General features: G+C 42.7%; 1 protein-coding gene across 2 annotated transcripts; it reads left to right on the top strand.

Annotated features, from left to right (window-relative positions):
* Positions 1 to 40,428: 40,428 nt before the first annotated feature.
* On the top strand, positions 40,429 to 113,599 carry LOC147447281 (uncharacterized). Of its 2 annotated transcripts, none has more exons than XM_086523131.1 (8): positions 40,429 to 41,490; positions 42,104 to 42,531; positions 110,687 to 111,739; positions 111,843 to 112,004; positions 112,118 to 112,421; positions 112,518 to 112,582; positions 112,659 to 112,781; positions 112,854 to 113,599. In XM_086523131.1, the coding sequence occupies exons 1-8, from the start codon at positions 40,542 to 40,544 to the stop codon at positions 113,328 to 113,330; spliced, it is 3,561 nt and encodes a 1,186-aa protein (XP_086379257.1). In that variant the 5' UTR covers positions 40,429 to 40,541; the 3' UTR covers positions 113,331 to 113,599. The 2 variants fall into 2 exon arrangements, with proteins under 2 accessions (XP_086379257.1, XP_086379256.1); XM_086523130.1 differs by having other exon boundaries at positions 40,430 to 41,490; positions 112,509 to 112,582.
* Positions 113,600 to 144,179: the final 30,580 nt, after the last annotated feature.

Here is a 144,179-nt window from a genome sequence, read left to right as displayed (position 1 = left end):
TATGCAAGACGCTTAAACGGTGAAATTTTTTACCAATCGCCGGTTTTTCAAAACTTCAAAATCTGATTTGCAAAATTGCGGACTTCGGAGGTATCACCAAGCCACAGTAATTTTGACTCGATTCTGTCGCCGAATTGAAGATGGGAGCAGGAGCAGGAGCAATAGGGGAAGCTGGCCGACACTTGCTGTGTGTGCACAATCCCTTGAAAGGGGCCCCAAGGTTGGCCAAGTGTGGGTGGCCAACCTTGAAACACCCTTAAAAATAATAATAATAATAACGAAGCCTTGATGCAACAGAGGGCGCCGATCTGCGCTGGAGAAGAAGATGGAGTAGCTCACGATGGCGAGTTCGTTCGAGGCCAGTCTCGAGGCCGGTCCAAGCACTGGATTTTGCCACCTTCCCAAGGCGCTCACAATGAGCTTAAGCTCATGAAATTCCGAGCAAGTCGAAAATCATAGCTTCCCCGACTTGGGGTTCTTGCACACACGAGGTTCCGGCCTTCTTCTTCCCTCTCCTAATTTAGATTGCATGCCCATGCAAAGCCAAACACGGCTGGTTCTCCACGCCAGTGTCCTAAAAAAGGAGTGGCTCTGATACCAGTGTAAGAAACTAGGCAACTAGGCTCTGTTAGATCCTCCTCCCAACCTCCCTTTATAGGGTGGGGTCCTAGCCCCTTGCCCTAGACGGATCCCCTGTCCACACTGCCTAGCCCGGCCCGTGGCCGTAGTCCTTGTGCCTAGCCTAGTTCTTAGGGTACAGGACCCGTGTCCTGACAGCTTGGACATCAGAAACCCTTGAGTTAATTACTCAAGACCCAACTCTTGCACAGTATAATGGTTTGAACTGCATTGATCTTCAAAGCATGGTAGAACCAACCACGGCTATGCATAGACACAATTTTTCAACCCATGCACAGTCGTCCTGGAGTACGCCATCTAGGAGGGGTGGAAGAGAATTAAGGGCAATGTTTGAAGAGGGAGAAAAAAGTTTGATGTTGTGTGATTTTTTGCAAAATTACCTAATAATGCTCTTATATCTTCCCGATGAGTGTAAATAGTGTCTATACTATCAAAAAACCATTAAAAATAGTCCTTTTTTGTTATTTTTTATCATTTTTCTTGATATTGAGACTTAAAAATGGAGAAACCCAACAAAAAACAATAAAGCTGTGTTTTTCAAGGGATTTTTTTAATTATTGGATTTTCACTTGGCTTTTTTAGCGCATTTTGTTATTTTCTTTGATTTTTCTAATAAACATGTCAAAAATTAATAATAAATAGCAAAGGAGCTCATATGGAAAAATTGAAGACACGGTGATGATCAGAAATATAAGGCGGAAAAGAATTAAAAATTTCAATCAAATCGGCAGATGGAAGCGGGAAGCCTAAGTTAAGCGGCTAGACCTACTTTTGCAAAATTCTTGCAGAATGAGCTACAGGGATCCGATTGGGGATATTTTTGAGTCTAACATGGATTTTACGGCCTAGTAGGACTAATTGGAGAATTTGGGGAAAAATGGTTCGGGAAGTCCGAGTATAGATACCCAAGGTAGGCTAAAATCACCTCATTTCCACTTGTTGCCTTTGGAGAGAGAGCTTTTCGACCCTCTTCGCGCGTATTTTCCGGAGTCCACAGTCACCTGTTTTCAGCGTTGTCTCACACAAGACATGAGGGGCAAGTTCTATACTTATCAATGATCCATTTTGTACGGGCGGTAGCTAGTCTAAACCCCTGGAAAAAACCCTAGAATCCGAGCAACGCACGAAGACCTACAACCAAAAATCGACCATAGCGGCCTGTCAGCTCAACCAAATCCGATGAGATTTGAATTGTAGCATATCCCAACATAATAGAACACTTCTATATCAACAGTTGACCATTTGGCAAGGGTCGAGGGGGTCCCAAGTAGAAAAGTTAAGTTTCTGGCAGATGCTAGAATTGGATTCTGACTCCACAGACAGCTTACCTACGAGGTCTATACACAATGTATATGATTGGTTTCATAAAATCAACCAAGCCAAGCCCTCAAAAAGCAAAAAACGGCTTGAAGTCTACAAAGCATTAAATTCGATATACGAGGTCAAACTGACTCCAAATGGGCCAAAATTGGATGAGGTGCTCCATGACTATGTTGTAGACAAGTCCATAACCTCAAAAGGGACTAACCAACTCTACAGGCCATGTAGTCACAAAAATCAGTGATTTTAGAGTCGACAAAGCACGAAGTGATGCCGGCAAGACCAAAGTTTGCCAAATTCAATTTAGGACTTCTTTTAGGTATATAGAATGTGTTTAGGTCAAAATTTTCAAGTTTTGCAAGAAATAGTTGACTGCTATAAATAATCGCGATTATTTACTTTTGCAATACCTCACCAATCACTTGTACACACCTATTACATGCCAAATTTCAAGTATGAGCCAAATGATCAATTATAACTTCGAAAATTGCCAAAAAAAATGCAAAGAAGTCCTTGCAAGCCAAATTCTAAGTTATGAGCCACATTTTTTATCCTAATCACCTCATATCACATACACAGGGTCTAATATCATGCTTAGAATCAAGTTGCACCAAAAAATGTTCATTTTGATGAAAAAGTTAATAATCGCGATTATGTACTTTTTTGCCAAGATGGGGAAAATTTGCAACTTTGCCATCACAGATCCTAAGTACATGATGTCCTAATCCCACTAGCCAAGCTTAAACAAATTTGGAGCTCAAAATCTCAAAATCTCAAAATTTCTTTACATCTACTGTTTCAGAGACCTAAAGCCTAAATCTGGCACCGTTTTCATTTTGTGCACCCAAATGAGCCCATATTTCACTCAGAGTATCTAATTGATGTATACTTCAAGGCTATAATGCTAAATTCGCAAAAAGTTGAAAAATTTACTCAACTGTAAATAATCGCGATTATTTACTTTTGTTGCAATTTTTTGTTTGGATTTCATAATTTTGCTCTTTACATGTTTTTATGCATCTATGCATGTTCAAAAATTGATTTGAAGCAAATTGGACTCAATTTGTCAAGATTCAGACTGAAGGACATTTCAAAGAAAAATCTGCCAAATTTGCTAACTTTGATACTCTATTCACTTATCAGGAACCATGCAAGCTGCAGAGAAGGCCAAGAAGAAGCTCTCGCAAAAGGAGAAGAGCTACCACCGTACCAACTGGACCCCAGTTCAATCAAGCCTGCCAAAGCAACCTACCTGTCAAAAGAACAGCTTGAAGAGCATAACACAACGGTTTTCATTGGTAGATTCAAAAGCAAAGAAGGACATCATGTAGAACTGCAAATTCTACCAAAAGAAGTCTATGATGTCGCCGCAAAGCCCGAGACAAAAAAAGCCAACAGAAGGTGGCCTCAGAGAGTTTTACGAACAAGAGCCATGTGGAGTAAATTTCCAAAAAGCTTATGAGCTCTTGTCCACAATCAAAGAAGATGGAACGGCCCAAATGTCTGACCAGCAAGGGAACAAAGTAGAAGTGGTGATTACAAAAGAGATAGTGGCAAAAGCGCCAACAGCAGGAATGACCATGAGAGCAAGAGATAGAAAGACGGCGAAGATCCCACAAAGTTATTGGAAAGAATGTATCATGAGGGAGAAGCATTGAAGCTGAAAGAAGCCCAAGAAGCAGAACGAAAAGCTAGAGAGGCGATGGAGCAGCAAAAACAAGCCCAAGAAGCAACTGCACAAGGAGAAGCCCAGCATGAACATGACATGTCTCCTCGACCTTCTTCACCTGCTCCAGTACAGCATGATCACTCCATGTCAAGCCCACCACCATCACCAGCAGATAGAACCACAGAAACTGATCCCACAAAAGAAACAGAGCCTAAACAGAAAGAAGCCACTACACAAGAGCAACACAAAGAACAAGAACCAGAGCCGGAAAGGGCAGCGAGTCCTGCACCAGAGCAGTCCACAAGGTTTGAGCAAACACAGGAACATGGAACAAAGGAAACACCTTCTACCTCCACACAGCACAAAACAGCCGAGGCATCCACGAAGCCTCAAGATGACAAAGCAGAAGAAGGCCAACCACATCCTCAAGGGCAAGAACAACCTACCGCCACGACGCCGCCAAGAGAGACACAAGAAACTGCCGAGACATGTAGGCAGCTCACAAGAAATGAAGATTGCAATCAAATGATGAGGTAATCCTGCAAGTCAATGAATATGCAAGGCAAATGCAGGATATGACCAAAAGACTCCGATTAGTAGCACTTAGCCGCAGCACAAAGGCTAAAGAACTAGAGATGGTGATTGACACTCTCTAAGGAGAGTTAGACGATAGATTAAATGTCATCACGATCTACAAAAACAAGTGTAGGAAATGAAAGCTGAAGCTGAACAACACCAGCTAGCACGAAACAAACAACAAAAGGAGATGGAGGAGTTAGGTGAACTTCTTACAAAGTTGTCAGATGCTTGCAAAGCCAAAGATGAACAGCAAATAGAGATTACCAATAAACTTCTAACTACAACTTTGTCAGTTCAGAAGATTCAAGTGTAATTAGATGTAGCAAACGCCTCCCTGGAATATTCAGAGCAGAGAATAAATGATACTTTGCGGCAAATACGAGAAAATCTTGCAATAGCCTCAATCAAAGGAACAGACGAAGAACTGGAGCAGTCTCAACGCAGAGACCTAGCTTTAATGCGGGTGCAACAAAAAAGAGCTGCTAAAAGAAATACCCGAGCTTAAAAGAGTCAACCATCTGTTGAGAGATGGACGACCAGAAACACAAGAAGAAGCAGGAACTTCAGAACAGCCACAGATAGATATTCCCTTAGTTTCTTTTGTTGAGATGGAGACACAGCCAGCAGAAGGGCTAGGTGGCGAAGAGGATTTTAGAGTACCATTAACCGAAGTAGATTAAGTGCCAATGATCCAGCTGTCAAAAGCTGAGGAAGAAAGAGAAGATTACCTAGGAGGTGGATGAGCAGTGGAAAGCAGCGATGGATTGGGAGTTGAGAGTTCTTCACTCTGTCAATGTTACTCAACTCACTCCCAATCAAATCAATGTGCAATGGCATCAGAAATCCCTGCCATATCCTTCGATAAAGGTGGAGATGCTCCAAGTCAAAGAGAGGCTTTACAAAGACATGCAAGTAGAAGGAGCAGATGAAGACCACCCAAAGTGGAGGCTGAGCTAATTGAACAAGAATCCAAGGTATCTCATTATGTTCACAAGAGCACCTCCGGCACTTCAAAAGGATCCCACTTTTTGTCCTGTACCAAGAGTAAGGACTTGGCAAGCACATGAGACAATAACAAAGAAGTGGCCAAACTTGCTAAACTACCTTAGATTGCCAGCTCGAGAAAAGGGACCACCGACATAAGAATACATTGTGAAAACCCTAACTGGTGCCATGTCATTCTTAAAAAGTCTACCTGATCTATCATGTGTGATGCTTTATAAAATCTGTCAAATGTTGCTCACCTGCATTGAAGTTTTTCATGAGCCAGAGCAAGCAGGAGCCCCGTGGATGTCATTCGTCGAGGGTAAAAGGTTTATGCTACGATCTTAGTGGCTAACCTTCCAAAGAAGTCCTCTATGGCTCCTACGTTCAATGTATGTTCTTACCTTCTCACAATATGTTGGCATTTGAGAAAGCATTCTATACATGGTTCTTCACTTGGCAAATGAAGATTTTTGGGCCAGTGATCAACAACCTGACTTCGAGATTTGTAGGCTACTCCGCAATTGAGCTTAAAAACAGAGTCACTATGCAGTTTTTGCAAGTGCCAAATAAAGAAAGAAAGATCAGATACGAAAAGGCTCTAAATGCACTTAAAGACCCCCTCGCCAACCGCCGTCAACCTGAAGACTATTTCAGCCCATAAAGCTGTGTCAAGGGACGACATAGGCGAGGAGGGGGGGAAAGTTAGCAGCAAGCTAACTTAGATACCATTTTTTGGAGATCTCATTGTAAAAAAACTTATTATTTTGATAAATCGAAAATATTGTAACTCCTATTTTTTGGATAAACTTTGTAATAGATGAGCCGGGGCTACAAGCTTCCAAATTGTATCAACCTGTCATTACCATGTTTAGTTAGAGCTCCCAAATTATTAGTTTTGACCACCAAAAACCTTGGCTAAGGTATAAAAGCTAATTTTTGTAAGTTAATTTTAAGTTTTGGATAATTAAATACACAGCGTGAGCTAATGGCACTCACTTCTCTCCTTCTTGTGCTTCTTATTCCCTCCGCGGTTGTCACATTGCAGTCGCGTTTGTTGCATTGCAACCGCAGGTAAGAGCTTTGCGCATTGATGTAAACACTTCATAGTATTTCGTAGCTTTTGGCATCGCCGACCCGCGGCCTAATTTTATCATGAATAGGAATTTACACTTCAAAATCAAAAACTAAGCATAGGCGGGGTATTGGGGCATCATTGCTAAGCATTTAGGTGCATTCTGGGTCAAAAATGGCTAGGTCAAAAATCCACTGCTGTTAATTATCGTGATTTTTACACTTGACTTAAAGTGGGATTTGAGACCATAAGCATGTGTGCTTAGGTCTTATAAACATGTCCTAGAAGTTTCATTACGTTTCGATGTCATTTGATGTTGTAACGTGTTGGGGTGTAGGCCAGGTGGCAGTGGGAAACCACCCTTGTACACTTGTTTCACCTAATCAATATAGGGAGAAAAAGAGAGAGTGTTGACTCTTCTCTTTCTTCTCCACTAACCCAACCAGAGAGACTGTCTGTGCATCGCCCCCTTCCCCATTCTCTTCTTCCTCTCTTGCACACTCCGTACACGCGCACTACAATTGGTATTACAGCTCAGGGCATCCGACCCTGAGCCCCGGCTCATCGCGCACGCAGCGAACCCTATTGGGTTTTTGGAAAGAATGGCAAGGTAGAGCTTGAATCTCTACAGGAAACAAAAGCTTGCAGAAAAGCTTGCAATGAGCTTACAAGTGTAGCCTTACGGAGTCAAATAGAGGGGATCTCTAGGATTCTCTCAGAATCGGAGCAAGAAAGAAGGTATTGAGGGCAATCGGGTTGCAATCAACATTCGGGCTGCAGCGAGGCTTGAAGCAAAGCAACCACACACACACACTCTGTGTGTATAAGCCGACAATCACAAACATTGCTTGGATCATCCGGGCAGCAGGTGAATTGGCAGCAACAAATAAGCCAGGAGCTTGAAATCGAGCCAATTAGGGGTAATTTTTGAGCAAGTGGAATTGCTTGTGAACAGAGCAGGTCGAGATCAAGCAAGAGTCGGGGAAAGCGGGCAGTCTTAGCAGTGGGCACAATCGGGCAAAGCAAAGTAGTCGAGAGCACTTACTTGGTGTTGTGTATAGCTTGGGGGGAATCTGCAGCATGTCAAGGATAGGAGGGCGAGGTGTACAGCTTTGCAAGAATCATAAACACAATCTCAAGCCTTGCAGCAGTAGTAGGTCCGAGCCAATGATCTTCTCTCTTTATGGAATTGATGCAGCAGATTCGGGCAGCATCGAATCACAGGCTTGGGGGATTGCAGTCGGCGGGCAGTCCGAGCATGGTATCACACACACACAGTGTGTGTGTGCTTGGCATTGAATGAGCTGCAGCAGTAGATAGGACGAGGATGAGCGCAAGCCACACACACACACACACACACACAGTCATTGACTCTGAAGCTACAGGCAGTAATCAACAGAAAATTAAAAATCACCTCATTACACTATGTGTGTAACCCCCCATTCCCACCACACCCTTTGACAGCCTCACACATAACTCTCTTAAATATCGAGAGAGAGAGAGAGAGAGAGAGAGACAACTTGATTAAGAGATTGGAAGATACCAGAGTCTCATCGTTGGCATCAGCAATTCTCCGATTTCGACATCGACATCGTCATCCGACTTTGATGTCCATACACCAAGTCCGACAAGCTTGAGAGCGATCTTGACAGATCGAGCGAGATCTGCAATCGATACCGATCCGACTGGACATTGACAGCTCGATACCGGCTTTGATCATTGGCATTTTACGGCTACTTGGCTACCCACTTCTGCCTGGTAGCGGAAGGCGACATCGACATTGACACCGCTCATGCACACCGGCTCAACACTGCTCATTGTGGTCGATCTCCGACATTCGACCCAGACACTAAGCGTTTCCCTAGACGAGCACGTCCTCGTGATCGACGACCATGCTTGCGATATGCGCGGGTGAGGTACCTCTATCATAGAGGAGTGACACCCGGCATCGGCACCGAGCACATCGATCGCACTATACGACACAGTTTACAGATACGACACCTTTGGCGGCTATTCGACTAGCATATTTCTGCCCGGCGGCAAAAATCGGCACATAGCGACATCGACATGCAGGTTACAGGTTACAGGGGGTTTTCAGCCCATTCACTCACAGATTCTCCAGGTTACCAGATACATCGCTTTCAAAGGTGATTTGGCAGTCATTTCGACAACAGATTCTCTACAGACAGATGCATTGACAGATGCATTTTGCTGTGAGCACACCTAGTGCTACTGAGCTCTTTTGAGAGCAGATATCCCCGCAGGAATCACTTTTACTACATGCAGCAGTTCTTGGTGCATGTTTGAGCGCAATTTTATTCATGTACAATGAGTTGCGGACACTGCCCACTGTACTACGTGTGGAGCCATTTTTGGCTATTTTGGTAGTTTTTCCCGGCCGTTTTTTAGACTCGGACTGGAAGAGCCCTTTCTAAGACTATGGTTAGTCCATTTGTGTCTGCATTAGCCTTTGGAGGGCCGATAGCGTGAGGATTTCCTTGAGCTGGGGTGTGCTCAAATGTTGAGACACTTTCGATGATACAGGTAGCTGAAGTTCCCCTTTACTTTACCCTCGCCATAGGATATGTATCTGGACAAGTATTTATGCTTTTGACGCCGAGTTGGCATAGCAATCGTTTTGTGCAGTAGATGCCCAGTTAGTGTAGTTGGCACATCTATGTGTATTTTGAGTTGAGTTTTGACTCCTCATACAAAGGAGACTTTGCCGGATTTCCTTCCCACGAGTCGTGACTTTCATTGTTGGCAGTTTTGAGTCTATTTCGGTTGAGATTTTACTCCTGATACAAAGGTTACTCTACCCAAATTTCTATAGATTCTCGCCATAGTTTGGCACCTCTCAAACCCTCTTGTCAGTGATGGATTCTTCTTTAGAAAAGGAGGAGTATTTCATTCACAAGTTCGATGGAAGCAACCCAACCAAGGAACTTTCGGATAGCTTATGTTCAGCATGGGAGAGCAAAAGTACATCCAACAAAGTTTTTCTCATGAAAAATCTTATGAAGCTCAACATGAAAGAAGGTAGCACAGTTTCTGGTCACTTAAATGAGTTCAACTCCTTGTTCAGTCAGCTGACATCTCGGGGCTTTAAGGAGTTTGACGACGAACTCAAGCGTATATTCTTGTTATGATCTCTACCCAGTTCATGGGATATCTTTTGCACAGCCATTAGCAATTCAGCTCCAAATGGCAAGTTAGAGTTCAATGTTGTCACAGATGCGTTGCTCATTGAAGAGATTCAATGTAAATCTCTCGATGGTACTAGTCATGGAGATGCATATATGGTTGGCAGTTCAACGAAAGCAAGATGTCGTGACAGGAACAAATACAAAAGTAAAAGTAGAGAGTGAAATCCTCATAGTCCTAGTAGACACAGGAACCAAAGTAGAGACCGCAATGCCAGAAATGTTGAGTGTTACTATTGCCACAATAAGGGTCATAACAAAAAGGGTTATCGTAGTTTCTTGAGAGATCAAAAAACCATGCAAAAGGATAATTCTGGCAAAGGCAAAAGTATGGTAAAGATTGAGGAGCTCAATGTGGTTGAGTCTCCCATACCTACCACTACAGTAGAGGATGCTCCTCCTCCAGTGATGATCATTATGCCCACAGAGATTCATGCCGAGGTGACAGAAAATCCCTCAAATGTTCTCATTTTCACTTCAAATCTCACTCCAGGTGCTTTAGTTGTATAAGATGAGGGTTATGCACAAAATTGGATTCTTGATTTTTGTGCAAGTTTTCATGTCACACCGCATAGAGAGTGGTTTTCCTCTTATGCATCCATGCATGGCATAGTCAAGCTTAGTGATTCTTATGAGGTTGTCATTATTGGCATTGGTGATGTGAAACTTCAGATGCATAATGGCACTACCTTTGTGTTCCAGAATGTCAGACATGTGCCCAAACTTACAAAAAGCTTGTTTTCTATAGGGCAATTGGATGATCTTGGCTATACTAAAGTTTTTTGTGATCGTTCTTGGATGATCCGCAAGAACAACCTTATCATGATGAAAGGTAGTAAAAACAGATCTCTGTACTCTTTGTTTGTTTTGAGTGTCGATGAACACTCTATCTATGTTGCCGAGCTGCCGTCTACTAAGTTGCGGCATAGCCGGCTAGGGCATATTAGCCAAAAGAGAATGGAAAAGACTTCAACGTTTTGGCTACTTACGTGTGTTAGATTACGCGGACTTTCCATTGTGTAAGCATTGTCTATACGGCAAACAGACTAGGTTGACATCTTTGCCATTGAATAAGAAACTAGGCAAACCTCTAAACTTGGTGCACAGTGATTTGTGTGGTCCAATGCCACATAAAACTCTAGGGGGGACGAACTACTTTCTCACATTCATAGATGATTCTACTAGAAAGGTGTGGGTGTATCTCCTTAAGCGTAAGGAAGAGGTCTTTTCGACATTCCAAAAACTCCTCGCCATGGTTGAGAATCAATTAGGAAAAAAGCTCAAAGCTTTTCGCACGGACAATGGTGGAGAATACGTCTCCATAGAGCTCAAGGATTTTTGCAATAGGAGAGGCATTCGACGATAGTTTACTGCTCCATACACACCTGCACAAAATGGGATAGCTGAAAGAATGAATTGCACGATTCAAGAGCGAGTTGTCTCTATGATGTCTATGGCAAAGCTTACTCCAGAGGTTTGGGGGGAAGTTGTTCTAAGAGCCGTGCACATCATTAACAGGTCACCATTTCTCCTTTGAATTTTAAAATTCCAGAGGAATTATGGACTGGCAAAACGCCAAGCTATGAGCATTTACGTGTATTTGGATGTGAGGCATATGCACATATGCCGAAAGAACTTCGTCGCAAGTTAGATCCCAGGTCACACAAATGCATATTTATGGGCTATGGTGCAAATGGAGCGATGGGATGTCGTCTTTGGCACCCAGAATCAAACAAAGTCATTCGTAGCTCACATGTGATTTTCAATGAATCAAAAATGCACAAGAAGCCCATCAAAGAAGTTGAGTACATACGTGTTTGTTTTGAGGATGTGGCCTCCGAACCAACTCAATTCAGCAGTGTTGCACCTACTCCTCAAGTGCAAGATACTACTATTGCTACGGAGAGAGCAGAGTCCAGCATTCAGGCGCTGAGACGCTATGAGAGAGTATCACGTGCGCCCGAGCGGTTTGAGCCGTGTATACACCACATTTTGGTCACTCACAGTGGAGAGCCAACCTGCTACAAAGAAGCTATACAAATGGGAGCAATGATAGCGTTAAGTGGGAGCAGGTTATGCAATCAGAATACAATTCAATTGTGGCTAATGGGACATGGGATTTGGTTGAATTACCAAAAGGCAAAAATGCTTTACCTTGCAAGTGGGTATACAAGAAGAAGTATACAGCGAAAGATCCCGAGCCTAGATACAAGGCTCGTCTAGTTGCGAAGGGTTTCAAGCAGCAAAAAGGTGTGGATTTTGATGAGATTCTCTCTCTCTAGTAGTCAAGATGACTACACTTCGCACTGTGCTTGGCTTGGTTGCTATCCAGGACATGGAACTTGTCCAAATGGATGTGAACACATCATTTCTTCACGGGGATCTAGATGAAGATGTCTACATGAAACAACTAGAAGGCTTCGTATGTGAAACCCAAAAGCCAACGAGGGTAGAATTGGTTTGTAGACTTAAAAAGGCACTCTATGGCCTCAAGCAAGGTTCAAGGCAATGGTATCAAAAATCCGACAAATTCATGCAGTCTCAGGGTTACATAAGAAATCAAGAGGATCACTACTTATACACAAAAATATTGAACGATGGTTCTTTAATCATCTTGAACTTGTATGTAGATGATATGCATATCATCGCAGGCAAATCAATTGATGAGATCAATCAATTGAAGAAGATGCTAAGCACTCAGTTTTCCATGAAAGATTTGGGAGATGCCAATCACTTTCTTGGTATGCACATCAAGAGAGACAGGCAACATGGAATTCTTGAATTCAGGCAACATGGAATTCTTGAATTATCTCAAAAAAAGTACATTCACAAAGTCTTGCAACGTTTTAGTATGCAGCGTGGGAAGTCATTGAGTACCCCAATGCAAGCATACTCCAAACTTAGCAAGGAAGATTCTCCCAAAACAGTGGCTGAGAAAGAGGAAATGGCGAAAGTTCCATATTCTTCAGCAGTTGGCAGTTTGATGTACGCTATGGTAGCCACAAGACCAGACATTGCACATGCAGTGGGAGTGGCTAGTAGGTACATGGCAAACCCTGGCAAGAAGCATTGGGAAGCAGTGAAGAAAATGCTCAGATATTTGAAAGGTACAACTAGCAAATGTTTATGCTTCGAAAACAGTGATGCATCTATTGTAGGTTACAAGGATGTGGATTATGCGGGTTGCGTGGATTGTAGAAGATCCACATCTGGCTATGTGTTCATGTTTGCTAGAGCTGCTATCTCTTGGATATTGTGTCTTTAGGATTGAGGCAGAATATGTTGCTGTGTCTGACGCCAGCAAGAAAGCCATATGGTTGTCTCGTCTAGTGGGAGATTTGGGCATTCACGAGGTTCCAGTACTGCATTGTGATAGTCAGAGTGCCATTGCTTTGGCAAAGAATCTGGTGTTTCCCTCAAAGTCAAAACACATAGAGGTCAAATACCATGTCATACGAGATGCATTGGCGGGCAAGTGCATCGAGCTTGTCAAGGTTCACACTGACGACAACCCTGCAGATGCTCTCACAAAGAGCCTAGGCTCGGAGCGATTTACACATTGTATAATACTTATGGGTGTAGTATGAAGCCTCGGTGATGCTTCATCAACTGGTATAGACTAACTATACTGATGCCACTATTGGCCACCATAACCTTCAAGTGGGAGGTTGTTGGGGTGTAGGCCAGGTGGCCGTGGGAAACCACCCTTGTACACTTGTTTCACCTAATCAATATATGGAGAATAAGAGAGAGTGTTGACACTTCTCTTTCTTCTCCACTAACCCAAACAGAGAGACTGTTTGTGCATCCCCCTTCCCCATTCTCTTCTTCCTCTCTTGCACACTCCATACACGCGCACTACATAACGGATGTGATTTGTTTGCAGATGAGCGATTGGCTTTTGGCGATTTCAGTCACTTGAGTGTAGCTTGAGTTAGATACGAGTTGCTTGTTTTTTTCCGAGAGATTGACAACCTCTTATAGCCTCCATGCACTAGTTGAGTCAGCTTCGTCCCATGGATTGACAATTTGATCGTGGTTCTCGCTACATCTACAATAAGATAGAAGTGAAGTTAGACACCCGTCCCACAGTTTGCATTCCAGTTTTATGTGCATAGCATTAATTATATAAGAAAGCCTTGCAAGCAGTTAACTGAGCATGTGCAACTAGTACTCTTGGAAAAGTATAGCCACCCATCGGATGTTGCTAAAAATACCCCTTAGCCATTTGAGATTATCCCTTTTCACCAACTATACAAAAAAGAGATAATATCTTTAACACAGTGAGGATTTATTTACTTATTCAAAGGTTTTGTACATTCTTTGATGACATCCACAAAAAATAAAAAACACTTCCGTACGGAAAATACCCATACGCCTTGTTTTTTATTAAAAACTTCAGTTTTATTCGTCCATCATTCATCCGCTAATGATGTGGTTGCATGTGCCATGGTAAAGGATTAGTAGATTTCTGGTGGCATGGCATCTATTTTTTTACAAAATACTTGTGCACTTTCATGCTATTTATTTTTTGGATATGCCAATGGTATCATATATATGTATGTGTTCATGTGCGTGTGTATGTGTGTACGCGATATTCAAGAGGGATAGCCGTATGTCCAATATACTATGTGTATGTGCGTGTGTGTGCGCGCGCGCTCGCGCGCATATGTGTGTGTGTGTGGCCTTCCCCCATCCCTAAGAAAAGGTACACTTGGTGGAGGATAGGCCACCAAGTTGACCTATCCTCTACCAATTCTATGTTTTAAGGTATTGATGGTAAATCTAATGCCATGAAATTTATTTTCTTCAATGAATTTGGTAATACATATAACATCCTCTCTTTTTTGAAAACGTTTTCTACAAACATAGAAACAAGTTTATTTAAGTCTATAACAACGTATGACTCTTGGGATGCATTGTATAATATGGGAAGTACTTGTGATATGCACACCATTATATGCCATCTTTTTGGCCGATTACTGGCCGCATAAATAAATGAAACATGAGGACATGGTAATTTGTCTTTTTTTCATGCGGTGTACGTAACATACTCCCCTTCTATTGGTTCACACAATTGGATATACGTATTTAAATATGTGATTTGGTTTCCCTTGTGTGTAGCTTTGATCCCAATAATGTCTAATGGGTAAATTTTAAAGGGGTCCTCAAGGGACAAAGGTTTTTTGTGGTCAAGACATTGTGAACTAAAGGGATTATTGGCAAACAGTAAATTATCCATATATCTCCATGAATATAAAAAGGGTTTCATTATATCATATCGTTTAAGACGAGATATCTTTTTTATGTATACAATTTCAAACCATGCCAAGTATAATTTATACCATAATGGAGAACAATTATATCCCATTGGTATACCTTTTTCTTGGCGATAAATGTGCTCGTCTAATTTTGTAAAACAATTGTCAAGCACAAATTCATTAATATTGTGTAAATACTCAAATGTCCAAACCACCTCACTTTTCTTTTTGGTAAGCACAATATGCTTGCGGAATTTCTTAAAACCATGATATTTCATAGTTTAAATGAGTTTAACAATGTTGGCAAGTACCTCAAGTAAGCCACGTGTCCCTTTATGAGGGATAGCTTTATAACAAGATGTTATGTCAAATGAATGAATGGTTGTGATTTGTTTTGGTACATTAATCAAAAAATCATATTGATTATTGATCATCCAATACCCATTAGTTTGTGTCCCAAAACAAGTGTGTAGCTTTTTATGTATTATTTCGGTGTACTCCATAAATCCTTATAGTAATCCCTTGAGTAATCTAGTAATTATAGTTGTAGCTGGAGTAAATACACAATTGTGTGCATTTGTGATCCATCTAAAGTCCATTTTGTGAATTTTAAAATTTCCCATAAGATATGGGAGAGAGTACTCTAATGATGTTTCTAACCCAATTTCTTGAGTATAAGAACCTATGGCTTGACAAATCTCTTCTTCATTTGAGGGGAGAAGACAGAACTCAGGGGTTTCTAATCTTCTTCGTGTTGCTAGTTGAATGAGTTTTTTACATATAAACACTGAAGTTTGTGCTAGTTTATCTAATCCATAGATAAATAAATATTGTAAAATATATTGAATTTCATTCATCAAGTCTGTGTTTTTATACCAAGGAGTTTGGTTTTGTATGTGAAAATGAATTTTTTGGAAAAAGGTCTCATTAACTGAACTTTGGATGTAATTGTGATGTGCTTTACTATCCTCACATCCTAAAAGGGTACATAAATATTTTCTAGGCTTTGCCAAGTTCTTTTATTATTAAGGTAGGTTAACTACTAACGGGATGTGATTTAGTTTTTTCTTGATAAATTCTTGGAATATTTTATGTCCAGATAAGTTAGGGTCTGTGGTGATTACATGTTTTCCAAAGGATTCCAAGTCAACTAAAAATTTGGAGAACCACTTATGAGTTAAGCATCCACATGGTTGTGTTTCATCAAACTCTTTAGCAAACACCGAAGTTGGTTTGTAAAGAGTATGGCTAAGATTCTTAGTATATTTCCAACCAAAACAATACACATTTTAGACAAGTCTATGTTTATGTGAAAATCATTTATCATTGTTTGAAAAAATACTTTAGGGTTGATAAAATCCATATATTTTTTACAAAACAAAATGTTAATAAATTCCCATACATCCTAACATTGCGTTCAAAATGTAGCAAACCTTTATTTCTTATAGTAAGTGAACGTACCTAGTCTTCAGAATTTGAGTATTCAAGTGCTTTGGGAGTATCTCCGTAGTCCTTAGATCCTCTGAAATGCCTTGGTTTCTTACTTGTTGACGCCATGATGCTTGGTGTGTGTGTGTAATCTTCTTCAATTGTCCCTTACCTTTTGGAGGTTTGAGTAAGGTTTCAATTATGTTAGATACTGGTGTGTTGTGCAGATTTTGGAGAAGTGGAGTCCCTGATGTGTACAAGACTAGCCCTCTTGCTGCTTTTAGCATGTGCTCATGGAATTGATAATAAATTATTACAGCATGCCTTAATTCTGTAGGGAATGAGGCTACCCAAGCTATAAACGCATATACTTGTGCTGGCCCTTATGAAAATTGAAAGAACCTTGGTAAATTTTGGAACACGTACCACAAAAATTGGTCAAACCAAATGATTGAAGAGGCACAATTGGAATTGGGATCGACCCTTTTGCATTGGCATTTGAGGAAGGGTCTATAAGAGTTCCAACAATTTCTTAGAAACCATTTTTGATCTTTTGCTTTGTCCATAAGAGAGAGTCCTTTGGTGCGAGCAGTAATTAAGGAACTCGAAAATTTTTTATGTCAACATCAGACAGTTTGATTCGCTTTAGCTCGAAGAGAACATCTTGTGATAAGAGATGTTTGGAATGTAGGGCTAGGGTTTTACATTGTTCGACAATATCCATGGGAATGATGCAAAAGCAATCCTAGCGAAGAAATTGTAAATGGTGCACGGTGGTTCAATATTTCATAATCCCAGAGCTTGTGATTAAGTCGAATAGCATCCAATTCAACTTGTCTGGGTGGTAAGAGTGGGATTACTTCCAAAAGAAGTTTAGAAACAACTCTTTCTTGGAATATACTATTTGCATCTGTTGGAAAGTTGAGAGCTTCTTTCTCTTCTTCTTCTTCTTCAAGAAGGTTGAGATCTAGAAGACAATCAATAACCCTTTCAAGATGCCTAATTTCTATAGGGACAGCAGGGAGATTATTGATGAAATACAATTTGTTCACAATAGTGGGTAAAGAAGTGAATTAAAAATCAAGATATGAACTATCTTGTGCATCAATAATTGGTAATTTGGCAAGGAAGGTACTAAATTCCTCTAAAAGCTTTTCCTTCTCTTTCCTAGAAAGAATAAGTAAAGAGAGCCAGTCAATTGACAAAGGCTCTGTTTAAAACCGATATAGAGTGGGTGATTATATCTTGTTTCTCAAAATCAAGCAACTTTTTATGGAATTCCACACCTTTAAAACAAGAAATTATACATTGGGTATCAATCGGTGGAATAGGAATGTCTTCTTCTATTTTACATCCCAAACGAATGAGAGATGGAATCCAAAAATTCTGAATCAATCACCATATAAGTATTAAACTAACCATTAGGGGTTAAATTATTGTCATACTAGTATTAAGTTTTCTCAGTATATGATGGATACCCGACCAAAGGTATCCTCGGAAAATTTGTGTGTGTTTGAAGTTAAAATCCATCATTCAGAATCATATACTGAGAGACTTAAATACTGTTTGCAAAACATATTGTGTAAAGAACCAAAAAAATGGAGAATTTCTTGATACATATAAAATTCATTACAAAATACTTTGATACATGTAATTGGAGGAGTTTTAGCCGGAACTCCTATCAGATGAGAGCGGGGATCTTTACCTGCCAACCAACCATAAGTACAATTAATTAGAACTAATTTGTACTAAATGGGTGACAGGTATCCAAGCAATCTCCACTACTTGTTATCGATGTCACATTCCATAACCATACTCCTAAATATATATTATGTTTTCTTTAACTCGTCTATGTAAGTAGGGTCTATTACAGTCTTTGAAAAGTTTGATGGGTTTACATGGTTTGGAGATAGGGTCCCTAATTGCTATTGGCTTGGTTTTCTTTTGCCTACTATGTGCAGCCATGAGCTTGTCCCAAATCTGTTGTAGCGTACATATGTCCCGAGTGATGCTCATCCTAGTCGTCTGCCTGTAACCCTGTTTACCAGAGCAATAGTCACTTGTGGTTAATAGTCCTAACTCTTGCCCCACTTTATGAGTATTTCAATATAATTATATGAATCCCCCAATTGCTACATTCTATGGTATATACACTTTCTTTTTACCATCCAGAATCAACCAAACCTTTGTTTACTTATGGTATTTTTCTATTTTAAAGATAAGTTTCATAATTTGTAAAAAATTTGATAGCATTTTTTTTTGTAACATCACTCTTTTTATAATAAAAAAAACTCGAAGTAAACATTCACTTTCTTCCTCACAGGAGGTTGTCATAACCAATGCTTCATATTTTTACCAACATCTATACTTATACTTACAACTAAACATAAATCTTAGGGGGTTTTTTTATTTCAAACATTTCCGAAGGAAAGCACATAATATAAAATAACAACTTTGTTTAAGTACATGATCTCAAAACAAAGGAGGAAACTTATGTAAGTATAGCTCATGTACTACAATACCTGGTTATTACTTGTCGTCGGCATCTGTGTTATCTCTCTTGTACACGCTTATTGTCCAAGATTCTGCAGTTTTGTCACTGTTAAACCCTTCAAATGATTTTTTTATGATACGTATTAGCTTTATGATGATGATTATTACTACATTTTATCATTATTATCATTTATGCTTTACGTTAATGCTACACTATGCGTATGATTGTATATTTTATTTTCTACGTGCATATGTGTTATGTAAAAACTTTCCATATTTGTTTTGTGTATTTTCTTGTGTATATGCCTGTGTATATGCATATGTGTGTGGAATCCTAAAATAAAACACTTTTATAGTCATGCATGTGCATGTGTTTACATGTGTGAGTTTATGTTTATATAATTATGAATAAATTGGCATTTCAACATCTTTTTGATGTGACAACGCAAAATCAGTTCCAGACTTGTAACGATGGCTATAAACATAACTTTTTAAACCCTTTATGTGTGTGGAAACTCCCTCCCCTGTACCTTTAACTGTGTGTGTGGTTTTGAGAGAGAGAAAAAACCCAATTATCTTATGTATTATGCCGTGGAGATCTCCTAAAACCCTTTGTGTGTGTTTAACTGGGTATGAAAATGCCTTCCCTTGTGCTTCTACCAATGTGTGTGCGGTTTTTGAGAAAAAAATCATGAATAACCTTTTGTACTATGCCATTAGATGCTCGTTCGTTTGCAATTGGAGGCTCACAACACCGCTTTTGCTTTCGTTGGTTGGTGTGTGCGCACGTTGTAGCCTGTTGGGGTGAGAAGGAGGTTGCGCAGCAAGCCCAAGGGGCATCTGTCATGGTGAGGAGGAGGTTGCACAACAAGCCAAGGGCCAATTGTAGGGTGATATAGAGATAATATGCACAAAAAAAGATAATATCTTCAACACAGTGAGGATTTGTTTACTTATTCAAAGGTTTTGTACATTCTTTGATGACTCCACTAAAAATAAACAACGGTTCCATATGGGAAATGATTACAGAAAAAGCCATACGGCTTGTTTTTTATTAAAACTTCAGTTGTGCCTTGCTTGGAGCTATCTTCCGTCTCCTATTCCGTCCGTCATTCATCCATCGCTAATGATGTGGTTGCATGTGCCACAGTAAAGGATTAGTAGACCTCTGGTGGCATGGCGTCTATTTTTTTACAAAATACTTGTGCACTTTCATGCTATTTATTTTTTGGATATGCCAATGGTATTATATATATTGTATGTGTTCGAGTGCGTGTGTGCGTGTGTGCGCGATATTCAAGAGAGATAGCCATATGTCCAATATACTATGTGTGTGTGTGTGTGTGCACGCACATGCATGCAACTTGGTGCCATAGTGGATGTATAGGGTGTGTATGTGATGTAGGAGATATGCATGAAGTATGATGGCTACTTCAGGCTTTGTGATCCCTATGGTGGGAGTTATGGGCAATTCTATGTCCACTTTTTCCTCTATTAGAGCTTGTTGTGTTTGATGGAGTTGTGCTCTGTCAACCTTGATGAAAATTAACATGGTGCTTTATTTGGGCTCTATAAACACACCTGTGATGAATTTTGATGAGTCGGGGTCTTCTCGTTACAGATCTATCTTGGGCGTGCCTAAGATAGATTTGTGTGATACTGGGTCGTTTTGGGCTTCTTTCAGCTTGAGTGCTCCTGTGGGGTTGCACTTTTGTTCTTTATGAATTTTGAGCTCAAATGGTAAGCTTGATGTTGGTAGTCAATTCCAAAGGAGTTGAGTATCATGTTTTCTAGTGATCCCATCGATTTCTCAATGTGTCAATCTGCCAGTTGTAGTTTCATCCTTGTTTACCTAATTGTTGATTTTCCACAGGCTTCCTAGGTGGCTTTTGTTCCTATTGCTATGCATGCCCCACTATCCAAAATATCCATGGTGGCTACATCATTATATTCTACTGGAAGGGTAGTGTTTTCTTCGTTCCCCTCACAGTAGTCTCCTATTTTGTTCATGGGCACAGAGTTGACAAGTTTAGTCCGTATCTCCTCGTTTTGCAATTTATCTAGGTTTGTTTGGGATACTCCCTTTAGGTCCATCTTTTCTATAGTGGAATACAAATCTCCCCATAGGCGTGTTTGTAACTGTAATAGCTCACCCAATGTGATTGGATTGGAGTTGATATAATGGATACCAAATTTTCCACATCCAAGGTTTGCTTGTGTCTACTAATTTTGTTGTTTTACAGACCAATGATTTGTCTTTGATTTTTCCTAAGTATGAAGGTAGTGTTCGCAACATTCCAGCTTTTGTTAAGCCCGATTGCTCTGATCCCCAATCTCCATACAAAGACTGTTTATCCAATTCCATGGGTGGTCTATCTAGCCATACCTCTTCAATTGAAGCCAATTTTAACGTCAAACTCCCATCCTTTGCTTCCCTAACTCATTCCCACAAGTGGTTTGTCCGATCTTCCTCAACTATGGGCACTCCATCCCATCCCTCCTCACTATCAAGAACTATCAGTTTAGGTGAATGTGCGACATCGTCCTCTAAAGTTTTTAACTCTCCCTTATCTTGTGCTTTTTCTTTGATGGTTTTTGTTAGGATTTCTTTTAATTTTCCTATGATTTCCAGCTGAGATTTTTGTTTTTACAGCATGGATTACGTGATTTGCACTAAATTTCTGTACGCTTATAATTTAGTTTCTTCCATGTCAGGTGTTGAATAGTTTTTCCATTTGGTTTCCAATGTCTGATCGGCTTTCAATCTAGCTTATAAAGCTTCCAAGGCCGTGTTGATTGGTTCGTAACTTTTATTGACCAATATCGATCTTGCCAATTTGGTTCCAATCCCTTGAGATCTAATGATAACATCTGCATCTTTTTCTTTACCTCCTTCCTTATCTTCTCTTCGACCTACTTCCATGGTTTTGGTCTCTTGAGCTTGTCTCATTTGCGTCGTTATTTCCTATAGTCTTTGGATGAATTGTGGGGTATGTCCGATCGGCTTGTATTTTTTTTCCCCTTAGCCTATGCCCTCCTCACTACTTGAACTGGAATTGTGGGTTCCCCCCTTTGATGAACTACTTAGCTCAACCTGAACTATGTTTATGGTGGTTTTTCATTTGTTTACTAGATTCCTAGGGTAGTCTTCAGGAAAATGTCCACCCTTGCGACCACACACTCCATAATATGCCTCTATAGGTCTTGCATTCTTATCTCATTCGAGACAGTCATTTTTTCAATGGTCATCCGCTCCACAGTTATGGTAATTTTTTATTTTTGGTTTAGGCATTGGTTTGATCATAGGCGGTCTAGCTCCTTGATTTGCATGAAGTAAACAGGTGTTGCATCCAAAGGTGCTTGATACACTGGCTCTACCGAAACTGGAGTTGATTAATTATACCATTCATCCTCTACTCCCACTGCTACCGAACTCGTTTCATGGTATGGTGTAACAAGTACTAGAGTCTATTCATCCACCTGTCCCTCAAGCAACGTGCACTTGATTGGTATAGCATTATTCCCTAGGACTGGTGGCTACTGGCCTAATACTAGTTGTGGTCTACCCATTTTCATGGGTGATCTTTGCATTGGTGCACCATTTGGCAGGTATCTATACATGGGTTGTCCTATCTATCAATGAATCAGAGTAATAGTTGCATATCATCAGCAAGTCTTATCTTTAAGCATAACAGCTCTCCGTAAAAGTAAAAAAAAGCTCACACACTACTTTAGAGTTGGCAAAATATTGTAGATGACTCACATTGCAGTGGAACTTTCGTGTGTGTTTTGCTATACAAAATAGCATGCAAGTCTTTGTTTAGTAATCCCTCTAAAAACAGTGAGACAATCCTCCCCTTGGTTGGGATTTCCAACTCCAAACATCTTTCTATATATTGACTCATCCGACTCACACTATCTCTGACAGTTTCTCAATAGATTTTTGCCACTGTTCTATGCTTGATTCCCATTTTTGAGCAAGCATCAACAAATATCATTGCCAAAGTTGGAAAATTAGTTACTGATCCAGGAGGTATGGTCTGGAACCAAGTTAAAGCTTTGGCTTCTAAGGCCATTCCAAGCCCCTCAAATTATGTATGAAAGTCGGTTATTGGATTCAGCTCTCAAAACCTGTCTGAAGCTCACTAAGTGGTCATACAGATCCCCTAACCCGTTGTATTTTTTCACCCATTTTTGGAAATCTGCTAGTTTGACTCTATTGTTGTGTTCTACACCCGCTCTCTCTATTTTCTAGCCGACGTTTCTCCCATTAAACCTTCAAACCAATTGTTTGGTAGATGTGACTCGTGTGGACCTCTCCTTATCCTAGTGTCACTCGTTCATTCCTTGTTAAAGGTGGTTTCTGCATTTTCTTCCATGTTTCCATCATTGAGGTGACTGCCTATGGTTGTGCTTCCTCTCTGATTGACCATGCTATCATAGGCTCTATCATTTGGCCCTACGTTATGTTTGGTTTCAAGTACTATTCTCGTAATCACTTTACGGATTGAATGTCCCTAGTATTTGGTATGTTCAATCTCCTTCGGAGTCATCATAACAAAATTATTTTTATAGCAATCCCTAAAGAGATGGACGAGAAGTTCCGCTAAACCCTTCTCCTTGATCTTGAAAATATACACAATCTTCAAGAGTGTCAATTGCCCTGGTTTGGCATGAGTAGTGCGGATCAAGTCCGTGACATTGTTGGCTTCCTAACAATAGATTCCAAGCTTAGAGTTGTCAGTGGGTACACGCTTCAAAGGTTTAGTATCTATCAAATCATATCCTTCTAATTCTAGCACAGGAGGTCCTTCCTTCACAGCCTTATTTAGAATTAGAGTGTCAATCTCCAATGCCCATCTATCTACTGAATCAGGATCTTGTATTTTGAGGTATTGCACCCCATTTTGGTTCATATAGAAGTGGTCTTATTTTTTCGCCCTAACCTCCTCTTCAAACTCGATGGTATGGTCATCTACCCTTGTGACAAACTCCTCGTTTGGATCCAAGAAAATATGGGCTTCGTACTTGTTAGTTTTAAAGAAGGTCAAAATATACTTGAACTTGAAAGAGGTCCCAGTTCCTGTTGAGTTAAAAAAGAAGACATCTCAAAGCTTGAGTCGGAGTAAGTGTCTGACATTCTTCCGTAATAGTTTCTAAAGGTCTCCCTTGGTTTACACTCTCTTCCATAGACACTCTACGCATATTCTCTCCTAAGGTACCCAAGTTTCCCAAAACTCTACCATATCTTAAGTTTATATATGGGCTTACACAGCTTAATTGAATAGATACTTCAAACTAGTTGCCTTTGGTTTCAAACACAGTGCTTCCGCTCCTTGTGTAGCCCTTTTTTGCAAAGTCATGATTCCCTGCATACCAGCACTTCAAACCGTATGTGATTCCACAATTGTCAATTTGAAGTTACAAAATATCTAACAATTCCTTCCACCAATCACTGGGTACACACAATGTGCCCTAAACTCTGAAATTTTGCATAGGCTATCTTTGGCGTGCCTAAGATGGTTGCACTTCACTATGGGTGTAAATTTAACTCTGATCACTTGGATGGGGTCCTCATAGCTTGACAAAGATAACCCTGGTCTCAAATTCACAAGATGCTTTTTTTTATGAAAGATTTATCTTTGGCGCGCTTACAATAATCTTCCCTATGTCAACACGTTTTTGTCCAGTGTGACTTGTCTAGGTTCTTATATGTGATTTCAAGCTTGTTCAATGAGTTTCACAAAGTTTAGACTCTTTACCATTGTTTTGTCACCCTTTTAGGTCCCATTGTAAAGGCTTACAGTTTTCTTGGCGTTTTTAACCCTTGCAAAACTCCAAACTTATTAGAGCTGTATAATGTCCCAATGAGTCCTTGTGCGTTGAATTTTTTGCAAAATTCACCCTCTGGATGGGAATCTATCGTAGGCGCGCCTAAGATAAATTTCTACCAGAATTTGACCTTTTGCAATTTTTGCTTCATAGTAGATTGATTTTCCCACAAGTTTTAGGATTTATCCATACCCTGGTTTCAATATTTAGGCAAATTGACTTTACTTTTGTTCATTTTCTCAACAGTTGGCAGTTTTTTCCAGACTTGGGCTTGACCAGGCCTTTTAATGGTCCAAATGATACCAAAATCAAGGGAAATAGTCTAATCAAGTTGGTCTACCACCTTGTAAGTTCAATTCCACAGTTTGACTCTCAGAAACCCTTTGTCTATCTTAGTCGCAACCTGATTGTTTTCTACTTACCCTACTCCTAGTGAACTTGAAAAAGAGTGCAGGAAGTGAAAAATTCAACTTTCAGTCTCAAATCTCTTATTTGTTTGTACTTAGGTGATACCCTTCTTCTCCACTAGCCAGTGTGGACCCTTCACCTAATCCGTCCTACTAAACTAATGCTCCCGAGGTCCTTACCAAGTATCCGTACTCCCAAGCACCTCTCAGTAGAGATAAAGTCAAAAAAATGTGGTACTCTAGTCAAAAGTAGAGGAAGTAATGGAAATTTAAGTGAATGCTTTGGGTTTTTCTCTAGTCTAATATGCCTCGTCTCCAGCAATGGCACCAAAATGTTGGTCGGTTCCCAAGACTCACCATATCAATGCTAGCAAAGCAAGACCCACATATAAAAAATATCAATACGTGGGACATAGCTAACCCGACTAGTGCATGGAGGCTACAACAGATAGATAATCTCTCGGAAAATCCAAGTCCAATGTGCTCTTACCTAGATCGCTCTCAGATGTGTGCCAAACATCAAAAGCCACTTTCCTTACGGCAAGCTTAACCCGATGAATTTATATAGCTATGATTCTCTGAATGCAACAAAACTTACTACCTAGAATGTGCAAAGTATCCTCAACATCTTCACGTACTCAAAAGTCATTTTTGACACTAAAAAAAAATCGCACCAAAGATAAACACCCTATTTTGGGTAGTTCAGTTTCAGCCTCCAAAGCACTCTATAGCTTCCTTAAGATGTGCTCTATCTATTCATATGGTCAAAATCTTATTTTGATGCGTGTATTGTGCGTAGGGAATGAAAATAAGCTGTAGACAAAAACGACTAAAAACACAACTTCATCTGTGTAAAATTTACATAGAAAGGAAGAGGTTTCACCTACGAGCACGTTGCTATGCTCAAAATCACAATGCAACACCGTACGATGGAGACATGAACAATTGAGAAAACAAAGAACTCATAATATTGTACGCCAGCCTACTCTCACTTTTGTTATCCAAAAACTTAGGTCAAAAGTTACAAAAATTTGGGTTTGGTGAGTAATGTTCAAAGTCGGAAAGCTAATATTACCTTTGGTCAACTACTTGCATTAAATCCCAAGTTGAGGAGACAATGGTCTACAAATGTTTGCATGAGGCTTCCACGTGCTAGGTTTGGCCAAAGTGAGATAGCCAATCTTATGATTCTCGATATACTAAAGACTTATGTTATAGAAGTAGATATACTAAAGACTTATGTCATAATGGGAGAAGTACTTACCCCTTGTAGAGTATGCATACAATAATACTTTCCATACTACTACAGCAAAGATACCTTTTGAGCTACTTAAAGTACATGGGAAGATCTTTGTTGTCGATGTGTAATGGAATTAGCCTATTCAACTTGAGAATAGCGGAAATTAATGAGAATACTTTCGAGAAATAACTTTGTGAGCATAGCGGGTAGACATAATTGAAGATAGCAACATAATCATAGCAATTAGTTAACTTGGCATGAACAATACTTTTGCAAGAGAGAGAATTTAGAGAACATGACAACAGTTGAGGACCGGATTTATGTGGAGCCGGTCCCCCCTCCAATAGGCATTTGTATTATGATTTCTCCCATTAAGAGAGACTTGTTACAATACATTCTTTGTGTTCCTTGTGACCTAGGTGATGCAATGAAGATGGAAAGCTTCATGCATAACAATCATAGCATAACATGAACTTGAAGAAAGCTTTAATTGTCCCAAGCCTCAGTCCCAAGACCTCAAACACCTTCGAAGGTGGAGAGAGCTAGCAGGGAATGAGGGTAGGGAAGAGGAAGAAGAAACATTTCATAGGAGAAAGAACTAGTTCCTCACTTATCATACTCTTGTTGCTAGCATACATAATAGCATAGTAATGAAGAAGAAGGAGATGACAAGCTCAAGCATTGAAGCATGGCTCTTGGTTGGATTTGCACTCCATAGACAAGAGTGTTGGTGTAGGCTCTCAACCTCTACTTGCTTGGAGAGGGAGCTCTTGCATTTTGCATAGCACACAATGAGAGTGATTGTGAGTGTGTGTGGGTGAGTATACCCCTCAAGCAAGCCCCTAGCTAGCTTGGGTCAACCCCCCCTTGTAGCTCATGCTTGAAGCTCATTGGACCCTCCCAGGCCTAGTCAATCATGAGCAGGAGGCATTACAAGCAGTAGGGGTAGCCTTGAGACAAGTGTCCCCCTTTCCTTTTTGAGAGAGAGGGCTAGATAAATGCTAAAACAATTAGATAATTCATGTAATTTATCATTGGACCCCTTTGAAGCTTAGCCAATAGGCTTCAAGCAACACATGAAGGTAACATGGGTAGGGGCCTGACATGTGTCCTTGCTGCCTCTTCAAGTTGGGGCTTCCCTTGTGTGTGTGAGTGGGTGTTCTCTCTCCAGCCCCTAGGAAAAGGGCTCGCCCCCCCTCTTGTAGGAATGCTTTTGACTTTAGGTGATCAAGCACCTTACTCACCAAGCATGACAAAGCACTTGAACTAGGGGGTGTTCCCACAAGCATCTCAGGCAAGCTTCTCAAGGCACCTCAAGTACCTTAATCATGCAGCAAGTCAAGCACCTCAAGCATGGAGCCAGTCAAGCACCTCAAGCATCTTAATCAAGCACCTCAAGCATGACAAACCCCTCAAGCACGACAAGCACCTCAAGAAGGACAAGCACCTCGAGCTTGGGCCGGGTTCCCACCTCAAGCTCAGCCCTAGCTTACCTAAGGTCAAAGGACTTTTACACACATTTATTGGAGGTCTTCAATGAAGCTAACCCTAAGGTCTTATGCTCCATTGGTTAGCCTTGCTCTTTGATAGACCATCTCCCTTTTGGGCCCCTTTACCATTGGCCCCGTGTTGAGATAGATCTATAAGCACATATCTATATCTTAACACTTGTTCCCGTTTATTCTCCCACATTAAGTGATCAATTTAATATGAGAAAATCATTTGGGTTGGTTAGATATTAGATTTTATGACATGATGAGTATAGCCGTGACCTACAAGAACTTTCCAGAAGATTAAGGAGGCTATATCCATCTCCCAACAAAGGCAAAAGGCTGTTGTTGATAAGCATTGAAGGGCCTTAATGTTCAAAGAAAATGATTGGGTCTTGCTCAAGTTTCCCAAGGCTTGATTAAGGCAAACGACGAGCAAAAATCCTACAGGCTATGAAAAGTATTATGCTAAACTAGCAAAAAGATACTCTGGTCCTTTCAATTTTGAAGCCAATCAATGAGATGGCTTATTAACTCAAGTTTCCCAACCATTGGCTCATACACAATGCTTTTCATGTGAGCCTACTTAAGTCCTACAAAGGAGAGCCACCAAGTGCACCAATTATTGAAGACCCCCCAGAAATCAAAGACCAAGAAGAGGTGCTACAACCCGAAGCTATCCTTCGGCATGAGGACAAAGTGCTATGACATGGTAAGATAATCCGACGATATCTTATTAAGTTCAAAAATTATCCTTTTGAAGATGCTAGATAGATGCAAGAAATACAGATACCTTGTCAATGCTTACAATGCTACATTAGAGTAAGCAAATGTAAACATTTCTTTTAAATGATCAATGTTCTTGTCTTATACGACTAATTCTCTTTTTCTTGGGTGCAAATTTAAGTAGTATGCATGCTTACAATCATGTTTGTGATGACGAGGTCTCTCTGGACTCAAGAGCAAACATGCTTGCAGTAGCCAAGTCTCCCAAGCCCCAAATGGATTAGTCATCCATCTTGGAATGATGTCGTAGGGTAAAAAGGGATCCTCTACCCGCTAAGAAACATCAACTAATGACGAAGGCTTTATCTCTTCTACCTCATAGTCAAGGACGATTATGATTTCAAGAGAGACGTAATGTCATAAAATATTATATCTAGCCAACCCAAATGAAATTCTCATATTAAACCGATCATTTAATGTGGGAGAATAAATCAAAACAAGGGTTAGAATATAGACATGTGCTTACAGATCTATCTCAACATGGGGCCAATGGTAAAGGGGTCCAAATGAGAGATGGTCTGCCAAAGAGCAAAGCCAATGGAGCTTAAATACCTTAGGGTTAGCTTCATTGAAGACCTCCAAAGGTTAGTTTTAAAAGTCCTTTGACCTTAGGTAAGCTAGGGCTGTGCTTGAGATGGGAACCCGGCCCAAGCTTGAGGTGCTTGTCGTGCTTGCTGATAAGATGCTTGAGGTGCTTTATGACTAAGGTGCTCCATGACTAAGGTGCTTGAGTGGCTTAAGGTGTTTCAAAAGTCAACCAACATTCCTACTCATGGGGTGCGAGCCCTAATTGTAGGGGCATGAGAGAGAACACACACACCCTCACACAAGGCATGCCTAGTCTAAAGAAGCAACAAGGACACATGTCAAGTTCCTCTCCATGTTGCCCTCATAAGGTGCCTACAGCCTATTGATTGGCCTCTAAAGGGGTCCAATGATAATTTAGCTAATTAAATTAATTGTTTATGCATTTATCAAGTCCTCTCTCTCAAAGGGGAAAGGGGGACACTTGTCCTAAGGATAGCATGGTTGCTTGATGCGCACTATGCATGTGGTTGGCTAAGCTTGTAGGGCTCCAATCAAAGTGAAGCTTGATTTACAAGGAGGGGTCAACCAAGGAAGCTAGGGGTGTGCTTGGGGGGTATACTCTCTCTTTGACACACACACACACACACACACACACACACTCATAAGCTCATTCTCACTTGGTGAAAGTGCAAGAACTCCATCTCCTTCTCCAAGCTTATTGAGAAGTTGAGAGCCTACACCAACACTCTTGGCTATGGAATGAAAATCCAACCAAGATCCATGCTTCAATGCTTAAGATTTCCATCTTCTCCATCTTCATTACTATGCTAAGCGAGAAGAGTGATGATAAGTGAGGAACTATTTATTTCTCCTATGAATGATTCTTCTTCCTCTTCCCCACCCTCATTCCCTGCTAGCTCTCTCCACCTTCGAAGGTGTTTGAGTCCTTGGGACTGAGGCTGGGGATGGTTAATGATTAAACAAAGTTTATGTTATGCTCGTGATGCATGAAGCTTTTCATCTTCATATCATCACCTAGGTCACAAGGAACACAAAGACTGTATTGTACCAAGTCTCTCTTTATGGGAGAATCTATAATACAAAAGCTATTGAAGGGGGGCCCGGCTCCACATAAATCCGGTCAACTGTTGTCAAGTTCTCTAACTCTCTCTCTTGCAAAAGTATTGTTCATACCAAGTTAATTAATTATAATGGTTATGGTGCTACTGCTAATTAAGTTCACCCTCTATGTTCTCAAAAAAGTCTCATAAAAATGCTCACTCTAATTCTCTCAATTCCACTATTCTCAAAGTTCATAGGCCATTTCCATTACAATTGTAGCGATACAAAGAGTGTCGAAATGGTAGAAATGACAATGTAGCGTGTAGTGGAGGTAACAAGAACCTATCCTTTGGTTTATGTTTTGTCTTGGAGCCTTGCGTAGCTATCAAACTATCACCTTGGACTTTAATTGAGCCATGCTCCACCATTACAACTAATATCAACATAATTTGAACAAACCAAAAATGAAAATTAAAAAAAAAAGCATGTCATAAAAAATAATATCTAACTCTACCGAATGATTTTCTCATATTAAACTGATCATTTAATATGGGAAGATAAAAGGGGAACAAAGTTAGGAAATAGAGATGTACTTCTAGACCTATCTCAACAGGGGACCAAAAGGAGAAATGGTTGCATCTCAATAAGGGTCCAAAAGGAGACAGTCTACCAAATAGCAATGTGCAATAAGTGCTTCTAGATTTACCTCAGTGAGGGACCAAGAGGAGAGATGGTTGCATCTCAATAGGGGTCCAAAAGGAAATAGTCTATCAAAGAGCAACATGCATCTAATGGAGCTTAAAAGACCTTAGGGTTAGCTTCATTAAAAACCTTCAAAAGTCAATGTTAAAATGTCCTTTGACCTTAGAAGCTAGAGCTGACCTTGAGGCGGGAATCCTACCCAAGCATGAGGTGCTTGTTGGCTTGCTAACTAAAGTGCTTAAAGTGTTTGTGGGAACCTTGCCCAAAGCTTGAGGTGATTTTATGCTTAAATGACTAAGGTTCTTGAAGTGTTCAATTCAAAGATAAACTCTCAAGAGGCATAAATGGTTTCCATGCTTGAAAGACTAGGTGCTTGAAGCGTTCAATTCAAACCAAATGATTTAAGAAGCATAAAAGACACATGTCAAAATCCTCCACATGTGACCCTCATGATGTGCTTGAATCCTATTGGATAGGCTTTAAAGGGGTCCAATGAAAATTTAGATGCATAAAAATAAATAATTAAGTTCTTTCTCTCAAAGAGGAAAAAGAGGACACATGTCCAAATGATATATTTAAATAATGAGAGAGAGAAAGAGAGGGAGGGGGGTATACTCTCCCACACACACTCTCTCTCATTGTGTGGAGTGCAAAGTGCAAGAGCTCTATCTCCTTCTCCAAGCTTGTAGAGAAGTTGAGAGCCTACACCAACACTCTTGGCTATGGAATGAAAATCCAACCAAGATCCATGCTTCAATGCTTAAGATTTCCATCTTCTCCATCTTCATTACTATGCTAATATACTATGCTAAGCGAGAAGAGTGATGATAAGTGAGGAACTATTTCTTTCTCCTATGAATGATTCTTCTTCCTCTTCCCTACCCTCATTTCCCGCTAGCTCTCTCCACCTTCGAAGGTGTTTGAGGCCTTGGGACCGAGGCTTGGGATAGTTAATGCTTTTTGCAAATTTTATGTTATGCTCGTGATGCATGAAGCTTTACATCTTCATAGCATCCCCAAGGTCACAAGGAACACAAAGATTATATTGTACCAAGTCTCTCTTGATGGGAGAATCTATAATACAAACGCCTTTTGGAGGGGGAACCGAGATCCAAGTAAATTCGGTCCTCAACTATTGTCATGTTCTCTAATACTCTCTCTCTCTCTTGCAAAAGTATTGTTCATGCCAAGTTAATTAAGTACTATGTTTATGTTGCTACCATCAATTAAGTTCACCCGTTATGCTCACAAAGTAATCTCTCAAAAGTGCTTCACCTAATTTCCTAATTCCGCTAATCTCAAATTTCGTAGGCCATCTCCATTACATTGGTATCAGAGCATTTGGTTTCTCTTTTCTTGCTTAAGAAGAGAGGTCCTTAAGTAGCCTATTAATGGTTGTTTTTGTTAACTATATTAGGGTCAATGGGTCTAGGATCTATTACCGATTTTCTTGTGCCCACTATGTGGGATATGGTGCACACCTCAGGAGCTTTGGTCTTAATAATGGATCTTTTTAAACTTGCCTACGAATTTACCATTATTGAGCCATAAGAAGTCCAAAAGGAGCTATCCCTCCGCAATTCTGCTATGTTAGACCCACCCCACTACTCTCTATAATTAACCAATTCGAGCCGTTGGTGTGGATACTTAAGTGCTTATTTTCAAAGGCTAAGAGGAGTAGCAACTAAGGTTTTGAATTGCCAAAGAATACACTAAGTAAACACATAAGTATAATTAGCATGGCTGACAATAACCAAGAGAGTAAAATGAACATTAATAACTTTGATTTTGCACATGAAGGTGCTAATGATGATGCCCCCATGTCTGTTAATTATCTTGTACTAGGTTGCATCAAGCTTAGGCAACCCTACTTTGCAAGCCGAAGTTACTCAACAACTTTGTGCTTATGGGATTTCCCTTCCTCTCCAAGAGGAGAGAGAGTTTAGGAGGCCTCTTGATGAAACTCCCAAAAGAAAACTCTCTCCCATAAGATATGAGGAATCCAAAGAACGAAAAATACGTGAATACCTAAGTTCCTCTAAAGATGTGGCTCCATGAAGACGGCAGTCTAAACTGTCGCCAACTCCTCCCAAGAGGAAACGCTCAACCCATAGTTCTTCTCCTCGTCATTCCAAAAGGGAAGAGAGGAAACAAAGGAAGAAAAAGGCAAGAAAGAGGTCACCCTCTTCTGCTTCTTCTCACCTTCCTCCTTGGCCTTCATCCAATAATTTGATGTGGCCTTTGGAGACGAGGACTTCACGGAATCCTCCAAGCTACGCCATGTAGCTGTGCACTTCTAGAAGTCTGCTCGTCAATGGTGGGCTAGCCTTTAGTGGCAACAACAAAGCCCCAAAGACATGGAAAACTCTACGAGTTTCCATAATGAAGTAATGCCTTGCAAGCGATGCCAAGGACAAAGTGCTCACCAAATGGCAAAGTTTGAAGCTACTCTTCGACGAGTCTATCCACAAATATGTAGACAAGTTTTGGGATTTATATCTCAAAGCTACAGTCTTTCAAAGGTTAGACTTCTCCAAACAAAAGCAACAATTTTGTGCGGAATTACCTAAAGAAATGGCCGAGTATGTCAACTCACAACGGCCTAGCACTATCACCGAAGTCATCCATCACACTATGGTTGTTTCAAAGATCAATTTCCAACAAGGGGCGAAAAGAAGCTCAAGAGAAGAGCAATGCTCAAAACTCTTCCCAAGGCAACACCAACACCAACACCAACAAGGCCAAGGAGAAAGAAGCTTACAAAGGTAAAAATAAGCTCTCTCCCAAAGAATTAGAGGCTTTTTGTAAAGACCATAATGGTTTAAGTGTGGGGAGCAAGGACACGGTTATCGTTCTTGCCCCAAAAGAAACGTATACAATGACACTCCTAGAGCTTCCATGGTTGAAGCTCCAAAAGAGGATACTCATTGCAAAGGCTCATCACTCTCCTATGCTTAGGGAAAGGTAAGGTAACATGATGCCTTCATCTTGTTTGACCCTGGCTCTACTCACAACTTCGTATCAACGGAGTTGGCCACCAAGTTAGGCATTCAAGCTTTTGAGATGGGAGATACTGTAACTGCAGACAGAGCTTTCAAGGGGTAGAAAGCCTTCGTTACTCTCTTGATTAGGAAGTTGAGATTTCATGTCCAAAGCCATGTCAACAAAGAAGATTTCTTTTATCTCTCCTCTCCAACATGATGATGTTATCCTAGGGGCACCATGGTTCAACTGCATGGCTGCCAACATGAAGTTCCCTGAAAGGAGAATCTATTTCACATACAGGGAAAAGAGCATGTATATAGATGCTAATGAGTCAAGGAACATCATATCCCTGGTAAATATGCTTGCTTTTGATAAGCTCTGCTTTTGCGTATATGATTTTTGTTAGAGAATCTGTAATGAATCTAATGTTTTCAATAGTAGTTATAAAGGGAATCAAGAGGAATTAGAGTTGTCTAATTTCCTAAATTGATTCCAAGATGTTTTTATTGATGACATCCCTAGTGAGCCACCTCCAAAACGAGGGGATGATGACCATGCAATAGAGCTTCTACTAGGGAGCTGACCGCCTAATAAACCTTCTTATTGAGTTTCACAAGCTCAACAAGAGGAGATCATGAGGCAAGTGCATGAATTGGTGGAAAAAGGGATGGTGAGGCCTAGCTCCTCTCGATTCTGTTCACCAATACTTTTAATGCAAAAGAAAGATGGCACATATCACATGTGTGTCAACTATAGAGCACTAAATAGGATCACTACAAGAAAAAATATTTCCCATGCCATGGGTAGAAGATCTATTTGATAAGCTACAAGTTTTGGCTTGATAAATTCTCTAGCCGCATTCAAAATCACGATGGACAAAAATCTTCAGGCCACTCAAATTCTCTTGAGGAGTACAAGTGACACCTCCAGGTAATCTTTCAAGTTGTGAGAGAAAATAAGCTTTTCATTAATCAAAAGAAAATTGACATTTTCCTACAAGAGATTCAATATTTAGGTCACATTATCTCTCAAGATGGTATATGTATGAATCCATCAAAGTTGGAGGTAATAAAAGCATGGTCTATTTCAAGGAATCTACATGGGCTAAGAAGATTTATTGGTATGTGTGCATACTAAAGACGCTTTATAGCAAAATTCTTTCAAATAACAGGACCATTGCATGACTTAACAAGGAAGAACGTTAAGTAATCATGGACTGCTAAAGAACAAAATGCTTTTGACAAGCTCAAAGATAAGCATCCTCATCCATCCGGATCTCTCAAATCCATTTGAGGTCCAATGTGATGCTTGTGGTGATTGCCTTGGACCAGTTTTGCTTCAAGAAGGGCATGCCATAGCATATGAGAGCCAAAGGCTCAATGCCGATGAACGGATCTTGAGCATATTAAAAAAAGAGCTTTTAGTTGTTCTACATACCCTAGACACATGGAAGCACTATCTCTTGGACGCTCCATTCATCCTACGAATGGATCACAAAGTCTCAAGTACTTCATGACACAAACCAAGCTTTCCGACAAACAAATGAGGTGGAAAAATTTTCTTTCGCAATTTAAATTTCATATTGTTTAAATTGCTGGCAAGCACAATCAAGTGGTCGATGCACTTTCACAATGGCCAAGGGTAAACGTGGTGTCTATAGCAACTCACAATGATCTATCTTTTATGATAGATGAGTATGCAGTATACTAATCGAGACTTTGAGTATGTAATTACAGCCTTTGCATTAGGGAAGAAAAAAGAACCATTCACCTTGAAGGATAATTATCTTCCAAACGGCAATAGGCCATGTGTTACTCACCCATACAATAAGAAAGTGATGTATGAATCCCATGCATCTCCTTATGTGGGGCAAAGAAGGATTCCATAATCTACTCTTTGAGGAATAGAAATGTATTTCTGTTGGTTTACCATGAAAAGTAAACATACAAGAGTATGTTTCAAAATGCGTGGTATACCAAAAATTGAAATTTGATTGAGGGAAGCAACTTGAATTGTTTCATACGACAGGCTTAGCAAGAAAACACACTCTATGCTTGTCAAAAAGACTATTAAGGCACATCAAACGGCAACCCTCTTTAGATCTCAAATTTTCAAGTATCATGGCTTTCCAACATCCATAGTGGCGGACAAAGATCCTAGAGTGACCAGTAATTTCTAAAAGGGTCTCTTTGAGAATCTAGGAAGTAGATTAAATTTCTCTTTTGGCCTATCATCCACAAACAGATGACCAAAGTGAAATAGCTAATCTAACGATCTTGAATCTACTAAAAGCCTATGTCATGGAAGTAGATCAACATTCTCAATGAGAGAAGTACCTACCTCTTAGAGTATGCATACAATGACATTGTACATACTTCAATGGGGAAAACACCTTTCAAGGTTAAAGAGGTAATATCCAAAAGTCCCTTACTACTTAAAATATATGGAAAGATCTTCACTGCTGATGATGAATACAGTCGAGACTCACACGAATCTTTTCCAAAGATTAAAGATGCTATATCCATCTCAAAGCAAAGGCAAAAAGGGATGCTGCTAATAAGCACAGAAGAGCCTTAGCTTTTAAGAAATATGATTGGGTTTTGCTAAAGTTTCTTAAGGCTCGTCTAAGGCATACTACGTGCAAGAATTCTACGGGCCACCAAGAGTATTATGCTAAACTAGCAAAAAGATACTATGGTCTTTTCTTTTAAAAATTCTTAAGCCAATCAATGAGATGGCTTATTAGTTAAAGTTGCCTAACCATTAGCTCATTCACAATGCTAACCATGTGAGCCTACTCAAGTCTTACAAAGGAGAGCCATCAAAAGAACCAATAATGGAGGACCCGTCAAAGATCGAAGATCAAGAAGAGGTGTTGCAGCCCGAATCGATCCTTTGACACAAAGACAAGGTACTAAGAAACGATAACGTTATCCAATGATATCTTGTTAAGTTTAAGAATTATCCTTTTAAAGATGCTAGATGGATGCAAGGAACCTAGCTTAAGGATAATGTGAACCTTGTCAATGCTTACAATTCTACACTAGAGTAAGCAAATGAAAATGCACTTTAAATGAACAATGTTTTTGTCTTATAGGACTCATTCTCTTTCTTTTATTGTGCACAAAATTTAAGAAGTATGCATGCTTAGGATCATGTTTGTGGTGAAGACGTCTCCCAAATACCAAGTAGAACTTGTCGCCCTACTTTGGAAGTATGATATGGACTAAAGAGCAGACATGCTTGCGGCAACTAAGTCTCCTGAGCACCAAATGGATTATTCATCCATTAAGAATGATGTCGTAGGGTAGAAAGGGATCCTCTACCCGCTAAGAAACATGGACTAATGACTAGGCTTCATCTCCTCTACCTCATAGTCAAAGACGAGTATGATTTCATGAGAGAGGTAATGTCATAAAATATAATATCTAACTTTACCAAATGATTTTCTCATATTGATCATTTAATATGGAAAGATAAAAGGGGAACAAGAGTTAGGACATGGATATGTAACTCTAGACTTATCTCAACAGGGGACCAAAAGGAGAAATGGTTGCATCTCAATAGGGGTCCAAAAGGAGACGGTCTACCAAATAGCAATGTGCAATAAGTGCTTCTACATTTACCTCGGTAAGGGGACCAAGAGTAGAGATGGTTATATCTCATTAGGGGCCCAAAAGGAGGTAGTCTATCAAAGAGCAACGTGCATCTAATGGAGCTTAAAAGACCTTAGGGTTAGCTTCATTAAAAACCTCCAAAAGTCAGTGTTAAAATGTCTTTTGACATTAGGCAAGCTAGGGCTGACCTTGAGGCGGGAATCCTACCCAAGCATGAAGTGCTTGTCGGCTTTCTAACTAAAGTGCTTAAAGTGTTTGTGGGAACCTTGCCCAAAGCTTGAGGTGATTTTTATGCTTAAATGACTATGGTTCTTGAAGTGTTCAATTCAAAGATAAACTCTCAAGAGGCATAAACGATTTCCATGCTTGAAAGACTAGGTGCTTGAAGCGTTCAATTCAAACCAAATGACTTAAGAAGCATAAAAGACACATGTCAAAATCCTCCACATGTGACACTCATGATGTGCTTGAATCCTATTGGATAGGCTTTAAAGGGGTTCAATGAGAATTTAGATGCATAAAAATAAATAATTAAGTTCTTTCTCTCAAAGAGGAAAAAGAGGACACATGTCCAAATGATATATTTAAATAATGAGAGAGAGAGAGAGAGAGAGAGAGAGAGAGAGAGAGGGGGAGAGGGCCAAGCATGAGAGGGGTATACTCTCTCCCCCCCCCCCCCCCCCAACAAACACTCTCATTTGTGTGGAGTGCAAAGTGCAAGAGCTCCATCTCCTTCTCCAAGCTTGTAGATAAGTTGAGAGCCTACACCAACACTCTTGGCTATGGAATGCAAATCCAACCAAGAGCCATGCTTCAATGCTTAAGCTTGTCATCTTCTTCATCTTCATTACTATGCTATTATGCTATGCTAAGCAAGAAGAGTGATGATAAGTGAGGAACTATTTCTTTCTCCTATGAATGATTCTTCTTCCTCTTCCCTAGCCTCATTCCCCGCTAGCTCTCTCCACCTTCGAAGGTGTTTGAGACCTTGGGACTGAGGCTTGGGATAGTTAATGCTTTTTGCAAAGTTTATGTTACGCTCGTGATGCATGAAGCTTTCCATTTTCATAGCATCCCCAAGGTCACAAGGAACACAAAGATTGTATTGTACCAAGTCTCTCTTGATGGGAGAATCTATAATACAAACGCCTTTTGGAGGGGGAACCGGGCTCCAAGTAAATCCGGTCCTCAACTATTGTCATGTTCTCTAATACTCTCTCTCTTGCAAAAGTATTGTTCATGTCAAGTTAATTAAGTGCTATGTTTATGTTGCTACCTTCAATTAAGCTCAATGATCTCACAGAAATGCTCACTTTAATTCTCTTAATTCTGCTATTCTCAAAGTTCATAGGCCATTTCCATTACAATGCATACCATGTTTGCCACATCTCTTGTATACCATCCTGGAGATTTCGACCGATAACCATCATAAGAAAAGAAGTTTAGATTCTTACCAAAATCCAACTGTTTGTAGTTCTTTTGTTGGCTTTGCCAAAACACATTTAATCATGGCATTCTAAATGGCTTGCATAAAAATATAAAAAGTGCCTTGATAGGCCATTAACATCATTCACTAAGCTTGTTCAATGTGGCATGTTAACTTTATCTCAAGAATTCAGCTACAATGCTTTGCATTATTGAAGCCTAGTCGTGCTGAAGCTTTGTAGAGTTCTACAAGATTTAATAAAATGCAAAATTTAAAACTCTAATTTTAACTCACTTATCGACTGTGAAAAGCCCCTTCAAGAGTTTTTGCTTGTTACTACTTCCTTGAAACAAGGAGGCCCAATAGCTTTAGTCATCCTACCTCCAAAATTAAGAGAGAGAACTTCATTGCCATTCCCTTTGGCAACTTCTCTAGGCTATGAAAAGCTTTTCGAGGGCTTTGCCGAGATGCCTTTGAAACTTTTCTATGGATTTGGAAATATGACCCTTTGTGGCTATGAAGCCCTTACGAATACGGCCCTTGTGCAACCCATGATGAAAACAAGGCCTTTTCTTTATGGATGCGTCCCTTGCCTTTGCTTAGTCATGCTTATAGCATGGTCCGTGCCTTCGCCTTTGCCCTCAGCCCTCTCTGGTCCGAACTACCTCACTCTTGCTCTCGGCCCTCTTTGACCCCTCTGCAAATACTTGACAAAAATTAGAAAAAAAATGTTAAATTTAATGTTTTTTACCACTGTCATCAACTTGGGCACTTCTCGGAGCAACTGCGTGCAAAGTTAGCAGAGATGACTCTAAAGGCTTGCTTTGAGTGTGCATAGGCCCTTGGAGAATATGGCCAAAACAACTATCCCCAAAGGGGCACCCTTGTGTGAACTAAAGGTCCAACCATGGCGTGCGGCAACGCACAATGCAAAGAGAGAGAGAGAGAGAGAGAGAGAGAGAGAGAGAGAGAGAGAGAGAGATTGATTGATTCGCGTTGACCTTTACAGTATGTCTTTGCATGTGTAGCAGAAGTGAAAAACATTGCTCAAACTTGGGGGCTCCCTTGCGTAGCTAGAGCCGTGGCAAACCGCCGAGGTCAACTATCCTCCCTTCTTGCAAGCGGTGTTTCCTGCGCAGAGGGAGGTCACCATGGAAGCTCCTCGTCTCCTCCCCACAAGGGTGCACGTACACAAGCCCATGCAAAAACTCTACAACTCTCTCCTCTTTGCAGGATCGGAACTTGCTGTGATATCACTGGAAGGACACAGGAAACTGTGCATGCTCATTTCCACCCATCCGCACTCCTTTATAGGTCACTTGACCCCTTTTTAAGAGACCCCTTGACAACGCATGCGTAGCCGACATTTTGCTAGAGCTATGTCCTCTTGATCCTACCCTTTGGAGAGAGAGAGAGAGAGAGAGAGAGAGAGAGAGAGAGAGAGAGAGAGAGAGAGGAGAGAAGGAGAAGGAGAAGAAGAGAAATCTTAGTGGGTGTGCTTAAAGCCTTCAAGGCCAACTCCCTTTTTGACATATGGGTGTGGGTGAGTGGGCACAACCCGTAAAACTAGTCGTAGCGAAGCTCCGAAACGGCTTTAAAAAAAAGAGGAGAAATTTTAACGTCGTACTCACACTGCCAAATTCTAACCTTTAAGTCTTGAACTCACAAAGAGGTCCCAAATACCTCCATATGAGCTTTGAACTCGGGACGCGCGAGACGCGGGAGCGAGAGAGGAGAGAGAGTGGTGGAAGTTGGAACTTGGCGCACAGGATGTTTTTCTTTACAGCAGAGGAGGGTTATTAGCAAGTGGGAAGGATGAAGGGCAGGGCACGAGCTCCATCGAGCCCGGATTCAGAAGAATCGTGGACTGTGGACTGCCCCTGTGGTGTGAATTATGATGATGGCGAGGAGATGGTGGATTGTGATGAATGCGGAGTGTGGGTGCACACAGGTTGCTGCCGCATCCTCAAGGGCCACACATCGTATGTGTGCGACAAGTGCAAGTTCAAGAAGAACAAGGAATCCGAGGAGTCCGAGGTCGCGCAGCTTCTTGTGGAGCTGCCCAGCAAAACGCCCCCATTGGAGGAGAAGGTTTTCACTTTGCGTTCAGAACTCTCCAGAGAGGAGCGTGCCCATGTGCAGGGTATACCTGGTGGCGATCCCAGTTTTTTCGTAGGCGTTTCCCCTGTGTTCTCTCGCCAGCTCTGGAAGTACACTGGCTATGTTCCAAAAGTATTCCAGTTCAACTACAACGATCTTCCACAGGAAAAAACAGGTGCTTGTGTCTTGTTTGCTGAGTATGCAGAGACGAGAACTGAGAACCCTATTATTTTTGAGTTTGCGAAAGGTGAGCATCAGATAGAGGACGGGAAGCTTCTCAACACAGATCTTATTCCTTCAGAAGAAGCTCATGCTGACAAATACTATATGTCCAAGGAGAAGCACAGCAAGCGGGACTCAAGAAAGGAAATTAAGCACAGGCTTAGGGAGCAACAGGATGATTATCTGAAAAGTCATTACCACAGCAAGCGTAGAAGAGACGACAATTCAAAGAAAGATTTTACAAGTAAGAAGAGATCTAAAAATTTTGGTCTTGACGACTATCAGGGCACTCTTAGGAGGTCTTATGATGAGGTTACAATACCCCTTAAATCTGCTCGAATTGCATCGAGGAGCTTAAAATCTTATTCAGCTTATAATTCGGTGGAGGATGCAGATGTCTATGCAGAGACAAAGGTGGAGGAGCTAGGACATCAAAGCTTTGGTACTTTTCTCATTTTTTTGATTTTCTGAAAAGGTTGCTGATTCATGTTGCAAATGTTTCTTGGTGCTGATGGGTTTTCATCAACTTAAATGGTGTTTCTGAACTCAAAATAGATAGTTTGGGCAATGAACCTCCCAAGAATCTTCTATTGGGTCTTTTAGGAAGCTGTTTAGGAATGTCGGCATTCAATGGGTCTGGTCTTAGTGGAGCCTGTGAGGTAAGGAAGTGGGGTAGTTGAAGATTTTCCATTGACGAGAAATTTGAACTTGGAAAAAGTTGTTCAAGTCTAATCACATTGCAATTTTTAGGAGAAAATATTAGAGGATTTGTTCTTTTGAGCACCAAAAGTGTATCTTATCTATATGTATGACTGCCTAGTGTAAAACATCCTTGGCATATGCAATAAGCTTTTGTACAGGTGGCCATTATCATGAATTCCCAGCAACCTGAATGGCTGACTAAACTGGTATGGAAATAGTATTGTATGCCTGGTTAGTACTCTTGTCTGCAATTGGTGGAGCCCTTATTGTAAATGTACTTGGGTGCTTCTATATTGTCAGTTCCTTCTACTTTTCACTGTTTCGTGCTGCTGATTGTGTCTCCACTAATGTAGGATTCAATTCGAGAGAGGCTGCAGTTGCAAGTGATGGCTCTTTTCGTAAGCATTTGGCCACAAAAGCTGCACGTAAAGTTGCACCTGTGTCTTGTGGTGGCAATGAGCAGGAGGGAGGTAATGGAAGTAATCGCATATCAGATACTGTATCTCCTCAGGAAATACATTACACTCTCAAGGAGCAGGATTCTGCTGCTCGCACTAAGTTATGTGGCAGTAAAAATGATATGGATGTGCCAAAATTAAGGGATCCCTTCGATTCAAGTGGTCAGATAGAGGGAAAAGTTGGACCAGCAGGACATCCACACATCAGTTTAGCAAATGCTAAGGAGACTTCACTGAGAGCAAGATCGAATGTTAATGTTACCATTAAGGAACAACTCGATGAGACCTTGCTTGAGCAGTCTCCAAGCCCAGTTACTGGGAAGGTACTTCTTTTTGTAAATTCTGTGATCGCCCAATATTTGCATGTGATGACTGAGTGTAAGGACATTTCAAAGAAAGAATTTGACACCTTGCAGTTTTAGAACGGCTTGTATATCTTAGCAAAATGATCTTCATTGGGCTATACAACATTGATTAGAGTCCAATTGCTTTTATGTCACAGATTATGGCTTATCTTCTTATGGTAATACAAGCTCTTTTGTGCCCAAGTGATGTTTGAAGCTTTCAGAAACAAGCTTCGGATTAGTAATTTTTTGGGTTTAGGTCTTTCATAGTCTCAAATTTTGAGAGAGAAGAAAATGAGATGTAGAAACCACTTTATCTGATTAAAGAAGTGTTGGTCTAGATTGTTGCAATTATGTGGATTTTTGTGTATTCGTAGCTTGTGCTTTTGACATGAACAGAAAAATGAATCCACTTTTGCCTTTGGGAAGAAGAGAATTATAGATGAACATGTTTCTAGCCTTGAGAGAATTTAATAGATGGAACTATGCACTTGAGATGAAGTGACATGGCATTTGATTTTATATCTATCTAAACTGTGGCTCGGAGGTTTGAGGGTGCGCAGTAGAGCATGGTCTCTATAGGTTTGGAGGTCTTTTCTCGGTGATAGGTTTTCAGATAGGTGATCTTTGGCATTATCGGTTTGGCTGTTTGAATGTTGATACTCTTTTTGGTGCTTTTCGTGATCAAAAGATAGAAGGCTTACCGGATGCTATGTTAAGAGTAAGCAAGGACAATGCACTTCGTGCATTCATGGGAAGTAGCACAGATAGGCTATACCAAAGCACTCCACAGGTCGAGCTACTACAATTTTGGAGTTGGTTCACAACCACCTTTGTGGACCTATGCAAACTTCATCATTAGGCGGATCTCTATACTTCATGTTGTTGGAGGATGATTTTACCTGATTTACTAGGGTATACACACTCGAGGGCAACGTAGAGGCTTTTGAGATCTATATTGCGTGTTACCGGCGGACGATCTTAGCCGCTTTACTTGGGTATACTTCATCAAGTGCAAGGTAAGAGGCTTTTGGCGTACACTTGTGGAAAGGAGGTGTTAGGTGCAACGGAATTGAATTGGTGAAGATCTAGGTTTTACACTTCCACAATCCTTTACTTCTTTTCCTTGCGTTAGTGATTTCTTTTAGCTTGAACGATGGTTCCTTTTACTTTTCCCTGAAGAGAGGGAATGAGAGAGTGCGGTAGAGATGTGTAGAGGGAGAGAGAGGAGGAGAATGACACTTGATGGGCCCCAACCAACCCTCTCAAGGGCGCCCCACACTGTTGCCAATGTGATATTTGCTTTAGATTGCGTAAATGGAATGTACATTGTACACACAATGCAATACCTCAAGCGAAGACTCTACTGACTCAAATGATGACTATTGCCGCGGTAACTCCTCAAGACGAGGCACCTCTGGGGATGATTTGATGCACCTTTGGATCCTTCTTGATGTGGGATTGCGGATGGCCACCAAGGGGAAGATCTGGGACTGAATTGCGCTCTCGATGTGAGAGGAATGAAGGGCTGAAAGCTGGCTGCAAAAACGCAGATCTGCGATGTAAAACACAGCAGATCTCTGGCGTAAAGCAGGGCTGAAAACGTAGATCTTGACAATGCCGATGATGGACAACAGTGGAGCACTCGATGCGGGCGAGGGAATGGCCTAGGGGAGGCTCAATGTGTTGCACTCAATGCGGGCGAGGGAATGGCCCAGGGGAGGCTCAATGTGCTGCCGAAGTACCAGACCGCATTTGGGATAGGCTAGCGTTAGGAGATCTCGCACAATCTGGCGATGGAAGGGTTGAAAACTGAAAACACTGGCTGATCTACTATTGTAGAGGTAGCGTCGTGGTTGGGAATAGAGATCACAAGGGCTTGTGGTTGCAAAACGCTAGGCAAATCTACAATCTCCCAAAACGCCAGGCTTTGCAAAACGTTGGGGGCTGTCTGATTTGATAGCTAGCGTGAGGCTCTTCTGCTGAAATTGCCGGCCCTCTTGGTCTCTTAATAGGGCTTAAATTGCACTTATGAATTTATTTAAGCTTAGGGAGGACAATTTATCCACCACAGCCAACAAATAAATCATTAAAACGATTTATTAAAAGCTAGGCTAGGGGGTTCAGTTTGGGTAAAATTGTCGCATATCTGCCCACTCGGGAATCCGAGATTGACGTGGAGAATGGCTTGTTAACCTAGAACTATTTGCACGTCATGCCAGATGCCCACCGTAGTGTAATAACATGTGTTAAAACGCTTGTACACAATGTACAAACCATTTATGCTAGACACTCTTATCTAGGAAGAAGAGGAAAACTGGCTCTTGAAGTCGATGAATTGTGTCCACGTGGCACATGGAGCCATGTGCATGTGACATCCCCTCCTACTTAAGGTGAGGTATTGATACCGAACTCCATGCTTGTAAATGCTCTCGGATGAAGTTCCTTCTAGATGATATCCTCCACGGCGACTCTTGAGAGAGGCTTGCGCTCCCTTGGGTGATGTGGAAATGTCCAAAGCACAAGGATGGTGATGATGCATCTACTCGCAAACAATGGACTGCCTCTTGGATCAACAATACCCTTTTTGCTTACCTACAAACAGTAGCCTTTGGTGCCCCAACTCACACCAAATTGCAAATCGGAAGGATGCTCGTAGAGTGTAACAGACTTGGACACTCCAAGTCAAGAATCAACCGCGACAGCACCAAATAACCACTTCAAAACAATTCAGATCACAATAGATTTGCACTGGCCCGGCGGAGTTCCGTGCCTAGAGATATTGGCCCCAAAGATTGGCGCCCCTTTCGGTATTTCTTTTTGTATTAATCAATCATACAAGAGAGCGGTTAGGGTTTCACTCTCAGACTCTGCGTCTAGATGCTCTGAGAAGTGAGGCCCTCACCACTAATTTAAAGGTTACAAGGGATGCCCAAAAGCAGAGCCCCAAAAGCTTTCAAAATCAAAAGCATCAGTTCTCTCTCTCTCTTAGAGAGTCTTTTCTCTTTTTTTTTATAAAAAAAAGCAAAAGCAAAATTCGCGTCGTTCATCATTTTCCAAATTTTTAAAAAAAAAAAATTAAAAAAAATAATCCGCCTCCGCGATTTTCAGAATTTAGGGTTTCTAGCAAAAATTAGGGTTTGCAGGAATTTTAGGGTTTTTGGCAGAAATTAGGGTTTCCGCTGTCCGCCACGTCATCACTTTGTGACATACCCCCCTTTTGAAAGCATTGTAATCGACCGCGATTACGCCTGCAAAACCGACAAAAGCCATAAACCGTCTTAGCAGACACTGACTGTTAGTACCTACGTACTAGGAACACACATCTAGCACATGTACAAAATCGACAGTCACATCACCAGACATCACAGGACATCACCAGACATCACAGGACATCACATGACATTCAACATTCATTCGGATCTTAAACCATGATTTATCGGCAATGTAGCTAGCAATCACATCTAGGTCCAATCGGGACCTCATCGATGTCCGATTGACTAACCCCTATTGCAACCATGTCTATTCGAGATCAAGTAGACCAAAATGCTGCAGTCATTTCGTCTACCAGTTCCTGCACTCACAAGAAGTCAAGAACAAATCAGTATCATAATCAGGAATTCCATTTCATAAAGTCATCCAGCAGAATACTGTCAGCTCTCAGTATCCTTGAAGCTCAAAGAGACATCAGTGACTTTAGTATCAAAATCGAGGCATCTGTTGACAAAGGAGTGGAGTAACTCCCCTCTTGTGCATCCCACTGCACCAGATCTTCGGCCAAGCTGAATTCTGGGTTCCATTTGGAGTAGACTATGCTAAACCAAAAGCATCGAGGTAAAGTTTCACAATCTGAGGAGTATCTGCTAGGTCCTCCTCCTCCATCCACTTCGCATCAAGTGCAGGATAATTCTTGAACTTAACCAAGAACCGCCTTCGGACTTTACCCTTATTCTTCGTATCCTTATGTGCCAAAATCTGTTCAGGAACAAGGATCTCCTCGTTTTCTTCCACTTCGGGTTGCTCATCAGGCTCCCCATCATCAGGCACATCACCTTTAAAAGGTTTCAAGAGACTCACATGCAATGCATTGTGAATCCTCCAAGTATCTGGCAGAAATTAGGGTTTCCGCTGTCCGCCACGTCATCACTTTGTGACATAGAGCGAATGGCTGGATATACAAACCACAGTTACATGGGATGGCGGGTTGGGGTCGGGAACGGGGACGGGGATGGGATGGCAAAAGTCAGGAAACGGGGACGGGGGTCGGAACGGCAAAAAAAAAAACAGAGTTTTTTTTTGGCATTTTTTGACCTACCCACATGCTACACACACAGAGCATCACTTTGACCACAAATTTACACTAAATAGACCAAGAACATGAGTCATAGAGACGCAAATGTGCTAATAAAACATCGAGAAATGAGGACCCAAAGGGTGGCTTTTATAGCCATTGGGGTGCTTCAAAGTTCAAACATATGGCTATTAGAGAGGAATTAGCCACTAGAAATGATCAATTTTTCAAATTTAAAAAGAAGTCCCCTCTTGTCCCCTCTTGTCTCCTCCCGAGACGTTTTGCCTGTGTTCCCACTTGGCAAGCCATTTGCCGTCCGTTCCCACTCGTCCCCACCCGACCCCGTCCCGGAACCAGGGGTCCCCTGCCCCTAGGCTCGGTCCCCTTCGTGCCCTGTAACTATGATGCAAACGTCGATGTCCATGAAGGTTACCGATCAACCTATGCTGCCCCTACGTGGGAAGATCCGCATGGGAAATGAAGATGGATATTTCCTTTGGAATGTTCACGAACCATGGAAAGTCCTCTATATGATGTCTCATGAAACCGCCAAGTAACTCCTCAAAGATAGAGGCTCTTCTTGGGGCCTCGACTAGATTGCCGTATGATGGAAGCTCTAGATGAATCCTCGCCTTTGCAACGGATGTGGTTGCAAATGTAGGCTCACCTACAAACTTCAGTGGTGGCTGCCTCCGATTGGAACCCTTTGGCTCCGGATTGATGGTCACCGATTGCTAAGAAGATGCATATGGTGTGGATCTGATCTGCTGCCAAAGATGTGTACAGATCAATGACGATACAATGCCTCTTCTAGAATGATGGAATTCTGTAAGCCGATGGGAGAGATGGTCGTTTAAATAATGCCAAGATTCCAAAGCTATTAGGTTGATCTGGATGGTGCCTTCCTTTGTCGTCATAGGCGGTCAACAAATCCTGATACTTGCAATCAACATGTTCTGTAAGGTGCAGCGGAAGTGAATATTGAACTTTGCTCAGGATGAGTGCTCCGAATTGTGCTCAAGGGTTCCTTTCACTGAAATGATGAGGAGACTGAGGTAGTAGGTCAGATGCCAATAATCACTTTAATAAGTGTGATGTACAATTATGAATGTGGCATTAAGACTCGTGTGGAGTACTTGAGGCATACTGTGTAACAGACTTGGACACTCCAAGTCAAGAATCAATCGCGACAACACCAAATAACCACTTCAAAACAATTCACAGATCACAATAGATTTACACTGGTTCGGCAGAGTTCTGTGCCTAGAGATATTGGCCCCAAAGACTGGTGCCCCTTTTCGGTATTTCTTTATGTATTAATCAATGTCAAAGTACAAGAGCGGTTAGGGTTTCACTCTCAGACTTCGCGTCCAGATGCTCTGAGAAGTGAGGCCCTCACCACATATTTAAATGTTACAAGGGATGCCCAAAAGCACAGCCCCAAAAGCTTGAAAGCAAAAGCAGATTCTCTCTCTCTCTCTCTCTCTCTCTCAATGAGAGTAAAAATAAAGCAATTCAACTCTCTCTCATCCAATTCTTTTCGTAGCAAAAAGCTGAGATTTGCGTCGCCCAAAAAAACAAAAAACAATTTTCCAATCCCCCCCCTCCCCCACCTCCGCGATTTTCGGAAATTAGGGTTTTTGGCAAAAATTAGGGTTTGCAAGAATTTTAGGGTTTCTCGCAGAAGTTAGGGTTTTTGCTGTCGGTAGCCACGTCATCACTTTGTGACATACCCCCCTCTTGAAAGCATTGTAATTGACCGCGATTACGCTTGCAAAACCGACAAAAGCCATAAACCGTCTTAGCAGACACCGATTGTTAGTACCTACGTACTAGGAACACACATCTAGCACATGTACCAAATCGGCAGTCACCTAACACGACATCACAGGACATCACCAGACATCACAGGATATCACATTACATTCAACATTCATTCGGATCTTAGAGCATGATTTATCGGCAATGTAGCTAGCAATCACATCTAGGTCCAATCGGGACCTCATCGATGTCCGATTTACTAACCCCTATTGCAACCATGTCTATTCGAGTCTCGAGATCAATCAGACCAAAATGCTACAGTCATTTCAGTTATCAGTTCCTGCACTTAAGAGAAGTCAAGAACAAATTAGTATTATAATCAGGAATTCCATTTGATAAAGTCATCCAGCAGAATACTCTCAGCTCTCAGTATCCCTGAAGCTCAAAGAGACATCAATGACTTTAGTATCAAAATCAAGGCATCTGTTGACAAAGGTGTAGAGTAACTCCCCTCTTGTGCATCCCACTGCACAAGATCTCCGGCCAAGCTGAATTCTGGGTTCCGTTTGGAGTAGACTATGCTAAACCAAAGCATCGACGTAAAGTTTCACAATCCGAGGAGTATCTGCTAGGTCCTCCTCCTCCATCCACTTCGCATCAAATGCAGGAAAGTTCTTGAACTTAACCAAGAACCGCCTTCGGACTTTATCTTTCTTCGTATCCCTATGTGCCAAAATCTGTTCAGGAACAAGGGTCTCCTCGTTTTCTTCCACTTCGGGTTGCTCATCAAGCTCCCCATCATCAGGCACATCACCCTTAACAGGTTTCAAGAGACTCACATGCAATGCATTGTGATCCTCCAAGTATCTGGCATTTTCAATCGGAAGGAGACATCATTTTTCTTTTCAGTGATCTGGAAAGGTCCGTAGTATCGCATACTAAGCTTTGGAAAAAGCCTCTCCTTTCCCTTTTTCTTTCTTAGGCGTGCCTTCTCAAAACGTAAGAGCACCCAATCATCCTCCTTCAATTTCAAGTCGCGACGATGGCGATCTGCTGCCTTTTTCTGTCGTTCTTGAGACTTCTGCAAAGTCTCGCGAACCTTGGCAAAAGCCGTATCCAAATCTCGCGAATATTTGTCCGCTTCAAATATTTAATCTTTCGTGCTAAGGAAGGATGGAACCTTCACAACACTTTCAACAATCTCAAATGGCGTCTTCCTCGTCGAAGAGTGTATCTTGTTTTTGTAGGCAAATTCCACCAAAGGTAAGTTCTTTTCCCATTGAGTCTTCTGATCCGAGATACAAGACTTCAATAAATCTAAAACCACTGAATTGGCAATTTCAGATTGCCCGCCAGTCTGCAAGTGGGACGATGACGAGAACTGCAACCGCGTGCCAATGTTCTCCCAAATTGCCTCAAAAAACAAACTCATAAATCTGGGGTCTCTGTCGGAGACAATCGTCTCAGATGTGCCATGTAATCGGATAATCATTGTGATCATTCTGTGTTCTCGGGAGATCAAAAATGAAATCCATTGCAATACATTCCCAGGGGCGGGTGGGTATGGGTAAAGGTTGTAACAATCCCTGTGCCTTATGCCTGTCAAACTTGACCTTCTGGCATACTAAGCAACTGCGCACAAACTCTTCCACATCCTTTTTGAGTCTCGGTTAAAAGAAGTATCTCTCTACCCCCTTCATGGTGGTAGCAATGCCGCGGTGACCCGTAAAAGGTGGACAGTGGCATTCAGTCATAACCTTTTCCCTCAACGGCTGTGTAATGCACAAAATGGTTTTTCTCATCAAGTAGCTGTCCCGAAGGGAGTATGTGTAAGGTGCAGCGGAATGAATGTTGTTCTTTCTCAAGATGAGTGATCCATATTTGCTCAAGGTTCCTTTTAGTTCTTATGGAAGGGAGAGCCTTCCGTTCTTAATGGAGAGTGCTATGATCACGAACAAAGTGAGTGGACACTGTACGTGCAAGTGTATGAGACTGAGAGATAGAGAGACGAGAGATACGACACCAGAGACGTTGTAAAACCCTCCTCCGAAGGCCCCACTGTCGTTGGCGAGAGTGGTCTACGATTGATTGCACAAAGTGGTACAAGATGATGCATGGAAAACTGATGTAGATCTAGGCTATGCCGATGACGACAACCGTTATGGCGAGGACGACAATGCGGGCTGAATTGGGGGTGGATCTAACTGCTGAAAATCTGCTGAATCTGGGGCTGTTTTGGGTGGCTGAAAACGCAGGTTTGGCTGCGTTTTTAGGGCTGAAACTCCTTGATAAAAACGTTGGCTACGCAGGGAATTAGGGCTGAAAAAATGCTGCTGTCCTGCTGTGCTTAATGCTGAAAAACGCTACCTGTTCTGCTATGCTTCACAACTTGAAAAACGCTGAAGGGACTGCTGCGTTTTGGGCTGATTTGGAAACGCTAGGGCAAGGGATGTTGCCGTCAATCCAATGCTGAAAACGCCAAGGCAATAGAGGCTGGTGATGCTACAAACGCTAGGCTGAAATGTTGATTGAAAACGCCAAGGTTGATGGGGTGCTTGAGGGGTTCTTGCTGAGAGAGAGGGAGTACCTGTTGCCAAAGGCCTGTTGTGCTCCTTGCTCATCTGCCAAAGAATGCTAGCTTTGGTTTGCTTATATATTTTCTTACCCAAATTGCCCTACCTGCTTTTGTTGGGAAGTCACTTAAATTAATAAGTGAAAAATGTCAAAAATAGGGAAAATAGGCTAAATGCACTGGAAAAATCCCCTAACTGATTCTAATGGATTCTGACGGGATTACTGATGATCATGCCGTGTGCAACCAGAGGATATGCATCTACACTGACTGGGCGTGCACGGTCCACGAATAGACTCACAAAAGTGCCAGATCACTTCTAATCTAGACTGACTGGACCGACTGAACCCTGTTATGCTGTAGCTTGTCCACGGACACATAGGGTTGGATGTGTCACATGACATCCCCTCCTTTTCAAAGTGAGGTACTAGTACCGAACTGTATGGCGTCGAGAGAGATCGCCAATAGCATCCGGAATCCTGGAAGGGACTCTTCGTCGACCCACTCTGTTGTGTGGGTAGTGCGGTACTTGAACTTCATAAATGTCTGCAACGCTTTCTTCTTTGGGCCGCGCCGAAAGTGACACAAAGTCTTTTGTGGCTCCTTCGATGCTTCAACTTCGTCGATAGTCATGCTTCTTTCTTCTTCAAGAATCTCCACGGCTGAAAATTCCTGAAACCATTTTCTACACAAAAACATGAACATACCCATTCCATGTAAAGTGAGTGGAAAAAATCTCGTCTTCCTCGAAGACTGTGCATGCAATGTAGATGAACAAAGAGACGGAGTGCTAAACCGTTCATCACATACACACAAACAATGAGACCGAATCTTTCTCTTTTGATTAGAGCAATCAACTGTGGCAATTCACAACGGAAATGCCCATGCTTGGTGCTCATATTGTCATGTGCTCATTCTACAAATGTGTCATGCCAAGGAAGAGACATGGACTGTGACTTCCTTACATACATACTTTTCAGCTTTTCATGAACAATCCACATACATTCGTGGTCATCCATGAGAGAAACGTGCTCAACATACAATATGTCATGCCTAGGAAAAGGCATCGCATAAAGATGCTGACTAAAATACGTGAAACGATCACGAATGAAACACTCGAACAATGCGTGCGTATCAATCATGCGAACACATAATACTTCCTGTGAGGGTTCTTTGGACCTAGGCTCGAGAGCCAAGATCGCTTCTTCTTGAGGGGGTTCTTTTGACCTCGACTCGAGAGCCAAGATCGATCCTTCGTGATTGATCGAATCTGCAACGAGGTTAGCTTCGCTAGAAAAAGCATCCACTAACACATCATCCTTGTGAACAATCACATCTTGATCCTGCAAATCATCATGCTCATCATTATCATCCAAATCATCATGCTTATCATTGTCATTCAAATCATCATGCTTATCATTGTCATTCAAATCATCATGCTGCTCACAATCCTGCAAATCCTGTGTGTCATGCTTTGGAGAAAAAGAGACTGAGAGTCTCCTTCTCATGAATCCGTTCAATCTTGTCCGCAATGAGAGATGGAGAATGGACAATGTCCTCTCCATGAATGATAATGGGAGAATCACTTTTGGCATTGAGAGTGAAAGTGTTAGCCTCCCAATCAATGAGAGGGTTAGCATCACGAAACCATCGAATGCCCAAAATCATATCACATCCTGAGAGAGGAGAGACAACAAATCTTTAATTGAAGGCAGCTTTTTGAATTGCAAACAACACATCAAGGCACTCCTCCGTGATGAGAGCGTCCATATCGGAAAGGAAGTCAGAGACCTCGATAGGAGATCTCTGACTAACTTTGAGGCGGGCTCTCTCAACAAGAGAGGGACTAATCACATCATGAATACTACCTGGGTCAAACTATATGGCAAAACGCTGTCCCGACGTACGAACAAAACATTTAATGAGAGAATCATCAATGGGAGGGTCATGAGAAACTTGGGGCACACTCGTGTTATCATTAATTGCATTGACAGAGGAAGTGGATTCTGTGGATTCTGTGGATTCTTTAGATTCATTCGATTCAAGCTTAGGACATGTTCTTTTTATGTGATCCTTAATGTGACAATGAAAACAACGACCTTCCTTAGAATAAGTGCTTTGCTCTTCCGACGTGATGTATCCTCCTACAATTCCTTGTGCTACCTTTTCATATGGAGTAAGCTTAGGTTTAGCAATTGTGTTAGCCTTACCCTTCTATTGTTGGTTTTTCTGAGAGACTGTTGGAAGATTGGTTGGAAGAGTTACCATTCTTACCATTCTTACCGTTCTTACCATTCTGAGGGTTCTAAGAAGTCTGCGAGGTATTTGTGAAAGTCTTGTTCTCCTTAGGCTTTCCCTTGTTGTGCTTCATCTCCCGTGCAAGAGCAATCGCTACCGCCTTGTTGAGATCGATTGGGTCCAAGACTTCTACATCAAACTTGATATAGTCATCTAACCCAAAAAGGGATGCCTCTTTGCGTTCATCATCCGACCTGCGTAATTGGGTACCTAGCTGCAAAACACAATTAGAAAAAGACATAACCGGCATACCATTTTTCTTGAGAGCGCGGCTATCGTCCTTCAATCGTGCGAGGTATTGAGGTGGCATAAACCGCGCCTTGAGCTTGTCTTGGAAATCAGCCCAACTAAAGGAGAGGGGCGTGAGTTCGTCGGCTTCCTCTAGGTGCGCGGCTAGCTTTGCCTCTTGCCATGCGTGGTACCAGTTGATGGCAACATTGGCAAGGTACATAGCTGCCGTCAAAACCTTGCTATTTCCTGTTTTCTTAGTTGCCGCAAAATAAGCATTAAATTGATGCAACCAAGAATGAATAACCGTAGCATCCATCTTACCATCATACTTGCTGAAAGTCAACTTCTCGGTGACTGGGTTGTTGGAATCCGCATCGTGGCTTGCGTCACTTGAGGATCTCCCTCGATCTTTGGTTGGTTCGGACTTCGAGGTTAGCACTTGTCGAAGCAATTCTTGAGTGCGTAGCTCTCTTTGAGCCTCTCGCTCGGCCTCCCTTTCCGCTTTTCGTTCGTTTCGTTCATCGTGCTCGCGTTCGAAAGCAAGGCGATTTGCTTCTTGTTGTGCCAACGCAACTCGATTCGCTTCTTGTTGTTGTATTACATTTCTTTCATTTCGTTCTTCGCGCTCGCGTTCCAAAGTAACGCGAGTCGCTTCTTGTTGTGCCAGCGCAATGCGATTCGCTTCTTGTTGTGCCGCCATCATGTCCAACATTGACTTGACCATCATCTCCATGGGAGTTGGTACAATTTGTGGCGTAGATGGCGAAGGGAGAGTGTAAGGTGCAGCGGAATGATTGTTTGCGCTTTGCTCAAGATGAGTGCTCCGAACTGTGCTGAAGGTTCCTTTTGTTCTTATGGAAGGGAGAACCTTCCGTTCTTAATGAGAGAATGCTATGATCACAAACGAAGTGAATGAACACTGTGCGTGCAAGTGAATGAGACTGAGAGATAGAGAGAGAAGAGAGATACGACACTAGAGACGTTGTAAAACCCTCCTCCGAAGGCCCCACTCTCGTCGGCGAGAGTGGCCTACTTATGATTGCACAATCTGGTACAAATGGAATGCATGGGACTGATGCAAGTCTAGGCTATGTCGACGATGACGACGGTGATGACGAAGTCGACCTAAGGCTGAAATCTGGAATCTTTCTACTGCTGTCCAAAACCGCTATGGGCTGAAATCTGCGACTAGTCCAAAAACTCTGATTTTGGGATTGTTTACGTAATTCTTTGACGCGGAAAATCTGCAAGTCTTATGGCTGAAAACTGAGGTCTTTCTGGGGCTGAATCTGTTGCTCTTCGAGGGCTGAAAAACATAGGTGGTAGCTGAGGAAAAACGCTGAGGTGGGCTGCGTTTTGGGGCTGAAACTGAGGCTTATCTGCTGAAAAACGCCAAGGCAAAGTGGAGGCTGGCGATGGAGCTGAAACGCTAGGGCTGAGGGATGGGGAGGATCTGCTGCTTGGAGGGAATCCACCAAGGCTTGGTCTTGTTGAGAGGTTGCCTGCTGAGCTTGGCTCCTGTTGCCTCTTCTGCCAATTAGTGCTAGTCTAGGTTTGCTTATATACAAACTTACTCAATTTGCCCTACCTACTTTCCAACAAAAGTCACTTAAAAATAATAAGCGAAAAATGTCAAAAATAGGGAAAATAGGCTAAATGCACTGGAAAATTCCCCTGAAGGATTCTGATGGGAATGCTTATGATCATGCTGTGTGCAACCAGAGGATATGCATCTACACTAAGTGTCTGGGCATGGACGGTCTACAAATAGACTCACAAAAGTACCAGATCACTTCTAATCTAGACTGATTGGACTGAACTAAACCCTGATGATGCTGTACCTTGTCCACGGACACATAGGGTTGGATGTGTCACGTGACATCCCCTCCTTTTTAAAGTGAGGTACTGGTACCGGACTGTATGGCGTCGAGGGAGATCGCCAATAGCATCCGGAGTCCTGGAAGGGACTCTTGGCCGGCCCACTCTGATGTGTGGGTCGTGCGGTACTTGAACTTCATAAAGGTCAGCAACGCTTGCTTCTTTGGGCCGCGCCGAAAGCGACACAAAGTCTTCTTCAATGCTTCAACTTCGTCGAGAGTCCTGCTTCTTTCTTCTTCAAGAATCTCCATGGTTGAAAATTCCTGAAACCATTTCCAACACAAAATCATGAACATACCTATTCCATGTAAAGTGAGTGGAAAAAATCTTGTCTTCGCTAAAGACTGTGTATGCAATGTAGATGAACATAGAGACGGAGTGACAACCCGTTCATCAAACACATGCAAACAATGAGATCGAATCTTTCTCTTATGATCTAGAGCAATCAACTGTGGCAAAACACAATGGAAATGCCCACGCTTGGTGCTCATACTTTCATGTGCTCGTTTGGAAATTGTGTCATGCCAAGGAAGAGACATGAAATGTGACTTCCTGACATACATACTTTTCAGCTTTTCATAAAAAATCCGCATACATTCGTGCTCATCCTTGAGAAAAACGTGCTCAAGATACAATATGTCATGCCTAGGAAAAGGGATCATATAAAGATGCTGACTAAAATACAAGAAACGATCACGAATGAAACATTCGAACAATGCGTGCGTATCAATCATGCGAACACATAATACTTCCTGTGAGGGTTCTTTGGACCTAGGCTCGAGAGCCAAGATCGCTTCTTTGTGAATGATCGAATCGTATTGTGGGGGTTCTTTGGACCTTGACTCGAAAGCCAAGATCGGTTCTTCGTGATTGATCGAATCTACAACGATGTTAGGTTCACTAGAAAAAGCATCCACTAACACATCATCCTTGTGAACAATCATGTCATCTTCATGCAACTCATCATGCTTGTGAGAAATGACATCTTGATCATGCAAATCATCATGCTCGTGAGAAATCACATCTTGATCATGCAAATCATCATGCTCATCATTATCATTCAAATCATCATGCAAATCATTGTCATTTAAATCATCATGCAAATCATGTGTGTCTTGCTTTGGAGAAGAAGAGACTGAGATAGTCTCCTTTTCCCGAATCTCTTGCATCTGTGCCTGAACTTGAGAAAAGAGTCGCAAGAATTCTTTCATGTGTTGGTCACTCTTTTCTTTCATGGCTTTGTTCTCGCGACAAATTCTGCTTGTCTTGCTTTGTTCTCGCGATCAAATTTGGCTTGACTTTCTTTTTCTTCCAAGTCGTACTGACGCTCTATGGCTGCCATTTCTTCTTTGTATTCACGATCTATGGCTGCCCTTCCTTCTTCGTAGGCCTTTCTTTCTGCTTCTCTTTCTGCTTTTCTTTCTTCGCGTTCTAACTGTCTTTTCTTAAACAACTGCCTCAACTCCTCCGTAGGAGTTAGTGCAATCCTTGACGTAGATTGGGAAGGGGGAGGGTCGGAAAAACCTCCTGGTGGGGAAAATTCTTCTTCGCCTCTCTCATGCTCATCACCTCCAAGCGAAGTATCCATTTCGCTTTGTGTGATGACCATTTTGAAGTCGTGGGTTCTTAAGTTCACGAGGAACTTGGATTCTTGCGGGTCTTGGGTTCTTAAGTTCACGAGGAACTTGGGTGCTTGCGGGTCTTGAGGTTCTTGAGGTTTTCTTTTGCTTGCAAACCGTGTTTGAGAAGGATCTTCTCTTCACCGAGTTCTACTCCTTTCCGTGGGCGCACCCCTTGGCGGCCTTGCGCTCACACCAAGGTTGCTTTTTCCCACCTCACGTCGATTGGCCGCCCGCTAAGTGCATGGTCCGCTCTCAATGAGTGAAAAGAGACACAAGGGGAGGTTGGACAAGCCCTTCTTTCCTGGGATTCCTGTCACTCTTCAAAAACACGATTAGGAATCGACATGCCCAAGCGAACTTGGGTTCGTGCGACCACAACAAGCAAAAAAATTCTGTGGTTCTTGTGGTTCTTTCCTTGAGTGATACAGAACACTGCCAAAGCTCTGATACCAATGCAAGGTGCAGCGGAATGATTGTTTGCGCTTTGCTCAAGATGAATGCTCCGAACTGTGCTCAAGGTTCCTTTTGTTCTTATGGAAGGGAGAACCGTTCTTAATGAGAGAATGCTATGATCACAAACAAAGTGAAAGAACATTGTGCGTGCAAGTGAATGAGATTGAGAGATAGAGAGAGAAGAGAGATACGACACCAGAGACGTAAAACCCTCCTCTGAAGGCCCCACTCTCGTGGGCGAGAGTCGTCTACTTATGATTGCACAATCCGGTACAAATGGATTGCATGGGATTGATGCAAGTCTAGGCTATGTCGACGATGACGACGAAGTCGACCTAAGGTTGAAATCTGCAATCTTTCTACTGCTGTCCAATAACGCTATGGGCTGAAATCTGCGACTAGTCCAAAAACGCTGATTCTGGGACTGTTTTCGTAGGTCTTTGACGCTGAAAATCTGCAAGTATTCTGGCTGAAAACGGAGGTCTTTCTGGGGCTGAATCTGTTACTCTTCGAGGGCTGAAAAATGCAGGTGGTAGTTGAGGAAAAACGCTGAGATGGGCTGCGTTTTGGGGCTGAAACTGAGGCTTATCTGCTGAAAAACGCCAAGGCAAAGTGGAGACTTGCGATGGAGCAGAAACGCTAGGGCTGAGGGATGGAGAGGATCTGTTGCTTGGAGGAAATCCACCAAGGCTTGGTCTTGTTGAGAAGTTGCCTGTTGAGCTTGGCTCCTGTTGCCTCTTCTGCCAATTAGGGCTAGTTAAGGTTTGCTTATATACAAACTTACTCAATTTGCCCTACCTACTTTCCAACAAAAGTCACTTAAAAATAATAAGTGAAAAATGTCAAAAATAGGGAAAATAGGTTAAATGCACTGGAAAATTTCCCTGAAGGATTCTAAAGGAAAGGCTTATGATCATGCTGTGTGCAACCAGAGGATATGCATCTACACTAAGTGTCTGGGCATGCACGGTCTACGAATAGACTCACAAAAGTACCAGATCACTTCTAATGTAGATTGACTGGATTGAACTAAACCCTGATGATGCTGTACCTTGTCCACGGACACATAGGGTTGGATGTGTCACGTGACATGGCTGGTCGAAAAAATCTCATCGTGGGGAAAATTCTTCGTCGCCTCTCTCATGCTCATCACCTGTATGCGAAGTATCCATTCCGCTTGGGGTGACGACCATGCAGTATGATCTTTGGTTCTTAATTCCACGAGGAACTTGGGTTCTTGAGGGTCTTGAGGTTCTTGAGGTTATCTTTCGCTTGCAAACTGTGTTTGAGAAGGATCTTCTCTTCACCTGAGTTCTACTCCTTTCTGCGGGTGCACCCCTTGGCGGCCTTGCGCTCACACCAAGGTTGCTTTTTCCCACCTCACGTCCATTGGCCGGCCGCTAAGTGCACGGTCCGCTCTCAATGAGTGAAAAGAGAGACAAGGGGAGGCTCGACAAGCCCTTCTTTCTTGGGATTCCTGTCACTCTTTAAAAACACGATTAGGAATCGACACGCCAAAGCGAACTTGGGTTCGTGCGACTGCAACAAGCAAAAAGAATTCTTGTGATTCTTGTGGTTCTTTCCTTGAGTGATACAAAACACTGCCAAAGCTCTGATACCAATGTAAGGTGCAGCGGAATGGATGTAGTTCTTTCTCAAGATGAGTGATCCATATTTGCTCAAGGTTCCTTTTAGTTCTTATGGAAGGGAGAGCCTTCCGTTCTTAATGGAGAGTGCTATGATCATGAACAAAGTGAGTGGACACTGTTCGTGCAAGTGTATGAGACCGAGAGATAGAGAGAAGAGAGATACGACACAAGAGACGTTGTAAAACCCTCCTCCGAAGGCCCGGTCGTTAGCGAGAGTAGTCTACGATTGATTGCACAAAGTGGTACAATGATGATGCATGGAAAACTGATGCAGAAAGTGGTACTATGCCGACGACGACAACCGTTATGGCGAGGACGACAATGCGGGCTGAATTGGGGGTGGATCTAACTGCTGAAAATCTGCTGAATCTGGGACTGTTTTGGGTGGCTGAAAACGCAGGTTTGGCTGCGTTTTTAGGGCTGAAACTCCTTGATAAAAACGCTGGTTATGCAGGGAATTAGGGCTGAAAAAGCGCTGCTGTCCTGCTGTGCTTAATGCTGAAAAACGCTACCTGTTCTGCTATGCTTCACAACTTGAAAAACGATGAAGGGATTGCTGCGTTTTGGGCTGATCTGGAAACGCTAGGGCAAGGGATGTTGCCGTCAATCCAATGCTGAAAACGCCAAGGCAATAGAGGCTGTGTAAGGTGCAGCGGAATGAATGTTGTATTTTCTCAAGATTAGTGATCTTTATTGCTCAAGGTTCCTTTTAGTTCTTTAGGGAAAGAGAGAGCTTTCCGTCTTGTAGAGTGTTGTGCTCACGAACAAAGTGAGTGGATTGTGCGTGCAAGTGAATGAGACTGAGAGAAGGAGAGAGAAGAGATACGACACTCGAGAGGTTGTAAAACCCTCCTCCGAAGGCCCCACTCCCGTCGGTGAGAGTGGTCTACTTTGATTGCAGAAAGGTGTACAATGTGAATGCAATGGGACTATGCCGATGACGACGACGACGACGACGACCTGATGGCTGAAATCTGAGATCTTTTATCTGCTGATTTTCATGGTCTTCTTGGTGGCTGAAAATGACTGTTTTGGCTGCGTTTTGTTGGCTGAAAATGGGGGATCATCTGCAACCAACTTGGGGTGAATCTGCTACTTTGCTAACTGCTGAAAATGCTGTGGTTTGATGCAGTTTAGGGCTGAAAACAAAAACGCTGGTTGATCTTATCTCTTGCCAAAAATGCCAGGCAGATCTGGGTCAAAGAACCAAAATTGTTGGGCCTTGGGCTGAAATCGTTGAGCTTTTGCAAGGGTTATCTAGTGTTAGTAAAAGCCTGTTGCTGCTGGTAACTGGGGAAAACGCCAAGCACTAGTGGATGATGGCGATAGCTACTATTGATGAAAACGCCAGGGATGAGGGAGGTATGGCGATGGGGGAGGGGTAATTGCTGAGAAGTTGCCTGTTGAGCGGGAAGCTCCTGCTGCCTCTTCTGCCAGAAAGTGATAACTTGGGTTTGCTTATATATTAACATAGCAAAATTGCCCTACCTACTTTTGCTGGGAAGTCACTTAAAAATAATAAGTGAAGATAACCAATAAATAGGAAAATAGGCTAAATGCATTGGAAAATTCCCGTAATTGATGCTAATGGATTCTGATGGGAATTCCGATGATCATGCTGTGTGCAACCGGAGGATATGCATCTATGCTAAGTGATTGGGCATGCACGGTCTACGAATAGATTCACAAAAGTGTCAGATCACTGCTAAATCTAGACTGACTGGACTGACTGAACCCTGCTATGGTGTAGCTTCTCCACGTACACATAGGGTTGGGATGTGTCACGTGACATCCCCTCCTTTTCAAAGTGAGGTACTGGTACCGAATTGAATGACGTCGAGGGAGATCGCCAATAGCATCTGGAATCCTGGAAGGGACTCTTCGTCGGCCCACTGTGATGTGTGGGTCGTGCGGTACTTGAACTTCATAAAGGTCTGCAACGCTTGCTTCTTTGCGCCGCGCCGAAAGCGACTCAAAGTCTTCTGTGGCTCCTTTGATGCGTCAACTTCGTCTAGAGTCCTGCTTCTTTCGTCTTCAAGAATTTCCATGGTTGAAAATTCCTGAAACCATCTCCAACACAAAACCATGAACATACCCATTCCATGTAAAGTGAAGGAAAAAAATCTTGTCTTCTCTAAAGATTGTGTATGCAATGTCGATGAACATAGAGACGGAGTGACAACCCGTTCATCAAACACACGCAAACAATGCGCTCCAATCTTTTCTGTTTGATCGAAATGAATCAACGGTGGCAAATCACAATGGAAATGCCCATGCTTGGTGCTCATACTATCATGTGCTCTGTCGATGAACATAGAGACGGAGTGACAACCCGTTCATCAAACACATGCAAACAATGCGCTCCAATCTTTTCTGTTTGATCGAAATCAATCAACGGTGGCAAATCACAATGGAAATGCCCATGCTTGGTGCTCATACTATCATGTGCTCAGTCTACAACTGTGTCATGCCAAGGAAGAGTCATGGAATGCGACTTCCTGACATACATACTTTGTAGCTTTTCATGAACAATCCGCATACATTCGTGCTCATCCATGATAGAAACGTGCTCAACATACAATATGTCATGCCTAGATCACATAACGTTGCTGACTAAAATACAGGAAACCTTCACGAATGAAACACTCGAACAATGCGTGCGTATCAATCATGCGAACACATAATACTTCCTGTGAGGGTTCTTTGGACCAAGGCTTGAGAGCCAAGATCGGTTCGTCTTGAATGATCGAATCGTCCTATGGGGGTTCTTTGGACCTCGACTTGAAAGCCAAGATTAGATCTTTGTGACTGCTCGAATCTACAACGAGGTTAGCTTCGCTAGCAAAAGCATCCACTAACACATCATCCTGCGGAACAATCACATCTTCTTCATGCAAGTCATCATGCTTGTCTTTGTCCTCCAAATCTTCATTCAAATCATCATGCTTCTCATAATCATGCAAATCCTGTGTGTCATGCTGTGGAGAAAGAGAGACTGAGAGAATCTCCTTATCTTGAATCCGTTCAATCTTGTCTTGCATATTAGCAATGAGAGATGGAGAAGGAGAAGTATCCACTCCATGGAAGACAGTAGGAGAATCACTGTCGGCATTGAGAGTTATAGTGTTAGCCGCAAATTTTATGACAGGATCAGTCTCACGAAACCACTTAATGCCTAAAATCATATCACATCCTGAGAGAGGAGAAACAACAAATCTTCTAGTGAAGGTAGTCTATTGAATTGCAAACAACACATCAAGGCACTCCTTCGTGATGAGAGCGTCCATACCAGGACGAAAGCCAGAGACCTCGATAGGAGATCTCAGACTAACTTCGAGGTGGGCTCTCTCAACAAGAGAGGAATTGATCACATCATGCATACTACCTAGGTCAAACAATATGACAAAACGGTGCCCCGACGTACGACCATAACATTTAATGAGAGAATCATCAATGGGAGGGTCCTGAGAAACTTTGGGCACAATCGTGTTATCATTCATTGCATTGACAGATGTAGTGGGTGCTGTGGGTTCTTTAGATTCATTCGATTCAAGCTTAGGACATGTTCTCTTTATGTGACCCTTAATGTGACAATGAAAACAACGACCCTTAAGTGCTTTGTTCTTCCGAAGTGATGTAACCTCCTACAATTCCTTGTGCTACCTTTTCATCTGGAGTAAGCTTAGGTTTAGCAGTTGTGTTAGCCTTACCCTTAGATTCATTGGAAGAATTCTTTGTTGAGATACTGTTGGAAGATTGGTCAGAAGAGTTATCATTCTTACCATTCTTACCGTTCTGAGGAGTCTGCAAGGTACTTGTGGAAGTCCTGTTCTCCTTAGGCTTTCCCTTGTTGTGCTTCATCTCCTGTGCGAGAGCAATCGCTACTGCCTTGTTGAGATCGATTGGATCGAATACCTCGACATCGTACTTGATATACTCGTCCAATCCAAAGAGAAAAGCCTCTTTGCGCGATGAACGATATGCACGAAAAGCAGAAAAGGACGCCGAGCGAGCCAAGGTTGATGGGGTGCTTGAGGGGTTCTTACTGAGAGAGAGGGAGTACCTGCTGCCAAAGGCCTGTTGTGCTCCTTGCTCATCTGCCAAAGAATGCTAGCTTTGGTTTGCTTATATACTTTCTTACCCAATGTAAGGTGCAGTGGAATGAATGTTGTATTTTCTCAAGATTAGTGATCTTTACTGCTCAAGGTTCCTTTTTGTTCTTAGGGAAGGAGAGAGCCTTCCGTCTTGTAGAGTGCTGTGATCACGAACAAAGTGAGTGGATATTGTGCGTGCAAGTGAATGAGACTGAGAGAAGGAGAGAGAGGAGATACGACACCGAGAGGTTGTAAAACCCTCCTCCGAAGGCCCCACTCTCGTCGGCGAGAGTGATCTACTTTGATTGCACAAGGTGTACAATGCGTATGCAATGGACTGATGCAATGGGACTGTGCCGATGGTGACGACGATGACGATGACGACGATGGCTGAATCTGTGATCTTCTTCGATGGGAATCGGGGACTGTTTTGGGGCTGAAAATGGACTGTTTCGGGGCTGACTTGTGGCTGAATTTCACTGCCCTTGTCGGGGGTGACTTGGTGATGAAAAATGCTGATCTAAATGGGCATATGGGCTGCGTTTTTTCCTCGCTTAAGATCTGCTGTAAAACGCTGATAATGCTGCTGTAAAACGCTGAACAGGGGAGGCCAAAACACTGCAGATCTGCTGCGTTTTAATGGCTGAGTGCTGAAGAGAAAACTCTGGTCTAATGAGGTGTTTCCTGGCGTTAGTACATGCTGAAATCGCTGCAGATCTGCAAGCAAATCCTAGCGTTAGTGATTCTTGATGGTGCTGTTGCCAATGGGGTAAAACGCTAGGGCAAGGTGGACTTGGGATGGCAATAGCAGGTTCTGGAAAACGCCAAGAGGAAGGTCCTTCTGGCGATGGCTGTAAACGTTGATGGCTGCGGTAAGGGGAGTCTTGCTGAGAGAGGGTGGGGCACCTGTTGCTTGGGGAAGCCTGCTGTGCCTTTGCTCATCTGCCAATTTGTGCTAACTTGGGTTTGCTTATATATTAACTTACCCAATTTGCCCTACTGAGTACCCAACAAAAGTCACTTAATAAATAAGTGAAAAATGTCAAAAATAGGGAAAAATGGGATAAAGTGACTCTGATGGAATTTGATGGAAATGCTTATGCTTATGCTTATGCAACCAGAGGATATGCATCTACTCTAAGTGACTGGGCATGCACGGTCTACGAATAGACTCACAAAAGTGCCAGATCACTTCTAATCTAACTTGACTGGACTTGACGGAAACCTTATTATGGTGTAGCTTGTCCACGGACACATAGGGTTGGGATGTGTCACGTGACATCCCCTTCTTTTTAAAGTGAGGTACTGGTACCAAGCTGCATGGCTTACTTGTAGTCTGCCAACAACTCTGGATATTCCTTGAAGAACTCTTCGTCTACCCACACGGCTTCATGGGTTCCTCGATCTTTGAACTTCAAAAAATACTGTCGTACTTGCTTCTTCGAACCATGGCAAAACCGATGCAACAAGACTTGCTCCGGCTCCATGACTTCTGCTTCATCGATGATCTCTGGTTCTTCTTCCGAAACGTACTTTGGAGGTGTTCCCTGAAACACTTTCGACTAAGAAAACGTTGTGCATTGACCATGAGTTAGGCAACTTTAATTTCATTGAAACCTCATTAATCTTTTTGATGATTGGAAATGGACCATACATACGAAAAGATAACTTAGGACATTTCTTTCCAACTTGCTTAAGACGCTGTTTCATAATCCGTAGATACACCCAATCTCCTTCCTTGATCGAGACCTCCTGACGATGCTTGTTAGCCTGTCGAGAATAAGATTCTCGAGCCTTGCTTAGCCGAAGCTTTACACTCTCAGAAATCTCATCCAATGACTGACTCTCAGCATTGGCATCAGGCATTTGACTGACCGATCGAGTCAACAGTGACTGGAATCGGCGGCCAAAAGTTGGCTCATACGGAGTTCGACCAATAGCAGAAGAGAAGGAATCATTGAGAATAGCCTGAACTAATGGGAGATAGAGCTCCCATTGAGACTGCTGATCATGAACATAAGACTTCAACACATCAAAAGCCAACTGATTATAAATTTCCGTTTGACCATCTGACTGTGGATGAAAAGCGGATGAAAAATTCAACTTTGTGCCAAAATTTTCAAAAAGTGCACGCCAAAAGTTGGACGTAAACTTAACATCCCTATCTGAAACAATGGACTTTGGCAAACCACAGAGGGGGTATCAATGCTTTACGAACAATCGTGCAACATCTTGTGCAGTAACTGTGGCCTTACAAGGAATCAACATGCAGAATTTGTTGAAACGATCAACAATAGTTAAACATTGAGTGTTCCTTGAATGCTGACTTGGTGGTAAGTTAGTCACAAAATCCATAGAGATATCGTGAAAAGGTCCCTCGGGAATAGGCAGCGGAAGCAAGAGGCCTTGCTGCTTACCCCGAGTAGCTTTTACTTTTTGACATATAGTGCAATGTGTGACATAACTAGACACATCTTTTTGCATTTTAGGCCAATAGAAAAATTGTTCAATCTTTTCCAATGTGGTGTTCATACCCCTGTGCCCACCCGTGAGAGAGTCATGTGCATCATGCAATATGGATGGCCTGAGAGAGGGCAACACACATAGACGCTGACGAAAAAATAACAATCCATCACGAATGAGATAGTTGTTGGGCCCTTGGGAAGCAAGAGCCTGCAGCCAATACTTACCAAACTCCGAATCTGCATATTGGTTCTTCATGCTGCCAAAAGACTCACCCTGTATAGAAAATGTGGTTCTTGACTCAAGAGCCGAAATCTGTCCTTTGCGACTCAACGCATCTGCAAGAGGGTAAGCTTTCCCAGACACATACGCAATCAAACCGCCAAATTGCTCAAAAAATTGTGACCACCGCGCTTGGCGATCACTCCAATGTGCACTAGGCATAGACTGTAGCCACTTAAGGGCTTGATGATCTGTGCGCACTGTAAACTCTCTACCATACAAAAAATGCTTCCAATGCTTAAGAGAGTGAATGACGGACAAAAGTTCTTTATCATAAACTGAATAATTCTTTTCCGCACTATTGAGCTTCCGGCTAAGGAAAGCTACTGGGCGACCATGCTGTTGGAGCACAACGCCTATGGCGACATTGTTCGCATTCGTCCATACCTTAAAGGGGTCATCCCAAGAGGCAAGGATAAGACACGGTGCTTCTGTCACCGCAACCTTGAGAGCTACGAAAGCCTCAATGGCTGCCTCGGGCAAGTCTACGCGTTGACGGCGAGTCTTTACTCCTTTCAAAACATCAGTCATAGGTGCAGCAATGCGTACAAAATTCTCTATGTGCGAACTATATGCTTGACATAAACCAAGAAACGAACGCACATCATATGCAGTTTTGGGCAAATCCCAATTACGAACCTGTTCCACCTTCGTGGGGTCTAGCTTGACGCCTTCTGCAGAAATGATATAACCCAAATAAGTGACTTCACTAAGAAAAAACTTCTTAGCTGCAATGTACAGCTGACACTCATCCAAACGAGTTAGTACCCTTTCAACATCTCTTTCATGTTGTTCCCACGATGCAGAAAAAATGAGAATATCATCTAAAAAGATGAACACACATACACCTACCATGTCGCCGAAACGACCTACGATGAGACGATTGAACGTACCCACGGCTCCTGTCAATCCAAAAGGCATAATAATATACTCCCATTGCCCTCGCTCGGTGCGAAAGGCGGTCTTGAAAATGTCGCCTTTGAATACTCGTACCTGATAGTATCCACTTTTGAGATCGACCTTGCTGAAAACCTTTGCCCGGAAACTTGTTCTTGACGGTCATCTTGTTTAATGCCCTGTAATCAACACACAAACGAAACGAACCATCCTTCTTGCGAATGAACAAAATAGGGGCAGCAAAAGGACTTACACTAGGACGTATGAATCCTCTAGCCACCAACTCCGTGAGTTGTCGCTCTAACTCTTCCTCCTGTGACTTGTTCAAACGGTAGGGAGCCTTACTGACAGGCTGCGCTCCCTCCATAAGCTCGATGCGATTGTCCTTCGGCCGCTTCGATGGGAGACGAGGTGGAAGATCATCCTGCAAAAAGAGATGTTTAAATTTCGTAAAAAAACTTCGAATACTTACCTGGAGTCTGAATGCTCTGGGAAATTGGGGCAGCATAAATGAATGCCGCTTGTGCTCCTCGTCGTAATTCACGCTTTACCTGTACATGCGAGATGAGAGGCAAAGAATGCAAGCCCTCCTCAGCATGAATGATGAGGGGGGAATCAGATTTGGCATGTAGAATGAGAGTGTTAGCTTCAAAATCAATGAGAGCGTTGAGTTCACGAAACCATTTAATGCCTAGGATCATATCACATCCTGAGAGAGGAGACACAAGAAATTTCCTACGAAAAGAAGTTTGTTGAACGGTAAACATCACATCAAGGCACTCCTTGGTGATGAGAGAGTCCATACCAGGAGCGAAGCCAGAAACCTCGAGAGGAGATTTTTGATTAACCTCTAGGCGGGCTCTCTCAACAAGAGGGAGACTAATCACATCATGCATACTGTCTGGATCAAACAATATGATAAACCGCTGTCCTTTTACATGACTATAACACTTCAAGAGAGATTCATCAATGTGTGTGTCAGAGTCGGGAGAAGATGCAGGTTGTGTTGTGACAGAGTTTGTGGTAGTTGTGGGTGCCTTTGGTTCTTTAGGTGGGACTGTCTTAGGACAGGTCTTCTTAATGTGACCCTTGACATGACATTGAAAACATCTAACTTCTTTAGCATAAATCACTTGTTCTTCAGCCGTGATGTATCCTCCTATAATTCCTTGAGAAGCTTTTCCATCAGGGGTTAGCTTAGGTTTTGCAGGTGCTTTAGCTTTACCCTTAGATTCATTGTTAGAGTTCTTTTCCGAGGAATTAGAGGAAGAAGGGCTAGAAGAATTACCATTCTTACCATTCTTACCGTTCTTACCATTCTGTGTGTTCTGAGAATTGTGCGGGGTTCCTTGAGAAGTCTTGTTTCCTTAGGCTTTCCTTTGTTGTGCTGCATCTCGTGGGCGAGAGCAATTGCTACCGCTTTGTTGAGATCGGGTGGATCGAGTACCTCGACATCATACTTGATATACTCGTCCAATCCGTAAAGAAATGCCTCCTTGCGCTTCTTATCCGATTTGCGTAATTGAGTGCCGAGCTGCCAAACCCGATTAGAGAAAGACATAACCGGCATACCGTTTTGCTTGAGAGCTCGCCAATCGTCCTTCAGTCGTGCAAGGTATTGAGGTGGCATAAACCGCGCCTTGAGCTTGTCTTGGAAATTAGCCCAACTAAACGAGAGGGGCCTGAGATCGTCGGTTGCCTCTAGGCGTGCGGCTAGCTGTGCCTCTTCCCAAGCCTGATACCAATTTATGGCATCACCGGCAAGGTACATAGCTGTCGTCAAAACTTTGCTATTGCCCGTTCTCTTAGTTGTCGCAAAATAAGCATTAAATTGATGCAACCAAGAATGAATAACAGTAGCATCCATCTTACCGTCATACTTACTGAAAGTCAACTTCTCTGTGACCAGATTGTGTGAATCCGCATCGTGGCTTGCGCCACTTGACGAACTCCCACGATCTTTGGGTCATTCGGTCTTCGAGGCTAGGACTTGGGAAATAAATTCTTGATTATGAATCTCCCTTTGAGCTTCTCGCTCGGCGTCCCTTTCTGCTTTGCGTTCTTTTCGTTCAGCGCGCTCGCGTTCAAGAGCAAGTCGCTGTTCTTGTTTTGCGGCAAGAGCAATGCGCTCACGTTCCTGAGCAAGTCGATTTTCTTCTTGTTTTGCAGCAAGTTTGTCGTTTCTTTCATCGCGCTCGCGGTCCTTGGCTTCTTGTGCACGGTCCTTTGCTGCTTGTTCTTCTGCTTTGCTTGCGAGTTGTGCCAAGGGAACTCTATTCGTTTCTTGTTGTTGTGCCATCATGTCCAACATCGACTTGACCATCATCTCCATAGGAGTGAGGACAACTCGTGGCGTAGATGGCGAAGGGGGAGGGTTGGAAAAATATCTTGGTGGGGAGAATCCTTCGTCGCCTCTCTCATGCTCATCACCTGAATGCGAAGTATCCATGCCGCTTCGGGTGACGACCATGCACTAGGATCTTTGGTTCTTAAGTTCTCGAGGAACTTGGTTCTTGAGGTTCTTGAGGATCTTGAGGTTCTTGAGGGTTTCTTTCGCTTGCAAATCGCGTTGGCGAAGGATCTTCTCTTCACCCGAGTTCTACCCTTTTCTGCAGGCGCACCCCTTGGCGGCCTTGCGCTCACACCAAGGTTGCTTTTTTCCACCTCACGTCGATTGGCCGGCCGCTAAGTGCACGGTCCGCTCTCAATGAGTGAAAAGAGACACACGGGGAGGCTGGACAAACCCTTCTTTCTTGGGATTCCTGTCACTCTTCAACAAAACACGATTAGGAATCGCCACGCCCAAGTAAACTTGGGTTCGTGCGATCCCAACAAGCAAAAAAAAATCTTGTGGTTCTTTCCTTGAGTAATGAAGAACACTTCCAAAGCTCTGATACCAATGTAAGGTGCAGCAGAATGAATGTTGTATTTTCTCAAGATTAGTGATCTTTACTGCTCAAGGTTCCTTTTTGTTCTTAGGGAAGGAGAGAGCCTTCCGTCTTGTAGAGTGCTGTGATCACGAACAAAGTGAGTGGATATTGTGCGTGCAAGTGAATGAGATTGAGAGAAGGAGAGAGAAGAGATACCGACACCGAGAGGTTGTAAAACCCTCCTCCGAAGGCCCCACTCTCGTCGGCGAGAGTGATCTACTTTGATTGCACAAGGTGTACAATGCGTATGCAATGGACTGATGCAATGGGACTGTGCCGATGGTGACGACGATGACGACGACGACGATGGCTGAATCTGTGATCTTCTTCGATGGGAATCGGGGACTGTTTTGGGGCTGAAAATGGACTGTTTCGGGGTTGACTTGTGGCTGAATTTCACTGCCCTTGTCGGGGGTGACTTGGTGATGAAAAATGCTGATCTAAATGGGCATATGGGCTGCGTTTTTTCCTTGCTTAAGATCTGCTGTAAAACGCATAATGCTGCTGTAAAATGCTGAACAGGGAAGGCCAAAACACTGCCGATCTGCTGCGTTTTAATGGCTGAGTGCTGAAGAGAAAACTCTGGTCTAATGAGGTGTTTCTTGGCGTTAGTACATGCTGAAATCGCTGCAGATCTGCAAGCAAATCCTAGCGTTAGTGATTCTTGATGGTGCTGCTGCCAATGGGGTAAAACGCCAGGGCAAGGTGGACTTGGGATGGCGATAGCAGGTTCTGGAAAACGCCAAGAGGAAGGTCCTTCTGGCGATGGCTGGAAACGCTGATGGCTGCGGGAAGGGGAGTCTTGTTGAGAGAGGGTGGGGCACCTGTTGCTTGGGGAAGCCTGCTGTGCCTTTGCTCATTTGCCAATTTGTGCTAACTTGGGTTTGCTTATATATTAACTTACACAATTTGCCCTACTGAGTACCCAACAAAAGTCACTTAATAAATAAGTGAAAAATGTCAAAAATAGGGAAAAATGGGATAAAGTGACTCTGATGGAATCTGATGGAAATGCTTATGCTTATGCTTATGCAACCAGAGGATATGCATCTACTCTAAGTGACTGGGCATGCACGGTCTACGAATAGACTCACAAAAGTGCCAGATCACTTCTAATCTAACTTGACTGGACTTGACGGAAACCCTGTTATGGTGTAGCTTGTCCACGGACACATAGGGTTGGGATGTGTCACGTGAGACCCAAATTGCCCTACCTACTTTTGTTGGGAAGTCACTTAAATTAATAAGTGAAAAATGTCAAAAATAGGGAAAATAGGCTAAATGCACTGGAAAAATCCCCTAATTGATTTTGACGGGATTACTGATGATCATGCTGTGTGCAACCAGAGGATATGCATCTACACTAAGTGACTGGGCATGCACGGTCTACGAATAGACTCACAAAAGTGCCAGATCACTTCTAATCTAGATTGACTGGACTAACGAACCCTGTTATGCTGTAGCTTGTCCACAGACACATAGGTTGGATGTGTCACGTGACAGTATCCGGCTACTTTTTCCCCATCCTGTATTCGTGTGAAAATAAATCTGCAAAATCTGTATCTTTCTCATAAATCTGCAAAATCTGTATCTTTCTCATAAATCTGTGCTGTCATTTTCGGTCTAGAGAACAATCGGCTCTCGTAAGCAATGACATGGCCTTCTTGCATCAAGACCGCACCCAGACTACGACCAGAAGCATCACAATATACTTCAAATGACTTCTGCAAGTCCGACAAAGTCAAATCTGGTCCTGTAGTCAATTTCTTGTTCAATGTCTGAAAGGCAGTCACCTCTGTGGATCCCCACGAGAAAGGGACTCCTTTCTGTATCAAGATATGCAAAGGGGAAGCAACCTCTGCAAACTTTCATATGAACTGTCTGTAGTACGAACACAGTCCCAAGAAGCTTCCAACTTCATGCACATTCTTCAAATCGGGCCAATCACGGATAGTGTCTATCTTGGCCTGATCCATTTTCACTCCTGCTGCTCAGACAAAGTGTCCCAAAAAGTGTATCTTTGAAGCGAATGATCTCTGTGTTCTGCCTCATTCTTGGAGAAAACAATGATATCATCAAAGAAAGTGCCAACAAATAGCCTGTACTCTCGAAAAATCATGTCGATCATCCGGTTAAATGTCGCAGGAGCATTGGTTAAGCCAACATGCATCACCAAAAACTCAAATAACCCAAAAAGTAGTCCGAAAGGCTGTCTTGTAGACGTCTCCCGACCGGATTCGGATCTGATGATATCCACTCTTCATATCAATCCTGCTAAAGCACGAGGATCCCTGTAACTTGTCGAGTATATCATCGATCTTATGAATCGGAAATCTGTTCTTGATGGTGATTTGGTTGAGAGGGGGAGGGTGTGCATATCCCAACAGCTATCGATCTTATACTCATGTGTCGATGTGATTTTATGTGTGTATTACTTTTATTCCTTGTTTTAAATAAACCGTTTTTTTTTTAATAATAATAAGAAATGGGTCTTTTTGTAATTTTGGTTGTATCTTGATTTATTGTGTAGAGCTTCTTTTCGTCTCGATTTTTTGTTTGTTTGAGTGTCATGTCTTTTATTTTTTAATTTGTCTTGATTTATGTATTTGTTGTTTTTTGCTTTTGATTGTGTGTATGTGGGTTTGGTTATTGTTGTGAGAAAGTTATAAATCTAACTTTGTCGATTGCATGTTTTTAATAAATAATTCTTTTCTCTTAAAACTCTTAAAAAATAAAAATAACATCTTAATTTGGGTCCCTTGGATCAAGGGTTTTTTGTGTGGTTTCATGAAATATCTCTTGTGAGAGGAGAGGTTGAGTAGTGATTCTAGCAAGGGATCACGGGCACTCGATTGCACGCTATTGTCGATGATCTTTTGAGTGTAGCAAGCAGCTTTATTTAAGGACCTCACTGCTTGGCAGCAGCCCTGCTATACAAATGAGGGGTGTGGCTAGCACCAATCTAGCCTTAGGATCTTTAGCCTTGAGGCGGGCGTTGATCTGAAACACTGACCTTACTACAAAAATGAAAAACACTTTTACTTCTTCAGCAGCTTCAACGAGCAATGTTGATGACTCTCAGGTACGTCTTTTCGAACCTTCTTTCTTTTCAATAGCTAGAAGTAGTCATAATCTGTATCAAGAAAGATTTAAGTTTTTAGCTAAGTCTAATTTGAAGAATTTGCATGTTTTTGGTGATGGTCCTATTCGTTGGGCTTCTTTTAAGAATGTCTTAGTTAGTACTCATTACACGATTTCTTCAATAAAAGCCCTCAATTGTTTGAGGCGTTTAAGGAAAAAACATCTTGTGGTAGATCGTCCTCTAAGTCCGGTTCATACCTCTCAAGTTATTTATGTTATTTATAGTATTCACGATAGTTTTATGATGTAACCTTTCGAACAGCTTTTGTCCGTTTTCAGGAACATGTAAGAGAAGCCAGAAAAGTTCAAAGTAAGAGCACTGTACGTGAAAGTGTGAAACCCTTGTATACGGCAATAGCAAAACATGGCTTTGAGTCTTTCCGTTGTTTTCCCATTGAGCACATAGAGGGTAATTTTAGAAACTCTAAAGAGTTCTATAAATCAGCATGGCCTCGAGAGTTGTTTTGGATGAGAACTTTGCATACTTTTTTCCCTAAAGGTTTCAACTTGGAAGGAAAGTCTTCTTTACGTAAAAATAAGACAATTTACCATAAGAAACCTATGCTTTGGCGAAGGCATCCCAAACCTGAGTTAGTTCTTCCTTCAAGTCAATTTAAAAGAACTTGGATTCCTAAAGGTTCTTCTTCAGATCCGCCTTCTATCCCTGAAATCAATCCAGTTGTCTTGCACAACACTATTTCTAGTAGAGTACAAGGTCTCCCTAGGGCTTCAATCTCTAGAATTGAGAGTGATGACCCTTTAAACCATAGAATTTTTTCCTATAGAGATTTCAAACGGAGATTGATTTACCTATCTAGAGCCATGGAATTGGGTTCTTTTTCTTATAAATTATTTGAAAGGTATAATATAAGGATCCTATTTAAGCTCTTGTATACCCTTGAGAACTACTCTTATGAAGATTTGGAGTTAAGAGAGTCTCATAGTACTCAACTTCGAGTACTGTTAGGCAAATTTCTGAAGTCCAAATGTCCTAGTATGAAAAATCCCTTGGTTGGAAAGAAAGATTTGTTGATAACTATCTTTACGTCCCCTGACTTAGACAAGATTGGATTAAACTCTATTTTGAGATCTCAAGAAGCTTTGGATGCTCTCCCTCCTTGTGTGAAAAAGGTATGGAACCATCCTGTTGTAGCTTTCAAATATGTGAAAACTTTAGGACAAAAAGCTTTCAACTATAGTGACATAGGACGTAATCTTAAAAAGCAAGAAAGGCTAGCAATCTCAAGTATTGATTGCCCTTGTAGTAAAACTGCTTTTTCTTCTTACGTAAATGGAGCTTTGGGTCATGTAGTTACTGCCGATTGTTCTATCCTTCCTTCGGATTCCTTGAAAGACCTTTTCTCAAGAGGTACTAAATATAGTCTCCCTTCTTCAAACGACTCTTGCCTTCTCAAAGCTATAGAAAAAGGAATTTCTAGTTTCGTAGTAAAGTTTGAGGAGTCTTTAGGAGTTCAAGGTATTTTTACCCATTGGAAGTCTGTAGTCCTCAAGAAAGCTTCTTTGAAATTAGCATCTTGCTCTCGGAACGTTTCTTTAGGAAGGAATAGCTTATCTTCTTCTGATCGTGATGCTCTTAGGAAATTTCATCGTGATTTTGTAATCTCTTATGTAGATAAGTGCCCTAATAACTTCGTTGTTATGTGCAAAAAGTTCTATTTAGAATGCTTGTTAGGTGAAATAAACTCTCAGACTTACATTGATTGTGATCTTTCAATGCAAGAGGTTATCTTAAAACATCAAGATTTTTGTAAGTCTTTTGGTTTCAAGTGTCAGCCTAAATTACCTTTTTTATATACCGTTTGGAAGTTCCACAAGAACCCTATAAAGCCTAGATTTATAGCTGCTTCTTGTAACACCTCTTTGACCGAGGTTTCCAAATGGCTTAGTTATTGTTTCAAAGCCATTTTACCTAGCGTAAATGAATTGTGGAAAAATATGCTAAAGGAAGCAGACGTACCTACCGATTCAAGTTGGATTTTAAATGATTCAGTAGGTGTGATTCCTGTTTTAAAGTTTTTGAACTCTTCAAGAAGCCTTAAGGAGAAATCTTCTCCTTTATGTCTCCAAACTTTTGACTTTACAACGCTATACACGAAGCTAAATTTGGAGGACCTTAAATTTAGAGTCAAGTCTCTTATTTCAAAAGTTTTTGCGTACAAGCTTGAGAAGGATAGGTACAAGGCATTGCTAGTAGAAAAGTCAGCCTTGAACTTTGACTTCTTATGGCTGAAAAGTAAGAATGTAGATGTAGACAAAGCAAGAAAGAGATTTACCAAGATTGTAGATGACATTGACATCATATCTTGGTTAGATTTTCTTTTGGACAATTTATATATAACCATCGGCGACTCTCTTTTCAAGCAAACAATTGGTATCCCTATGGGCACCAATTGTGCTGTTTTTCTTGCTAATTTCTATCTTTTTACTTATGAGTTTGATTTTATGGAGCGTCTTGTCCTCGCTAACACTTGCCCAATATTTTTGCACAAGTTATGCAATGTAAGACGCTTTGTAGATGATCTTTTTGTCCGCGACGTTACTTCTTTTTAAGATTTTATGTACTTGAATTCGAGTTCTGTAGGCGGAGGAATTTATCCCAAGGAGTTTTGTGAACTTAACTGTACCACAAATAGTGATTGTTGTGCCTTTTTAGACCTTAAGATTTTTCAGACTCCCTTGGGATTAGAAGTAGATATCTATGATAAGTGCCTTGAACCAGAATATGCCAACCTAAAAATCATCCGTATACCTCACATTTCTTCGAACATTTCTCTTTTAGCTAAGTACGGTGTCATTTGCTCTCAACTATTTAGATTTTCTCGTCTTTGTTCTAGTAAATCTGCTTTTGTTGTTCAATCTTGCCATCTTATTTCTTTACTAGTTGAAAAAGGATACTCATTCAAAAGAATCATGAAAAACGTTCGTTCATTTTTGCATCGTAGTAAGTTTATTTTTAATGTTTCTTCCTTTGGAATGTTCAAGATAATTAGTAGTAAATTCAATAGAGGTGGGAAGGTAAAAAGCCCACTTATTGTTTGACTTAAGAACACCTTATGTTGTTGTTTTGATCTTTAGCGTTTCTAGTATTTTTACTATATCTTGACAAATTGCTAGCCTTTATCATGGCTGAGTATGCCCATCACCGCCGGAGGGTGATAGAAACTCAGCTCGTTGGTTTTGTAGAGTACGTTCAAAGCATGAATGACCTCTATATAAACTTGCACCTACTCTTGGGCACTGACGACGTGAGTAGGGATGTCATAGCTGTTGCCTAAGCTATGCATGATAAAGGTGATAATCTTATTCTTCCTGTTTGGACAAGCAGTGAAGTTGAGATCACATATTGTCAAGTTTGGTTCTTTGCTCTTCGTAGGTTTGTAGTAGTATTCATTTTTCGATTTTGTATTTAGCTTACCTAGGACTTAAGAATGTGTTCCGTTATAAGTTGTTGTGTGAAGTTTGATTTTTAGGATTAAGTTTTTAAGATGTCTCATCCTTTTTTGCTTAAAGTTGAGTACCTGTTTTAAGCCAAGTAAGTTGCGTCAACTTATTTTACACATACCTTTTCTAAAAACATTTTTAAGTTAATGTTTTGTTTTATCTAGTTTTGTTTCGTAGCAAACAAAGTGATTTTAGTTTGTTCTGTTTGTTTGTTTTTGTTTTTCTTTTCTTTTCTTGGTTCCTTGCTTTTATAGTTTTATGAGTGCTTTATTCCCTCTTATAATTCGTGAGTTCAGACTATTCTGAACTTATGAAGGTATATATGAGAGTTCTATAATCGATGCACATTCTCCAAGATCCGTCTTTCTTCAAATCCAACAACAGCGGAGAGCAATACGATGAAGTACTAGGCTGGACAAGACCCTTTTCTAAGAGGTCTTTCACTTGGTTCATAATCTTTCCAGTCTGTACTCGGCTCACATGGTAAGGTGGCCGGTTCGGTGACGTGCTTCCAGTTATCAGGTCAATGGTTTGATCTTCAAGCCCTCTGAAAAGCAATCGGCATGAGTGTGGAGAAAAATCTTGGCGTTCTTTTGATCAGGTCAAAACATATTCAACCTTTATCCATCGTTCAGTTCTCTCCCAAAAGAATGAGTAAAGAAACTGAAGGTCATCAAGTACAATCTCTAAGCCCTTCATTTATCAAAGTCGCTTTCTCGGCCCGGTAGTCAACCACGGCGTAGTTCTTGTGGTACCAAGGGATCCTGAGTAGAACGTCACTCGCGTGCCCTGAACACCCCTGTCATTGCAAACGAAGTTTGCCAATGCTGGGTGTAATGGCAACATCCCATCTGGGTGCCAGTCGAACTACCTCCGCCTGTGGCGTCAGTCTGTCGGGCGTAATTCCAAATCGAGCTGCCAATTCCAAGTGAAAAGAAGTTGGCCTTGGCTCCTTCAAAAGAGCGTCTTGATCCTTCACTTTGCTCCAAAAGCGGCAAAGTTTGTACTTTCATTCATTAGATTCGGTGCAGGTCCCACGCCATGTGGTACCAGGCCTGCTTTTCTATCTGCCTTTTCTGCCACGTTCCTCAGCTACTCCCGAACTCTCAGGCCTGTCGTCGTCTTTATCATTCTGTTCTTTCTGTGCCTTTTTAGGGCACTTCGCGGAGATATGTCCCTGTTCCCCGCATCCAAAGCACTTCCCCTCCTTGATGAATCGAGCTCTCTCCTCAGCAGTAAGCTTGGGTGGTGCATCCTTTTTCTTTGGGTTGCTCTTTTTCTTTCTACTTTCGTTCCCAAAAGTCTGCTCGGCTCGTTGTGCCATGGCCTCATCTGTGGGGTAGGTCAGACTGCCAGAGAGAATAGTAAAGCCGCGCGTCGCATGACTCATCAACTCCTGAATAGAAGCTGACTTCTGTTCCAAGCAGTGATCTCGGATCTTTGTAGGTAGACCCAAGGTAAACCGCTCAATCTGTTCTGTGAACGAGATCTTCTTGAATGAAGAGGCGGGTAGAAAAGAGCTCCAGAATCTTTCACAATAAGCATTGATTGTATCTTTCTTGATGGTTCCAAGCAGTTCGTATATCTCATTCATATTCTTGCGTCAACCAAGAAGAAATAAAAAGCTTTTTAAATTTCAGTCATTTAATTGGTGCAGTCTTGTTTAAAAGAAGCGTGGACCACCAATTACGAGCATTCCTCTTAAAGTAAGAGGCAGCTCTCCGAATCTTGGAGTGCTTTGAATAGCGTCCTCGCGCGAAAGCGATGTCAAACTGTTGTATAAAAGACAAAGCCTTCGAAGCATTCGAGTATCCTGAAAAAGTATCAAACTTGATCGAGTGGCCACCTTCCTTAAACTCGGACTTTCTTGCTTTTATCTTCGAGAAAGTCATACTGGTTGGCTTTGTAAAAATTCTTCTTGTTCGCATAAAAGTTTCCGTCATCCGAATATGAGCTGTCTGTAGACGAGTCCTCAGTAGAACTGTCAGTCTCTGGGCGAGATTTAGTCTTCTTTACCTTTTTCTTGCCCTTTCCGAAGCTTTGTTTCTTGCTTCGCTTTTTACCTTTTCTGTCTTCTTCGCTCAAATCTGAAGAGCTAGAAGAACTGTCAGAAAAAGAAGAAGAAGAACTGGGTACTCCTTCGAATCGAACAGGCTTCTTCTGTTTCTTTGCCTTGTCAAAAGTCGACTGACGACCCAAATATCCCAGGAAGTCGGTGCTTTTCTTCTTCTTTTTGCCGTGCTTTTTGGCTTTCTTTTGCGCGTCAAAAAGCTGAGCAATTCGTGCATCAACGGTAATTCCTTCTCTGTATACTGTTTGTGATCAGAAGGTTTCTTGAGAGCGAGTTTCAGGGGTGGTGTAATGGTTTTTTGCCACTGTGCATGCACTTCCTAAAAAGAAGTCTTGCTCATATATTTTGTCAATTTCGGATCCTTCGCAAAAATTGAGCATCATCTATGTTGCATCGCCGATCAATTGACGACGCTTCATCTCTCTTTGCTCCACCTGAGTAGGCCGAGGCGGGCCATACTCTCTGTCGGAATCTTTGTTGTGATCCCTGTCCGCATCTCCAGATGCTGAGGGAGTCGACTGATGCTTGCATGAAGCCATAGGTGTCGTGGGAAAAAAATTGGGGATCGGATTTTCTGTAGAAGAGAAATCGACCGTGCTCTGATACCACTGTAACAGACTTGGACACTCCAAGTCAAGAATCAATCGCGACAGCACGAATTAACCACTTCAAAACAATTCACAGATCACAATATCATTACACTGGCCCGGCGGAGTTCCGTGCCTAGAGATCCCCTTTCGGTATTTCTTTATGTATTAATCAATGTCAAAGTACAAGAGCGGTTAGGGTTTCACTCTCAGACTTTGTGTCCAGATGCTCTGAGAAGTGAGGCCCTCACCGCATATTTAAATGTTACAAGGGATGCCCAAAAGCAGAGCCCCAAAAGTTTGAAAGCAAAAGCAGATTCTCTCTCTCTCTCTCTCTCTCTCTCTCTCTCTCTCTCTCTCTCTCTCTCAATGAGAGTAAAAATAAAGCAATTCAACTTTCTCTCTCTCATCCAATTCTTTTCGTAGCAAAAAGCTGAGATTTGCGTCACTCAAAAAAAACATTTTTTTTTTCCCACCTCCGTGATTAGGGTTTCTGGCAGAAATCAGGGTTTCCAGAAATTTTAGGGTTTCTGGCAGAAATAGGGGTTTTTGCTGTCGGTAGCCACGTCATCACTTTGTGACATACTGAGCAAGATCTTGCAAATGAGTGCATTACTTGTAAACAATGGATGGTGGCTCATTAATTGTCACGCATATGAAGTTGAGACCTTATGCTTCATATTTGGATATGCCAACGGATCAGTATTTTAGTGTGGTGATTACCTTGGTCCTACTTTTACTTTCCATTTAATCCTATGTTCCTTGCTCGCATACTTACGTAGTTTATTGCTTTCTCCGTAAGAGCTTTCAAGCTCTATGCATACAATAGAGTGATGGCACAAATTGTGAGCTTTGCAAGCATGAAGGCTCCCTAGGGGATCCACCTTTCAAAAATACCTATAGCATGTGCATTCAAGAGATATTTTTAAAACCCCTCTACACACACTTCATCACGAATTAAAAGACCCCTCTTCCTTCATGAACCTGTAAATGTTTTTCAATTTTCCATTTTTAAACCCCTCTTGTACAAGTAATTTTGTAATTGCTTGGTATATAAAGAAATTTTCTGGGTGAACTCACATGCTAAACTTACATATTTTAAGGTGGACCCCACACGCAAGGCCCTTACTTCACTCAACTATCAACAAACGACTAATGGAGTGCAGAGAATTACTCAAGTACACGGTCATAAATTGGGCATAGGTATAGCTTTATCCCCACACCCTCTTAATTCTACAAGAGGAATTTGGTAAACCCAAGTAGCTAATTGCACAATTCGCATAAGAATGATGCCGTCTTCCCTGCACATGTATGACAATCCTGATAGAAATAATGACCATGCAGGATATGGTGGATGGGATTTGACCAGTAATGAGTTTAGAGTACATGTTTTTGCAAATATAGAAGTGACATAATGTCTGTTGGGTGCTAGAAAGTGTATGGTTGATGGCCAAGGTTTACAATGTATCTTGTGCTGCTCCTGCAATAAATATTGCTGCTAAGTTTCCACGCGAGGTCAACGAAGCGAGAGCCTTCTGTTCCTTTAGTGAGAGAGTGCAAATGATCACAAACAAAGTGGGTAAACACTGTGCATGAAGGTACTGAGACTGAGAGAGAGAGAGAGAAGAATACGACAACAGAAAAGTTGTTAAACCCTCTGTCACACCTCAATAGAAAAGAACTTGTATCCTTTTTTTTCTAATCTTATATTTTGCAAGTGTGTTTTCCTTTTGTTAAACAAGATAGCTAAAACAGTGCATCGTAGTATGATCACCGATGAGTAGTCACAGGTTAAGGTGGACCCCCACAGTGGGTTAGAACATAGATAGTGCACACTCCCACCTAGATAACCCAATAGGGCGCCTGTGACTTGTAACTCGTGGATATCGGGATCATATTTGCACATAGAAAGGGTTGATGCCTTGGAGTGTGTGCTAGATCCGCCTGAAAAGACAATTACAATCAACAAGATGGCATGATCATGAAGATTGCTCATTATGTATACGTAGGTTGAATGCATTGAATGCTTTATCTCCTCAGAGAGATGTTAAATCCATGTTTTGAAGCAAAAACCGTATTGTACTCGGAAAGAGCTTTCAATCGATACCCATATTAATGTGTGTTTTTATCAGTTCCAAGATGAAAGCTTCTAGAAGGAAGGTTTCAAAAGGACGACACGTGGCGGGACACTTGTCACAAACTTTCCAAAAGATGAGACACTCGTCAAAAAGCTTTCAAAGGAAGAGACAAGTGTGTGGCTGCTTGTCAAAAAGCTTCTAAAGGAAGAGACAAGTGTGTGGACACTTGTCATGCCAACTTTATCTTTTACTAAATGCTTGTCTCAATCCGCTTCAACTTTTTCCTTTTCTCTCGAGGCAAGCCTCTTCATTTCCCCATCTCGTAGTTGCTGAATTTTCCTCTACCATCAGCCCAAGAAACCCCCTTCATTACCATGGCACATTACTTTCACTACCACAAATCTTACACTCAATCGACAAAAAATGAGATTTTAGAACCATCATGAAAATTGAATACTCGAGACACAAGCAATCTCATACTCGAAACATGTATAGTTTAATTTCATGTGGAATATCTCCTCTCAAAAGTAGTCCATCAAAATTTTGGCACCTAGGTTTTATAAACAAATCAACACACAACCTCGTAAGCCTACGATGCTATCCGCGAACTTCCTAAAGCTTGAAACAACTCCACTTTTGTAAGCAAGCAGAAACAAGTGCCTAAAGCAAATAGAAACAAGTGAACTCTCTCTCTCCTCTCAGCTTCAAAGTGCAACACCCTTGAGCTGCCCTTCATTTCCCCTTGCCAGCTTGGCATTGAAATGGTGGAGGAAATGAGAGCAGCAAGCTGTGGATGCACCCACTGCAACTACATCGATGTCGTATCCAGTGGCGATGATAAAGTGATGTGCCCAATGCATGATGAGCTCAAGCATATCCAACTGCCTCATGACCATCTCAACAAGATTCTCGAGGTATGATTTTTCTATTGCTCATGTGAAACAGGTAGATGTTTAGCGGTTGCTTTGCTAAGTTGCATCAGAAGTTGATTTACAGATAGCGACATTCTTTAAGGGAAGCTTGGAGGTGTAAATTTCTTGCCTAACGGGTCTATTGTGATTAGTAAATAGAAATGATATGACCTAGAGTCAAATGCAAGTTCTTCTGCATAGGAAAGGACCAAGTCTCAGGTGTGTTTGCTTGCTACATGCAGATATACAGTCATGAAGCAACAAGTTCATAAATGCTCCTATATTGTGAGTGCTCTCACTGCTAAAAACAAGGCCATGACACAACTAGAGAATCATCTAATTCCAAGAGATCCAAGCCGATATTGAAAGAATCTTTTAGTCCTAGCTCACATAACGAAGATTTACAGCTTCCAAAGCATGCCCAATCTTTGTGGTTGCTCTCTAGGCACTCACAGACACAATAAAAGAGAAGAGAGGTGCAAATTTAGTTGACCTTCCAAGCTCTCTCTCTCTCTCTCAAAGTGTCTCTCTCTGTGAGGGTTTCTGTTGGAGAAAACTCCCTCTCTCCCTCTCTCTCTCTCTCTTGCCTATCAAAAATCTAATTCTTCACTTGTTTGAGGGGATAGCAAGTAAGATGATTCAAAGAACCATACAAGATGCAAGACCACAACGTGATGGAAAAAACGATTGAAATGTAAAAGGCCACAAATTAGTGCCATATAGGATTGTGATATTATTAATCATTCCATGGTGCACAAGTTGGCAAGATGGAATAAGATCAGACATGAATGTCATCTAGTATGCAAGAGCTCCTTTTTTAAATCACCAGCCACTTCCTGAGCGTAGGTCTTGTTACAATAGCAAATGAAACTACTGTTGTTAGGGAATAAAGGCCTAAGTGCCTTGTACTTACTAACTTATAAGTTAAAAGACTTATAAGTGAGGGGGCCCAAGTGTGAATGGCCCCCTAGTCACTTACTCATATACTCAAATGTGAAGCCCAAAAAGAAACTAGCGTGGCTTTTCCCAAAAATTCAACGAGCTCTCTCTCTCTCTCTCACGTTTTCTCTGCGTGTGCTCTTTCTGCGCCAATCTCCTCTTCTCCTTCACTCTCATTGCATAGGACAGCAAGTGGGCTCTCTCTCCTGCTCCCCCACACATGGTATCAGAGCTTTAGGGTTTCCAAGAGAGCCATCTTCGCAACACAGATCAGAATTCTGTTTTTGCTCGCTGCGGGAAGGATATTCAACCGTTTTCGATCAACTCTGTCGCGAAGGGATTCTCTCACCGTGTAGAATCGACCTCCGGTGACAGTTTCCCCAAAATTAGGGTTTCAAAAACTGGCGAACAGCAGCCTATTTCTGCTGAAATTGACCATTTTCGGGGTCAATCTGATGCAATTTCATTAGGGCAAGTCTCACAGGTCAATCTTACAGGTGTTTCCACCAACGAGGTTCTGAAAATTCAGCAAAACAGGTGTTTACAGGTCTGATTTTTGCCCTAAAACAGGGAATTTCAGCAAGCAAATGATGTATACACCTTGTGGAAACCTTTGGTAAGGGTTTGGCAGTGAATGTACGCCGTTTTGGGGTGATTTCGCGTGAAATTTGCTCGCCGTTTTTTCTGTAACAGCAAGCTGTTTTTTGCCCGATTGCGCACATTTGGGCGTGTTTAGATCGGCAAAACAGGGTTTCAGTGTTTGCAATCACTCAGAATGGCTTCTAGCAGTGAAAGTGGCAATTTGTTGCACATTCGCAAGCTTGAAGGGGCCCATAACTTTGCTATATGGAAGAAACAATGTTATAATGTGATGTTGCAGAAGAAACAGGCGAAACCTATTAAGTTACAGGGTGTGAAACCGGTTGATATGGAGGTTGAAGAATGGGAAGAAGTGGACGAGTTAGCTCGCTCCACGATCATGCTTTCGGTGTCTGACAATTTACTCTTCAATGTAGAGAATGAGCAGACAGCATGGGGCATGTGGAAGCGTTTAGACGAGTTGTATGCACAGCAGAGTGCTGCCAGTAAAGTGTATTGGCTTAAGAAGCTTATGGATCTCCGCATGAAGGAGGGCACGCACATGTCAGTGCACCTCAATGAATTCAATTCTATTTTCAGCCAACTGACAGAGCCGAAATTCACGATTGATGAGGAGTTCAAAGCTACTTTTCTGCTATGCACATTGCCCGAGAGTTGGGATGTATTCCGGACAGCTCTTAGTAACTCAAGTGCGTCACTTAAGTATGCAGATGTAGAGAGTTCTCTCTTGATGGAAGAGATGAACAGGAAGAACACCACAGGTGGGTCTTCTAATGCATTGCACTTGAGAGGCAGGTCTCAACAGAGGGAGAAATCTGACAGTAAGGACAGGGCACGCAGCAAATCTCGTAGGAAAGATGTTGTGTGTCATCATTGTGGAAAGAAAGGGCATTATAAACGGGAATGCTATGAGTGGAAGAAAGAGAAGAACAAGGGTGCTGAAACTGATGCAAAGGACAAGGGAAATGCCAAGAAGAGCACTGTGTTGATTGAGGAAATCAATGTTGCTAGTAGTTGTGACAGTGACAGCAGCACTGATGTACTCAATGCCTCTTCTGTGGATGCATATACCCTTGCTATGGGTTCTGATGTGGACATGCATACTTGGATTCTTGATTCAGGTGCCTCCTTTCATGTAACACCTCATAGGGATTGGTTTACACAGTACTCAGGTGAGGTGCAGGGCACTGTTTATTTGGGAGATAACTATGCATGTGACATTGTAGGTATTGGCAGTGTCCAGTTTTCCTTTGCTGATGGTATGACTTTTGTTTTGCACAAAGTGCGCCATGTGCCACAACTCAAGAAGAGTTTGATTAGTACAGGGCAGCTAGATGATGCAGGCTATCACACCACTTTTGGTGATAGCAAGTGGAAAATTTGTAAAGGGGCCCGGATTGTAGCCAAGGGTTGTAAATCGGACACTTTGTATCCTTTGCATATATCTAGTGTACGTGACCATGTTGTCGTTGTAACCGAGCAGCCAAGTGTTTCTTTGTGGCATGGCCGGTTGGGACACATGAGTGAAAGAGGAATGGAAACTCTGTCTCGTTGTGGTTATTTGCCGTGTTTGAGGTATGCTGATTTTTCTCATTGTGAGCACTGTATTTATGGTAAGCACAGTCAAACACCGCACAAAAGGTCTATTTCTTTGAAGTCTGACAGGTTAGACTTAGTGCATTCCGATGTATGTGAAATGCCACAGCTGTCCTTAGGGGGAAAGAAATATTTTGTCTCGTTTATCGATGATGCTACACGTAAGGTGTGGGTGTATCTAATACGTGCTAAAAGCGATGTTTTGGATACTTTCAAGAAGTTTCTTGCGTTTGTTGAGAATCAAACTGACAAGAAGCTTAGGTCTTTGCGCTCAGACAATGGGGGGGAGTATGTATCAAAAGCATTTATTGACTTTTGTGCTACTAAAGGTATTAAAAGAGAGCTCACGGCTCCTTTTAATCCCTCTCAGAATGGAGTTGCAGAGAGGTTGAACCGGACTATCCAAGAGAAAGTTCGGACTATGCTGTCACATGCTGCATTACCTCATGGTTTTTGGGCAGAAGCTGTGCAAACAGCTATTCCCTTGATTAATCGCTCACCTAGCAAGGCTTTGGGTGGAAAGGTGCCTGAGGAGGTGTGGTCTGGCAAGCCACCCTCATATGCACATTTAAGAGTGTTTGGTTGTGAGGCCTATGTTCACATCCGGAGTGAACTGCGCACCTAACTAGAACCAAAGTCTCATAAATGCATTTTCCTAGGATATGGTGAGGATGGTGAAATGGGGTATAGATTATGGGATCCCGCATTACGGAAAATCATACGCAGCAATGATGTCATCTTCAATGAGAATTGCATGCACAAACAGCCCACAAAGGTCGAGGAAGTGCGCCGGGTTGTTTTTCATGAAGATGTTACATATGGACAGCCAAGAAGGCCCAATGTTCAGCAGCCTTTACATGCTGAAAATGGTGCTGAAAATCAGCCATTAGCTGTTGAAAATCAGCCCCAACAAGTTGCCATTGATGCACCACAGGTAGGGGAACAGGTTGATGCTCCTAGACCGCCCGTTGTTGCGATGCAACCGGCTGAACAGCCTGCTGTTTTTGATGGTTTACAGGCTGAAAATCCACCTGTTATGGATCATTGGGTGCGTAGGTCTACTCGGGTGACAAGGCCCCCCGATAGATATGAACCGTCTTTGGACTATGTCATGCTTACTGATTGTGGTTAGCCGTCTTGCTATAAAGAGGCTATGCAACGGGAAGACAGTAAGAAATGGTTCAAAGCAATGGTTTCGGAAATGCAGTCTTTGGAGAAAAACCATACATGGGACTTGGTTGATTTGCCTAAAGGGCATAAGGCTCTGCCATGTAAATGGGTTTACATGACCAAGGGCACATCTGATGCTTCTTCTAAGTACAAGGCACGTTTGGTTGGTAAAGGGTACAAACAAAAGCATGGTGTTGATTTTGATGAGATTTTTTCTCCTGTTGTAAAGCTTGCCACATTACGTCTTGTTTTAGGCCTGGTTGCTTCTGAAGATATGGAGTTAAAGCAAATGGATGTCAAAACAGCATTTTTGCATGGCGATTTGCTTGAGATAATCTATATGATGCAGCCAGAAGGTTTTGTGTCAAAGGGGCAAGAGAAGAAAGTATGTAGACTCTTGAAGAGCTTGTATGGTTTGAAACAGTCTCCCCGTGCATGGTATCACAAGTTTGATACATTCATGAGGTCTCAAGGATACAAAAGAAGTAATTCTGATCACTGTTTGTATATCAAAACGGCAAGTGATGGATCTCTTCTATTGCTGATTTTGTATGTTGATGACATGCTTATTGCGGGTAAAAATGTCACGGAGTTGGATGCATTACAGCAAAGCTTAAAGAATCGCTTTGACATGAAGGATCTTGGTGATGCTAATCATATTTTGGGCATGCGTATCTCTCGAGATAGAACCAACAGGCGACTGTATCTATCTCAACGAGATTATGTTAATAAGGTGCTACATCGTTTTCATATGGATGGGGGAAAGGCACTTGGTACTCCGCTGCCTCCATATGTAAAACTGACTGCACATGACTGCCCAAACACAGATGATATGCGGGCTGAAATGGCCAAGATTCCTTATGCATCAGCCGTTGGCAGTTTGATGTATGCTATGGTTGCTACACGTCCGGACATTGCATTTGCGGTGGGAGTGGTAAGCAGGTACATGAGCAATCCTGGCAAAAAGCATTGGGAAGCAGTGAAGTGTATCTTGAGATACTTGAAAGGCACTAAAGACTTGTGCATTTGTTTTGGGAAGAGTGAGACATCTGTGCATGGCTTTACAGATGCAGATTTTGCTGGACATCCAGATTGCAGGAAGTCTACCTCTGGATATGTGTTTACATTCACAGGAGGTGCAGTCTCTTGGATTTCTAGACTGCAAAAATGTGTTGCTTTGTCTACCACTGAGGCTGAGTATGTGGCTGCCACTGAGGCATGCAAAGAAGCTTTGTGGCTCATGCGTTTGGTAGAAGAGCTTGGCATTAAGTCACCGGTTCCTGTGCTACACTGTGATAGTTAGAGTGCTATTATGCTTGCAAGGAATCCTGTTTTTCATGCCAAGACAAAGCACATAGAGGTGAAGTATCATTTTATCAGGAGTGTGCTTGATGACAAGTACATTACACTTGTCAAGGTGCACACAGATGACAATCCTGCAGATCTTTTGACCAAGAGTCTTCCAGCAGAGCGGTTTGCATATTGCCGTCAGATGATGGGTGTTGGATGAGTAAGTGCATGATCAGCTGATGCATCATAGTTAGTTGATTCTTTGATCTCCCAAGGTACATTGCCTTTAGGTGGGAGGTTGTTAGGGAATAAAGGCCTAAGTGCCTTGTACTTACTAACTTATAAGTTAAAAGACTTATAAGTGAGGGGGCCCAAGTGTGAATGGCCCCCTAGTCACTTACTCATATACTCAAATGTGAAGCCCAAAAAGAAACTAGCGTGGCTTTTCCCAAAAATTCAACGAGCTCTCTCTCTCTCTCTCACGTTTTCTCTGCGTGTGCTCTTTCTGCGCCAATCTCCTCTTCTCCTTCACTCTCATTGCATAGGACAGCAAGTGGGCTCTCTCTCCTGCTCCCCCACAACTACGATGCTATACTTCTTTCACTCGACCAAAATGATGTAGCTTTTCCAGTTTTGGAAATAGTAGAAAGAACATCCTCTAGCTTGAAGTTCCATTTCACAGTACGTATCTACCCTTCCATGTTCCCAAGCACCCTGTTCACTGCACCAACACGACCTTGGTGAGTCATTGCCACTTTCAATTCAATTTTCTGTGTTAGGTTGCAATGTCCAGTCCGTCTCTCTCTCTCTCTCTCTCTCTCTCTCTCTCTCTCTCTCTCTCTCTCTCTCACACACACACACACACACACACACACACACACACACACACACACACACACACACACACACATACACACATGGTGATTCACATCAAACAAGGCAGGAAGGAGTTGAGGGCAGAGTTTTCTGCATTCCGAAGGAGGAGACAATGATGATACCGTGTGAGCTCGCCGCAGGTAAGCCTTTCTTCCACCCGCCTCAAGTGGCTCCCAATATTGCTGCCGCGTTGATGGCCACCATTTTAGCAAGAAGTTCGCCTCAAAAGACAATAAAATCTCCCGGCTACACGGACCGTCTACAGACATGCGTCGGATGACAACCCACCCAGCCACTCGTCATAAGCCTTTTGGCGCGAATGACGGGTACGATGATCTAAAACTGCCTGTGGTTTTCGAGGAATGTACTCAGTTTGCATATCTTGCCATACATTTTCCTCGATAGGCACAACGTCGGCTTCGCCCAATTTCACTTTAAGGCGGCTGACATGAAACACTGGATATACACTAACATCCGAAGGAAGAGCCAGTTTGTAGGCAACTTGGCCAATTTTCTTTGTGATCAAGAACGGACCACAATATCGAGCTGAAAGCTTATAATGCTTTCTTGCTCGCATAGTCCTGGAATCCTTGGGTATCTTCAGATACACCCATTGTCCCATATCTAGAGTCCTTGGAGATCTCTTTTGATTAGCATAAGTAGTGCAAGAAATGCTCGAATTGACTCGATCACTGACGATGTCCTCTGGCAGACCATACATCTTATAAAGCTGATCAATGAATAAAACCGCCAACTCATGGCTTTTTACTGTCGACTTCGTTGGTATAAACTTCGCCATTTTTGTGGGTCTATCGACCACAACCCAAATGGCGTCATTGCCCCGACTAATATTTGGCAAACCAACGATAACGTATATAGAAATACTCTTCCACTTGGCATTTGGGATTTCCAATGGATTTAGCAGGCCAGCTTTCCTAAGGCGCTCTGCCTTATTGACCAGACATTGAGCGCATCTCTTCACATAGCTCTCTATGTAAGAGCGCATCCTTGGCCAATAAAAATATCGCTTGACCAAAGCCAAAGTTCTTTGAATGCCTGGGTGCCTAGCGCTAGGAACATCGTGGCATTCGCACAAAATCCTTTGTCGAACCTCATCGATTTCCGGCACGCAGACTTTACTATTTTTGAACAATAGTCCACCTCTAATGGAATATTGTCGCTGTCTCGTCTCTCCAGCACGACTCACTTGGGTCTTCAGATCTCCCAAGCCTGTATACGAGTCATGCCCCGCTTCGACCTCGTCCCATATCTTGGCAAAATGGCCATCGGAATGACATAGCCCTCGGAGAGAGAGATAGGAATCTGTCGAGATTTCAGCCATAGACAAGGCATTAACCTCAGGAATCCTGCTGAGTGCATCAACAACTCGATTGCTGGATCCTTTTCTGTAATGAATCTCAAAGTCAAAACTCTTGCATACCCTCAACCCATCTAGTCTTCCGGCCTCTGAGATCACCCTGATCACAGATATAGCGCAAAGAGTGATAATCTGTCCATGCATCAAACGTAGAGCCATACAAGTAGTGCCGCCATTTCCTCAAGGCATGGACTACGGCGAAAAGCTCCTTCTCATACGTTGGATAACGCATTTCAGCGTCAAAAAGCTTCTTACTTTCAAACGCAACAGGATGTCTATCCTGGTATAATGCCGCACCAATGGCATAATCACTAGCATCCGTTTCAACCACAAACGATTTGCTAGGATCCACAATGCGCAATATTGGCGCAGAAGTCACCAAGTGCTTTAATGTCTTGAAAGCTCTCGTCGAGACGCTCATTCCATACAACAGGGGGGTTACCTTTACGATGAGGACTGTCACAAGACGAGCACCACGTGCCAATACAAAAGAACAGACTGAACAACTTTAAGCACTTCAAATAACAACTCAACTAAGAGAGAGAGAGAGATGGCATGCGACATGGAGTGGCGGAATTCCACCCCAGAGAGTATTGGCCCCAAACCTTGGCGCCCCTCTCGGTATTTCTTTATATTGCATCAACACAGTACAAGCCGGTACTCTAGACTCTGCACCTTCTCCAGGAAGCATGAGAATGAGCCCTAACCTCATATTTAAAGGCCCTTGGCCTAAAAAGCAATTACAATGAAAAGCCTTCAAAACTCAAAAGCATCTGGTCCAAAAGCAATGCTCAAAACCTGCCAGCGTAAAATCCAGAATTCTGTACAGTTACCACGTCAGCAATCAACGCAAAACGCGAAAATCCGTACAACATGCCACGACATCTGAAACCGGCCCGTGGGGCGGTATTTTGGCTTCCACCCGAAATTCTTTACTTTAGACACATACACACAGAGCACTTTGCAAAGAAAAAGCGATGGGAATTAACACTTGAATACACACACGGCTCGGAAGCTAGAATGCCCCAAGTAGATGCCGACAACCTGTAGGCCCCAAAATTGGCGCCCCTTTCGGTATTTCTTTATTCTTTGAGAGGGTAAATTACAAAATAGAGTCCTGGGAATCCTTTACCTGTATCCCGCTAGATACTACCTCATTTGGCCAAATTTCGGCAGCATAACAGTCCCAAAACTTGTGCGAAATCAATTCCCTTGCTGGATCTCACTTGCACTATAGTAAACCCTCTGATTTCTGCTTAAAAACAGTAAATTCAGCTCGCTGTATTTACTGGTTTTTGCCCTGTTTTCAGCCCCAAACAGTCCCCTAGCTGTCCTCTGCCAGTGGGGCATGATTCCCAAGGGTTATGACGTCCGTATGGCTGAAAAACAGTCAATTTTCTGCGCATACACAACGCTGAATTTGCACCTGTACGGTGAGGTTATGACCCTCACCGGTGCTTGCTTTGGAGTAGCAGCTAGCTACCCCTGTTCCTGCTCAAGGAGGCTCTTGCCTCAGCACAAAAGCATGAACCCACACAACTGTACATCAGTCAAATGAAGAGCCCTCTTGTGGAGCATCACATAACTGCACGTACGGGGGGGAGAGAGAGAGAGCAGTGTGTAGCGTGCATGGCATCACTCCTAGCACCACACTATACATGAGACGGAAAGAAAGCACTCCATAGCTGAAAATGAGCTCCTTAGTCCTAGGTAAAGTCATGGGAAGCTCAAAAATGGAGAGAAATGGCTGAAAATTAGAGTTATCAGCCTCCCAAACTGCTCCAAAAAGTCAATTACGAGTTCTGTTCTCCCACACTTGGTAAATTGGCCAAAAAGTGCCACTTGGCACTCATGCATGCAATTTCTCCGCGTTGGGCTTCTTGCTTAAAAATCTCTCAACTGGTGCATTAGTTGACTTTGTAGCAAAGTAATAAAATGTTCCCCTTGTCATACCGGAGGTAATGACGCGAACACGTTCCACGGCCCAAAATAGCAATTCCCTAATTTTTAGGAGATGCTTCCATTGGGCTCCCACTGGTCATCCGACCATCTATCCTCATGGGGACCGCATCCAAAAGTGCAATGTGGCCCAACTGTCGGATACTTTCTATTGGTAGTCCCACCTTGACTTTATGCCTTTATTGAGTTCACTTCCTAGTATCCACCAACTTGCTGAGTGCGACGGGGGGACCTACATGATCTTGCATTGAGCCTAGACATCCTCTTACTATAGGAATTCCAGTGCCGACCAACTTCCCGTCTGCGGGTGAAACTACCGTTCACATTGACCATAGAATGTCCGACCATTTGCAACTTCAAAAAGAGGGTCTCAAAAATAAAACAAACCCCATTGGAAAGAAACCAACAACTAAAGTTAGCAGTTGCCACGTCCTGGTGACATAGGTAACAGCTACCACGTCCCCGTGACATACCCCCCTCTTGAAATCGCAAACGTCCTCGATTGCATACCATAAATACACGCCACTGATGATCTTGTGCTATCAACACTCTTTTATCATCACATGTATCCGCAAGAAAGGTCGTAACACATAGATACAAATGACTTAATGAGACCTTCATACTTTTGTCATTTTCATCTATTACTCTGAATTCATATATACATATGATGTGCTAGCTCTATCATTACCCCTCCTTTGCACACGTTGGGTTGGGGCATAAGTAGGTTGTAACCCAAAGGCTTCAAGGTAAAGTTGCAATACATTTGGTGACACTGACAGTTCATGCTCTTCCATCCACTTTCCATCCATAGGTAGATAGTTCTTGAACTTCACCACATAGCATGTTGCAAACGAGCATAATTCCGCAACACTGTAGCGTACTACCCACGACCAAGTAAGCTCAAATTTCAAGATGATTTACCAATGCATCAAAGAATCCAAGCAATCGCCTCAGAGAATCGGGGAGCAGCGTGCCACTTGGCAGACCCACATCACTCCCGCAGGAGATCTAGTGGCCAATCTACCACCGTGAGACCTCTCCCTATCTCATGTTGGTTCATACTTGCAAACCCTTAAAACGCGATAGAAAATCAACCCTAATTTGACCACTTTTTGGCAGGGCAAACATGCGGAATTTCCTGGGCGAACATGCGGAATTTCCTGTCTGTGTTGTGAGGAGAAACCCTCTTCCTTGGTGTCATTCATCATGTCAGTCATAGTGTAATTCCAAGTTCCTGTACTATGTGTCATTACCGAAAACAACCGAGGCTCACTTCTTGAGGAAAAAGTGATTGATCCCGGCAATCGAACCATGGAACCGGCCCGTGGGGCGGTAGGCTTTGGCTTTCACCCGAAATTCTTTACTTTAGACACACACACAGAGAGCACTTTGCAAAGGAAACCTGCGACGGGAATTAACACTTTAATACACACACGGCTCGGAAGCTAGAATGCCCCGAGCACACGCCGACAACCTTAGGCCCCAAAATTGGCGCCCCTTTCGGTATTTCTTTATTGTTTGAGAGGGTAAATTACAAAATAGAGTCCTGGGAATCCTTTACCTGTATCCCGCTAGATACTACTTGATTTGGCCAAATTTTGGCAGCATAACAACCCCAAAACTTGCACGAAATCAATTCCGCTGCTGAATCTCACATGCACTGGCGTAAACCCTCTGATTCCTCCCCAAAAACAGTAAATTGAGCTCGTTGTTTTTACAAGTTTTTGCCCTGTTTTCAGCCCCAAAGTCCCCTAGCTGTCCTCTGCTAGTGGGGCACGATTCCCAAGGGTTCTGGCGTTCGTATGGCCGAAAAACAGTCAATTTTCTGCGCATACACACGCTGAATTTGCACCTGTACGGTGAGGTTATGACCCTCATCGGTGCTTGCTTTGGAGTAACAGGTACCTACTCCTGTTCCTTCTCAAGGAGGCTCTTGCCTCAGCACAAAAGCATGAACCCACACAACTGTACATCAGTCAAATGAAGAGCCCTCTTGTGGGGCATCACATAATTGCACGTAGGGGGGAGAGAGAGAGAGAGCAGTGTGTAGCGTGCAGGGCATCACTCCTAGCACCACACTATACATGAGACGGAAAGAAAGCACTCCATAGCTCTTAACCTGTGACAGGTTCTCAATGAAGCATCCCCCCAGCATAAATCGAGCGCCCCCTCTTCTCCCTTGACCTGTAAAGCATCTGTGAACAAATAGATGCAAAAGGGAAAGATTTGCATGGGTGTCAAAACCTGCTTATCGTTGAAAATGCAGCAAAAGAGCCATCTTAACACGCATCTTAACACCCATCTGATGCCTTCCAATTGTGGAAATGAGCTCCCTAGTCCTAGATAAATTCACGTGAAGCTCAAAAGTGGAGAGAAATGGCTGAAAATTAGAGTTATCAGCCTCCAAAATTGCTCGAAAAAGTCAGTTACGAGTTCAATTCTTCCAAACTTGGTTAATTGGCCGAAAAGTGCCACTTGGCACTCATGCATGCAATTTCCCCGCCTTGGGCTTCCTGCTTAAAAATCTCTTAACTGGTGCATCACTTGACTTTGTAGCAAAGTAATAAAATGTTCCCCTTGTCATACCGGAGGTAATGACGCGAACACGTTCCACGGCCCAAAATAGCAATTCCCTAATTTTTAGGAGATGCTTCCATTGGGCTCCCACTGGTCATCCGACCATCTATCCTCATCGGGACCGCATCCAAAAGTGCAATGTGGCCCTAACTGCCGGATACTTTCTATTGGTAGTCCCACCTTGACTTTATGCCTTTATTGAGTTCACTTCCTAGTATCCACCAACTTGCTGAGTGCGACGGGGGGACCTACATGATCTTGCATTGAGCCTAGACATCCTCTTACTATAGGAATTCCAGTGCCGACCAACTTCCCGTCTGCGGGTGAAACTACCGTTCACATTGACCATAGAATGTCCGACCATTTGCAACTTCAAGAAGAGGGTCTCAAAAATAAAACAAACCCCATTGGAAAGAAACCAATAACTAAAGTTAGCAGTTGCCACGTCCTGGTGACATAGGTAACAACTGCCACGTCCCCGTGACATACCCCCCTCTTGAAATCGCAAACGTCCTCGATTGCATACCATAAATACACGCCACTGATGATCTTGTGCTATCAACACTCTTTTATCATCACATGTATCCGCAAGAAAGGTCGTAACACATAGATACAAATGACTTAATGAGACCTTCATACTTTTGTCATTTTCATCTATTACACTGAATTCATATATACATATGATGTGCTAGCTCTATCATTACCCCTCCTTTGCACACGTTGGGTTGGGGCATAAGTAGGTTGTAACCCAAAGGCTTGAAGGTAAAGCTGCAATACATTTGGTGACTCTGACAGTTCATACTCTTCCATCCACTTTCCTTGCATAAGTAGATAGTTCTTGAACTTCACCACATAGCATCTTGCAACCTGTCCCTTAACTTTTTACGTGTGCAAGAGGCTCTTGCCTCTGCAAACGAGCATAATTCCGCAACACTGTAGCGTACTACCCACGACCAAGGAAGCTCAAATTTCAAGATGATTTACCAATGCATCAAAGAATCCAAGCAATCGCCTCAGAGAATCGGCGAGCAACGTGCCACGTGGCAAACCCACATCACTCCCGCAGGAGATGTAGTGGCCAATCTACCACCGTAAGACCTCTCCCTATCTCATCTTGGTCATACTTGCAAACCCTTAAAACGGAGCAGAAAATCAACCCTAATTTGACCACTTTTTGGTAGGGCGAACATGCGGAATTTCTTGTCTGTGTTGTGAGAAGAAACCCTCTTCCTTGGTGTCATTCATCATATTAGTCATAGTGTAATTCCAAGTTCCTGTACTCTGTGTCTTTACCCAAAACAACCGAGGCTCACTTCTTGAGGAAAGAGTGATTGATATTCCGGCAATGGAACCATGCAATCGGTCCGTGGGGCGGTAGGCTTTGGCTTTCACCCGAAATTCTTTACTTTAGACACACACACAGAGCACTTTGCACAGGAAACCTGCGGCGGGATTTAACACTTGAATACACACACGGCTCGGAAGCTAGAATGCCCCGAGCAGACGCCGACAATCTGTAGGCCCCAAAATTGGCGCCCCTATCGGTATTTCTTTATTTTTTGAGAGGGTAAATTACAAAATAGAGTCATGGGAATCCTTTACTTGTATCCCGCTAGATACTAGTAGATTTGGCCAAATTTCGGCAGCATAACAGTCTTAAAACTTCAGCAAAATCAATTCCCCTGCTGGATCTCACTTGCAGTGGCGTAAACCCTCTGATTCCTGCCCAAAAACAGTAAATTCAGCTCGTTGTATTTACTGGTTTTTGACCTGTTGTCAGCCCCAAACAGTCCCCTAGCTGTCCTCTGCCAGTGGGGCATGATTCCAAGGGTTCTGGTGTCCGTATGGCTGAAAAACAGTCAATTTTTTGCGCATACACAACACTGAATTTGCACCTGTAGGGTGAGGTTATGACCCTTACCGGTGCTTGCTTTGGAGTAGCAGCTAGTGTCACAAACGGGAGCGCATAACAATATAAAATACATTCGGATAAATGGAATTTATCACTTATCACTGAAGCAAGAGGATATAAAGAGAAATAGATAGAGAGAGAGATAGAGAGTGAGAAGATCGACATAGTACTTGGGAACAGAAGATGGGCTGGTCTCCCCCCGTAATAGTATCTTTATTACTGAGGAGAAGTCTATACAAGTACTTGAACCGAACGTATTACCACGTTCGTTCTAGAATAAGACTTGATGGGTCTCGGAAGCCTCGGCTTCCGATTCCTAGGGCAAAACCCTTTTCCAAGGAACTTCCGTTCCTTTGAGAACCAAGGTTCTCGCCTTTGGATCTCACCTTCCAGACTCAGGGCATGACATCCCTGCAACTCTCTTTTTCAACTCTGTTTCCAGAGTTGTCTTCCTGCAGAACAACTTTGCTTTCCCGGACACGAAGTCCTTACTTGGGAATCCCAACTTCCGGATCACAACTTGAGAGAGTACCTCTCTCCGATCCGTGGATCTACTTCCCAAACTCGGGTACGAAACCCTTGGGCTGATATGGCTCTAGTTCCTCAGAGCGCTTTTCTCCCGCAGAGGCTCATGCCTTCCTCTGCTCCTACTCCCTCACGAAGAGAAAGTACACCTGCAATCAAATACCTAGTGATCATAACATGAAAATCGTTACCTTCAAAGTCTCGACGCTGGAAATGCAACTCGGTTCTTGAAAAGCAATTCCCTGGAAGAGATCTGTACATAGAAAATCCTCTCTTCCAATCCTACGCACAAAAGAGGTGTGTTCTCGGGTTCTTTCTCGTAAATCAGCCCCGTCTATGACGTTTATGGGCTGAAAACAGAGAAAAACAGCAGCTTGTCGCGATGGAAACACGCTCCGTAGCCACTTCTTCGCGAGGGAACTCGCGCACTGGGTCTTGGCGACATCGGGTACACTTGGGGCAGCCATGGGCATCACCGGCAACGTCCTCTTTACGGCTGAAATCTGCAGCAGCATCTCCTGCTTGTGAAAACTGATCCCCCCCCTTGAGTGAGGGCCTGTGATGCTTTTATAGCTCCTAGCCACGGGCACGAATAGCTGCTTGCGTAGAGATCGCGGCCTTTATTTTTTATAATTTATTTTTTGGCACTATTCTACCAGAACAAGAGAGAAAAAGAGAAAAATCACTGGCTGTTTTATAGTGCTTTATTTAATGATAGGTTGCCCACTTATTAAGTGGATGGCCGGTCACCTTTAAAAATGGTATGAATTTGTCCAAAAACTCAATAAAACCTTATAAGTTAAAAACAATGCTTTCACAGCACTTCCTAGGCGTCCCTAGATGCAATCACATGCATAGTTGCAATGCAGACATAGACTTCCTCGCGGGGAAGCATCTGCTTTCCCGAAAGGCAATTTCGCTTTCTCAAAAAGCATCTGTTTTTCCTCAAAGTTTCCTTTGAACCCATCTTCATTCAAGTGCTTGCTTTTCCTTGTGCACAATTCTAACACAGTTCGGAATTTCATCCCGACTATGGATATCCCCTTTCCGATGCACCCGTCACCCACCTTGTGACGCATCAGGAATACCCATCACCTAGTCCTTTCCTACCGAACTTACGGTACAATCTCCTTCGCGATGCTCTATGTCACCCATCCTATGAGGCACCAGAGATGTTCGTTCCCGGATGGTCGGATACTTCCTTCCGATGCTCCGTGTCACCCATCCGATGTGACGCATCAGAAGTACCTGTTCCTGGTGGCCTTACAGATATTCCTGTTCTCAGTGCTCCCGTCATTACTTTGAACGACGCACTAGGAATACTCTGTACTCGGATGTCTCCAGTGAGAAGAACCCTCTCACTTAAAATTCCAATAGTTCATTTAGAATTATTTTTCTTGGTGTTCCAAGTGAGAAAACCCTCACTTATAATCCAATAATTCATTTAGAATTATTTTCCTGTCAGATAAAGCCAATCTAGCAACAGCTAGCTACTCCTGTTCCTGCTCAAGGAGGCTCTTGCCTCAACACAAAAGCAAGAACCCACACAGCTGTACATTAGTCAAATGAATAGCCCTCTTGTGAGGCATCACATAACTGCACGTAGGGGAGAGAGAGAGAGCAGTGTGTAGCGTGCAGGGCATCACTCCTAGCACCACACTGTACATGAGACGGAAAGAAAGCACTCCATAGCTCTTAACCTGTGACAGCTTCTCAATGAAGCATCCCCCCAGCATAAATCGAGTGCCCCCTCTTCTGCCCTTGACCTGTAAACCATCTGTGAATAAATAGATGCAAAAGGGAAAGATTTCCATGCCTGTCAAAAGCTGCGTATCGCTGGAAATGCAGCAAAACAGCCTTGTTAACATGCATCTGATGCCTTCCAATGCTGAAAATGAGCTCCTTAGTCCTAGATAAAGTCATGGGAAGCCCTTAAAACGCAGTAGAAAATCAACACTAATTTGACCACTTTTTGGCTGGGCGAACATGCGGAATTTCCTGTCTGTGCTGTGAGGAGAAACCCTCTTCCTTGGTGTTCACTCATCATGTCAGTCATAGTGTAATTCCAAGTTCTTGTACTCTGTGTCTTTACCCAAAACAACCGAGGCTCACTTCTTGAGGAAAAAGTGATTGATCTCCCGACAATGGAACCATGAAACCGGCCCGCGGGACGGTAGACTTTGGCTTTCATCCGAAATTCTTTACTTTAGACACACACACTGAGCACTTTGCAAAGGAAACTTGCGACGGGAATTAACACTTCAATACACACACGGCTCGGAAGATAGAATGCCACGAGCAGACGCCGACAACCTGTAGGCCCCAAAATTGGCGTCCCTTTCAGTATTTCTTTATTCTTTGAGAGGGTAAATTACTATCCCACTAGATACTACGTAGGGGGGAGAGAGAGAGAGAGAGAGAGAGAGAGAGAGAGAGAGAGAGAGAGAGAGAGAGAGAGAGAGAGAGAGAGAGAGAGAGAGAGAGAGAGAGAGAGAGAAGTGTGTAGGGTGCAGGGCATCACTCCTAGCACCAGACTGTACATGAGATGGAAAGAAAGCACTCCATAGCTCTTAACCTGTGAGACAGGTTCTCAATGAAGCATCCCCCCAGCATAAATCGAGCGCCCCCTCTTCTGCCCTTGACCTGTAAAGCATCTGGGAACAAATAGATGCAAACGGGAAAGATTTCCATGGCTGTCAAAACCTGCGTATCGTTGAAAATGCAGCAAAACAACCCTGTTAACACGCATATGATGCCTTCCAATGCTGAAAATGAGCTCCTTAGCCCTAGTTAAAGTCATGGGAAGTTCAAAAATGGAGAGAAATGGCTGAAAATCAGAGTTATCAGCCTCCAAAATTGCTCCAAAAAGTCAGTTACGAGTTCTGTCCTCCCAAACTTGGTAAATGGCCAAAAAGTGCCACTTGGCACTCATGCATGCAATTTCCCCGCGTTGGGTTTCCTGCTAAAAAATCTCTCAACTGGTGCATCACTTGACTTTGCAGGAAAGTAATAAAATGTTCCCCTTACCGGAGGTATTGACACGAACACATTTCACGGCCAAAATAACAGTTCCCTAATTTTTAGGAGATGCTTCCGTTGGGCTCCCACTGGTCATCTGACCATCTATCCTCATTGGGACCGTATCCAAAAGTGCAATGTGGCCCAATTGCCGGATACTTTCTATTGGTAGTCCCACCTTGAATTTATGCCTTTATTGAGTTCACTTCCTAGTATCCACCAACTTGCTGAGTGCGACGCGGGGACCTACATGATCTTGCACTGAGCCTAGACATCCTCTTACTATAGGAATTCCAATGCCGACCAACTTCCCGTCTGCGCGTGAAACTACCGTTCACATTGGCCATACAATGTCCGACCATTTGCAACTTCAAAAACAGGGGCTCAAAAATAAAAGAAACCCCATTAGAAAGAAACCAACAACTAAAGTTAGCAGTTACCACGTCCTCGTGACATAATTAACAGCTGCCACGTCCCCTTGACATACCCCCTCTTGAAATCGCAAATGTCCTCGATTGCATACCATGTATTGCATACGCTTGAAGGTAAAGCTGCAATACATTTGGTGACCTCGGACAGTTCATGCGCTTCCATCCACTTTCCATCTATAGGTAGATAGTTCTTGAACTTCACCACATAGCATGTTGCAACGTGTCCCTTAACTTTTTACCTGTGCAAGAGGCTCTTGCCTCTGCAAAAGAGCATAATTCCGCAACACTGTAGCGTACTACCCACGACTAAGTAACCTCAAATTTGAAGATGATTTGCCAATGCATCAAAGAATCCAAGCAATCGCCTCAAAGAATCGGCGAGCAGCTTGCCACTTGGCAGACTCACATCACTCCCGCAGGAGATCTAGTGGCCAATCTACCACCGTGAGACCCTTCCCTATCTCATCTTGGTTCATACTTGCAAACCCCTTAAAACCAGCAGAAAATCAACCCTAATTTGACCACTTTTTGGTAGGGCGAACATGCGGAATTTCCTGTCTGTGCTGTGAGGAGAAACCCTCTTCCTTGATTCATTCATCATGTCAGTCATAGTGTATTTCCAAGTTCCTGTACTTTGTGTCTTTACCCAAAACAACCGAGGCTCACTTCTTGAGGAAAAAGTGATTCATATCCCGGCAATGGAACTATGAAACCGGCCCGTGGGGCGGTAGGCTTTGGCTTTCACCCGAAATTCTTTACTTTAGACACACACAGAGCACTTTGCAAAGGAAACTTGCGACGGGAATTGACACTTGAATACACACACGGCTCGGAAGCTAGAATGCCCCGAGTAGATGCCGACAACGTGTAGGCCCCAAAATTGGCGCCCCTCTCGGTATTTCTTTATTCTTTGAGAGGGTAAATTACAAAATAGAGTCCTGGTAATCCTTTACCTGTATCCCGCTAGATACTACCTGATTTGGCCAAAACAACCCCAAAACTTGCGTGAAATCAATTCCCCTGCTAGATCTCACTTGCACTAACGTAAACCCTCTAATTCCTGTCCAAAAACAGTAAATTCAGCTCCCTGTATTTACTGGTTTTTGCCTTGCTTTCAGTCCCAAACAGTCCCCTAGCTGTCCTCTGCCAGTGGGCACGATTCCCAAGGGTTCTGGCGTCCGTATGGCTGGAAAACAGTCAATTTTTCTGCGCATACACAACGCTGAATTTTCACCTGTACGGTGAGGTTATGACCCTCACCGATGCCTGCTTTGGAGTAGCAGCTAGCTACCCCTGTTCCTGTTCAGGGAGGCTCTTGCCTCAACACAAAAGCATGAACCCACACAGCTGTACATCAATCAAATGAAGAGCCTTTTTGTGGGGCAGCACATAACTGCACGTAGGGGAGAGATAGAGAGAGCAGTGTGTAGCGTGTAGGGCATCACTCCTAGCACCACACTGTACATGAGACGGAAAGAAAGCACTATATAGCTCTTAACCTGTGAGTAGGTTCTCAATGAAGAATCCCCCCAGCATAAATCGAGCGTCCCCTCTTCTGCCCTTGACTTGTAAAGCATCTGTGAACAAATAGATGCAAAAGGGAAAGATTTCCATGGCTGTCAAAACCTGCGTGTCGTTGAAAAGGCAGAAAAACAGCCCTGTTAACACGCATCTGATGCCTTTCAATGCTGAAAATGAGCTCCGTAGTCCTAGATAAAGTCATGGGAATCTTAAAAATGGAGTGAAATGGCTGAAAATCAGAGTATCAGCCTCCAAAACTGCTCCAAAAAGTCAGTTACGAGTTCTATTCTCCCAAACTTGGTAAAATGGCCAAAAAGTGCCACTTGGCACTCATGCATGCAATTTTCCGGCATTGGGCTTCCTGCTTGAAAATCTCTCAACTGGTGCATCAATTGACTTTGCAACAAAGTAATAAAATGTGCCCCTTGTCATATCGGAGGTAATGATGCGAACACATTTCACGGCCCAAAATAGTAGCTTCCTAATTTTTAGGAGATGCTTTCGTTGGGCTCCCACTGGTCATCTCACCATCTATCCTCATTGGGACCGCATCCAAAAGTGCAATGTGGCCCAACTGTTGAATACTTTCTATTGGTAGTCCCACCTTGACTTTATGCCTTTATTGAGTTCACTTCCTAGTATCCACCAACTTGCTGAGTGCGACGGGGGGACCTACATGATCTTGCACTGAGCCTAAACATCCTTTTACTATAGGAATTCCAGTGCCGACCAACTTCCCGTCTGCGGGTGAAACTACCGTTCACATTGGCCATACAATGTCCGACCATTTGCAACTTCAGAAAGACTCAAGAGGGTCTCAAAAATAAAACAAACCCCATTGTAAAGAAACGAACAACTAAAGTTAGCAGTTGCCACGTCCTCGTGACATAGTTAACAGCAGCCACGTCCTCGTGACATCATCTACCAACACGATTTTCGGAAATCTGCCACGTCATCAGCAGCTACGCAATCTTGTGTGTGTGTTTGGGTCTTGCTTTATTTCCTTTATGTGCTTGGGGCCCCATAGGACGGGGTCCCCATAAGTTGGGAGGACTTCTTCTTCTGCTACTTGCTCTTCTTAGGTTTTAGGCCCCTCGGCCAGCATCTGCAAGTTGGCTCCCTTCTCTAGCGCTTTGACACGTCTGTAGTTTGTGACATCTGTCCTTAAAAGAGAGTAATCGTTGGCGATTAGAACATATTTGCAAAACAACTCAAGTTAGCTCAAAAATTTCCGAGGGACAATCAGTTTGCTCTTTTTGTTAAGGAGCTAGCTTCTTCTTTCGGCTCTTTTGATCAAGGAGTTAGCTTCTCCTTTCGTCCTGATCGGAACTCTCGATATTCCGGCGTAGCCATTACACCCAGACCGTACTGATCTTCCACGGGTGTCTTGATGCACTAAAATTACATACCCGGGCAATCTCATCCAATTAGGAATATTCAGTGGTTGGCACATCACAATGCAACACAAATGCTACATATGCATGTTACAAGCCATAGAAACATAAAGCCACCAATGAACACTCCTCCCGTATAACCTAACAAGGTCCGGGCCGGGAGATATTCAACGACTCCCTCATCACTCCTCCCGCATAACCTAAAAAGGTCTGGGCCGGGGGATATAGAGGCCTTTTACAACCAAACGCCCCCTAGACCGCAGCCTGCGTCGTTTGGAGGTGTTGAGAGTAACCACTGCTTAGACTTCTTCCGCATAACCATCCAGGTCCGGCCCGGGAGTTACAATAACAATACTCACCCTGTAAAATAACCACAAGGATCCGAGCCATGAGTAAAAACAACACTTTTCAATCATCATTTCTCACTACTCCACCCTCGAGTAAAATCACCAATCATTGAAACCGATATTAAAACCAGAGTCAAACATTTCAAATCGGCACCAAAACAAGTTCAAAACAGATACCATCCATTTCAAACAAATTTTCAAACAATATTGTCTAGCTATAAAGAAAAAAACAAGTAGAGAGAGTTCGTTCGAGGTTTTGTTCGGACAACTGAACTTTGAGGACGATTGGCTTGTCCTTCTGCATCACGTTGATGGTTCGGTTGCGAACGTGGAGAGTCGCATCATTCTTGTCGTGCCAAGGCATGCCCAAGAGAACGTCGCAATTGCCCAACTTCATGATGTGGAAATCAGCTTTTCCATGATATTCTTGAATAGTCACTGGAAGAGCACCAATGAGCGGTACTACTTTCTGAGTTTGCCCTGTGGCTGGCTCAGCTTCAATTTCTCCACCCTCTGCATCATAATCAAAGTGCATCTGCTTTGAGAATTCTGGATGGATGAAGTTCTCTATAGCTCCGGGGTCAAAGGAAATAAGGGCTTTGAAGCCACTGGCTTTGCAGTTTTCAGGAACATGGTGCAGCCATCTGACCTTGATCCAATGCAACCGCCTTTGCCGCTGCCATTGCCCCCCCCTCCACCACCACCACCGCGACCAAGTCACAATGGTTGGAGCCCATATGGATACCCTTATTATCTATACCCGGGATATGCGCGTAACCAACCCAAAGATTTCAAAGATGGCGGTACGACAGTTAAATTTTTCGCTTTTTTCGGGGTGAAAGATCGCAAGAAAGCATTGCAGTTCCTACAGCAATTCGACAACATCTATGCTTTAGGGAACTATACAGAAGAATCCAAGATTTCTGGAGCATCGGGATTTCTTAAAGATAATGCTATGCGATGGTGGAGTTCAATCGCGACACAACTACATGCTCCAAGGACGTGGCAAGCTTTCAAGACAGTTTTTGCATGTAGTTACATGCCTTCTATGTTTGAAGTCCGGATTTTGGCAGAGTCGGGCAACTTGGAAATGCTTGCCAGCATGGGCACATATAACCAAAGGTTTCTCGACGTGTACCTTCCGGTGTCCTTTATATCTGTTCCCTTGGAGGCCCAATGCGAGCGATACACCATTGGACTACCATCACCATTGCAGGAATATTGTCTCTCCAAGCAAGTCTCCACCATGCAAGAACTTATGGACCATGCTTTAGTCGGCTACAAACTGATGAAGGGAAAGCTAGAGTTTACCACAGAAGAATCTCTGACCACTAACCACAACTCTCGCTAGCAAAGAACAAATTCTCGAGTGTGTCGTGAAAGTCAACCACAAAGGCCTCATTTGACACCTCAACAACAAGACACCTTACTACAAGAATGCTGATGTTTTGGATGCTTTCAAACAGGACATAACTATTTTGGTTGTCCCCAACGCATTGACGGACCCGCGGAGCCGATTCTCGCGTCAACGGTCGACAGAAACCCAGGACCATCTCCAGCCAAATGAGCTAAACCGGCTATTGGATTAGTACCTGACATCTATGGCATACGTCTTGAAAGTACAAATGAATTGTGCAGAGTATATGGCAAAGTCAATGGCTTCAAAGCCCTTATTTTCTTTGACCCCGGAGCTACAGAGAACTTCATCCATCCAGGATTCTTAAAGCAAATTCACTTTGATTATGATGCAGAGGGTGGAGAAATTGAAGCTGAGCTAGCCACGAGGCAAACTCACGGGGCAAACTCAGAAAGTTGTACCGCTCATTGGTGCTCTTCCAGTGACTATTCAAGATTATCATGGAAAAGTCGATCTCCACATCATGAAGTTGGGCAATTGTGACGTTCTATTAGGCATGCCTTTGTATGACAAGAATGATGCGACTCTCCAGGTTCAGTACCGAACCATCACCATGATGTAGAAGGGCAAGCCAGTCGTCCTCAAAGTTCGATTGTCTGAACAAAACCCTAAATGAACTCTCTAGTTGTTTTATAGTTAGATACTTTTGAACTTTGTTTGAGAAAGTTTTGTTTGAAGCTTTGTTTGCTGTGAGAGAGTTGCCAGATTATCAGTTCTCTTCATTCAGGGCTTGAGGAATGAGACTCTAAAAAAGCGAAATTGACGACAGTTTCGGTTCGACCGTCGACGTAACGATCGTCATAATGGTTCAGCAGAGCAACAAGCCTCTTCCTCGGCTTCCTCCACCTCTCAGCCCAACCGCACAGGATTGTGCACAATTTTTGGTGTTCCACACAGGTGGTGTGAATGCCCGAAGTGTCCAAACCCTTCAAATATACGACAAAATTCAAATATGGAGTCATGTACAGATTCAGAACACTGTCCACCTCCTATAAAGGACAAAGGCAAACAGGCAGTTCGTGCGATGGAAGTGAATGTTGAACTTTGCTCAAGATGAGTGCTCCGAACTGTGCTCAAGGGTTCCTTTTACTTATGGAAGGGAGAGCCTTCTGTTCCTTTAGTGAGAGAGTGCAATGGACACAAACAAAGTGGTGAACACTGTGAATGAAGGTACTGAGACTGAGAGATAGAGAGAGAGAAGAGAATACGACACCGGGAAAGTTGTCAAACCCTCCTCAAAGGGCCCCATTCTCTATGGCGAGAGCGGTCTACTATTGATTGCACAAATCTCTACAATGCTTGGACTTGCCGACGATGTCGACGACGACGAGACGGGCTGAAATCTGAAAATGCTAAGGGCTGAAATCTGCAAATCTTTATCTATTGAATTCTGACTCCATGTCTGTGACGATGGCGATGACGACGATGCAATGACGACGCGTTGAAAACGCAGATGCTGAAATCTGCGTTTTCCGGCTGAAACTGTGAACTTTGCGGGAACTGACCGTGCGGCGAGGATCTGCCTGCAGGAAGGTGAGATCAGCGAGGTTCGGGACTTGTCCTGTTGTGGATCCATGCTGAAAACTGAAAACGCTGGTCTTCTTGTTGGTTTTGTGGCGAAGATCTGCAAAACGCTAGGATGGTATGCTGATCCAAAAACTCTAGGGCTGAAAATGGGTCCTGCTGCAAAACGTTGTGAATCTGATGGTGCAAACCACTAACGCTAGTGCTGGTCTGTCCTCTATTGCTGCCGGCTCATCTGCAATGCAAAACGCTAGGCTGTTGGTCTTGTCCAAAAACGCTAGGTATCTTGGGGGCTCTGCTGAGAAGTTGCCTGTTGAGCGTGTGCTCCTGTTGCCTCTTCTGCCAGAAAGTGCTAGCGTTAGGTTTCTATATATAGAAACTTAACAAAATTGCCCTACCTAGTTCCCAACAAAAAGTCATTTAAAATAATAAGTGAAAAATGTCAAAAATTCTATGCACTGTAAAAATGCTACTGATGGGTTCTGATGGAAATTTGATGATCATGCTGTGTGCAACCAGAGGATATGCATCTACTCCACGTGATTGGTCATGCACGGTCTGCGAACAAACTCACAAAAGTGCCAGATCACTTCCTATTCTAGACTGACTTGACTGAACTGAAGCCTGGTGATGCTGTAGCTTGTCCACGGACACGTAGGGTTGAATGTGTCACGTGACATCGGGTCTTGCTAATTTTTATCACACCAAAGTTCATAAGTTCTTAGATATTGCTTCTCCTCTGACGGAATTGACAAAGAAGGATAATCTACATTGGACTCCTGAAGCAGATAAGTCTTTCAATGATCTTAAGCATGCTTTGACGACAACTCCTGTCTTAGCAATTGCAGATCCTACTCAACCATTTGATGTGATGACCGATGCTTCTGATCAAGCATCAAGTGGCGCTCTCATGCAAAATGATTGTGTCATTGCTTTTGACAGTCGAAAATTTTCAGCAATTCAGATGCGATACCCAATATATGATAAGGAATTTTTGGCTATCATACATGCTTACCGCACTTGGAAACATTACCTTCTTGGCGCAGATTCAGTGGTTAAAACAGATCATCAATTTTTGACGTATATTTTTACTCAACCAGTGATGAATCCTCGTCAAGGAAGATGGGTTGAATTTTTGGCAAATTTTCACATGGTTATTCAGTATGTGCGTGGTCTTCAAAATGTGGTAGGGCCTAGACATGCACGTCTTGCTAGAGGCTCACAAAGGTGCCATGCTCAGTCCTAAGCTAAGACTCATGCTAGACTATGGCAGAAGCATATCTACGTAGCCTAAGTGAAGTGCGCACGTGACAGGAGAAGCCCAGGAACCGTCATGAGAATGATCAGAAGCGTGTCAATGCATGAACGTGCAACCCAGTGTGGCCAGGTGGTTGAGCTGTGTAAAACTCCAAGAAGGCCAATTGTAGCAATCTGCACTGTAAACTCCTCCGAATAAAGGAGAACCAGACTAAACAGTCTGCATTGTAGAAGCTACCGTAAGTTGCAACAGTCACCGATGGTGTCCTGTCAGTAGGTAGGGTAGTCCAAGATGAGGGGAAAGCCAGACTCAATAGTCTGCGCTGTGAAGGGCCTCTGAGAAGAGGTGTGGTCAAACCAAGTTTTCTTCATCGTGATCGTCCTGTAGAAGTAGGGAAGCGAGATTGAGAAGTCTGCGTTGTGAAGATCCTTTGAGAATAGGAAAGGCTAGACCAATCTGTCTGCGCCGTCTTGCCTGTATCTCCTGCCGCCAATCCTCCGGTGTCACCCAAAACAGAATCCGCGCCAACAACGCTACCAAACCGCAATTTGGTGTGGCTCTCAATGTGGATGAGCTGGGAGTGGCCTACTGCCTTGGTCGAGGGATAAGTCTGTTGTAAGGTTACTGAGGGTTAGTGTAAGCAACTCTGAAGGTAGCAATCCAAATCAGGAGTGTAGAAGAGAAACTGCATTACCATCCAAGCCAAGCTTCGGGTGACGCCGAATGTAGTCGCGTACTGATGCCTGATCTCCCGCATCTCGCAGGTAAACTCTCCAAAAGAGTCTAAAGAGCTGAAGTCCCACTCCAGTCTGTAGATCCAAGCAATGAACCTGTCCAAGATCCTCTCCCTAAGTCCATGTAGATGCTCTTGTGTAAGCAAGTGATTTGATGTGTCAAGGTCAAGTGGTAAGTGTCTGTCCACCCAAGATGGTGGTGTCTTCTCTGGGAATGTCGGAATCCCATATGCCATGAGCATGGCCATATCTCGTGGGAGCTCCTCTGATGAGTGCATAGGTGTGTCCATAGCAAACCACAAGTCACCACACCCTCTAGAGTGCGCAACCGCCGAATGATGGCTGGAATGAATGGATCTCTCAAGGATCGTACGCCCGTAGATGATCAAGCCGATGTCGAAGATACCATGTACTGCAGCAGTCACTGAGAGACCGTACGGACCACCACCGGATGGTGTCCTAGCAGGAGGTAACTTCATCCTTTGTGAAAAAGTCAACCCAAGAGGCTGCTATCGACCCAAAAACGCAACTGCGAGGTGATGAAAACGCTGCTGTCCAGCGATTTTCAGTGTCCTTGTACGCTGCCGGCATGGTCCGGAGTGGTGCAGAGGGTGTAGGAAGGATGGTGAATCCTTGGCACAACCCCAGGTGGGCTGAAAACAGCAGGTGTTTGTGGCTGAAAACAGTAGATCTAAAGAGGATTCTCGCCGGCAAGGCACCAAATGCCATGGCCGGGTAGGTGTTGGCGAGATCCGGGGTCCAGAAACTGAGCGCTGCCCTCTTGCTGCGAAAACGCAGCACCTTTCCAAAAACGCAGTTGAAGATAAAAAAACGCAAATGGATTTGGAGGGGTTTTCCGCAACAAAAAAGTCCACAAATGGTAGGTGGCTGCTATGAGGAGAAGATCAGAACCGCAAGTGGGAATGGGATTCCCGCGACAGAAAGGCTGCTGTCCATCGCGTGCCTGGTCCTGGCAAAAACGCTGGTAGATCTGCATGAAAACGCTAGTCTTGGGAGGAGGTCCTGATGCCGATGATGAAGCACTGTCCCAAGCCATGGAAAGCAGAAGCTGTTGATACCATGTGATGACTGACCTCTGATACCATGTGAGAGAGAGAGAGAGAGAGAGAGAGAGAGAGAGAGAGAGAGAGAGAGAGAGAGAGAGAGAGACGCAAGGTGTGGCGGAAGAGAGGGCGATCAGCTCTCCATGACTACCATGAGCAGAAGACCCTCAATACAATTAGTAGGATGGAAGTGGGTACCCCCTTGGCCCTATAAATAGGTGCCCAAGGGGAGGTAGGGCAAGGCCTGATAAAAATCTCCAGACTCAAACAGAAAAATGATATATGGAAATATATGAGGGCGCCTGGACAAGGTGGGTGGCCGGACCAGGTACTTCCTAGACTATGGGTGGCCAGCCCGGAGACATACTAGCCGTACAAGTATGGCCTTAACCTATGAAGCAGCAGAGTGGTGTAAGTCTTAACACATGCATAGTTTTTAACTTTTTATAATGTGTGCGCTAAATACTAACATTAATCTGCATACGTCATAATAACCTGTGTTCGCCGGTGCTGGGGTGCACACGCACATGTTGACATGTGATTGACATAGACTGCCCTTATTTAGATGTATGACATATGTGTACGGCGTACGCTGATCAATAGGTGGTGACTAACCGAAAACTCACTTTTGGAAGCACGGAACTGCCGCCGCAGCAAAACACTTTTAATGGAGACTAAAAATGTGCCCGAGCAAGTCGTGTCTGCTGTACCTTGGTCATTTGTTTTCTATGTAGAAATTTCTTGCTGCTGTGGCCCTAGTGATTGAGAAATAAAGTTGTTGTCTTCCTGCGCAGGATACCTGCCACAACGAGATGCGCGTAAGGTAGGGATGCATGAGGATATAAGTCGTTAAATACTTGGGCACATTGTCTTTTCAGACTTGATAGTATTCCAAACACCGTGCAGGAGTGTAATTATGGTGCATCTTTGCAGCTAGGAAAGCAGCATCATAGTAACGGGGATGTCAATGTGGCTGAAAGACAGCAATATCTTTTGCAAAAGCAAGCAGAGTATAACTCGTCTGCAAATTCATCGGATGATGACGACCGCCCTCTTAGTATTCGTTTCACAAATGAGTCACTCACTTCAGACTCGCCAGACGCTTTGACCGATCAACCTAATGGTCAGCTCTTAGGGGATGATATGGTGAGAGCCAGTTACCAAGATCGAACACCATCAAATTCTCCTTCACCAGCTCAGGATACATCTCTGCAAGATGCAGATGAAGCCTCTTTATTCTCTACAAAATTCTCAAAGGGTGCAGTACAAAATCTACAGGAATTGGTTGATGATAGCATAAAGTTTAGTCCCAAATTTATCCAGACTGGCCCTTCCCATTCAGCAGATTTTTCCTCCCCAACATTATCTGGTCCCACAATTGATTCCAAACAACCAGGTTTTATGAAAGTGGATTCTGCATCACCACCTTCTGAGAGGACTCAAAATGTGGGTTCTTCCCAGCCTATCCCTTCTTTCAAAACTTACTTGGGCTCCCCACCCATTTCTAATAACAAGGCCTGTAGTTCTGTAGTGTCAAAATGCCAGAGTAGTCTGGCCAACCCACATGCAAACAGCAACAGTACGTCCAAGTTTAGGTCTAAAGCAAATGAAATGAAGAAAGCTGATGTCATGTCTGGGGATCTCAATGAAGAATCGACCTTTATGTCTTTACAAAAAGACACTAAGGAGCTGTCAAAAGTGGCAGGTAGTGGAAAGAGTCCAGCTGTCAGGGCTACATCACATCAGAAGGTGCCCAAACAGAGCGGACAACTTTTGGACTCGGGGGTACATGTGAATGCACGTGATGAAAATTTGCTGCAAAACAGGCATTCCTTAAAGCCCATGACAACCAACAAATCAGAGAAAGCAGGACTAGCAGCTGGATCTAAAAGTACAACAGTACTTCTGTCTCCTAGTCATGCAAGCACTGTGGATGTGCATATGCAGGGCATGGATTCTATGCGTCCTGTCCTGAATGATGAAGAGGTAAGGTAATCTATTGAGTTTCTGTTTAATAGCTATCCAGAATCTGCATTCTTTGAGCAGTTTCTCATATGCTCTGGCCAATTGGTGTTGGTATTTCTCACAGCTTGCCTTGTTACTCCATCAAGAGTTGAATAGCTCTCCCCGTGTTGCACGTGTGGCTAGGGTAAGGCAAGGTGGCGCAGGTGCCCACCCATTTTCAACCAAGAGATCGGCCATGGCTAACACCCATGTTGCTTCCACTGCCACCCAAAAGGACCCTCATCTGGTAGGCAAATCACTGATTGAATTTTGTGGTGGTTGTGTTACCATCTCTATTTAAGATTGATGAGCGCCAATTGAGTTTCAACTTCATTTGATTTTGTTTCTGCTCTCGTTTAGATTTACAGGCGGAAAAATAGAGAGGAGACGCCTGGAGAGGTTGCTCGTGGTGCTGATGAATCTGAAACTGGAGATTCTGTGAAACATGGTGCTGGAATCTCGACACAAGGTGGGAACAGGAAGGACAAAGATACAGTTGATAATTCCAAGGTCCCTCCAGTTCTGACTGCAACGGAGCTTACTAGGCATCTCTCTCCAGGGTCAGTTGTTACTGATCGTCAACCACATAGCGACTCTTTTGGTGCAACTGATATAGACGATTTTGAAAGAAAAACTTCTACCGATAATATTCTTACGTTACCAGGTATGTTTTCAAACCTGCTCATACTCAGTGCCTTCTGCATTTTAGATAATCTCTTAGGAATGCCTTGGCTGACGTGGGTTTTTCCAGGGCTCATAGAGGACATTCTTAACGAGAAGGGCTCCAATGCATCCTATGATCTTATATGTGAGGAGGTTCTCCCTGTATGTTCTCATCCTTAACTTTTAGCTTGATTTTGTAGTTTTGAGTTGGGAAGCTTCAATAGCACCTCTTTTGCAGCATTGGTCAAAGCTTCGGAAGCATAATGGTGAGCGATATGCTTATACAAGTCATCGGCAAGCTGTTCTAGATTGTTTGCGAAATCGTTCAGCATGGTCACATCTAATTGATAGGGGTCCAAAGGTGGTTCCAGTTCTCAAGGCTTCTTATCTGATTTTGCATGATAGGACTAAGGATTGATTGTTTTCTTTACAGACCAATTTAGGAAGAAAACGAAGACGCCTCGAGTCAGCTGTGGTGTCTGAATCAGAGCATATGGAGCAGAGTTCTCACTTACACGATGGAGGCGAGGACCTATCTTTCAAGGCTTCTAAGGAATTTGAGGTTGATCCAAATGAAACCTGGCCACTTTCTGACAGCAATAAGGAAGCTGATTTAAGTTTGCCAGAGGAAGTACCGAAAGGAAAGCGCAAGGCTAGACGAGGAAGGAGGCTTACTCCCCAATCCAGGGGACATGGGGCAAGAGCCCAGCAGGGCAGGAGTGAACAGGTAGGCGATTCTGGGCAAGGGATGGAAGACGATTTTGATCATATGGTCTTGCCCTTTTGTGAGGAACCTGCAAGCAGCAGTGAAGACGAAGAGATTTTTGTTCATCGAAGTGCAGGCCGCCACATCTCCAGACATCGGGGAAGTAGTGATGACAGTGATGATGATGATGATGTGGAAATATGACCCTTTTATGGTTTTACACTTTTTTGGGGTGGCTGTATTTTTATGTAGCACTTTCAACACCCCAGATCGTTGAGAGGCCTTGTATATTTTTAGACGCAACTCAGGTAGTCGGCCGCTTAGATGTCATTATTAACATATGTACAGTATAGTCAAATAGAAGATGCAGTTTTCAGTAATCTAGATTGAAATTCAACTTTGGGTGGTTCATATCTTACCCTGATTCTTTGTTGCGACATGAGAATGAAAGACCTTATTACTTGAAGAGTAAATATTTTGATTCTTGTCTTGAAACCGGATCTCTGGAAACATGGGAGTCGACCTCATGCTTTTAGGCTGTTCAGCTTTTACTGGCTTGCAATCAACAGGGGCACACACATGATGAGTGGCAAAAACAGTGGCAACTTGCAAGAAATCTATCTAGTTTGGCATCACTCCTTGTAGGAAAGTGCCCATTGTCTTCTTCAGCGAGGTGTCCCATCTTTCAATAGCTTTGCTTTGCCAAACAATTTCCAAAAGTGAGTGCTCATCTTGATCGATCTGATGCATGGCTTTGTGATTGTTGCAATGTTGGCAGTGTTGTGGAAATTTGGTTGCATGTGAGTGACCAAGAAAAGCATGAAAAATTTCATTAATCAAGGGGTTTTAGTAAAGTAGTGCTAGGTATGTATGGATAACCCGAAATTTAGCTACATGAAAGCATGACCCTAAGCGGAAGCCTGTGATATTTGTTGGAAATTATGCCCAGGAATTTTCATGTTTTGCGACACAGCCTGGCCAATGCAGATTTGTGGCAAAATAGGCTTGCTATTACTAGAGCTTTGTGTGAGAGGGTATGCAAGAGAACCTGGGTGGTCTGAAGCGCAAGGAAAAGAGAAAGGGAGTGATTGTAGGTGCTAAAGTTATATTGATCCTAGTGATTTAGTCTGGATTAGTTGGCCAGTTGATTAAGCTGAAGTGTTTGCTTGTTAGTACATCTGAACGAAACTGTGTGTCCATGTCGTGTGCTGTGGTTCGTAGGATATATGACATGTATTGGTTACGCTGATGCATCTGCATGTTGTGTAGGCAACTCCATGGTGGGCAGATGGAACTGACTCGGCTGATGTATCCATCTGTCGATCCATAAGAGGAAGAGAGAAAGTGTCCATGTCATATGTCTTACCAATAGGAGATGTTGTCATGCATATTAAAAAATGCATATAGAATGATACAGTAAGCGAAAATGGATGGTAGATAGATTTTTCAACAAGTAGGTGTAGCCTCAAAGCTTGCAGGTTAGTGGTACAAATTGCTACCCTTTAACAAGCCTTCTACTTGATGCCAAATGCTTTGATTCAGTCAATGTGCACACATGATGTGAACCCAAATATCGATTCAAATCACAGCTTTGTTCTCTTATGAGAAATGTGTCATTACAACTGTGGTATATAATTAACAATCATGGAAGCAGTAAATTGACAAACTGATGTCATATAAAGGCCAAATTGCTTAAGGCAGCAAGGACTTTGTATGTATTCTCCAATTTGTCACACATATTAACTGAACGAAATTGTAAACAGTCTTGCCTCTATAACATCGATGACCTTTTATCCAAATGAGCCTATTTCATTGTTCCTCTACCTTTTATAAATTTATAGAATTGAAACCTCTGCCCCCTTTACCAAATGAGATGGTGAATGCCTTAGCTAAAAAGGCAATATCACTTGCTTTTGAATGCTTTGACATCATGCACAAGCCCGAGTTGAACTGATAATTTCAACTCGGGCTTGTGCATGATGTGTAAGGCTTTTGACATTCCTCAAGAATTGCATTTCTATATAAGTTGATACATTGCTGAATTTATAAATATTTGTGGACATTTCCCAAAGAGAAAAAACTTTGCCTTATTCATGTAGTCTAGTTATACAAAACACCATAATTATACTGACTTTATGTAGCAACCTTTATGCATCTCAAAATCAATCTTGCCTTAAATGGTAATTGTTCTTTGTGTGTGGTTGGTGTTGAAGGGGAGGGTGTGCTACCTTTTGGATTCACTTTTAGGAGTAACACCTTCTGTTTAGTAGATGGCTAGTCTACGAAGCTCGTGAGACATTAAGTCTATCACCCGTGTGTTTATAATAAGAATGCTTGAATGGTATTTGAAACCTGGCACATAATGAACTCCAAGTAGATATGCATGGGACACATTATGGGATGAGGGATAGTAGAATCCTTTAAATGAAATGCATAAATAATAAGAGGGCAAAAAGGCGAAAACTGATTGAGTACTCTTTTGAAGTTGAAAGGGGAAGCAATTTTATGACCAAGATTTTGGGGCATCAATATGTGATTTTTGAGGATATCTATACTAAGTACCCAAAAAAGCACACCAATTTAAATATGTCGGCGATGGTATCATCTTGGTTCCTTTGATAGCATTGTGAAATAGCCCAGGATGTTTATTTGATGAAACCAAGAGCTTCTTTCCCCTACCTACATTGGGCATACCTTACAATACATGCATCCTCCGAGATGTAACATCTTGCAAAGGAGGCTTGCTAATGATTTTTTTTGCTCTACCCACATACTAACGATGTTTCCATGAGTACTTCATAGTTGGCAATGTCAACATGTATCACGAGTACGAGCTGATATGATATTTATTTTTAGGAGAGAGAGAGAGAGAGAGAGAGAGAGAGAGAGAGCACATGCAATGGTTGTTTTGGGGAGGTTCTACCTTGACAATACATAGTCTTGTAAAGGTTCTCTATTTTGATCCTTACAAATGTGTCTTCCTCGCAAAGTGTTCAATGAACTTGGAGCCGCTCTTGCCGATCACACCTCTATTTGGAAGAGAATGGGGTTTAGGAGTGCCTTTTTGTTTGGCACTTAGAATAGTAGTATTAAGAAAGTAATCAAAGAGGAGCTTTTGAATTCACATGGGCAAAATATGCTAGTTCTTTCGCCAAAAAGAAATTTAAAATCTTGCACAAATATTACGTATCTATGAAGAGAGCCAATGTGAAGATTCCAAATCTATAATCTCCGCTCAAATAAGAGATTGCATGTAGAAGTCCTCGAAGGCCAAAAATCATAAAAGTGTTCATGTCCTTTTTGGAGGAGAAAAATGCATCCTTTGACCGCTCTTACACCTCTCTCACATCCCCAATATTGTTGCACATATGATGGAATTTAAAAGCTTGCAAAAAATACTACATATGTATGAAAAGAGCCTGACGTGAAATTCGAGATCTATAATCTCGGCTCAAATAAGGGTTTGTACATAGAGGTTCCCGAAGGCCAAACATCATACAAGTGTCCACCTCTTGTTTGGGGGAGAAAAGTGCATCTTTTGACTGTTCTTACACCTTTCTCACACACACAACATTCTTGCACACAGGACGTACACCTATTGCCAAAATTTCAATTACCTACATAATCTCATGGAAAGTTAAGAAGCTTGAACTTTACTCTATCATATCACTTGTGATTACCTCGCCTTTTCAAATATCCTCCAACCAAAGCATTCTCAATCACCACATTGTTGAATGTGGAAAACCATAGACATAATTTGATTCAAATAGTGTCCCCAATGTTTTTTGCACAACCTAAGGGAGCTTCTTCTTATAGTAACTTGAAGGTCTATCTGATACACGCATGGTCTTGGATCGATCCTCTTGAATCTCGGGTTGGAATGACTCACATAATAACATTTACGTTAGATCTAGCTTAATCAAGAATGAGCCTATCAAGTTGGGAGGCAAAAGAAGTCTACATCACCTCCAAGATGAGTGCAAGATAAAGCAAGTTGTCCATGAAGTTCTCCTACTACAAGTGTGGACAACTATAGCTATGATCGATCTTCCATTCCAGAGCTAAGTTGGCTAAAGCTAGTATGATGGATGGCCAAGAAAATATATCTTGCATAGGCAAGTGCATGAATGTGGTCTTTGAGCATTATAAAAACTACCACATTTTCCATAGATACTCATAAATTTATTATCTAGCACAATGCTTGAAATAACTATGCATAAGTGAACGTGTAAATGTACACATGTTCCATCTTCAAATGACATGAGTTTGGCACATTTTTTTTGAGAGTAGAAGTGTAATCTGCAATAGGATTTTTCATATCTTGCTAAGAAGTGGCATTACTCTTGAACAACTATTGCAGACGCCCATGTTCCTAGAAGTTCTTGGAGCGCCTTTAAATACTTCACGTGCTCCATCTTGAACTGGTCCCCTTGGCTCTCCATACTAGGAGGAGGATCCTTGAACACATTTTGGAGGGAAGTTGCCAGAAAGGTGAATAAAAAAGGGATTCCAAGGTGATACATTTTGAAATGACGGCAGCTCCTATTGGAAGGATGTGGACTAGTTGGTGGTGCAACACAATTTGAATCTAATTAAAGGCTATTATTTAGAAAAGTCTCAGAAGTTTTGTGCAGTAGGCCAATGCCTGCCGTTGGATTGAGCTCTTTGGCATTGGTCCAAAGGAAAAATAATAATTCTCTTCCAAAAACATTGAGAGCTTATAACATGTTGATTTATAAAGCGAATTGTGGAGGGTGAATTGGTTGGTAGAGAAGTGGTTGAACTGTACAACAGCATTTGGGAGGCAAAATGGTCGAGCTCAATGAAGGCATTCACTTGGAAGTTTTTGTGGGGGGCTATCCCGACTAGGAATAAAATTCTTGCTAGAGGGCTTGCAACAGACACTTGCTTTGGGTGCAAAGCTGCTTCGGAGGATCCCTTGCATGTGTTGAAAGATTGCCCCCTCTTTAGCGGGACTTACCATGAAAATCTGCAAATGGGCCAAAAAGACGTGAAAGGTGCTCTTCTTTAAGAACGATTTAATTGTGGGAGGGAGAAAATTTCACAACCAAGCATGCTTGTGTGCACCACCCAAGTAACCAGATACTACTATCTGAAGCAAGTTTGGAAAACCTGGAACCTTCATGTCTTTGAGAGGTAGTGTGTGGTGGGTCAGTTCAATGACATTGTGCGGAAAAACACTGAGCTTATTTATTTATTAGGATGTAGAGTAAAGTCAATCGCGCAAACCAAAGAATAAGTTGCATCGGCTATTTGGGTTTTGCCATCCGGGGGAGAATAGAACTGCTAGATAAGGATAAATCAGAGTCTCTTCCTTATGAATTGTACATCCCCTCTTTAAAAATGTTGTCTCCTCTAGGCACATGTTGTGCTTGAGGTTCATTGTACACTCTTTGTTGACTTAATATAACATCTCCACTCACAATTGAGGTTCATTGTACACTCTTTGTTGACTTACTATAACATCTCTCTTTACCATACTCACAATTGTGAGTATGGTAAAGAAAAACATCATTTTGATACATTGATGTTTTGTGTGAAAACCAACTATAATGTCACCCACGTTACCATATATTTTGGTAATGATGTGTGTGAACACACTTAGGATGGCCATAGCTTATTTTCTCTTGCTAGGAGGCATTTTCCCTTAGCTTGCATATACGCCTGTCATTCTAAGGCAAGCTTGATTGTTGTTTTAGCAAACTCAGTGATACAACTTCCCATATTGTGTGCTCTTGAGATTCTCCTTGATGTTCTCCATCTTTGCGTGCATTCATACAACTATATTTCCGGTAATTGGTTTGTAGATGCCTTTAATATTTTGAGTGGTGTCACAAGTGCTCTCCGCTAGACTCATTTCTTAGATTGAGATGATTTTTTAGTTAGCATTTGCAAGGCGGCATATCCTTTAGAAACCTTGTAGAGCTTGGTGTCATTAGAATTTTTAATTGAGGTTCATTTCAACCTCCATTTTCATTGCTAGGAGTAGTGCACATGTAGTTTCGGTTTTTGTACACTTCTCCTTCAATGTAGGTTTTTTAAAAATAGGCACTTTGTAGTCTTCTATGCCATTGTGCTATATAGCACACAATGGTTTTGTGCAGTTTCTATCAGAGTACAGGTGGTGCGCGCGCGCACACACACACACACACACACACACACACACACACACACACACACACACAGAGAGAGAGAGAGAGAGAGCAAATGCTATGGATGAAAGGGGACTAAATAGCCCCCATGGCCGTCATGACCAAAATAACATCTATAAAATGTGTTTGTGGAGTGCCCCCTACCACAACCTATATCCAAGGGGATTGAATAGCCTCATGGCCATTATGACCAAAATAACATCTATAATGTGTGTGGAGTGCCCACTACCCCTGCATACATCCCAAGTCAAGGTTGGGTTGATGAATGTTCAATTAACTCAAGGGCCCATAAATAAATAAATGGGAAGGCCTATCTAAAGTAGCATAAGTGGGTGCATGATGGAAGGGGGGAAGGGGAAACACATCCGACAACACACACACACACACACACACACCTCTCTCTCTCTCTAGCTCAAGTGGAATCACAACACCCCGATCCTCTAAAAAAAACACATCTAAAAACAAAACTTCACTAGAAACACTCATCTGCACATACCCAAGCCCACAATCACACACAAAAGCACAACTTATTGCATTCGAATCGGCTTAGTTGCCTCCCGATTCTCAATTACGCACATAACACCTCTCTCTCTCTCTCTCTCTCTCTCTCTCTCTCTCTGCACACAGAGCAGTTGGCTTGGGGGGCTCACACATGCCTACACACACCAACGCAATCGCACAAGAGAAGAGAAAAGAAGAAGGGATGGGGGGAAATGACACCATAGACAATGCAATCAAAGCTTACTTCTTTACCAAGTTATTGGCTATGGTGGAGCATACATAAAAAGGCTCTCTTAGCGCTCTCTCTCTCTCTCTCTCTCTCTCTCTCTCTCTCTCTCTCCTTCTCTATCTTTCCCGCAGATTGGATTGATGCAAAGTTAGACTACGTGTGTGAGATGCAAAAAAGTTTGAATAGGTCTTTTCTTTCTCCAATGCGGCCCATTGTCGTAGGAATGGAGGTTTACAAAATTTTACAAAAGAATGAGACTTTTTGGCCTCCCTCATATAGTAGAGTGAAGTCACTCACCCACTTTTCTTTTTATCACTAACCACATGGCCTTCACATTGTCCTTCTCTAAAGCAGATATCCTTCTCTAAAGGCAGTTGCGGTCCTTTGAAGTGTTATGCACTTTTGTGTATAAGTATAAGTCTAAAAACAACAACAAAACACACACACACACACACACACACTCACTCACTCACTCACTCACTCTCTTTTGAAGTGTTATGCACTTTTGTGTATAAGTATAAGTCTAAAAACAACAACAACACACACACACTCACACACACACACACACTCACTCACTTGAATAGACTTTCTATAACTCAAGTGCGATGGATTGGGTAGATCTTCTAGGTCTCTTTGGATTGTTCCAACAAAATAGTAAAATTCTCTCCTTGGTCTTCTTTGTCTTGTGCATGAGTGCGTGCGTGCGTGCACACATTCCATGACTCACGGTTGTGTTTACACCTAGATGTAGTAGATGTAAGGCTATGGTCACGCGATCAGTTATTTGAACAAATAACGAAGCCTCTTTCTTGGTCACACACAAAAAGGAGCACATAATAAATAACTATGCCCACCCTTTGTAGAGGCTCACTTATTCATTTAATGCTCTATCTGGGACATAGTTGGCTTAGTTACTTATAATTGATAACCAAGCCTTGCATCACCATAGCCTAAATCGTTGTCTTTCAGTGTCTGGGGAAAATCATCTTTATGTTTTTTCATTTATTTTCCATACTAACAAATGTGAGTGGAGAGATGTTATATTGTCTCGAAAAAAAAAATATACAATCAACCTCAAGCACTCCATATGCAAAGATTCCGAAAGGGGGCTTGATCACAAATGCAAGAAAACCTTGAGATAGAGTTGCTAAGTAAAATCTCTTGAGTAGCTAATGTAACTAAGTGCATAATTCCATTCTTGGACATTAACATTAGTGGTTTTCCCTCTTTTGGATCCTACAACATAAATGAAATCAGTCATAATATGATCGAATTGAGCCACAACAAGATTTTCTTCAAATACACAAAGGTTCCTGGCTTTCCAAAATTGATTTGGATAACAAAATCTCGTGATTTGGGTGCAAACCAGAATGGCTTGACTTTGCAATCTACATCCTCCCAAGATTAGGTCATCGATAAAAAAGATAACCTTCCAGGTCTTCCAGACCCATTTCCAGATTTTAGTAGCCAAACACTGAGGCGAGGCAATCCTTGAACAAATGTAGGGGATCGTTTGAAGCGGTTCTGCGACCAAAGCATGTGTTGGTGCCAATCCCTCCGTAAATCTTATTCCCAATAGGGATGGCTCCCAAAGCACCTTCGAGGTAAGCATCTGCATGTAGTTAGGCCATTTGATCTCCCAAATGGCATTAACACTCTTTCGCCACTGCTCTTTTGACCAAATTTTCTTCCATATTTTGGCGAGTGGAGCGAACAAGTCTTCTTTGTATACCATTTTTTTTGTTCTATTTTCCTAAAAATTTACGTGTTTGTTGGCATACTTAAACATGACTTAGAGAGATGTGACTGTGTCTCACGGCGAGGATGAAGCTTCCAAGCTCAAGGGAGAGATGGGTAACACAAAATCCGGAGAGCAAGCAGAGAAGTTTGTGAAAGCCCCACATAGGAATGGAAAGGCCGCCCCTTTGCTATCGCTTCTCGTCCGCCGCCCAACAACCCCAATAATGCAAAAAAGAGTGCTCTTGCTAACCTTTAGGAGGAAGGACGACGGTTGGCAGTCGGTCTGAGGTCTTGCAAACAATTCAAGTCCCCCAAGCTAGAGCGATCAGGCAACAACAAAAAGGGTATCCCCAAAGCCCCCTTGTTGTGCTTTAGGATAGCGAATATGATAACAAAATTGTTAAGTTCCCAAACTGAGGCTGGGAAGGTGCCAATGGAGGAGACAGCAGGAAAGAGAATACGAAGGAAGAGTTTGTGAAGGCGGGAGGAGTATGTGCCCCTTTCCCAATCATGCATGGAAGTCTTGGTTATCTAATCATGCATGGAACGTGAAGGGATACAACAACTAAAAGAAAAACGGCCTCTTCTGGAAGGAGAAAGGACATATTGGTTGTTTGGGCCATCTAGCAGCACCACCTGGATGCCTTTAGCACAAGAAAGCAAGCGAAGCTGGTGTTGTATGGAGAGGGAGCCAAAGGCTTCAGTGGTGTCCTCATTATTGTGGATGTGGACCATGAGCTAAATGTTGTCTTGAATCATCCCGGGAGAGCCCTAAGAGTGAGGGTCAAGTGGGCCGATCATTGTTATCAATTTATAAGGCCCTTGCATTACTAAGGAAAGAGTCAAGTTTCTCCTTCTCCTATTGAGGTGGAATGGCTCGTGTTAGGAGATTCTAATACGGTGGAGAAGAGAAAACGACAGAACGGGCTCCTTAACTTTGTTGGCAACATTTAAAAAAAAAAATCGAAATGGCTCAACCTTTGTGAGAAATTGGCTCTGGTTGACATGTGGGAGGTCGGCCCAAGGAATATCACGCCAGCTTTACATGCAAAGAAAAAAACAACCAACAGAGCCAACTACTTAAGGACAACTAGAATGCAGTAACACAATCTCTCACTACAATTAATGTTTTTGAATGAAAACGACGTTAAAAAAAGAGCTCATGACAAGCTCTAGTCATAGCAAAAGCTATCCCCACAGTTTTTGGGAAAAATCATTTTTAGAAACATACAAAAATCCCTCCAAGACAAATCTGAATCGGAAATTTTACAATACTAAGCAGTATTTTTGCAAAATTACACTATTTTCCATGTATTTTAAGCGGAATTTTCTCCTTCTTGCCCTCCCCTCAACCGGCTACTTTGATTTTGCAACCGGCTCAAGGCTAAGCTGAGGCACACTTTTCTCGAACACTGTATCCCCATCATGAATTCCCACCAAATGTTGGGCTTGTTTTCCCTTTGCCCTAAGCTGGAACACTTTTTCAAACAGTGGTGATCACATGGCGGTACATGTGAGATGAATCAAAGCTTCTTTGTCCGTGCATGGATGGACTTTCATGTTGCAAATTGACAAGCATCCAACCACCCTTCACACATTATTAAGGAGAAAAGATGACGCTCCCCAAAGAGAAATTGACAATGATAGTAAGGTACTCTTGCACTTTGCTTGTAATTGCTATGATTTTTAGTTTCAACGTGAATGTACTATTGCACCATGCAAAAGGTTGCACGGCTCATATGAGCATAGAAAGAACTTGTAACCCCCACAAAGACAAAAGGAAAAAGGTGAAGATTGGGACACATTAAGACCAAAATAAGTACCCCTCATGGCCGGCCGCCCCGCCCCCGCCTCCCCCCCCCCCCCCCCCCCCGGCCCGCGGTCGCCTCCACGTGAATGTAATAGACATGTCTCGCATGCAACCAAGAATACTTCATAATATGACCTCCCTATCATTCATTCACGCCACTACTTCAAAGCATAAATCGAGTTTGTTTATAAAGCATTTTTATTTTCCAAGGTGACTTTTGGATTCATTAGTCCTCCATAATTAAGCTAAGATATTGTATTCAACAATTCCTTGGATAAAGAAATTGTCCTAAATTCTAGGAATTTCTAAATTTAAAAGTGTGGTGAGTGCCTAATAAGAGCTATTAAATACTATCAATTAAGTTATAAATATCTACCGCACATATGCATCTAATGTATATGCGTGCGAGAGTGGGCTATAATGTACTATACTTGTCGTGTATATCTCTTGGCTATTTTTGGAAAAACATGTGCACTTGACATTGTCCCTCCACAATGAAAACTCACGCTAGCCTACTATTAATATTAGTTCAAAACATTTAAGTTTTTGTGTACATGGAATAAAGGAGGCACCGCGACATTAAAGCCCAATAAATATTTAATGAAGACTCTGTCATGGGATCAACGGTGAGGACGCGAGCGCACAAATCTTGAGGAGGTTGAAGGGTGGACAAAATGTGCACGTGGGTTGAGCGTCGAGATTCGAACCCACCACCTAGGCTTTGGTAGAACGGCACCCTAACCACGTAGGCACATGCTTTTTCATGCTCCTTGTGCCCATTTTTAGCATTATAAAGTGAACTTTGTCGGGCAAAAGTAAACTAGGAAAAAAAGAGGTAAACTCGAACATGCTTGGGTAAAATCGAACGGCCAAGCCTACCTTGCATCGCGAGCACCTAGTTCTCCACCGTGGATCCCATGACGGGGTCTTCATTAAAGACATGCTATGCAAGAACACCTGAAGCGGGAGAGTACATCCACAAGATGGGCAGAGCCAAAGTGTCCCCATCACCGAGTGCAGAAGGGAAGAGTCGTCACGATCATCGAGCAACATGCAGGCTATTACTAGTGAGCGAAGCACCATCACACATGCAAGAGGTTGTGTCGCATGGTGCCACTAAGAGATCGGCATCTGCCACCTGGCCATCACCTACCGACTGACTCAAAGGAGCCATAGAGCAGCACCTGCTACTACTGATATTTCCCTTGGGAGGGGCGGGAGGGTAGCAAGGGACCAATGTGTTATAGAGTTGTGAAAGTACCTTGTTATCTCTCCCCATTCCAAGGTCTGCGCTGCTCTGTTGCATTTCCAAACTAGCTCGCCCGTTGTGCCCTCAATTTTAGGCTAGACCACCAGGGGGCAAGCAACTTATGCATCTCAAGCCCTTTCCACCGGCCACCTTGTGAGTATAGTTTGTCATTGTCCATCATGGCCTTTGTCATAATAGCTCATGCATGTCTTCATGATTGCTACTACAAACTTGGCACACTAGGCCTATGCATGTGTACTAGGGTTTAGGATCCTGATACCTCCTTGCTCTACAGGTCTCACAACGGACTCCCGTCTCACCCATTGCCAGGGAGTCGAGTCTTTAGTGTTTTTTTTCCATAAGAACCTTTTCAATGATTTTGAGAACTCTTGCATTTGTCTAACTTTAGTAGCGGACCATTGAAGGCTATGTAAGGGAGCATAAACAAATTGACCACTTTCTCTGCTCGGGGAGGGGAGAAGCACATACTCCCACCTTCATATTTTGCTCCTTACCTTATCCAAGATACATAAGAATATTTTCTAGTGGGTTACGTCTAGTCCTAGAGGGTCTCCTAAGTACCGGAATACCTTCACTTTTGACACTATCTCCCCGGTCCACAATGACGAATCGAACAAGTCATTTTATGAGAGTGAAAACAATCTAAATTTTTCATTTCTACACTGCAATGGCATACATTTGCACAATCTCTAGAGAATTTCTCATCACCTGAGGGCAAGCTTTGAGGAAGAGTAGGGAATCATTTGCAAACAGATTCACAAGAAGTTGGTCATTGTTAGGCAGAGACAACCCTTGAATCTCCCCTCTTGCTATGCTATCTTGGAGCAATGTCACCAGAGGATGAGATCCAATGGCAAACATTAGAGGAGCAAGTCCTATCATAAGATTTATCTAAATCTAGTTGCAGTAGGATACACTCTTGCTTAGTGAATGATGCATACTCTCTGCCGACCATTGTTGCCAAAATGTTATCATAGATTGACCTTCCCTTGATAAATCCATGCCATCGGGGAGTGATGATTTTTTCCAAGAGGAAAAAAAGCTTGAGGGCTACAATTTAGGCAATAATTTTATAGGCCACTGACATCATAGTTATGAGATGCTAATGTTTAAGCTGGGAGAAGCAAATTTGTTTGGGGATAGGTTTGATGAGGCTCCTTTTAATGCTTAAGTCAAGGACTCCATTGATTAGATTTTGGTTAGCCATTTGCGTGATCGGGTACTTAAGATCATCCCAAGATTCTTTGAAAAACTCAGTAGTCAAACCGTCCCATCCAAGGTACTTCTCTTTGCCTAAACCTTGCAACACAATAGAGCATTCCTCCTCGAAGAACGCCTTCTCCAAAAGGTTGGCATCTGACTGGGAGACCATTTTTTTTTAATGTCCAAGAAGAATAGCTCTCGCTTCATCCACTGTCGGGGATCGGACCTCATGCTGGCCTATGATCTATCGTGATTACTCAAGCATCAACTCAGCCATTTCATCCTTAACTTTATCTCCTTCCCTATCAGTGAGCAAGTGGACAAGGCCCCGATTTCTCTTGGCCTTGAGGGCCTTGAAGAAGTGAGTCTGATTAGCCTCCTCCGACTGGAGGTAGGTTTTGCAAGATAATATTATGGGCTTCCTCACTTTCTTGAGTTGTTGCTCGACCAAGTCACACTTAGCTTCTAGCAACCTTTTATGCTGAGCTTCAGAGGCCGATCCTTTATGATTTTTGGAGGTAGCTCTAAATCATCAGCGAGCTGCTTCGCGCGCTCCTCATGGTACTTCTTCTTTCTAGAGCCTATAATTTTGATTACCTTTTGAATATTCTTGGCAATGATATCACAAGCCCTAGGGCTTGCCAAATCCACATCTTTGTGCAACTTGCTCATAGCGTTCAAGGCTGGGCTTTTGAAGAGAGGGTCTTTGAAAAGGTGAACCCGAATTGAAAGTAACTTCTTAGACCCTTGAGGGCAATGATCTTCTACTTTGTTTTTGTTTTAATGTCATGCTTAATAGCAATTGATTTGACAAGCACTATAAATTCACCACCTTCATTTCCGGCAATGATGGTAGCCACCTAGCTTGATTAGAACAGTAGCAACACTCAAGTCGAGATGGTGTGTTGGCATACTTTAGATTGGTGTATGTGAACCTTGGCATGCTATTCCAAGGGCTCACCTCCCACAAGTCTAGTAAAGCCCACTTCTTACAGAGGCTTATCCATTTGGATCTTTTGGATCATGCTAACATGTTTGATATTCATGTTCTATCGTTTCTCTTCTCCACCATATTAAACTCTCCCACTAGGAGTCATTCCCCTTCAACATGGAATCCTTTCACGTGCTCCCATAGCTTTGCTCTTTCCTCCACCAAGCAAGGTCCATAGATGTTGATAATGTTAATATGCTGATTTTTCCACTTGATCTTTACTCTAAGAGCTCTCTCAGAAGGATGATTGATCACCACCTTTGGCTCTAGATCCTTGTCCACCACAGAGAGGATGTCATTGTACCCATCAACATCGTCTCTGTAGAAGACTAGCTTCTTCCCCACTACTTGCTTTCTTTTGCTTGCATCATTGAGTTGATGCTCTTGGATAGCCTAAAAGTTGATTTCCTTTCCTTTTCTAACTTCCTCCTAGAAGAGGGAGCTCTTCTTCTGGGTTTTGAGCCCCTTCATGTTCCATGCATGGAGAACAAACTCTTCCATTATTGAGAGAGGGGTGCAACCGACCGATCGTTTTTCGACCACTTTTCGACCGCTGTCCGGCCATAATATTCTGATGAAGAGGAATATTCTGGCGAAGCCAGTCTCGAGCTTGGGCTCGAGACTGGCCGTGAAAATTTTGGTATCCAGCGAGTGATTTTTCTTCACGCACGATGGCTTCTCCTCATAATGGGGCCTTACAAATGTGCATTTTTACCATAGAAAATTACAAGGGTTAAATCAGGCTCCATACTTAACAAACTCCTCCAACCCTAGGAACTCTTCTTTCATCCCCTCTTTTCTAGTGTCCTCCTCCATTGGTCCTTTCCCATTCCCCTTAGTTACCATGAGGTTTTTTGGGTTGGCACCCTGAAGAACCTCAAAGATGTTATCATAGAGGAAGAGGGTTTCGGGAAAATCTTGTGGTGCTATTCATGTGTGTTACTACTTAGAGAGCAGTTCTTCTAGATGCGTTGCGGTTCATCAGTCAATACGAGAGGAGCCAAGATTGGCTTAGACTAGACACATATCTTTCATGGACGAGCTCCAAAGTGATGTGCATGACATCTTTGTAGATATAGAGTTAGAGCAGCCATGCTCTAGCGAGACATAGCAAATTGACCCTCTTAGAAAAAAGATACCTCCTACCACGAAGATGAGCGATATTGAGTTCTTTGACATGCTCATGCTAGAAGCTAATATGGTGATGCGAGGATATGTGGATACAGTCCCTATGGATGATGAGGGAGTGACGACTACCCTGGAGTGAGGATTAACACGTCCATGTGTGATTAGTTCTTGTGGTGATGCAGTGGGGGTTGAGATACCTACTACAAATAGATGGACAAAGGTCAATGCACATGGCATTGATGCAATTGGCACAAATATGTTGGCAAAGATTACGCATTGATCATCAGCATTTGGGACTCTCATGTATGACCTCTCAGTGTCAAGGCCTGACATAGTAGCTAGAGTGGGAGCGTTTGCAGTTGGGGTTGTCAGAGCAATGATTGACACTAGCATGGTGCATCATGGAGCCATTACATGACATCTGTAGGGTATGAATACTGATTCTAGCAGGTATATATGATTTCGCACACTGCTAGAGCCTATACGACGGCATGCATCGACTTCAAGAGATCAAGTGGGCATAGGTTGAGATGAGATTACTCCCTATACATGTTGTACATACTACTAGTCCTATAGTAGTAACCTTATCAGCACATTGTCACTAAAGATAGTGTGCCTCTCACCAAGGTTGGACGTGCCAAACACGTTCGGCCGCCCATCACTGGTACACACCTTATTCTTTACTAAATAGAAGAATAAGGGGCTCTCTCACACACATTGTGGTGAGCTGCTCCACCCATATCCTGTGTTCTCTCTCTCTCTCTCTCTCTCTCTCTCTCTCTCTCTCTCTCTCTCTCTCTCTCTCTCTCTCTCTCTCTCCGTCTTCACACCCACACCATATTTGTGCACTCGCAATTTTGCCATATGGCCATGCCTAGTCTTGCTTAGTTATTGACGTCAAAGATTTGGCACATTGGGCCTTTGCATGGATAACATGGGTGAGAATCCCAATGCCTCCTTGCTCCATTGGTCTCATAATAAATTCCCATCAGGCCCACTCCCATGGCATCAAGTCTTTGGTGTTATTTTGCCATAAGAATCTTCTCACCGGTTTCAAGAAGTCCTTCCAATTGCACTGGGCTCTTCTACGGATAGTCTATTGGGGCTTTCTTCAAGATCTTTCTTGACTTAATTACTAAACAAGGAGATGGATCACACTTGTCTCTTGTAATTGGTCAAGTGTCTCATTTCCCACCAAATCTTTGGGTTTATTTTATGTAAATATATGTCAAATTTGAGGTTTTGTTCATTGTGTACTTAGATAATGACATGAGAAATATTTTTTCTATATCAAAATAAATCATATACTAAAATAATCTTGAAATGTTTGGAATTTAAAGTTTCTCTAACAAAGAGTTTATTTCTCATGTTAATTCAGGAAGTTATGAGTTACACCATCATCCACTAAAATACGAACACGTTGTCCGTTAATAGTGCCATGCGTGCAAATCAACTCATGGGGGCCAAAGGTGGGCTGCCACATTGAAGCAGGCACACAACAATTGTGTATTTCTTCCATGTGAAGAACCTCTATAGCACAATATTTACGAGATGAATCTAATGCGAGGTATTGCACCATGTGCATGGCCTTTTGTTTGCCTTGAAAAAGAGGACAATCCTTCTTGTTATGCTGGTCTAAAAGACATCTGAAACACAAATTGTGTTTCTTTGCATGCTCAAAATTGGCAGTGCTGAGAGACCCATGTGGAGTATCTCATGATTGTTTAGGCTTCTTGCAGAGAGATAGATTGTCTCTTGTTCCTCTTGGAACATGTGGGAGATCTACCTCACCATTGGCTCTTAGCCGAATTGCTCTTAGCAAAAGTATTCCTAGAGTAGAGAACATTTCCCTTCCTCTCTTGGTCACCATCATATGTTTGGGCATGAGTGATGGCTTCATCCAAAGTTTTTGGATGTTGGGTCTTGACATGAAGACAATAGTCTTTGTCAAGACCCCTATTGAAACCCTGTATCTTTTGAAATTCATCTAGAGCTTCTAGTTTTAATATGATTTCTCGATACTTAGAAAGATACTGAGTGAGAGAGGCTAGACATACGGCATGCATCCCATGCTAACCAATTCTTATCTTCTTCATTGGAGTCCAAAACTTCTTTGGAGAAAGAAGCTTGAAATGCATCCCAACACTGAGGACGGACATCTATTGGAAATGTTATCCACCACTTATAGGCCTCGCCTTTAAGAGATAGACTTGTTTCCACAGCTAGCTTAATATCCGGGATGTGTCTCAGCCTATGACTATCACTCCATTTGTATAAGAACGTATTGACCGCGTCCTTGTTGCGATCACACTTTTCACCGTGAAACTCATGAATGGTGATATGCTTAAGTAATGCATTGCTATCTTTTGCATCTTTTGAAGCACTTGCCTCATGGACTCCTTGAGTCATGCGAGCTTGGTTTTCTTGAACGAACCCAGCTTAGGCTCCTTGAGCCCTCTATGAATTCATAAATTTCATAAGTAGCTCAGTAGGATTTGTAACAACTGCATTTAATGCAGAGAGGTTGCATTCAAGTACGCTTTGGCAATTTTCCAAAGTCTTGAAAGCAGCCATATTTACAAGGCCATGATCTCCTAGATCATCATCGTCATGCATATTAATGTCGATAGCACTCAAAATCAAAAGTGTGTGTAGGTGGGATATCCTCACCGGCCATGGTAAGCACACGCTAATGTAGAAAGAGAAAAATATCAACTTGTACCTTGTAAAGCTTGAAGTCGTTTTGTTTTTTATGCTCGGTGACTTTTGCATTGCATGCGATCCTCGCCATGCAAAATTTGTAGCACTTCACGCTGTGTTCTTTGTAAGAACATCTTTGTTCATTTTTCACAACAACTCGCTGTTTTTGTGAAGGCTTTTGTTTACTTGTGAAGCTTCTTTCTTGAAGAAAAATGAATTTTGGAAGAAAACTTGTTTTTCTCTAAGGAGTAAAAAGGAGGGTGAAACTACTTCCTTGAAGTTTGTAGCTTTCCTTTCCTTCTAGCTTTCTTTGTCAACACAAGTATGCTATCTTTCCTTGTTGTATACAACAAGTCTCAATAGCTTGGATGGTAGGGTGTTGATCTCTTACTCTCATGGGGTGGATTCAACCCTCCTTCATGCAAGGGTTTAGAGGGCCTTCCTACGCATGCAACCAATGACGCCTCGGTGCCGTAGAGTTGTCGGTCAAGTTTGCCTTGGTCGCCCGCCTTTGTCATGCGCTATGGATGGCGAACATTGGGAGGAGGATGCTTCCTGTTGTTTGTCTTTCTGTGTTGTGCACAAAACTCTATGCATGTCTTCTCTTTTGCTGCGTTGTGGGCATTTTTCTTCCCCATCTACTGTTTGCTGATCGTGGAAGAGGAGATGTGCATCACACGCAACGCACTTTTCCCCTTAAATAGCTCGGATATCACTGAAAGGAGGAGAGTAATGCATTGTGCTAGTTTCCACCCAACCATGCTATCTTATAGCCTCCCCCTAACGTACACAATTTTCAGCTGTGCCGATCGGTGGCCTTGTTCGTAGGACCCGTGTCCTTACACCATCACATTGACCGTACTAAACTTATCTATTCTTTTGATCATATAGAACAATAAGAAGTACTGAGGCCAAATCCAATCCTCATTGAGAGCTCCACCCACATTGTGCTCGTGTCTGCTCTTCATCTCCCTCGCACTCTGCATGCACCGTGCACTCTTCACCACTCCCATCTTTTGATTATCGTCTACTGCATGGTAGAAAACTCCTACCCCGTCGATTCAAAAGATTATGCTTTCACCCATATGTAGTAAGAACGATGAAGGGTCGCAACATGTCTCCAACATCTCATGCAAGCAATCAAAATCCCAAGCTAGGGTGATTGGAAAACACGAATAACTTCCATCGAATAAACCCAAAACCCATTTTGTATGACAACCTCTTTGATGTGCTATGGGATACCAATCCCAAGAACCTCATGACAACAAAGTCGGAAAGCTCCCAAACTAAGGTTAGGAAAATGCCAATGCACAAGGACAACATGAAATACAATAATGAGAAAGATTTCCTTGAGATGGAGGAGTTTGTACCCCTCTCGAGATGGAAGATATTTTTCTCCATTCGTGGAACGTGAAGGGCTCAAAAACCTAGAAGAAGCATCCCTTCTAAAGAGAAGAAGCTATGAAATACGAGGAAGTTAATTGTGAGACCATCTAGGAGCATCACCTGGATGCTTTCAGTAGAAGAAAGCAAGCAGTGGGCAAGAAGATGGTATTATATGGAGAGCGAATAGACAGGTACATTGGAATCCTCACCATTCTGGACATAGAACTAGAGCCAAAGGTGGTCCTCAATTATGCTTCTAAGAGAGCCCTAGGATGAAGGTTAATTGGGCAAGTCATCCAATCACCATTATCAACATTTATGGCCCCTACAATGCTAAGAATAGAGACAAATTGTGGACGCATCTCAAAGACACCCCTATCAAAGGGGAATGGTTCTTGAAAGGATACTTTAATATGGTGAAAAATAGAAAGGATATAACAAGTTCCTCGAGTCTACTAGCGTGCTTGGAAAATACAAAATGGTTGAGCCTTTGTGAGAAATTGGCATTGATAGACATGTGGGCGGTTGGCCCTTGGAATAGCTCACTTGGCTTCACTTGCAGCATTCTCCAATATGCCCACACAACATTTTGACTTGACAGATGCTATTATTGCTCCCATCAAGGCACCTAGATTTTGTCAACAATTGAAATGAAGGTGGTATTTTCATAGACCCTATCAGACCACTTGTCGTTGTACATGAAACTCAGAAAAGCCAAAGGGGAAGGGCAATAACATTAAGGCTCTAAGGGTAATCATGGGGGTACTTCAAAGACCCACTCTTCCAAATGTTAGGGAATAAAGGCCTAAGTGCCTTGTACTTATTAACTTACTCATATACTCAAAGGCCAAGCCCAAAATAACACAATAGTGACTTTCCCAGATTTCTACGAGCGTTCTCTCTCTCTCACGTTTTCTCTCTGCGTGTGCTTCTTCTGCGCCGCTCTCCTCTTCTCCTTCACTCTCATTGCATAGAATAGCAAGTGGGCTCTCTCTCCTACTCCCCCACACATGGTATCAGAGCTTTAGGGTTTCCAAGAGAGCCATTTTCGCAACACAGATCAGAATTTTGTTCTTGCTCGCTGCGGGAAGGATATTCAACCGTTTTCGATCAACTCTGTCGCGAAGGGATCCTCTCACCGTGTAGAATCGACCTCCGGTGACAGTTTCCCCAAAATTAGGGTTTCAAAAACTGGCGAACAGCAGCTTATTTCTGCTGAAATTGACCAATTTCGGGGTCAATTTGATGCAATTTCATTAGGGCAAGTCTCACAGGTCAATCTTACAGGTGTTTCCACCAACGAGGTTCTGAAAATTCAGCAAAACAGGTGTTTACAGGTCTGATTTTTGCCCCAAAACAGGGAATGATGTATACACCTTGTGGAAATCTTTGGTAAGGGTTTGGCAGTGAATGTACGCCGTTTTGGGGTGATTTCGCGTGAAATTTGCTCGCTGTTTTTCTGTAACAGCAAGCTGTTTTTTGCCCGATTGCGCACATTTGGGCGTGTTTAGGTCGGCAAAACAGGGTTTCAGTGTTTGCAATCACTCAGAATGGCTTCTAGCAGTGAAAGTGGCAATTTGTTGCACATTCGCAAGCTTGAAGGTGCCCATAACTTTGCTATATGGAAGAAGCAATGTTATAATGTGATGTTGTAGAAGAAACAGGCGAAACCTATTAAGTTACAGGGTGTGAAACCGGTTGATATGGAGGTTGAAGAATGGGAAGAAGTGGACGAGTTGGCTCGCTCCACGATCATGCTTTCGGTGTCTGACAATTTACTCTTCAATGTAGAGAATGAGCAGATAGCATGGGGCATGTGGAAGCGTTTAGACGAGTTGTATGCACAGCAGAGTGCTGCCAGTAAAGTGTATTGGCTTAAGAAGCTTATGGATCTCCGCATGAAGGAGGGCACGCACATGTCAGTGCACCTCAATGAATTCAATTCTATTTTCAGCCAACTGACAGAGCCGAAATTCACGATTGATGAGGAGTTCAAAGCTACTTTTCTGCTATGCACATTGCCCGAGAGTTGGGATGTATTCCGGACAGCTCTTAGTAACTCAAGTGCGTCACTTAAGTATGCAGATGTAGAGAGTTCTCTCTTGATGGAAGAGATGAACAGGAAGAACACCACAGGTGGGTCTTCTAATGCTTTGCACTTGAGAGGCAGGTCTCAACAGAGGGAGAAATCTGACAGTAAGGACAGGGCACGCAGCAAATCTCGTAGGAAAGATGTTGTGTGTCATCATTGTGGAAAGAAAGGGCATTATAAACGGGAATGCTATGAGTGGAAGAAAGAGAAGAACAAGGGTGCTGAAACTGATGCAAAGGACAAGGGAAATGCCAAGAAGAGCACTGTGTTGATTGAGGAAATCAATGTTGCTAGTAGTTGTGACAGTGACAGCAGCACTGATGTACTCAATGCCTCTTCTGTGGATGCACATACCCTTGCTATGGGTTCTGATGTGGGCATGCATACTTGGATTCTTGATTCAGGTGCCTCCTTTCATGTAACACCTCATAGGGATTGGTTTACACAGTACTCAGGTGAGGTGCAGGGCACTGTTTATTTGGGAGATAACTATGCATGTGACATTGCAGGTATTGGCAGTGTCCAGTTTTCCTTTGCTAATGGTATGACTTTTGTTTTGCACAAAGTGCGCCATGTGCCACAACTCAAGAAGAGTTTGATTAGTACAGGGCAGCTAGATGATGCAGGCTATCACACCACTTTTGGTGATAGCAAGTGGAAAATTTGTAAAGGGGCCCGGATTGTAGCCAAGGGTTGTAAATCGGACACTTTGTACCCTTTGCATGTATCTAGTGTGCGTGACAATGTTGTCGCCGTAACCGAGCAGCCAATTGTTCCTTTGTGGCATGGCCGGTTGGGACACATAAGTAAAAGAGGAATGGAAACTCTATCTCGTTGTGGTTATTTGCCGTGTTTGAGGTATGCTGATTTTTCTCATTGTGAGCACTGTATTTATGGTAAGCACAGTCAAACACCGCACAAAAGGTCTCTTTCTTTGAAGTCTGACAGGTTAGACTTAGTGCATTCCGATGTATGTGAAATGCCACAGTTGTCCTTAGGGGGAAAGAAATATTTTGTCTCGTTTATCGATGATGCTACACGTAAGGTGTGGGTGTATCCAATACGTGCTAAAAGCGATGTTTTGGATACTTTCAAGAAGTTTCTTGCGTTTGTTGAGAATCAAACTGACAAGAAGCTTAGGTCTTTGCGCTCAGACAATGGGGGGGAGTATGTATCAAAAGCATTTATTGACTTTTGTGCTACTAAAGGTATTAAAAGAGAGCTCACGGCTCCTTTTAATCCCTCTCAGAATGGAGTTGGAGAGGTTTTGAACCGGACTATCCAAGAGAAAGTTCGGAGTATGCTGTCACATGCTGCATTACCTCATGGTTTTTGGGCAGAAGCTGTGCAAACAGCTATTCACTTGATTAATCGCTCACCTAGCAAGGCTTTGGGTGGAAAGGTGCCTGCGGAGGTGTGGTCTGGCAAGCCACCCTCATATGCACATTTAAGAGTGTTTGGTTGTGAGGCCTATGTTCACATCCGGAGTGAACTGCGCACCAAACTAGAACCAAAGTCTCATAAATGCATTTTCCTAGGATATGGTGAGGATGGTGAAATGGGGTATAGATTATGGGATCCCGCATTACGGAAAATCATACGCAGCAATGATGTCATCTTCAATGAGAATTGCATGCACAAACAGCCCACAAAGGTCGAGGAAGTGCGCCGGGTTGTTTTTCGTGAAGATGTTACATATGGACAGCCAAGAAGGCCCAATGTTCAGCAGCCTTTACATGCTGAAAATGGTGCTGAAAATCAGCCCCAACAAGTTGCCATTGATGCACCACAGGTAGGGGAACAGGTTGATGCTCCTAGACCGCCCGTTGTTGCGATGCAACCGGCTGAACAGCCTGCTGTTTTTGATGGTTTACAGGCTGAAAATCCACTTGTTATGGATCATTGGGTGCGTAGGTCTACTCGGCTGACAAGGCCCCCCGATAGATATGAACCGTCTTTGGACTATGTCATGCTTACTGATTGTGGTGAGCCGTCTTGCTATAAAGAGGCTATGCAACAGGAAGACAATAAGAAATGGTTTAAAGCAATGGTTTCGGAAATGCAGTCTTTGGAGAAAAACCATACATGGGACTTGGTTGATTTGCCTAAAGGGCATAAGGCTCTGCCATGTAAATGGGTTTACAAGACCAAGGTCACATCTGATGCTTCTTCTAAGTACAAGGCACGTTTGGTTGCTAAAGGGTACAAGCAAAAGCATGGTGTTGATTTTGATGATATTTTTTCTCCTGTTGTAAAGCTTGCCACATTACGTCTTGTTTTAGGCCTGGTTGCTTCTGAAGATATGGAGTTAAAGCAAATGGATGTCAAAACAGCGTTTTTGCATGGCGATTTGCTTGAGATGATCTATATGATGCAGCCAGAAGGTTTTGTGTCAAAGGGGCAAGAGAAGAAAGTATGTAGACTCTTGAAGAGCTTGTATGGTTTGAAACAGTCTCCCCGTGCATGGTATCACAAGTTTGATACATTCATGAGGTCTCAAGGATACAAAAGAAGTAATTCTGATCACTGTTTGTATATCAAAACGGCAAGTGATGGATCTCTTCTATTGCTGATTTTGTATGTTGATGACATGCTTATTGCGGGTAAAAATGTCACGGAGTTGGATGCATTACAGCAAAGCTTAAAGAATCGCTTTGACATGAAGGATCTTGGTGAAGCTAATCATATTTTGGGCATGCGTATCTCTCGAGATAGACCCAACAGGCGTCTGTATCTATCTCAATGAGATTATGTTAATAAGTTGCTACATCGTTTTCATATGGATGGGGGAAAGGCACTTGGTACTCCGCTGCCTCCATATGTAAAACTGACTGCACATGACTTCCCAAATACAGATGATATGCGGGCTGAAATGGCCAAGATTCCTTATGCATCAGCCATTGGCAGTTTGATGTATACTATGGTTGCTACACGTCCGGACATTGCATTTGCGGTGGGAGTGGTAAGCAGGTACATGAGCAATCGTGGCAAAAAGCATTGGGAAGCAGTGAAGTGTATCTTGAGATACTTGAAAGGCACTAAAGACTTGTGCATTTGTTTTGGGAAGAGTGAGACATCTGTGCATGGCTTTACAGATGCAGATTTTGCTGGACATCCAGATTGCAGGAAGTCTACCTCTGGATATGTGTTTACATTCACAGGAGGTGCAGTTTCTTGGATTTCTAGACTGCAAAAATGTGTTGCTTTGTCTACCACTGAGGCTGAGTATGTGGCTGCCACTGAGGCATGCAAAGAAGCTTTGTGGCTCATGCGTTTTGGTAGAAGAGCTTGGCATTAAGTCACCGGTTCCTGTGCTACACTGTGGTAGTCAGAGTGCTATTATGCTTGCAAGGAACCCTGTTTTTCATGCCAAGACAAAGCACATAGAGGTGAAGTATCATTTTATCAGGAGTGTGCTTGATGACAAGAGCATTACACTTGTCAAGGTGCACACAGATGACAATCCTGCAGATCTTTTGACCAAGAGTCTTCCAGCAGAGCGGTTTGCATATTGCCGTCAGATGATGGGTGTTGGATGAGTAAGTGCATGATCAGCTGATGTATCATAGTTAGCTGATTCTTTGATCTCCCAAGGTACATTGCCTTTAGGTTTTGATCTCCCAAGGTACATTGCCTTTAGGTGGGAGGTTGTTAGGGAATAAAGGCCTAAGTGCCTTGTACTTATTAACTTATAAGTTAAAAGACTTATAAGTGAGGGGGCCCAAGTGTGAATGGCCCCCTAGTCACTTACTCATATACTCAAAGGCCAAGCCCAAAATAACACAATAGTGACTTTCCCAGATTTCTACGAGCGTTCTCTCTCTCTCACGTTTTCTCTCTGCGTGTGCTTCTTCTGCGCTGCTCTCCTCTTCTCCTTCACTCTCATTGCATAGAATAGAAAGTGGGCTCTCTCTCCTGCTCCCCCACACCAAAGTCTATCCAAAAATGCTCTAAGCAAGCTTAGTAAACCTATATAATTGGAGAATACTAGAGATTGGGATAGCTTTGCTAGGAATATATAAAGAGCGATCAAAAGAATAATCCCAAGAATGAAGAAGTCCCACTAAGAATACCATAAGAAAATTAGAGATGAAGTAGATCTAATAACAAGCAAAAAACAAGAAGGGATGGCCTCCGAAGTGGAGCAGAAGAGGTGGCTTGAAGCGAAAGCAGACTTGACTGAGCAACAACTTGAGGGAGGTTATGAAGGCATTGTAATTATCTAGAGAGATTTACCTATGCTCATAGATGATGAAGGGGATGCAATGCAAGACCCAAATGAAATGGCTAAGTTGATGCTTGATGATTTATGCCATCCCAGTCCCTTGAACTAGATGAAGCAAGAGAATCTCTTATCAGTAGTGTTAATAAGACAGTTTCACAATCGAAAGCAAACCTGCTAGAGAATGTTTTCATGGAGGATGAATGCTCACTCTTGATTCAATTATTAGGTGGGGAGAAATCCCCAGGATGGGATGGCTTCACAAGTGAGTTTGTCAAGGAATTTTGGGAGGACATGTAGTCCTCAACAGGCACATGGTTAATGAATCCCTAGTTGAAGGAGTGCTAGATCCATGCATAAATATAGGCCTCATTAAACCTATCCCCAAGCAATTGTTTTGCTCCCTCGTGAAATAATAGTGGCCCATCACTATGATAATGGTGGCATATAAAATTATTGCAAAAATTATCACCCTTAGGCTCTCTCCCCTCCTGGGAAAAGCCATTACTTCCCACCAACATAAACTTATCAAAGGAAGGTCAATCTATGACAACATCCTGGCAAGAATGGTTGGCATCGAATATGCAAACTTCACCAATCAAGAGCGTATCCTTCTTCAACTTGACCTGGGAAAATCCTATGACTAGATTACATGGTCCTTCACAGAAGATGTCAAGACATTGCTTGGTTTTGGACCTTGCGTGTGTTGTTTGTTGGTACACACCCTTGGAGCTAGCAAAATATGAGCTCCTCTTTTATAAAAAATTTATGGATGCATATGAATTCAAACGATCAATCAAGCACAGCAAGCCACTAGCTCCATTAATTTTGGCCACTAATTCTCATCCCTTGGTTACCATGCTTGAAGCCAGTGTTGTAAGAGGGGAGATCCAAGGGTTGGCCTTACTAGATACTCAAGAAGGCTTTGTAGATCGTTCAAATGTTTTCCATGCCTCTGGTTCAAAATGCAATATTGAGAAATCAAGATTGATCTCGCTTTACAAAAATGACTCGTTTGACCTAACTAAATGGAGTGGAGAGATTGTCACAAAAGGAAAGATTTTTCGACACTTTGGAGCCCCACTTGGGGTAGACATCACTCACAAGCAAAGGCTTCAATGGGTCATAGACAAGGTAAGGAACAAGATGGAAAGGTGGGAGTATGTGCTTCTTCCCTTCCCAAGCAAGGTGATTAATTTTTTTATGCTCTCGTACATGTCTTTCACTAGTACGCTCCTCAAAATAGCTAAATGCAACTAGAAAGAATTCTTGAGCCTGGTGAAAAGATTCCTACAGAAAAATAACACCGAAGAATTGATGCCCTAGCATTGGACCAAATGGGAGTCTGTGGATAGACCAGTGGACCAAGGTTGTATCAAGATCCTCAACCCCATTATCCATGTAGAGGCTCAATTTACCAAATTTATGGTCTCAATTGCAAAGCAAGACAAAGCATGGGCCATTATGACACGAGACATGATTAACAAGGCAAACCTCTTTTCTCAAGGTAGCCAGTGGAAAGAGTTAGGAATTCATGACAAACTATTAGCCCCTCGATGATCCCCAACCTGAGATTAGGTGGCAACACCAGAGGCGACGGGGTACATAAGTGTAATAGAGCAATGGAGGCTCTTGAATGGGGGGAGACAATTAGATATTTCCAAAAATTCATAAGGCACTGGTCCCCATGGCTCTCTAAAGTAAGAAATGAATTGATGGATCCATTTTGGAGAGAAATTGTTATAAAGTTCAATAATAAAGCACTTTGACGACTGCCCATTTTTGGAAAACAGCAACAAGAGCTTGAAAGAAGGAGACAAATTAACTACCCGATATGGAACCGACAATAAAATTGAAAGACTACTGATGAACAAAGATGTGGAAGGGCTAGACAATATCTTGATGCGTATCTATGAGTCTAAATTTGAGTGAAAAGCCTAGCCATAGCCCAAGAACAGACAATTCTCTAGACCGTAAATCAAGGATATCTACCACATCCTAATGACCAAGATTGATCAATTCTCCCCTCTCAATAAGTAGTGGGGTAAGTAATGGCCTGATTCTACATTGGTGTTCATTTGGGACCCACAATGTCCCCATGTGATGAGATATTTATGCGGAAGGTGCTATGGGGGGCTATGCCAATAGGCGTTAAGATTCTAGCCAGAGGTATTGGGATCAGATAGGTGCTCGAGGTGCAAACTAGCAAGTGAGGACCCCCTCACTTATTCAAGGAGTACCAGATCTTAGAGGCCTTGCAAGAAAACTATGCAAATGGATACAAAAGACCTCAAAGATTGGGTTCTCCAAGAACGATCTATTCTTGGGAGGGAAGGTGGTGAAAAGCCAAGCTCTATTAATTTGCACACAAATTGTTTGCTTCTGCTACTTTAAGCAAGTCTGGTAGGCTAGGAACTGGTAGGTCTTCAATAACAACCTCTCAACAGCTAGCTTCAAGAAGATTATCCAAGAAAGTAGGGAAGTAATTGTATCCGTTGGAAAAAGGAAGAACTCAAACGATTAGAATCAAGCAATCTTTGTTGTCATGATTTCAACTCGATAATGGTGTGTAAGGAATCTTATGAAGTGGGTCACCTCTATCTAGGGCTATGTAGTTCCTTGATGTATTGTGCGGCCCCTCAAGGCTCGTCCTTGTTAGGAAATAGGACGTAGCTAAATAGATATTTGAGTAGCTTACTTAATGGAGAGAGACAAATTTTCACACACGAGAGATTATAGAGGGGAGAGAGAGAGAGAGAGAGAGAGAGAGAGAGAGAGAGAGAGAGAGAGAGAGAGCACCCAATATACATGGTTCACCCAATGTGTGCTACATCCACGGGAAAGCAGCCACTCAATGGCTTTAGTACTTCAAACAAGAAGTAGGTTACAAAGGGATTATACCCTTAATAGAGCTCCCACCTTGCTTCACTCTCACCACCTCACACCCACCTTGTTGCATCAACTTCACACTCCAAAATGTCTGTACAAATGGCCTCCTTTTATAGGCCAAAAGGGTTGCCCTCTCTCATGAGAGATAGCCATGTGTAGCCGCCCTTGTGTAGACAAGTCCAAATGGACTCTTCAATCCGCCCATGTGTGGCCGCCCCTGAGAAGACAAGTCTGCCTCTAAAATCGACCATCGGCCATTGAATTCGGCCATCAGTCATTGACTTTCGACCACCGGTTGTTTTTCGAACACTTTTAGGCCGCTGTCCGGCCATAATATTCCGGCAATGGAAATTTTGGTTTTCGACGAGTGATTTTTCTTCACACACGATGGCTTCTCTTCATAACGGGAGCCTTACAAATGTGCATTTTTAATATAAAAAAATTACAAAGAGTAAATCAGGCGCTCCATACTTAATAGTCCTAAGCTAGAGGGTATTTTGTACATTTCTTTATGGAGAATTTAATACATGCACTCACAATTGTGAGTATGAAAAAAAAACGTTTCTAGAAGGTACCACATTTTGAAAATCAATATTGAAAAGGCAAAAGAAATAAAGTAGTTTAGAAATTAACCGTCCATACTCTCTTTTTTGTATGAAAAAGGCCTAAGTACATGACAATTTCTCTATTACCAAACGACTCGTTTGAGCTCTCTGAATGGTTAGGTGAAATTGTCTCAAAAGAAAAGGCCTTCCACCATCTTGGAGCCCCATTTGGGGTGGGAAGCAATGGTTCTAGTGGGTTATGGACAAAGCTTGAAGCAAGATGCAAAGTTGGTAATATGTGCTCCTCACATTGCATAGCAAGTGAAGGTGACCATGTCGTTTATGATCCCATATATTTCCTTCATTGGGCCCCTCTTGAAAGCAAAATGCGATTAGAAGGAATTCTTGAAACTCGTGAAAATTCCCAAAGGAAAAATAACACCAAAGAGTCATTACTATGGTAGTGGGCTAAATGGGAATGTGTTGCCATACCCAAGGAGCTAGGCAGTATCAAGATCCTTGACCCTGCAGTGCATGCTGAAGCCCATTCTGCTAAATTTATGGTCGCAATCACTAAACAAGAGCATGCATGGGCCATCATGACATGAGACATTATCAACAAGGCAAAACGTATCTCCTAAGGGGGCTCGTGGAAAGAGGACGGGGTTCATGACAAACTATTGGCACCTTAATTGGTCAACCAAAAACTAGCAAGAACACATGCGAGTTGGTATGCAAATGCACCAAAGAAGCAGAGGCACTTGAATGGGGAGAGACAACCAGATATTTAAAAAACTCTGTAATTCATTGGTCCCCTTGGCGTAAATGTTGAATCCATTTTGGAGAGAAATTGCCAAAAAAGTCAATAACAAAGGTCTTACAAAATTTATCCGATTCGGGGATTGGGGTAACACGAGATGGAAAGATGTAGATCGGCTAGCCATCCAGTTCAATCTCAATGAAATTGAATTGACTATTGATCAACAAAGTAGTCGATGGTCTTGGCAATCTGCTTATGCCAATGTGCCAAGCTGAATTTGATCGGAAAGCCTAGTGTTGGCCTAAGAAAAGAGACATCACCAATACGCAAACTAAGGAAATATCCTAGAAATTTATTTTCAAAACCAATGGTTCTCCCCACTCAACAAACGTGGCAGAAGCAGTGGGAACGGAATCTAGATGGCCATCGATAGCAAGCAATATATGGGACCCTTAGTGGCCCCTAGTTCTGAAGGCCTTCCTATGGAATGTACGTTGGGGGGATCTTCCAACCACCATCAAGATATTAACCAGAGGGATAGGCTTTGATAGAAGCTAAGTGTGCAAGGCGGCTAGTGAGGAACCTCTCCACTTCTTCGAAAACTATCCAACTATGAGAGGCCTTGGGCAAATCATGTAAATGGATATAGAAGACCTAGAAGCTCTCGTTCCGCAAGAACAACCTACTCTTGGTAGGCATCATGTGGAAGAACCAAGCCATCCTAATGTGCATACAAATTGTCTGCTTATGTTACATCAAAGAAACATGGAAAGCTAGGAACCAACGTATCTTTGAAAAAGACCTCTCAATGGCTACCTTCTTCAAAGAGATTATTCAAGAAAGTAAGGAAGTAATCATCTCTGTCGGAAAATGTAAGTACCCTTAGAGTCTAGCAATCAAAGCCCTCTCGAGTCCAACTCCAAGCTATCATCAAAGTGTAACTATCTTCTCGGTTAATGTAGTTCATCCACTCACAATTGTCACTATGTAGCTCATCCACTCACAATTGTGAGTATGACAAAAAAAGAAGAAGGCATGGTTACCTCTTAGCCAAAGGTCAGTTTAATTGGTGTCTTGCAATTAGCACACAAAGGTGGCATATCACCTTTGTCTCTCTCTCTTGGAAACTCTCACACGTTTTGTTGTATATCTACATACAGTTGCTTACAATGCTCTCTCTCTCTCTCTCTCTCTCTCTCTCTCTCTCTCTCTCTCTCTCTCACACACACACACACACACACACACACACACACACACACACACACTCAAAACGGGAGATCTTCAAGGTATCAAGCCAGAAATGATTAAATGGACGGGAGATTTTACACATGAGTGGATGTGTGATATGTTCAACATTGCACTTCAACATGGTATGCCTTATGATTGAAGTACTAATTGGGTCAAACCTTGCATA

Source organism: Adiantum capillus-veneris, chromosome 11 (assembly GCF_014529385.1).
Source record: "Adiantum capillus-veneris isolate H3 chromosome 11, ASM1452938v2, whole genome shotgun sequence".
Lineage (NCBI taxonomy): Eukaryota > Viridiplantae > Streptophyta > Polypodiopsida > Polypodiales > Pteridaceae > Adiantum > Adiantum capillus-veneris.
Note: the sequence above shows the minus strand (reverse complement) of the source record. Positions and strands in the feature narration are given on the sequence as shown.

Coding starts and splice junctions, on each gene's coding strand:
- LOC147447281 (XM_086523130.1), top strand. CDS start 40,542: ATGAAGGGCAGGGCACGAGCTCCATCGAGCCCGGATTCAGAAGAATCG. Junction 112,583..112,658: donor TATGTGAGGAGGTTCTCCCT/GTATGTTCTCAT, acceptor CCTCTTTTGCAG/CATTGGTCAAAGCTTCGGAA. Junction 112,782..112,853: donor TAATTGATAGGGGTCCAAAG/GTGGTTCCAGTT, acceptor TTTTCTTTACAG/ACCAATTTAGGAAGAAAACG.